This window comes from Sebastes umbrosus, chromosome 16 (assembly GCF_015220745.1).
Source record: "Sebastes umbrosus isolate fSebUmb1 chromosome 16, fSebUmb1.pri, whole genome shotgun sequence".
Taxonomy (NCBI): domain Eukaryota; kingdom Metazoa; phylum Chordata; class Actinopteri; order Perciformes; family Sebastidae; genus Sebastes; species Sebastes umbrosus.
In genome coordinates, this window is record NC_051284.1 from 14786303 (window position 1) to 14930481 (window position 144179).

The following is a 144179-nucleotide window of genomic DNA, read 5'->3' on the forward strand; positions in this document are numbered from 1 at the left end:
TCCTCTGACCATAAAAACACATCTTCCCCATCCCACCACACCTAATTGCTCTGCACTTCTGCAATCCTCTTCTCAGACGCATACCCCCTCCTTTTATCCCTCTCTGCTTCTCTCTCTTCTTTTTTGGGTCTTTTTCTCTCCATCTGATCTGAGAAGGAGTCACTGGGTTTGAGCCTTTCCACTCAGAGGTAATGGTCCTGCCTCTGCCTAGTCCCATGACTCTAATCCTGGGACTCGGGACCCAAGCTACTGCTCTCCTCCATGCTGCCTGCTCAATGCCCCTCTGTCTCTCTGAACCGCCTCAGTTCATGTTAACCCTTTAGCACAATTCTGTACATCTGGATGCAAATGACTTGTTTAGCATTACTAAAGTGGACAGGGCTAACACAAATAAAGCAGAGAAGGACTGTTATGGTTTATTACAACTTGGGTTTTATTTTCATAGTTTTGGCCATCATTTCTTTTGGTAATAATAAGATTGAACAAAATACAACTTTTTGAGAGATAGACTTTTTTTTACTTTTTTGCTGGAGGTTAAATGAGAAGATCAATAGCCTACCACTCTCATACATATCATACATGTATCTGTAGCTTATCTTAGCTTAGCATAAAGACTGGAAACAGGGTGAAACAGCTAGCCAGGCTCTGTCCAAAGGTAACAAACCCCCTACTAGCACCTCTAAAGCTCAGTAATTAACATATTAAATAGTGTTATATACAGTATGTGACTGGGAGCATGAGCACGCAGACAATCAAGAAGTATCAATAGAGTAAGAGTAATAGAGTAAAATTGCAACACGGACAAACAGAATCACAATTTTAGGTAAATAAATAGCAAACATATATGAAGAATTATACACGTTTTATTACTAATATTTCAGGTGGACTCATATAACCATCAAATAAAGTGGTTTAGGTGAGTGATGCATCCAACTGATCCAGCTTTTTCCGTTCCAGAACAGATTCTGATATCACAACTCACGGTGTCCACTGATAACAATGAACGACGCAATTCTGTTCTAGTTTTAGTAATTTTAGTAAGTACGTTTTTATTAATTAAGCTATAATAATTTTTATGTATGGTAATATGAGGCCAGGTTTTGCTGTGGCACTGAAGTTTGAGTCAACAGCCCGCTGGAACTGAATGTATGTAACTGAAAACTGAATTTTATAAGGACATTAATGAACACATTTTTTTTTTTTTTAAAGGAGCAGTGTGCCGGATCTAGCGGTATCCAGCAGTGAGGTTGCAGATTGCAGCCAGCTGAAGTCTCTGTCGTGTGCCAAGCGTATAGGAGAACTTTGGTGACCGACGCTAAAATGTGAATGTCCCTCTCTAGAGCCAGTTGTTGTAAAAGTAGCGTTTGGAGCAGAGCCAGTGCGTAGAGTGTGTGTGTACGTGGGAAGTGAGTAGTGAAGCAAGAGAGAGGGAGCGGCGGTGACGGCAGCAAGTAACGTTATCGACTTCGGCCTAAGCATGAAACCTCCCTACGGCACATTCTAAGGTAACGAAAACACAACGACTCTTATAATCAGGTGATTATACACTAATGAAAACATACTTATCAATATTATATTCCATTTCTGCCAATAGATCCCCCTAATTGTTACACACTGGTCCTTTAATGTGAATCTGTCACGTCAGTATCGGCACAGATACCGATAACTGCTTCCCTTGTTTAGGGCTAAATTACAGGATTATAAAACAATCTATCTAATCATCTGACAGCTTGTGTGACTTGCCCCAACAACTTCATATTATGATGATGTTGATGTTCCCAGATCTCAGCAATTAACTTGGCGAGTACAATGTTATCATGACTGATAGAAATAATGGCCAAAACTAGGAAAATACGACCCAAGCTGTAATAAACTGGAATTATCCTTTCAGACTCTAACCAGGCCTGGAGCTCCCTCTCCGTCAACTGTTTGCTCTCTTATGTACATTCTTCCTGTTTATTAAGGAACGGCACCCTGAAACATCATTAGGAGAAAAAAAAAAGCCGTGCTGCCTGGGAGAGGTCTTCGATGGTGGGAGAGGGGGGAAGAGAAGGGGGGCTCAGAGGAGAGCTGAACTTTGTTAATGGAGTGTTTCTCCGTGCAAGTCACTCAGCTTTGAAAGCCAAGCCCCCCGGGTGAGGACTCTGAAGCGCAGGAATCAGACATGCACAATCAGTTCCACTCCTTAAATCTCCTTCAGAATCATATCTTTTTGAGCAGCCTTTCCTTAATTTATTTCTCTATCAGTTAGTGGGTTGTGATCTGGCGAAGTGCTTCGGGAATAGGAGGCACCGCTGAATGGTGAAATGGAGAAGGTTCCTCTCTTTCTGTTTTCTGCTCCCTCTCTGATTTCCACACACACTCGTACTCCCTATCTCTCCCCCTGTGCCCTCGCCATCCATTTAGGCAGCGCCTCTGACTAATTTGCCCATCACGCTTGCTGTCTGGTCCTTTACGGTTGAAGATGTTTTGACGTGTCTCTCTCGGCTCGCTCTCTCCACTGGCACTGTCTCCACTATGATTAAGAATATTCTGATAATAAGCAAATGCCAAGAGTCACCGAACGGCTGAGGAATCTGGAGTGCCACAGCGTGAGAGAGTGTGTTCCTCTGCATCAGTGGAAAAAATGTTTAGAGTGAGCAGTGCATGCACAGCATTTTCACTCAAAGGAAATGTAATCCAAAGTGCAGAAAGAGTGGGGCTTCTAGAGGGCAGATTCTTTATGCTTGAGATGAAAGAGACGCACACTCACAATGTTCATTTATATCTCAGATTTCACATTTAGATCGATGACAAATGGAGTCATATCTCGTATTGATTACAGCCAATTGTTCAGGGGAGTTTAGGTGGATTTGTTAATGCAAGCATGGACGTGGGTGCCACATGCATGCACCCACGTGGTCTTTCTGCAGGGCCTGAGTCAACGCCTCCTGCCATGCAGCGGCTCACTCCGGAGGTCGCCCTGTTTGACTCTTCCCACAATCCCCTTGGAAAAAAGGGCGTGTCACGGACAGGAAGAATGTGCCAGGCCACCGCGGAAGCCCCCCTCAATACCCCCCCAACCCCAAACCTCCACCCACTGGACTCACCAAGTGATTAGTTGGGGATTAAAATATTTGCTGGGCAAATATCTGCCTTGGCTGTCTGACCCAACATCACAGTTCAAAGACACGGGCTTAACCAACTTTTCTCTTTACTTGACAAACCATCAAGACATCCCCAGACCACACCCAGTACGCAGGCCATGAATCATTTATAACCTCCAGTGAGAATAAAAATCCTAATTTCATGTAAAGCTTTGCATTTAGACAGTAAATCATCTGATCACACTGAATATGTGTGTTGGGTGTGCTGGAGCTGAAATGCTGAGAATGCAAGTGAAATGTTGATGGGTCATGTGCTCCATTGAAACTGAGGTAATTACTAGAGAAGTCTAAAGAACGTAAACATGTATACTGTGGATTAGTAGGGACAAACTCACACTGGCTGCTGGAAAACACAAACCTTGTGCAATGGTGGAATAATTAAGCTCTTTACTTGAGTGAAAGCAAATGCCACAATGTACAAATACTCAACTACAAATCATTCCTGCATTTGAAATGTTACTTAAGCAAAAGTACAAATGTACTATCAGCTAAAAAAGTATTCAAAATAAAAGTACAGAATTTATCCACATAATTTTTGGTGCCCTTTATTGTCCAAAGACCTTCTTCATCTCAAGTATTATTAATGTTGTTATAGCTAGTAGCAGTTTATAGTGTTATTACTAATATAACCAATTACAATAAATTAGTGTCTCAAGCAAAAAATAATAAATGTATTGAAATTAGACACATACTAATACTTAATCACGTACAAAACTTTTGAAATGTTGGAGAATTATTTTCAAAAGATTGAATATATGAATAAAAAAACGACAGATGTAGAAACATTTAGTAATATTATCTCCAATGTCTCAATGTCTAGCAAATATTTTATTTTGAATTTTCTGTCAATCAACTGTGAGATTTATGGATAATTATGCTGAAAAAAAATGATTTTGTCTCAGTGCTAAAGCAGCCTTTTGATGTTCATTAATATATGAAAATAAAAACATATATTATGAGGTGTTTTTAAGAGCAGTTTATGAGTACTGAGGTAACATTTTTTTTAATTATTATTTCCACATAAAGTGCTGAATGCAGGGGAGACGAGGAGAAGCTGCCAAGTACATTATTACCCCTCAGGGCCGAACAACACGCACCCCTGGGGACTTACATCACTCAGCAAATTAAGAGCGGGCTGTGAGGCTGGGGCCGTCCACCTCAGCAGCCTCCAACTCCCCGCCGAACAATACAACCTGCACCACCACCGCAGAGCATTCATCTCAGCTCTATGCCTGGTCTTGTTATTCCTTTATTATGAGTCCTGGCCACTAACTCAGGGGGCTAATATTGTTTTGCTTCCGACGGTCATTTGGCACTGAGTGTTCTTAATTTCTTGCGCCCCCTCTCTCCAGCCTACCTTTTCTTTGTGTCTCGTGAGGGTGGGGGCAGACGAGGCATGTCGGCAAAATGCAAAGGTTTAATTACTTTTTGTTGAATTAATTAAGGAGGAAAAACTTGTTCTTGGGGAACAAAAGTGAGGCTGGCTGGAGGCAGTGGTCGAGAGCGGGCGTGGGGCACAGGGAAAGCGTCATAGTAGCCTGGCAGCCTCAGAGGATTTAATTTAGAGTGGGTCTCCTGGAGGGCCCATCTACTGGAGCCCGGGGCCCCAAATCGACCACTTGGAGGCTCTTATTGGTACCAAGCTTACAGCTATCCATCACTGTCACGCCACCCTCTGAAAACCAGGGCACACTGGGGAGAAACTGCATCAACACTTGTGGCTTCAGGAATCTAGAAGTCAATGTCTGCAGGGTGGGTGCTGCTTTAAACCTGAAAACTCTACATAACCTTCTTCCTGCGCCTGAAGACAAGTTTGCTGTGAATTTGTGAAAACAAACAATTCTCTCTAAGTGAGAAAAGTATGACTGTTTTGTTTATTTGATGCATAGCCTGGAGCTGCTCCATTGACAGAACAAAACGTGAATTCAACGTCAAATGTTTGTTTTAGTTTTTACACCCTAAGGGCTTGCAAAGTTTGAACCAGAAAATGGAGCTACTCATAACCCAATAAAACCGTTCTCAGTACTGCTACAGTGACTGAAAAGGAAACTCTTCTTTTATTGTTCGATAGGTGTTCGATAAACTGAACAACAGGGTACAGATATATAACAATACCTCCCAGTTGTATAATAATACACCTGATTACCTCCTGGCATCACTCACTATAAATAAAAAAACAAGTTAACCTTTTACCATCCACTGTTCTGCCTTTACTGCTATAAGTTATACAAATATTAACATGTAGTACATGTATCAAATCATTAGACTTTTTGTTTTTTGGTAATTGTCATTTTCAAAAATAATTTCTGGCCATAAAATAATCAAGGTAACAATGTACAATGTTGAAACGTTAAAGGAACAGTTGAACATTTCGGGAAATACACTTATTTGCTTTCTTGCTGAGAGTTAAATGAGAAAACTGATACCACTCACATATCTAAGAGTGTTATCAATCTTCTCATCTAACTCTTGGCAAAAAAGCAAATACACGTATTTGCTAAATGTTAAATACATCCTTGAAACCTTTATGCCCAAAGTCACTGCAAGGTTGAAACAATCAAAAATAGTCCAACTGTTGCAGACCACCCCTAAAAGGAAGTGGGTGTTTAAGGAGTTAACAATAATATCCTATACATTGTGAGACCCACCCTGTCTTCTTTTTTTGTTTTTATACACTTTTGAACACCTTTCTGATCCTTTAATCTTTACATTTATGATGTCATCCAAACTCGTCACATACTGACGCTTTGCCGTCACTTTAACATCACAGTAAACACGTGCTTAATGTTGTGAATTCAAACAAAAACACTAGCTTAGGATGAGGCAACAAAACTATTTGATTAGGTTTAGGAAAAAATTCATGGTTGGGCTTAAAATGACTACGTTTGCACAATGAAAATGAAACTGAACGTTGTGAACACGGAACACAAACGAACAGCTGATTGTAAATTGAAAGAGAAACTTAACGCATGGGACACAAACAGCTGTCTCCTGGATGAAAGCCCTGGACCCATCTGCCCAAAGTGTGTTTTTGAGCTCTTTAGACTACGTCACCACACTCCCAGACCACTTTCAACAAACGTTTACTGTTGCCAGGATGGGTTTACATTGTAGTTAATTGAAAGCCCGGTGGGTCTCATACAGGCCTTAGCGGTTGCCTTGTGCGACGGCATCACAATGACAGGGTGACGGTATTTTGCACCCTGGGAATGACAACTGGTTGAAATAAAAATGAACTGCATGTACAGTAAGGTTGCACTGGGTGTACGGGTGATATATTTTGTACCTTAAATTCATGGATATTCACCTTTAACGAGAATATTCTCAGGCGTCTGTCAACCAAAGAATTGCTATCGTCTGATCTAATCTGTTTGGGGCCTTGTCCAGATCTCTCAGACTTCAGTTTCTCCCTCTTATCTACATCCATTGGCTCACATGAGTGCTCCATTGTGCCTCTGTACCCTCATTTCATTTTAGAAATACTTATCTCTATGTTGCTAAGACTTCTTTTTTTTCTTCCTGTCCCTATTTTGAACCCGTTATCTGCCTATCTCATTATAATGTAGATGTCCAACAAAGACATGAACATGAGATTCTTTCTAACACATGAGGAGATACTTCGCTTGGCAAGCCAGATAACTACACGATGTGTTGCAGTGTATTTGTTTTTTTGTGCTTGTGGCAAAGGGGGAGGGGAAGACTGTTTGAATACTACATCCAAAGTGTGCATGACAGAAATATCACCAAATTAGATGTCTCTAATCCCTCGGGAATATGAATTAGCCTGGAATGAATCAGTCCTCAAATGAGTAGGTGTTTTGAGGAAAGAGAGGCACTGATATAACACGCTGAAGCCAGTAAACAACAATCCACAATGAAAATACAAAAAGGAGAGCGAGTGAGGCTGCCAGAGGAAGATGCCAATGAGATCTGAGACATTACATTCAGTATCGCAAACAATGAGATAGTGCCATTGTCAATGGAGGATTTTTTGTTTCATGTTCCTTACCTTTTGGCTTAATGTGAACAAAATCTTAGGAAAATATGGCACAGTTTTTGCTCAGCTTCTTGGTGAGGGTTTTTACTTTTGTTTGATTTGTCAGTACATCTAATATATGAAGTTTTAGTTCCAAAACGACATTTATAGACACATACTGCATGGTGCTTTGTCTTTTTTAAATAGAGATGGAACCTCGCAGGACGAAACCGCCTCATGTCATAGCACTTTGATGTTGAGAGGGGGGAAAAATGAATTTGAGTTTTTGTGATTTAGTGGAAGTGGGTTAAATGGAACTGGTAGATGTGTACATGTCGTCACTGCCAGTGATTCAGTGATCAAAGCTGCTACTTCTGCAGCCTTTGGGTTTGTCAGTGTGTGTGTGTGAGCCGAAGAGCTGGTGCTGAACTAATGCCTACCATCGCCAGAGTGTAGAGTTTCTCCTACCGGGTGGCCGTGCAGCCCCTTAGCTCTGTGTCTCTCCATGTGTCTGCCCACCCACAGTATGGAGGTGTTCAAATCTCCATTGGGACAAATCTGCATCTCTCTGGCCCACGGCTCCCTCTCTCCCTCCTCTCTCTCTCTGTTTCTTTCTCCCTAACACACACACACACGTAAACACACACAAAGATCCACTCCTCCCCTATGATGGCTGGTAAGTGGCGGTGATGGCAGCCAGAGTTAGGGCTACTTCTACAGATTATCCTTTAAAGTTTCAAACTGTTTTGGGGGGGGTAACCAAAGTGGCATGCAATTCTTTACCTTTCTCAGCTTCTTATCTACACTAAAAAGGTATAACACTGCAAACACAGGCATCAAAACACAGAGGTGTCCATGCTGAAATATAGGGGGGACTTCCCTGCCAAAGGTTCTGCAGCCATGCTAATGAATTCCCAATTAAAAGCGGTGTAGCGTGGCCTGTAATCTTAAAGTGTGCACTTTTTTTAGAGGCACCATCTTCCCCCTTAATCACACTATCAAGTTGTAAGATCAATAAAGCTTAGTGCTTAAGCTCTGTTTTATTTTAGGGAGAAAAATGGAGGCAGTGTACTCTGTAAATGTTCTTACTGGCACATGTGAATTTCTTTGCACTCAAATTAAGCAGGATTAAGGAGTGAGGGGACAGAGAGGGACAGAGAGGGACAGAGGGGGGAGCACCGGCGTCTTCAGACTGAAGCTCATGTGACAATAGCTGAGTGTGGTCAGCCAGAATATCGGTCCAGCAGTAGGCCGACGTGGGAGTTGTGAGGTTGCCCTCAGGGACCGCGTCACAACAATGACACATACAGATGGGAGATAAATTAAAGGAAAAAACAACATAAAGTGTCTTAGTAAGGTGTTGGGCCACCACAAGCTGCCAGAGCAGCTTGAATGCACTTTGGCAAAGATTCTCAAAGTCTCTGAGACCTAGCCTGATAATCAGACTAAACCGTCAGTGCGCTTCACTTACTTTATTCAACCTGACATCATGTGCATGTTAGCCCATTTGTTGTTGTGAGGAGGGGTTGTTTTGTTTGTTTTGTCCTGACCAATCATCAGCTAGTGACACGTCCATCCCGCTGGCATCAGTGTGAATTTACACGGATGTTTTGGTAGCAATAGATAGATAGGTACAGTTAACTAACTTTTCTTCCCATCTGTGAAAGAAATATGTCAATCTATTTCTTTACATTGCCTTAAAACAACTTGTACAACTTTGTCAATCTTATCCACACTTGTTGCCATTTTTCTGTAGCTTCTTTTTCAGTAGTTTCCCACATCTGGTGTTTTGATGATGAGGCTCTGCATGAATGACTTTGGCCCCTCACTGAACCTTTTTTCACCTGTCTGTACAGCCTGGTTGCACAAAAAGGCATATGAATGACATGATAATGTGCAAAGGAAAAGAGTGCAATAAGAATGCTGTCTTTGTTTTTGTCCTTTGTACGCCATGTAGTCTGTACTGACGGCAATGTAAATTCATCTGCGTAAATATGCTACGCTCAGAGGTAGTGACGTAAAATAAAAAGGCAGGAAGACTTACAGTGGGTGGGATGGGACTCCAATAGGTCCAACAAACACACAGGATTTTCAACCCGGAGACCGGGGTTTTGTTTTATAAATTGAGTTATGTTATGTTGTTTTCGCACGTATTATGTTTACGTACTTATTGTGAGGCCAACCATGATGTTTTTTCCTAAACCTAACTAAGTGGTTTTGTTGCCCCTGCTGGTACTGCACCTCTATACACGTGTGTAATATTCACGCCTCAGCAAGGCAAAACGTAACACTGACACGTTATCCTCTGCTGGACAGGCGGGTCTATTACACGCTTTGGCGTGATACCGGGTTGGTCTGTAAGAGCACGGACTGTAACCTTAGTCTCACTATGAAAGTGTCAAAATCAACATCAAAACAGTTTCAATTTGGTACTTATTTAGCAACAAAGCCTCTCCAGAGTGATCATTTCAATGAGTGAACAAATAACTTTTCAATCACTACATGCCAAAACATTTGGCAATAAAAACACTTTCACCGTATTGAGGAACACAGATATGGAAGAGGCCCCTATTGGAATATCATAGGATTATCACAGTACCTTTTAGCTATGTATAAAAGCTATGTATACCTGTGTTTTCATGAAGCTACACTAATCCTGAAAGCATATAGAGAAAAAAGCGATACAAGTCAGTTTGAAGAAGAAGCTTTACATAATAGTCTAATAGGAATACAGTCGCTTGAGGACACCAATAGTTAGGAGTCCTTTAAAAAAGGATGAGTATAGAGTTGAGTTGTTCTTCAACTAAAACAGATTAGACTTTTTAGCCAGGCCTCGTTATTACCTTCCTTCTATCTCTCCCTCTTCTCACACACACATATATGTATATTAACACTCTCAAACACACACACACACACACACACACACACATCCCTAGCTCCTGTTGACCGAGAGCAAATGAAAGCAGGCAGACCCGGAGAATGGATGAGGCTGCGGCCACAGTGTGAGGAGGGGAGGAGGCCCCAGTGTGCTGAAATAGCTTAGGCCCCAAAAGAAATGAGATCCAGGCACTTATTTGTCAGGGTGTCTGCCTGCTCTTTCCCCGTCTCTGCACTGTGTGAATATGCATGAGGATTTGAGAGGTATAAATAGCGGAGGTGTCCATATTGCCACTGCGTTTTCCATCAGCACAGAGAAAGGCTTTAATGGGCTTATTATGAACCGCATTACATCACCAACGGCAAATTACAAATTCCTTAAGGGAGAAGGAAAGGGAGAGCTTACTCTGTGGCAAAGTTTATGCAGCTGACAGGTCACATGGCCCCATGTTTTGGTTACTTTAAGTGGCGGTCCCATGGGTGCCATTTAATAGCTGAAATGTAACACTATTTGTATTTTACATTATTGCTGAAAACATACACCTTATACAATGAACACATCTGGGGCCAAATCGTACATGCATTTATAATTTATCTTCATACCTGTCAGTGGAGATCAGTTTTAATCTAAAGGGTCATTTCACCCAAATTAAAATGTCACGATATCCGTTTCTGAGATTTCTGCCTCTGGTGAGTGGAATTTAATTTGTGATGTTTTACAACAACATCTTTGCATAATCAAAGTCCCTGTTACTCTGTTACTCTCTACTATAAGCTACAAACCTCACGGTGACCAGTTTTCAGTGGAACACCTTCTGCATAAGAAATAGTACCTCTCAGTGTTTTGAGTAATTGGCACATGGATTCAGGAAAGAGATGTTGTTATGATCACCACAAATGAATTTCCACTGACCTTGATTATATTAAGTAGACAGCAGAAGTCTCTGATGATTATTCCAAAACCTGGGCAAATAAAACTAAAACTATCTGCCTGGCTAGATACCATTAAAGGTAAGTGACTAAATATATAGTGTTGTCATTTAAGTGAACAAACCCTTTAAACTATACTCTAAAATAAACAGCAACATCTCTAGCAGACAGCACATAAACACAGCGCTCTGATGATTTTACTCAAAAAGAGAGGAGGAGTACAACTCAACCTGTAAAACATTTGTTTAATGTCTTCTGTAGCTCTGAAGGGAGTTGTTTTTAAGTTGGAGAACAAAGTCTCAGCTAGGCTTGATAAGTCAAATTTTAAGCCAAGCAATGATGTTTTTTCTAACCCTAACCAAGTAGTTTTGTTGCCAAAGCACAAAAGGCTGCCTAATGACGCCGGGGGCTTCTGCCCAAGTGGCAAAATATGACGAGTAGGGATGAAATCATGTTGTTTTTGGAGGACTTAAAGTCAGCATATCTCGGCCTCTACTGCTCTGTCTCTCGCAAGTCCCCCATATTAACAGAAGTGCAACACTAAATCACTGAAGTACCCCTTTAACAGACCTTAACAGGGAAAGTGTGACTTGGATTCTGAGCCTTAATGAACCTAAAGTTGTAGAAACCTAACAGTGATAAAAAAAAAAAAAAATTGAAACTCTACAGCGGTTTTATTTTGTTGTTACCTCTGTTTTGACTTTCAGATTCCCCTGTGCGTTTCTGAATACAATCTTTGCTTATGGTGTTTAAATTTGTTTAGCAGCGTGCACCCTGGCCCACTTCCACCCATAGTTCCTGATGGGGATTCACTCAGTCAGACTTCTGCTCCACTTTATCCTCACAGTTCTGTCTTTGACCCACTTTGATTCACCTCAGTCTCCTCAGCGTCCCACTAGAACCACCTCTGAACATGGCGACACTGGATGAAACAAAAGCGAAGGAATTATGGATGTATAAGTGGAAATATTCCATCCCTCGGGGGAATGAAGAGATGAGCATGAGGTTGCGTCACCAGAGGATGGCAACTACATGGTAAACGGTGCATTCAAGAAGAGCACAGAAGGTCAGAAGCAGAAAGCTCCCTGTATGGCTGAAGAGAATGAGTACAGCCATGAGAGATTAACATGTGAGATACAGGCAGAGTCAGTGTAGGAGAGAAAGTTGAGGAGGGTGGGCGAGGAGGAGATGAAGCAGTGATCTCATGATAAGCCTGATAGAAAGAGGGCTCAGAGTTCTCCCAGGGAGCAGGTCGAGGGAGGTGGATGGATGCGGCAGACGGCACATCGGGCACCCCTGCCATCAGCGGGACCTCGGCGCCGGCAGAAGGCCTGCGGCCGGGTAGGTGCCAGTGCAGATGCAGATGAACGAGCGTCAGAGAGAAACAATTGGGCAGGGGGCAGCGGGATGGGCATGAGGGGAGGCAGATAGAAGGAGAGAGGGAGCTGGGGAGAGGGTACCATCCCTGCTGCTCTTTATCGCAGCCATTGATCGTGGCGTGTGTGCATTGATCCAAGTCGACCATCTGCTAGAGTTAGATAAGCGTGCGAGGGCCTGGGCATTGTGCTGTCACTCATGGAGTGTGCACTAAGAGAGAGAGAGAGAATGAGCGAGATAGAGGGAGAGCGAGATAGAGAAAAAGGGAGTGGTGATGTTGAGGAAGGAGGGGTGCTTTGGCTGCAGGGAATTATGGGGGCAGGATTAGCCTCCTCACTTGCAGGAAACAGAATTTTAAACGGCTGTCTCCTGGCTCCCTCACACAGACACACACACACACACACACACCACCCCCCCGTGTCTTCTCTCCCTGCCCCCACCCTGACTCCTCACACACTCTCTATTACAGTGAACTTCATCAGAGCAGCCCCAGTGTGTGTGTGTGTGTGTGTGTGTGTGTGCCCCCAGAGGCCGCACAGTGGATTTTCTCGATGACTTCGGTGGCCTCGAGCTCCGGCCCCTCATCTGCTTTCTCGCCTCTCTCGCCTTGGCGACTCCAACCATCATAAGAAAGGGAACCCCACTTCATCAAGATGTCTCATTTCACATTCAAGTCTCATCATCATCATCAGAATCGTCATGGTGACTCTTATCAGATGCCAATGCAATACATCTTTCAAATTCGCTTTTTGGAGATTTCTGATGCAATTTGGTTTCTAGAGATGGCTCAAAAGACATCAAATTTGGTACTAAATCATGAATCACTTCAGCCTGATTACAAAGGCATACAACCCGTCTGTCCCGTGCGGAAATATCCAAGTAGGCAACTCTTGTTTAAGGAGCCTGAAATGAGATTCACATTTTGTTGATGATTTCTTAAAAATCACTTTTGATCCACCAGCAAAGAGAGCCCTTGGAAGCCACAATCCCCACTTTTTTTCTGTTTGTTCACATTTGGCTGCCTTTTTGTTTTACTGGCTAATCCAGCAGGATTTAGAAAGAAACAATATGGTGTATCACAGTCGGTATTTGTGTACAACGGTAAGCCCATGTGCATTCGGCTGAGTGGCACCTGTCCCCTTCCCCCTGGCTTGTAGTCTTTCTAGAAAATGGAAAATACGGAGGATTCGTGAAATATTTCGGTTGCCAGGGAGACCTATAAAAGAGCAACTGCGGCAGCATCAGGGCCCGACCTGAGGGGGAGAGTGGCAGCAGAGGGAGCGTGTGTTCTCGCGGCGATGGAGCCTACCATGCCCCCACCCTCGCCCCAGAGCTCACCCTATCTTCTGTGCAACTGTCTTTAAGTCTATTCTGCTCTGTTGTTGCAACTTTTTCTTTGCTCCATTTTCCTCTTTAGAATTTGCACATTGGGGTCCAACGCACAAGACCGCTGCTTTGTGGGAGGGTGGGGGTGTTTTTGATGTGAAGGCGAAAGTGGTATGGAGGGATTAGTGTGGCCGGTTGGATCATCTTACAGCCGCCGACCCCCCCACCCGCACCACCACCACCAGACTCGTGGACAATGGGGATTAAAACTTCTCTTATTCTTCGGCCCCAAACGGCAGGATGACAAAGACAGTATTCCTCGGGGTCTTTTAACACCGGGCTGCACAGCTGAAGTTGTGGACGGGGTGGGGGTTGGAGGCCTGGGCAGGGGTCTTATACAGAAAATTAATCCTATGGAATTTTCTCCTCATTGCAAATGGAGATTTGTAGCTTTTGCCTTGCTATCTTGGCCAATCCCACATAACGCATCAGTGTCACTCAATAGAGGATAACAGCATCCGGTGGAGTGAATGTTTATATCTGAGGCACCCAGGGGCCAGACACAGCTGATACGCATCTACATCCACGCAGCAGCACAGCTTCAAAGGGAAGGTGTCAATGGCTCATTTGGAATAGATGTGATAGATTAATTATATTTCACTTACACCGGCGTCCCACAGCACAGCCCCTTTGCAAATTACAAGGCCCCGGCAACAGTCACCGTGTCCAAAATGCTGAACAGGCCTCGATTTCTTCCTCATCATTTCACTTAGCAGTGCAGGACTGTAATTCTCTGCACGGGGGAGGGAAGGTGTTTCACATCTGAAATTGACCATTAAACGTATGTCACGTATTGTGCATGCTAGGTCATCTGAATCATGTGAATGTCAATTACCTGACTATTATAACCTGCCTGCCGCTCTATGACTCCACCACGACTCAACAAAAGGCTACTTCTAGGTTCAATTATGGCGGTGTGTAAAATCACTCTGCCATCATCACATTGTATTGTGTTGTTGTTGTTGCTGGTTGGCTTTATCCCACCAGAGGAAACTCACAATGTCACTCCGTTCTCTTTCACTGATGAATGGAGAAATGCAATGTTGTCTTTGGGGGTTGACAGCGAGCAATTTCCAACAACAAATGACAAACTACCCCCTCCTCCACCCGGGTGTGTGGCAAAATTGTTTCTCTAATAAAAAAAAATGCATCTTTTGATTGTGAGGGTGGGGATATTTTAAATATATGCATATTATCTTTCTCTCTTTCACCCTAGCCTCTCTCACCCCCTCCCCCTCTCTCTCTCCTATCGCTCTTCCCTCTCTCTCTTTCTCTCTCTCTCTCTCTCCCCCTCTCTCCCTCTCTCTCTTACACCCTCTTCTCCCCTCTCTGTCTCTTGCTCTCTCGCTCCCCCTCTCTCTCTTTGCAGTAAATAAAAGATTAAAATGACTGTTCTAAAAACACCGACTGGTCACCAGAAGATAATTGTTTCAGCTTTGTTTACTGTGCGTGAATGTTTTCTCCCTTTTTAGTCCTTTTTTCTTTTTCATTGTGTCCATAATTAAAATTCCTTTATTTTCAAAGTAGTTCTAAAAGAGGGAGCTAAATTGCCTTTTCTGTGTTTATGTTGTCATTGGCCCACTGTCGGGAAGGGTAGAGGAGGGGGAGGATGGGAGACAGCAGCAATGTCCTTGGGCTGGATGGAAGATCAACTTTTACTGTATAGTAAATGGCATATATACCACAAATATGTGCGTGTGTTGCAGGCAAGTCAATGTGTGTTTTTACGCATATGTACATTCAGACGTGCACATCTGATGCGATATTGGGTGCTCATTTTAATGCTAAAATTTACAAAAAAAAGTCTTATTTTGTGCTTCTGAAGTGAATTCCCACCTGTGTTCTGTGAGGAGGTGCATGCTGGGTGGGCTAATCTAATATCTTCAAATTGGTCGTTATACACAATTGAGGTGTTGATGGATCCCAACAACAACAGTATGTAAATGTGAATAAAAATTACAAGAGCCACTCTAACACCTTATAATGAACACAGCGTCTCCTCAAAAACTCACTGCACAAACACTGACCTGAAACATGCTTATGCGGCACAGGCGGCAGAAATGAATTTCCGGAAGCCTGACTTTCATGCACATTGATGAAGCCACAGTGTCGCTCCCGTTCGCCTCCCACCACCAGGCTGTAAAGTCTACACCTCCTCCTCCTCCCCCTTTTTCCTCGAGCAATGTCAAAACTGAGAACACATTTGATGATCAGGGAACTCATTAGAAAAAGGTGACAATGAGGTTTCACAACTCTGAATTTCCACCAGCCAATTTTCCACATCTCCCCTTGCGACCCAGAGCACGGCCGGGAAGACTGACGTGGGCTGCCTCTGAATGACGACGAGACTCCTGGAGGGAGAGATCGGAGGGCCTTTTGCCCCCAATTCAAGCCAGCAAGGGCCAGAAACAACACCACATTATAAGCCCTCATATATAACTCACCCACAGGTCCGAGACCAGGAATGTTCATGCATACATACACTTCACACAGATCCAGAAACATACAGACTATACAATCACAGTCCCCTCACCCCTGCTCGCAGTGCTATCCCTCTTCTGCTTAGCCAGGCGCCCATAATTGAATCTCAGGTTGGGATTAATTCTAGGAGCTGCACTTGACTCGGTCAAAAACAACTATTACAGAGAGGCAATGTATTTTTTTACACAGCACTTCACATTGATTAGGCAATGTGCAGCGATGAGAGATGCATTGGATTCTAGATGACTGTCATTTGCATTAAATGAGGGGTTTGCCGCATCCAGGGGAGAGGGGATGCCTGCCACCGAGCGGAACGGACTGAATAGCACTTTCCATAATGTACGGAGAGCAACACACACACCTGCATGCACAAGTGCACACACAAACACAAGCCTACACACAGGTTTGTATGCATATACACATGCCAACCCTATATGCCACATATACAAACACAGCATGTTATATTGTATGGGTGTAGTAATGTGGAAAAGGGTTCAACTCCACAAAATCTAAGAGTTTTGACTAAGATCCACACTGTTTGGGGTCGAGATGGGTGGGGTTTGCAGTAGATTACAATGACATGATCATAGTATCTCCGAATATAACTCCTCTGTTGTCATTCCAAGGATGAGCTCAATGAAACGCGGTGTGATCTCAGGGGAGCTAGTGGTCCAGGGAAAGCTAAGGCCTGTTTCATTGCAGGGTGAAAAGAAGAAGAGGGGCGAGAGGATGGAGGGATGGCAGAAGTGGTTGGCGGGGGGGTGGAGTGGGGTGGTGTTGGGACTGAAAAAGGCCCTCTTTCAGTTTTGAATGAGAGCAGGAGAACGTTTTTCTTGCCTCCTCCCGTCGTGCTGTCAAACTCGATCAGCACTGAGGAGCAGTGACGCTGCTCGCCTCCCAGACTCCCCCTCTGCACAATGGAGTCTGCGAGGACCCACCATGCATTTCACATTCAATTTAGCCCTCCCCGGGACATGGCTGTCAGGGTCAGCATCGGCGGTATGAGACAAGGCTGGGGGTGGAGGCCAATGCCTTGGACTGTGGCAGGTTTCGAGGGGAGGAGGGGTGTAATGACAATGCTGATGGGTTTGGGCTCACAGTCGAGAGAAGGGGTGCTGGTGCTGGTCAGGTTGGAGGGAGGTCGGCGGGGACAGAAGATCCAAGGAGAATGGACAGGAGATTTGGGGTGAAAATGGGGGTGATGGAGGGTGGCCTCTTCCCAATAATAAAAAACTCCAAAAGAAAGGTCTGGCCAGGGCCTTTATTCGATGGGGCTTATGCTGCTTTCCATGGGGTCCTCAATGGGAGCTAGGAGACTGTTACTCTGCCGAAGCCCATTAGCCAGCATTAGGAGCGTCCACACATCCGCACAAGGAGATTTGAGACAAACCCTAAACAGCCCACAATAACCGCGAGGTACAAGCCTTGAGCCTTAAGACCTCGGCTTGGCCCAAAAGGGCCTTGAATAGACGCGCCCCAAATCATGTTGTTGAACAAATCAGGTATTAAGGAGAGAGGAGTTTGTCCGAATTTACTTTCCCTAAAGACTTTAGTTAAGCTAGTTACTGCGGAGCTTTAGTTAGGCGTCAGTTGCTTGTGTGCGATTGTGTATGTGTGAGGGGCCATCATTCTTCAGACGTTTTACACTATGACACCCTACAACCCCCCTGCAACATAAACCCTTCCATCTCGACCCCCTCTCACGTATAAACACAGCCACACTGAAGCCTAAACTCACCCACTCCAAACAATGGGCCACTATTGGCAATTAAATGGCATTTAGCGATCCAGGGTGCAAGTTAATGGTATTACTGTTGCAATTCTTCTCCTGAATGGCAAAAAGGATTCCCCTCTCCACCAATAAAGCACTACTCACTGTCTTACCAGCATTACATAGCTTACCTTGGGCTTATGATTCACGGCCTTCCGATTACCATTTGAATATTTCCTTTTTCCAAAGCGCTGGCAGATGTAGTTTTAGGTGCTGCTGGGCCTCCAGCTATTCATGGGCGAGGAGGCCGGGCTGTCGTCACCCATCGCAGGCCTGTCCTTCACGCCGGCCGGTGCTCTCCCACAGCCCGTCACTGGACAGCCACCCAGGTAGATATGCTGTTCTCCTTACTCACATTGCTGTTCGGATTTGTCACTCACACCCTATAGAAGCCTGACGCATAAAGACAAACTCTTAAACACGCATCAGTAGCCTTTTGAGAAATGCTTTCAGGTGTGATGGATGCTTTACAATTAACTATTGACTCATGGAAGCCTTTTTAATATCGCTTTTATAGTATTAGAAATAGAGAGATTTCCTCTATGAGTTTCTATTACAACCAGCAGCAACATGGAAAAGTGGGAGGCGGGAATAAGAGGAGGCATTTTTATTCCTCACCAGTGGTTAAATCATTTCTCTCCAATAGGTCTCCCATCTCTCTCTTTCTCCACATCTCTTGTTTGTCCAGAGATCCGGTTTGGCAGGCGCCTTTTCTATGGACAAGATGCTTTGAGAGGAATATGAAAAGGCAGATTTAAAGGTGACGGCTGGTCAGAGGGGAGAGAGAGAGAGACAGAGCCTGGTTATCACAGCTAGGCGACTACATTTAGAACGCTCCCTCCCCTCTTCACCCTGAGCTGAAATGAACAAGAGAGGAAACGCTGAAATTGAACAAAGTCACAGCGAGAAAGGTCTGCTCCTAACAAAGATGAATGGAATGATGAAAGGACCGAAAAGCTCAGGGGAAATATCTAATGTATTTCTCTACTGCTCTATTCATTCACACCTTTATTCTGGTCTGAAGCGCATTCTCACAATGTGAAGTGAGCCTCAAACTTTATTATAGAGATACCGCCAAACTTCAAATGCATGATGTGTTGAAATATAATCCCCCCACTCCAATATGGAACAAAAAAACTGGCCATTTTGTTGTAGGGCCCAATTAAATAATGATTCCTATTGAAAGAGCAGGGACGATGGCAGACCAAGGACAATACATAGGAAAGGCTCGGAGATCAGTTGAGGGTTTGTTTATAGATTTGGTTCCCACAAGCACTAGAGGGGCTCCCTTAACTTGACAGACCAAACAGATCAGGCGGAGAACAGAGCAGGCCCTGTCAATAGTGAGGATTATGGTAGCGGCTGTTTGGCCTCCAACCATTTTGCCCGCCAGAAGACACAAGAGGGCTCCAGTTTGATTCAGTTCCACTCTTATTGTCGAGTGTCTCTGGCGCTAACAGACAGACTGACGGAGATTTTCAGATTGACGTACTGTAGACTGAATTGACTGTATATTTGCCTCATTCGCACAAACATTTGAACAAGCAGTACCATGTGCTCAATTTATCAATTTCAACCATATCTGTTAAAACAAGTCATGACATTGACTTTACATGGGAGCAGTTCTCCTTCATGCTTTGTTAACTTCCATTAATGTAAAGTAAAATGTATGCAGTCATGCACCCTGCCTCCTTAACACCCTCCTTTAAAACTGCTTTCGCCCTAATCGCCAATATGTGCATTCATGGGCTGCAAAAAGATGGCGTCTCACTGGCATTGTTCTGTTCCTCTGGGACCTGACTGGTATTGCAGTACAGTTTAAGCCATTTCAGCCACAGCTATGATCTTAATTAGCTACACCTAAAGCCCATCTCTTCCCCAGACAAGTCTAATTAAGCCCAGCGCCTTTCCCCAGCCAGAGCCCCTCTGCTGGCTAAAAGGGAACCCACAATCTCTTGTCCGAGGATTACAACCTGGGATACATCACAAGCAATCATCTTCCCCCACAGCCCCAAAAACATCGGTCGCTTGCCCCCCCATCCTTGTTTCATGAAAGGCACAATACTATTTCCCCACTAATTTGCAGTGTGTGTATTAAACAGGCTCTTCACCCAAGTCAAAGAGGAGAAACCCTCTTACAGGAGTCTTAATAAGTCCAGGGCAGAGAGGCTAACTGTGTAGCAAAGAGCAGTCGTTCCTTTGTACATGGCAGCAGTCGCTCAAGCTAAACGGCTTGTTATTAGTAGATGGGGGTGTAGCTTTTCTGCATTAGCTCGAGCAGCGTCTCTTGCTTCGCTTTATGCGAGGCTCCAGCTTGTGTGTGTGAATGCACTGAAAGGCGCGCTTTCTTAATTGGATAGTTGCCTTAACCCTGCGAGAATCTTTGATCCTTATTGTAAACTTTCATTGTTGTCCATCAGTCTTACGGCAGCTACTGCAATTGCTGGGTCTCATCTTAGCATCCTAAACTCCTTAGTGTTAGTATCAGCTCAAGCTCTTAGCGCTGGATAAGCCCTTGCTAATGTCATAATGGTGATGATTTGGCTGAGCCCTCCGGCGTTATGTCAATTCAGCCGAGGGAAGTAAGAGCCACAATTAACAGAAATTAGCTAAATGCTATTGAGTGGTTCTGCGTATTTGAGGGCAGGGCGTTGACCCTAACAACCCCACGCTGTGTTGCCAATCAATTATATTTTTACTGCTGCGGGCCAACTTCATCACAACATGATTGTGAGCATCAGGCAGAATCATTCAGTCAATTATCCAAGTAGCTGTTAGAGATAATCTGTGAACGCTTTTTGCCTCATCATCAGTTCACTATCAACAGATATGAGTACACACTTTTATAGAAATGTCTAAATATTAATGAATGATACACACTTTGTCTCCATATTTACATGAATGTCAGTGTATGACACATATCAGAAATGTATGCTATTGAGTAAAACTAAACATGCATCACTTAAAGCAGCAGTGGGTAGAAATGGAGCAAATATGATTTTAAAAAGTTATTTTTATAAAACGGTTGCTATATCCTGGCAGTAGTGCATGAGACGGGTAATTTGAAAAAAATCATGTTCCTCTGTGTCCTCCGGTGCTCCTAATGGCATCTGTAAGATTTCACAGACCGGAGGAAAACAACCAATCAGAGCCGAGCTGAAGCTTGCCGTCTCTGAGCAGCTGTCAATCACTCCAAAACTCCGATCAAACGGTCAATCTAGGCAGCGCTGATCAAACATTAATCAATATTCTGTTGCTGTAATGCCTATTTATCGCCTCAAATGTTTTCAGAAACATCTTGTAGTGCACTGTTTAGCTGCAAAATGAGAAACTTTGTGACCCAGCAGCCATGTTGAGATCAGTTGAGGAAATACCAAGCACCGCCCACCAGCCGGAACAAACGTTTTCATTTTACAGCTAAACAGAACACTACAAGATGTTTCTGAAAACATTTGAGGCGAGAAATAGGCATTACAGTAACAGAATATTGATTCATATTTGATCAGCACTAGTTTGACTGTTTGATTGTGATTTACAGCTGCCTCCGTTGAATGAACAGCCAATAGGAACGCGCTCTCTCTGAAATTACCTGTGATTGGCCAAAGTCTCCCGTCACAGGCTAGATTTTTTAAAGCCTGAAAACAGAGCAATGAGGAGGTGCAGAAGTCTAGTTTTCTCTCAGAACACTTGAATTACAATATACTGAAAGGTTATTATGCAATTTTGTCCAATGATGCCAAAAACATTCATCCTACTGCAGGTTTAAAGGCAATCATTCAATATTAAAGTATCTATAGCAGAGGTATGGTAGGAAGGTGGAAGATGTTATTGGCTCCACTCACAGTTGAAACAGTTGAAATGACTCTGTGCACTCTCGCTTTGAAGTTCCTTAGCAGACTTGTGGGTCAGACCTCCTGAGGAGAGAGAAAGACTCAATTCATCAGGGTGCAATACAAGTGAAAGTAGAATACTCTTCATGTCCAATCACTGGAGGGGGGCCCGAGGAAGAGCAAGTGTGTGAGGCTGGAAGTGAGACTGCTGCTGCAGGAAAGACGGAGCAGAGCGGAGCAGAGCTGAGGAGTGTGTGGGGATCTCCTGCGAGGAGGCCAGCCCTGGGTGGTTCTCACTGAAAGCCTATTTGTGGATGAAAGTGCAGCAGCCCTAGGGTCCACTCGCACAGAGAGACGAGGCCAGTGATTAAAGGGGCGCGAGGGCAGGACGGCCCTTTAATTTGGGGCTGCGGAGAGAAGGGGGAGTGGGAGGGGGGGCGGCGGCACTGGTGTATCTGTAGCCAGACAATGGCGATTACCTTCCTCTTTATCTGGCGGAGAGGGGGCTTTGAGAGAGCAATCTGAGGAGCGGAGGAAATGGCACGACACAGGATTAGTGGCACAACAGGACGGTAAATTAAATGTTGGAGATGAAAGAATGAGGCTCTGACATGCATCAATAGAGAGCATTTGCTGCATTCTAATAACAGCAGCCGAGGAGAAATACCTGTAGAGATTAGCGTGTGTGTGTGTGTGTGTGTGACTTTGGACGTCTTTTGTCATGTGACAACCCTCAAGCAAACAGGAAGGGTTCGTTTGTGACCATGAATGTAACTCTACTATAAAGTGTGTGTGTATGTGAGAGAGAGAAATGGTGCCAGCAGGTCACAAACACTGAATGTATAGAACAATCAATAGTACAGTACGTCTACCTGGTCAGGTGAGACGGTGAGTGCCGGTTTTGCACAGCCATCACTTCATGAAAGGTGTTGACTGATTGACACTTGGACTTTGGACATTTTCCTTTATTCCACGATGACCCTGAAGGTTGTTTATGAATATATTAAAAAAACAAAAGAAACAGAGAGAATGTAAGTGGAGAACGATAACTATTAAAGGTAAATGAATAAACAAATATATAAATGAGCAAACAAGCACTTTGGCAAATATCCAATAGCTACTTAAAAGTACCCATTATTACTTTAACAAACTCAGCAAGATTGGTGAACTCTTGGTGTTGAATAATTTTCAAAATGTAACAGTGGTTGGATTAATCCTATAGTATCATAGGATACTATAACTTATCTGTTTCTATCATCGTCAAAGCTAGGACAAACTAATACACTAGTACACGGTCTTGGGACATACTCACTTATATATCTCTTTTTTAAAAACTGGCACATCACTACCGCACCTGAATATATAATGATTAATTCTGTGCACAGGGCTAATCAAAAAAATATATTTTTTAAAAACAAAATCAGGGTTAGGCGACGTGTAGTTATTATAAACTTCATCATCCCAATCCTGAAGGACCATATCCTTGAGTCAAAGATTAACCGGAAATTTGTATGCATTCTGGATTCATATCTCCACTATTGTACCATAAATATCATAATCCATAATCATTAAGACTGTTTTCAGGATTGGGAACCCCATATCTCACTTCCATACAGGAGGATTGGTACTATCATCTGGTCAAATAGCTCACATGGAAATCACCTTTTTAAATAACATTTATAGATGTGATGTAATCGAGTGCCATAATTCATAGTTAGTATTCATAAAGAACTCCAATGCAGATGTCAAAACCCCCAAAATCTAATAGACATGCTGCACAATTTCCTGGCCGCCTAATTTGAATATGAGTGTGTGAGTGTGGGTATATCATTATGAGGCTGGCACCTATCAATACAAATGTTGCACTGAATACGACCCACAACACCTCCAGAAGGATCATCAATAAGTCGCTGTCGACAAACGCAGCTGAAGTCTCCTACGCAACACAGTACGCTCAACCCCCAACATTACTGAATAATCCTGCATATATAGGTTCCTGTGCATAAGTGTTTCTTACATCATCTGTGGATCCAAAGAGGACCCAAACAAACCTGTCAGAGACTTAATGCAATTATTAAAAGTTCTAGTAAAAGTTATTTCCTCGGTGTTAGATGCAGTTTAGATATTTACAAACAATATTCAAACATATTCAAGTCATCATTAGTGAAAAATCAACATTCACAAACATTCTCATTAGCGTCTAGCATTGTGACTGACAGGTATTATAGATAAAAAGTATGAAAATAAAAACAGAGATGAGTGACACAGTGACAGAGTTATGAAGGCAAAGAGAAGAGTAGTAACAAAGCGTCTGATGCACGAGCGACGGCTGACGAGGGGTGAGCGAGAGCAGGTCCTGAACGCGGGCAGAAATGATTCAATCAAAGAGTAGCTTTATCTAGGTTATTACTACACTGAAGCAGGATGATGAAGAGGAGGTTCGCCTTAATCTCAGCCACAATGGAAGGGAACAAAGGCATACTTACAAGCACTATCAGCCACAAATATCAAATCAGCTCTAGCTGCACCTAATCCTGCCAGACAGCATTGTTGATTCAATGAACCTGCGGTCAGAGACATACACAGCCATATGTGCAAAAGAGGTACACACACGGACACGAACACATTAGGTGAGAGCCGCAAAATGTCTCATGTAGTCTCCTCAGGTCACCTCTTTTTATGTAACTGTTGATTGCAACTACCTTTCAAGCATCACTGATGCATATATCTGCTCCAACCCCAGCTTCTTCTGTTACCACTACTGTCATAAAACCTACTTATAATACTACTAAACCTCAGCTATTCCCTGACAAAAGCCCCCTAACAGGTCTATGACACACTTTGTGACCTCTGAACTTCTGGACAACCTCGTCCTCAGGGTCCTGTCCACAGTAACAGCAGCAGTGGTGGTGGTGGTGGTGGGAACGTCCTTGTTCAGGATGGCACTTGGCAGAGGGAAAAGGACACTGGCAACTTCATTATCCCACAATAACAGGCTAATTATTGTGTTTGTTAGCAACAAATCAGAGCACAACAGCCTGCATGTCCCTGTCCTGTTTTGAGCATCTTAATTACTTACCCCCCCACATCCCCATCCCTCTCTCTGTTGCCACTGCTGCTGTTGTTATTTTGCATATAAAAGGCAACAGCTAATTGTCTGGACTATAAATATTCGGCATGCAATTAGCGTCCTGGCCTGCCTCTGCGCTGTGTTATCACCTCGCTGTTTGGTACGTGGTGCAGACCGCACACTCAATTCTCCATATCTAATGGGAGTTTGATAGCAGCCGGGAACCTTTGTTTCTAAGACCAAATGACAGCGAGCGCCTCCCTGTCGTCTCGCCCCTCCACTTGCCTTTGAGGAAAGAACACATCCACATCATCACTTGAGTTAGGGAGCACTAGAAGGTTAATGCCACACATATTATACCTGTGTAAGGTGTGCTACACTAGGTAAGGGAGGGCAAGTTTATCTGTACGGCACATTTTATACACAAAGGCAATTCAAAGTGCTTTACATAATGCATTAAAAACATTACAACAGCATGAAAACATTCAAATGCAAATGAAAAAGAATAGAAACCCTTTTTAAAGGAAATTAAAAGGGTCATGGTGTAGCAGCAATAAAGAGAGGTGCAGTGTATGACAGAGAATTTTTTGTTGTAATCTGAGAAAGGACAAAACAAGATAGACTTATATTTGAATGGTATAAACAATCAGTCTGCTCCTCAGTATTGCAACAAATAGGAAATTCACACAGCTCTTGGTGACAACAAAGTCAGCTCCACTGCTGCAAGTGGAATACTGCAAAGGAAACGTTTCCCACTGGCCTCGGGGAGAAAGAAAAAGAGAGAGATGAGGAGGGGCCGAAGAGAAAGAGGAGTCGAAACACCGGGGTATACGCAGACACTCTCCTCCACCTCACCTGAAATCAAAGAAAGAGGGGCAGGGGAGAGGTGCAGAGGAGAGACAGCGGGGGTGGACGGGTAAGAGAGCCTTCACGGATGATTGCAGCCCAGTTTGAGCTGCTAAAGTGCAGACGTGAACTTCTTTCATCTCCCTTCAGGGTCACTGTCCATGGAGGGAAGGGTCCTGTCATCCTGCTCTCACTTCCCCACAGTGAGCTTTCCAGCTCCTCAAGATTCCCACCTAGCAGAGCCATGGCGCCCTGTGAAAGCCCAGCAAACGCAGCAGGAGCAACATCACCCCAAAGCACAACTATGTGCAGCAGAGTTGAGGCATCATATGAAGCCTGAAGAAGGTTAGAAAGAAGTTCACTTTAGGATGAGTCAAAATGTAGAGGGGGTTCACAGTAGGGCCAAACTGGATGAATGGATGGAGCACATGGAGAAAAACTGGCTGTTTGGAGAAGAAGCTACATTTTGTACATAATGAGTATAACTGTAGTGATTAGTAAAAAAAAGAAAAATCTTGAGACCACTGCCCCCCCAAAGTGGGGGAAACCAAAAATGATTAATGAAAAACAGAATAAAGCAGGTGGAGATTTAGCAGGGGTGGAAGGAGGCGGAGAACTGACCCCAGTCTGTGTGGAGAGGCCGACTGGAGCCTGGAGGCTCGTTAGAGGCAAGATCCTGAGGGCTCCTAATTGGGCCGGCCAGGGCCCGGCAGTCTGAGAGAGAGAGAGAGAGAAAGAGGGGAGTCAGTCTCAAGATCTGGGTTTTGGAGAAGGGGAGGATGGAGGGGTGTGGGAGTTAATGGTGAAGGGGGCTTTCCAAGTCACATGAAAGTTTGTGGGGATGAATGTGCCATAATTAGATTAATAAGTAGCTTAATTTATCGCAGCAGAGGATATCAGCGGCTCCACATTAGAGGCAGGCCAGAAGATTAGCCTCGATCGGCGTTTCCAAAACACGATTAGCCCCCCGGCACAAAGACCAGGCTCTTTCACAGGTTCCTACCACAAGGGCTGGGATTAGAGAAACATGTTGAATAATCAGCAGTGCTCCTGCATGCTCCTCTCAAGTCTGCACCGCAGCCAGGGGTGCACTGCAGCCCTTTGCCCCCTCCCTGTCCTGCACATAACACTTATCAATTAGACTATTACAGGGCCAATTAAAGTCACGAGCAGCTACACTAACACCAGGTTGGCCTGTACCACCCAGGTTCAGACACCTTCTGCACTTTATCCACCTGCACCTGATTCATGAGTCAACCTTTAATAACATCAAGGAAACCAGTGTATGGGCAGTATTCACCGGGTGGCATTTGCCCATGAAGTCAAGCCTGGTCAATTAGCATCTTGGTGTGTGTATGGTCACTAAGTCATTTGGATATCCCAAGAGCCCCTGGGGACCCACAGCTTCATGGCTAATTGATTGTCCCTCCAATCTCCACTAGAATGCCAATAAAGACCTCAGCATATGTTCTCTCCAGTCCCGGCCACCAACCACATGCATCATGAATGTGGTGCTCTTACTAAGCTTTAGATCCCTTGATCCTCTACATCCTCCACATCCGGCCTCTTGTTCAAAAAAAGTGGATGAAAAAAAAAATTGATGGGCCTTGAGCCAAGATCTTTGCAGAGTAGCCCATCTATAGTAGAGAGGTTGCAGCTGTTAGACATCTCCTGATAGGGTACTCCAGCAAAATCTCTTGGATTTGTCAAACAAGCAAAACCCTGGCACAAGAGCACACTTGACCAGTCTTTGTTTCTGTTTACCTGGACAGTTTACGAATCGCAAGGGACGTTGAGTGGAAAGCATCTCATACATTAAAGATATTCATCCTACCAGACGATGCATATTACTCCCAAACTGAGAGCCTTGGTATTTCAGCACTTCTGGGCACCACAGGAGCATATTTACAGCATCTAATGCCACTTCTGCTGCAGATAAGCTATTCTTCACATGGTTAATACCTCTCAGAGTCGCGGTATTGTAATAAATATACCAATGCAACACCAACAAGAGGCTGATTTTAGCTGGTTCAGATTCCAGATTTCAGATATCCCGTCATGAATATGGACCTTCTTCCCCAGAGCATGTTTATAAATCACTTAGCTGTCACCACTTCTTCAGGGAGATGAGTCCTGTTTACCCTTGAAAAACCAGCAACTTTTACATTTCCCGCTGCCGTGCCGCCACCGCAGGCCAATTATCCTGTGTGACTATGCAGCGCCATGCATTGGTGATAATGTGCGCAGCAGAGTCAACATGTCTTACAGACTGAGCTCGTTGGCAGGGGTTGGCCCCTGCAAGCCCCAGCCCACCCTGCCGTACAGGTCACTACAGCAGGGCTCACCTCTGTTAGCTAAGCCGGAGGCAGGCTATGACTGGATAAGTGTGTGTGTGAGTGTGTGTGTGTAAAGTGTGGAGATCTGAATGGATCTAACTCCACCAACACTGTTTGGAAACCAGTTATCATCATCATCATCCATGCTTTCTATGTAGAGTATGTGAGTTCCAGAGAGTACCGTCTGGTGTTATAGTTCACAATATCTTCACTTAATGTACAATACATACAATTAGTACTTTACTTCAATATTTCAAGCTAGTTCATATTTCTACTTCCCTACATATCTGATGGAAATGTTACGGTTTGCTCCACTACATTTATTTGACAGTTATAGTTAGCTTTGATAAATTTAGATTTTAAAAAGCATATAATAGCATATAACATAATTTACATTGTTATACAAATCAAACAGTATATAAAATAAGCTCCACCTCAACAAGCTATACTGAAACATGGCTTACACATAATTAGAATCCACTAATATATAATAACTAACACTGATAGGGATCAATCTGCTACATAAGGAGTACTATACTTTAGGTACAGTACATTTTGCTGATAAAACTTGTGTACTTTTACATAAAATTTTGGATGCATGTAAAGTAGTATAACACAATATTGCTACTTAAGTTAAGGATCTGCATGATCAGCATAATGCAACATTTACAGTGTGTTGTATGTTTTCTAATAAAATCCTTCTTATATTGAATTTCATTAGTCTACTTTTACTTTACCCCAACTTTGAAACAATTACAGAGTACTGAAACTGAAATATAGATATACTTAAAGTATATAAAACTTTTGTCTTTGCAATTACATTTTTGTAAATAAAAGTCTTAAAGTGTGCACTCTACTGTCAGCAGTTTCCTATCCTCTATCTATCCCTAACTAAACCTTTAATACTTCCGAGCTCTTTATTCCACTTTATTATATGAATTAGTGCTTAAAGCAGAAATCAAGCTTAGTTGGACTTTTTAAATTGGTAGCTTGACCTTTGAAATCCCTCAGCGGCACCAGATTGTTAAATTTAAGGGCTGGCTGGAGTTGAGAAGAGGACTTACCTAGCTGGAGCTCCACCTGAGAGTCACCAAATGAAAGGTAAAAAGCAGTTTGGACAACCAGTATGTGCTGTGAAGAGAAAATGACAGCTCGGAGACCTTGTTGAAACATTGTCGCTAACTTTTAAATCCTACTTTAAGTGTGACTTAAAAGGGAAAAAACTTTTGGTTGGATTAGGTTGGTATCTAATCTATGAAATATCATTGATAATGTACCAGGTCTGTGTTGCCAGCTCCACCAGTGGTCAACCAGCTCTCTCCAGAACCTCACCCCAACATCACGGCCCAGCACTCTCTCTCTGCACTCTGCTTGTTAGATAGCAGCTGTTCACTCTCTCTTGGAGAAGCAATGTCTGTTGCTGAACAAACGAGGGAAAAACAAACAAACTCTGGGCTTGATCGGGCCATGTGCAGCGTGCGGCGCGTTGCGCGCCCTGCTCCGCTCCGCTAGCTACCCCGGCAGCTAGCCTTCGCCATGCACCAAATTAGAAACCCTCGCCATCAGGCAGACAGCTGGCAGCCTTCCCTCGGGGATGCCAATTAAGTTTGTAAATCATTTAGACAACAAAACTGTACAAGAGAAAAACATCCCATGGAGGCGGACGTCCCCGCAACTCCCAGCAGTCCTCACCATGACCTCCACTGCACCTCCCTCCCCCATCTGCAGCAGCCTCAGGAAACACCACCTCAGAGCATATACACGGGCCCAAGAGATCAGCAAATATGCTCAGAGAAATACATGAATACCAAATCAAAGCCATTGATTTTGTCATGCTAATGAGTTGTTATAGCAAATTAAGAGATGATGTTTAATTAATAAGTTGGAGCCTACGCCATCAGATAAAGATTGGCACAACAGCCTTCTCCTAAACAATCCCATATTAATTGACAGCTCCACAGCATTGCAGTCACTTAGTTTGACCGTAGAGTCAGTAGAAGGCCTCAAACCTGCCATTGTTGTCTCCTAATGCCACACACAGTGTTGCAACAAACTAAACCACCCCTTCAAACTTTAGCACTACGCCTGATCAAGTGTCCAAAGTGGTAACCTGAGTTGTTGGCCTTGGGGGGAAAAAGCTGGGAAGGGATTAGAATAATACTTAAGTAGCTTTCTGAAAATTGAACCCTTGAGTAGGAAAGGAATATGGTGGCCTTAGGCAGGAGTGTGACCCACGCTCTCCTGCTGAACGCTCAGACTTGTTGTTTGTTCATCTCAGGCGGCCCACTCCACAGTTGTTTCAGCGTGACACACCAGGATGTGACAGACAGAGTGACAGCGTGAGTAACTAATTGAGACGGAAAAAAGATCCTTTGAGCTTTAAGTAAATGGAAGTGGGAGAATGCCCTCGTCTCCCACCCCTCCACACACACAGAGAGAGCACTATCCCTGCTCAGGGCATCTCTATCAATGTTAATTAGCTGAGCAATGATTAATATGGAGGCTAAATGAAGTTATTTCATGTAATCGGTGTTTCCTTTGAAAGATCATTCATTATGTCAATAAAACTCTGAATTCCTGTAAGACAACATTGTTACAGTGAGAGGGGAGAGGTGACGGAGCTGAGAGACCGAAAATGAAGAAACGCAGCTATGAAGAATGTAGTCTGCAAATTACCACGTTCCCCACACAGGCCCAATTTATTCATTCATGACAGAGATTTTCTTTCATCTCTTCCATTTGAACCAAAATGACGTTCTTCGCAGTTTGCTCTCTGGTTCATTAATGTAGTTCCATATGTTTGCCTTTTTATGCTTAAAAATTGTCATCAAGGCACACATTTAGACAAACTAAACACAATTTAGATGCAAAAACAGCATGCAAAATCACTATTCTAGCAGAGTCCTACAGTTAGCCTTCAGAAATATGATTAAGCTCATCACGATATCTCTGCACTCAAATTATTTGTAGCTAACTTTATTCTATCAACCAATTAACACATCTAGAAAACAATTCTAAGTTAATGTAACATCAATTTGAATTGACTTAAAGCTGAAGTTGGTCACTTTGAGCAAATATGATAAAAAAAAGTTATTTTTATAAAATGGTCACTATATCCTGGTTTTGGCTCGACTGTTTCAACATGGCAGCTGGTTCACAAACTTTCTCATACTACAGCTAAAAAGTACACTAAATCACAGTAACGAAATCTTGATTCATATTTGATCTCGGCTGCCTAGTTTGATAGTTTGAGTGCTTTGAGTTTCGCAAGCAGTGATTGACAGCTGCTGTAGAGACTCCTTGGCTCCGATTGGTTGTTTATGTTTGTGCCCGGTGGAATCTTTCAAATGCCATTAGGAGCAGATTATCTGTCTCATGCATTACTGTCAGGATATAGTGACAGTTTTATAAAAAAATAACTTTTTGTCATAGTTGCTCAAAGTTACCGACTGCAGCTTTAAAGGTCCATACCAGTGATTTGTTCATGTTGTAGCCCATGTAGGCCGGCTCTGTGGTCGGCATGGAGCTTGGCTCTCTGGTGACGGCGGCAGAGGATAGAACACTCAACATACTGGACAACGCCAGCCATCCTCTGCACGCCGTCAGCACCAAACAGAGGAGCTCGTTCAGCGGCAGGCTGCCGCTCCCCAAGTGCTCCACAGACAGACTCAAGAAATCCTTTGTCCCCCGAGCCATCAAACTGTACAACACCTCTCTGGGGAGGAGGGGGACAAAGGAGGACGGTCTGCAGGACAGGACAGATAATGCACACCGTGCATTTTAATAGACTGAGCTACTTTTAATTCTGCACACCACAAACAGCTCTACTTTATAGATTTGTTTTACTGTATTCTTCAATGTACAGCTTTATTCTGCACTTTAGTCTATTTTTTTTTTCTAAATCTCTACCTCAGTTCTTATCCCGCATTATACTCCATATTTGACATTTCTTAATCTCCTGGTCTCTATATCTCCTATATTTTAATATCCAGCACTATATCACTTTTTGCACTATATTCACATTTTTAATAGTCCCGTATCTAAGTTGTTACCCTGCACTATATTCATTTTTTAACAGTTTCTTCATCTCCTGGTATTTTTATATCTGGTATATTTTTATATACTTTGTACTACTTACTTGTGCCTTTTTACTAATATGTTTGCACCATGGAACTGAGATGCTGGAAACTTGAATTTCCCTCGGGATCAATGAAGTTACTATCTATCTATCTATCTATCTATCCAACTATCTATCTATCTATCTATCCAACTATCTATCTATCTATCTATCTATCTATGTAGCACAAATCATGTGTACTTTATCGTAGCCTTTCTATGAAGCCAAAGAATCAACTCGAGGAGACCGTAAACTCAATCTCCACTCATTACTGTATTATTACACAATGATAATGTAATTCAGACAACAATAAAAGACATTGTGTTCACTGTGATGGGTAACCTTCATCCAGCAGGTTTCAAGTAATATCATTCTCACTTCATATTGAAATTACTGTAAACTGTGGCTGCCTGGGAGGCTGCAAAAACACTTTCCTGAAGTCTAAAACTGTACAACACGGATTGGACAATGGCCGGCAGTGATGTAGCAGACACATCTGCAGGAAATTGGCTGCAACATATAAAACACATCTGTTGTATTAAGGTAAAGGGAATGTGGGCTGTGGCCAAGAATAATTTAATTCAGCAAAATGTTTTGTCTTTTTGCCAGATGGGGGGAGAGGAACAAGCTGTAAACACAACACATATTATCACCCTACAAAGTTGGTATAGCGAATAACAAGTTAGCAAACAGTTGCCTATTTACATCATCAGACATAGAGCAACATTAGCATCATTTGCACCAACTCCTGAGAAATATCTGACTCTTTAGCTGCTAAATGCTCCACTAAGTTCACAAGCATGTTACTAACGTCTGTCTGTCTGTCTGATGTTTACTAGACATGTAGCGTAGAGTGGGTTTATCTGAGTTTTTTCACGGAAAACAGCTGCCTGCTGCTGGAAACTGTGATGTTGAGCCAGTGAGGCCATGAAACCAAAACAATGAGCTGAAAGACACTAAAACCTCTGAGCGACCCTGTTCGCATCACACACAGTCTGATTAACTGTTAAAGGAGCAGTGTGTAGGATCTGGCATAATCTAGCAGTGAGGTTGCAGATTGAACTGAAGCGTCTCCCGTGTGCAAAGCGTGTAGGAGAACTACGGTGGCCAACGTAAAAAACGTGAATGGCCCTCTCTAGAGCCAGTTGTAAGGGTAGCGTAGGTCATTTGGAGCAGAGCCAGTGCGTAGAGTGGTGAAGCAAGAGAGAGAGAGCGGTGGCGACGACGGCGGGAGTGAGTAACGTTATTGATTCCGGCCCAAGCAGCAAAGGGTTTGTCCGTTCTCGGCTCCTGTAGAAACATGGCGGTACAACATGACGGACTCCGTGGAGAGGACCTGATCCCTACATAGATATAAACGGCTCATTCTAAGGTAACGAAAACACACCAATTCTTATTTTCACGAAATTATACACTACAGAAAACTTACTGTATTTATTAATAGTATATTCCATTTCTGCCAGTAGATCCTCCTCATTGTTACACACTATTCCTTTAGAGATAACTAACAATGTCTCTTTCTCCTTCAAGGTGTGTTTGCCAACAATAAACCCTACCAGCTGTAATACCACTCGACTGTCTGCTTCTGTTGACCAGTAAACCTCACGTGCACTTACAATATCATCTTCCTGACTTGAAATTCACCAATTGCATTTAAACTGCTGGAGTTAACTCCATCTGCCTCCATGGTGATGAAGGAAGCACATTACGGGTGGAGCAGAGCATCGGCCACTGGAGGCACTGCAGCACAAAGACTCGAAATCTAACTTTCCAATGTTTCAGCTCTCTTGTAAATCAAGAGCAGCAATCAGTAGATTAAACCGTTTCCATTGTCAGCGTCTCTGCGCCTGATTTACTCCTCCTCTCTCTCATCATGGCTGCTATCAGATGACCTCTCTTTCCACGGATGGCACAAGAGCAGACGCTGACAGCTTCATAATTCTCCTGACAAACAGCTCAGTAAATGATCACTTTGCCCCTATGTTAACTGCCAGAGTGGATGTAAAGCACTCAGACCCAGGAATGAAGCCAGAATTTAATTTCAGCAGACTGTGTGCTCCATCTAGATATACTTTTATTAAGAAATGAAAGCTGGTAATTTTAGATACAAGCAGTGTAAATGCACAGACAGCTAATGGAGTTCCTTTTAAGAGAGGCCTTTTCGTTTTTTGGGGGGCTTTTAGAATCTAATCTCAGCCTATTGTCAGGATGGTCAGAGTGTCTAATCACCCTTAACCTTGCATCAGTGCCATAACCCCCTTCTTTTTTCCTTGCCCTCCAACAATTTAAACATCATTTTAACATAATAACGAGACGTTAAGCATCATAGTGACTGCACCTTCTACCAGAATCACCACAACTAATGGGATCTAATCTATACAATAAGGGACATTAATATATATGCAAATCAGCTGAGGCTACATCTCTCACGGGGGAGATAGACCGAGTTGGCATACACTTGTATCATTTCTGTCACATGTGTCACTTAGTTGTTAATTACTGTTAACATTCCTAAAATGCAAATATGTAGTTGTGCAAATATCGCAGCACATGTATCCTTAAGTAATAATGTTCTGGGAAAAGAAAGGCCCCCTTCCCCCCTTGAAGGTCCAGCAGTGTGGGGGGAATTTGAGGCATTGGGGGTTGAGGGCTGCAGGTCGGCTGTTCAAAGCCACTCTGTGCATTGTTGGGTAGTAGGGGATTAGGTCTCTCCAGGCTGCAGAATTTGCTTTCTAATTAAAAGGGATAAGATGTAGAAAAATAGTGAGGGGCATTACTACTGTAGAAAAGAAGGGGGGTGGAAAGGAGAAATGCTGAAAAGAGGGGATAGAAGTTTGTAGTGTCACCACTGGTGTTTGATCACAAGACTAAGCAAGAGTTACCAACCTCTTGTTCTGACTCTCACTGCCCATTTTACTCCATCTCCAGCCTCCATCTCATTAACTCGCCTCACACTGACGCACTCACTTTGAACCTTTGAAAACAAAGAGAAAAGAGTCATGTTATTTTTCCTTTTCACTGTCGTTATGTGATGGCAGTAAATATGCATTAATGTTAGATGACAGGCTGCAGAAAGTATAGCAGCCTCTAGTTTCTATTCCGATCTCCGTGTTCATAACATTTAAAACCTTATATAGTAGAATTAAACATCACTCAGTACGTTATCCTGTTAGTTACCATAATGAATACAGAGTTAACAGAAAGAACAACTGGCTATAGCACTTCATTCATTGTTTGTAGTGTAAGCAACTGGCACATTATAGTAGGCCTACAATTTTGAAGTACCTGTAGTTTGCTTGAGTATTAAAATGCTACTATTTATGGTACTATTAGGAATAGTTCAACGTTTTGGGAAATCATTATTTTCTTATGCTTATTTTCTTTCTGGTAGAGAGTTATAGAAGTTCAATACATCCAGCAGCCAGTTAGATTAGTTTAACATCAAGGGGAAACCTCTAGCCTGGCTCTGTCTGTCCAAAGGTAACAAAATCTGTCTACAAACACCTCTAAGAAAACAAAAAATAAAAAATCTAAATGTAAAAATGTCAATTTCCCATTTTACAGCAGGTGATGCCTCTAGCCAAGTAACTATGCCGCACATAACCTCCCATAAACTTGTTGTTTTTACACTTCAGCTTTTGTTCAAATAGGTGGACTTTGTTACCGTTGGACAGACACAGGCTATCCGTTTCTCCTGTTTCCAGTCGTTTGTGCTAAGCTAAACTAGCCGGCTGCTGACTGTAGCTTCAAATTTACCGTACGAGACATGAGCCAAGAAGCATATTTTCCAAAATGTCAAATCACTGCTTTAATACTTTTACTTAACTAATTTTCAGAGGGACATTTTGTACTCTTTGCTCCACTACATTTATCTGACAGCTACAGTTAGATTACAATTTAACTTACACAACATGTGATCATCTTATAACCTATTTGTTAAACACTAACAGTAGTTAAAATTAGCGCCATGTCAAACCACTACAATAGTAAAATGCCACTTACACATCCAAAAAGACAATGTATACCCTACTGATATAATACTGTGCTAAATGCCAGATTGGGAGTATTTCTATTGCCTCTGCACGGCTCTCAACATGCCGACAGCTGAGCCGCCGACTCGCAGCAAACAGTGCTAACAGTGGAAACAATGGTGAAAGTGCTGACAGAGCTAAGTGTTTCCCTGAGAGGAAACTATAGGGTGAGTGCTACGCTTCCATGACGACGCGAAAGAGTATAGAAGCAAAGAGACAAAACTACGGTGCTTAGCTGCTAGATGGCCCTAAAGTAGCGCTGCCGCCATTTTGGACTGAAAACACCAATGAGTCTGTGGCCATGGATGTATAAAGAGACGTCTGTAAATCATTCATCATCACAGACGTATGCCGCTGTAATAATGGATATATTGGCTGTAATTCATCACTTTTATTAACTTATAATACACCCATGGGCTGTATGCTGTAAATCCTCAAAATCTGTGTGCTGGATTTTTCTAACTTCCATTTATGTCCATCGCTCACTTTACGTTCCTCTGGGAAGCGGCCGGGCAAAAAAGTGTAATAAATAAATAAATAAGTAGGTAAGTAAATAGTTATAATAGTATGCATAAGTATAATATTTTATTGTTCTACACAGGCCATTTTGTTAGAGACATTAAATATGACAACAGAATTGAAATAATTTTGTTTTACTGTTGTACAACACTTTGTAGGTGGACATTCTACTGGTGTCCGGTAGTCACTTTCAGTCCAAAATGGTGGAAGTGTAGCTTAGCTACTGGGTGTTGATTGACTATTGACTTGACTCTTTGACGACGACGACGCCGTCTGTCGGGACGGCAGTATCAGCTGTAACCACTGTATGAGAGCAGAGCGCCGGCCGTGAACTAGCCAGTGGGGCATGCTCACATGCATGAACATGCACTAAATGGCATGAGCGGCCGGCCGGCTATGTCAACAAAGCATAAAGAAGTTCGGATTACAACACACAGAGGGAGAGTGACTTCACTCTCTGCTCAGGTAGACATTACTCCCCTATATCTTTACATAGTAAATAGTTGTTTGTGGCTATATTAATGCTCTGAATATCATATAGACCACCTTTAAAGTACATTTTCTAATAATAATTATCTTTTTGTACTGATACTTCTACTTGTAGTGGAGTATTTTTACACTGTGGTATTGATCAATGGGATCAAGTATTGGATTAAAGTGAAGTGTTAAAGATCTCCAGAATATTGAAACACTTCATTTGAGCCACTTAACTGTATAATGTCGAACCCAGGGGGCTGGTCGGTGACCCAGCATGTGTTTTTATTTAACCCTTTACTCCAGTGTCCATCCCTCCTTCAGTCAGCATGCTGCTGTTTTGTTACCTTGTCCTCCAGCGGGGGTCCAGCTCTCCCCAGGCACCTTACAAACGAAGCCTGGGTTTTAAGCACACACAGAGGCTTGCTTATTTTCCCCTGAGCCCTGGGAGGTTAACGACATGCCAACGACATGCCGGTGGAGAACAAGTCCTCCGCCTCACTCCCCTCCTCTCGTGGCCAACCCCCTTACCAGCACACATACACTGGGGTTTTGTGGTTGTTCTGCACCAGCACAAACCCCTCTAAAGCCCTGGAAACTCCATCTCAAACAGAGCTCATTTCTTGGTAGTGTCTGGTTGCGGGAGCACCCCCCCACTCCACCACTACCTCCTCTATTTTTACCAAGCTCCATGAAGCTCTCACCTTTTACACCCAGGCAATCCGATCCTATTTGGAGTGTGTGACGAGGGCCATTCTCCATCACCTCACTGATCAAGAGCCCCCCTGTAAAGCGGGCCCAGGGATGAGCAGGTACAGATTTGGGGAGAAGAGGGAGTGGGGCATGTAGTGAAAGAATCTGCAGTGAGCCAAGGAGAAGATTAAACGGCGGCTAACCGTCAGTGCTCCTCTACCCCCCCTCCCTCTTCCTTCAGCAGTCCCTTCTACTTCACTGGTGTCCTGAGGGGGAGTACCAGGGGGAGGGAGGGGAGGAAGAAAGCAAGGGGAGGCCAGTGGCACAGTGGTGGCTGAGCCATCTTGTCATCATAGCAGGACAAGCACATTCAACCGTGTCCTCTGTACCCTCCCATCTTATTCCAGACACTGTATTGCCCTCCGCTGAAATCCATCAAAACCCCTCTCTCGGCCCCTGCCCCTCCCCTTGTTGGAAGAGTGCTCTCCGCTGGTGTCTTTTCTTTTTTAAAGGGCAGAGATGAGTCCTGGGCTCTGCAGTCTTTCCAGGCGTCCAAATTAATTTGCGTCTGGGCAGCAACATAAGCAGCACGGGGCTATTTGATGAGAGTGTAGGGCAATGACATGCACTGGCAGTCATGCCTTGATCTCTTGCTTTCTTTCCTTGTCACTTTCCACCTCACCTTAGTGCCAGACTCATGCCAGCCCCATCCACATGGGTGGCACAGAGTCCAAACCTTGTGTTTCTAAGAGGAATATTAACTGAGAATACACTTCAAATCAAGTGTGGGTTTTTTTGTTCATCAAATATCCTTCTTAATGCAATCTTAAATTAACAAACTAAAACCACCAGCACCCCCCAAAAAACACATGAATCATAAAGTGTATTGTCCTCACAGCGAATTAAATGAGGATGCTCTACATTGAGCAGTTTCTGAAAATCCCTCTGCTAATTTTCTGATCAATACCTCAAGAACAGATCAGTTTCATAATAATAAACACACTAAGGACATCTACAAAACAGCATTCCTTTAGTTTGATAAATGGATGTCAAAGTGAACTTAATGCAATTTGACATGCATTTGAAGTTGTGATCCAAAAAGGGGACCACAGTTAATGCCTAATTAGCGTCCCTAAATAATAAAGCAACTTAGACTAATAATTATTGCATGTACCCATTCTACCAGTTGCACTGACAATTAACCTTTCTCAACTGGTGATTCGCAATTTGAGTAAATCCTGTTATCAGCAAATATAACACATGGCACACACACACATACGCGTTTCAAATACCACTCAAGGAAATCTATGCAGTGTTTACGGTCGGAAAGCAGAACAACAAAACAAACAGCAGATATCCACTTTCAGTAAACACCACCCAACCACTTATGCAGTATCTTCCCAGTGGCTTAGAGTGGGTGGGGAATCAACTTTAGGTGGCTGCTGTGAATGTCATTGAACTACTTGTGTTTACGCAGGCTTAATATTGCCACGACAAGGTCTCTTTAAACACACAACGAATGCTTCAGAATGTATCGGGTCAATTCTGCTACAGGGTCTATAGTTTTATAAATGCCTGGCGTTGCGGTCTAGAAATTGACAATTTAAATTTTAGAGCCTAACGAGTGGTGGAAGAATTTAAGTAACATGGAACAGTGGCGGAGAACCTCACAATAGACAGTGTGGATGTCTCTGCTGCTGCTGACCACTGTTCAAATAACAAATGCCATCCAAGTCTCTGATATTAGATCACTGGAGCCAAAAACACGATTACCCAGAGACAAAATAAAGGTGAAAAGATTCAGGATTGAGCATTCTCCCAAAATGTCTCTCCCTCATCCCAATTTGGCAGCACTTGGCTTGGTGCCCACTCACATTGTGTGGACGGCCCTGCCACTGTTGCCATGGGGATGTGTGGACCTGCGCAGGCCCTGAAGGCAGAATGGCCTGGTGGTGAGGTGGGGGTTATCATCAGCAGCAGACTCCGCTGGGCCCTCATCCAGAGGCCTGGGTGCAGGAGGAGCTGTGAGGCAGCGGAGGTACCCCCCCACCCTCCCACACATCTCTGCAGGGCCTCTCTCCCGGTGGACGCTGCCGCTGTTTGGAACCCAGCAGAGGCTCTGAGATGGGACTCAGTAGTGTAGGGCTCCGGCCTGTCCACTGGGGGTCGGCTGCCTGACTCCCGTAAGCCTGGGCCAGACGGGGTGGGCTGGGGTGGGAAGGGGCCAGGCGAGGCGAGCTGGACTGTGGCCCAGTGCGGTGACTGCCTGTCTGCCCAGGCGCTGGGCCACGCTGCCACTCCTCCCTGGGCTCGTGCCCCTGCACTTGGATTTCAAAGGGATGTGACAGGGGGACTGGCTTTCCCTCTCCATTGCAGGATGCCTGCCCCACCAACTTCTCCAAAGCCCCCCCTCAAACAGCTTTCAGCCCCCACTCTCCCCCAGCCCCCAAATGCCCCTCCAACAGCTTTTCTGTTTCAGCCATGAACCCAGGCTCCCTCTCACACTGTGCCATTCCCACCACTGCTGCCTCACATTTGGGAGGAGAAGGGGGAGGTTGTGCTGCTACACTGCACCCATCTGCCCCATGTCTTTCCATGCTGTGGACCATGATGCTGCAGCATGGCTCTCTGGGCGCCGTAAAGACTTTGGCAAGTACACTGGGCCTTCAAGCACCCCTCCCTTTGTACTCTCCCTGTCCGCCACATGCACACACTGATGCACACCATCTGATTTAAAATGTACTTACACAAAAACTAGTGCATGTGATCATGCTCATGTCTTGGCGAGACAGATGGTGGTTAATACAGATGGATGATTTACATTGAAACTGTAAAACAAAAATATGTTTAAGATGCACTGACTTTTACAAGCTACCTCAATAACGCCCACTGAACCCGGAGCCATCTGCGAAAGATCTGAGTCAGATGCGGTGCCACTGTGTCTGTGGCAACCAGCTCATTCAGCAACTGGCCCATCATCAGTAAGCATCCTACAAACCCGAAATGACACTGACAGGCTGCGTTTCAATTGGCTGAGATCTCCTTTTCTCCCTCTCTCTCTCTCTCTATCTAGGTTTCTCTCTTCATCGCTCCCCGCATGGCATTTCTCTGGCAGGTCCTCCAGTGAAATTCCTCCCCTCCTGGTCTCGGCATTCCCGCAGCCAGCCTCCCTGCCTGGGCAGAGCGGAGTGGCTGGGGTTGGGTGGGATGGCGCTCCCCCCGAGCTGGTCCCAAGCTATGGCTACAACTCCAGCCCACAACACATTCCTCCAGCCGCTGACCAGTCCCCCGAGCAACCAGGAGAGAGGTGAAGAGAGGAGGGACGGAGGCTTAGTGGTGGTTTTTATCTGCTTGGGTGCTACATGGGAATAATACACATGTGCATGAAATACTTTGCAGGAAACAGCTTTCACTCGTCAACATGTTCTGATCTGAACAGCTCTCAGATCATCTTGCGTGATCTATTTCTTTGTGTTTTCTCTACAAAGGTTCAGTTCAATGAAAAGCCTCCTCAGTGGTTCACTGATTCTCAACAAGGTGCAAATGACAATCTGATGTTTCTCAGCATGTTAACAGACTACGCTCTCCTCCACATCTCAGTCCTTCACAGAGATGTGATGGGGTGTCAGTCCAAAGTTGCTCCTGGACAGCTCAAGTAGCAGGAGGACAGGAGCCGGACGGTCCCCTCCTCCGCTCCCTCCTACTTGTCCCCCAAGCCGAGCCAGGCGCTGTGTTTACTCTCCTAATTACAGGGGAGGGGCCGGCTGACAGGCGAGCCATCACAGATTCCCCACAGGCCTGGGGCTGGGAACGCTACAAACACTCCCGAACACTGTCTCCCAAATGTGAGGGCGATGTCCAACTGTCACGGGGGAGCCTTCACTGGCAAAACCCAAGGGCCCAAAGAGAGATATTAAAGACATGAGAGGAATTGGCAGAGTTGGCACTAACAGGGGGTACGCTTGAGAAGTCGAAGTGGGGAGCTGGGGGCATCGCCAAAGTGTCATTCAAAGCAAAGTGGGGTTTGGACAGGGCACAAACACTGATTTACACACACACACACACACACACACACACACAACACTGCTCTCGCTCTTATCGAACTAAGGCGGGAGATGTACCAGACAAGAAATCCAAGCAGTGGAGCCACCAAACCATGTGATGGACCATGTTCGTGAAGCAAGTTAATCCGCTGGATAACATTATTCACTCCTTCTGGACTATCTAAAACACCATGCTACGTTGTGACTTCTCTTTTTTGCCATTTCAATAAAACACCTGCCCAAACCAATAATGATTGGTTTTGCAAACACACACAACTCATTTTGATGGCAAAGGGGCATGATATTTAAAGCCCCCCTTCCATCCAAAAATATGTTTTACTTATTGGATGTTTTACCTTCACTGAGGGGAATGATGTATGTGCTAAAGGAGAAACGTGTCTGTGCTCACCTTAAATATGAGTTAAAGATTATGTGACATCATAACGATTCTGGATGTCAATTATGGTCCAATATGCCACTTATGCAAGTGTGAAATGAGAAAGGACTTTTCAACCAAGTAGGAGACATCTTTTATCCAGCAGTTAAACTTTTGAAATGAGCAGAAATGAGCAGATGTAATTTTGAGAACAAGGCAATTGAACTTTTTTGTGGAAAAACCATATCAGACACAAATTATTATTCAAAGCCGAGTATCTTATATGTCGTAAAACATGTCTGGAGGGGGCCTTTAAAATTGGACTCATTAGACTTGCATATTATTTAATACTTTGCAACAAGTATAAAACGATACAGCCGCACAGTTTTCTACTTAACTGTATTAATGCAAAGTATGAAGCACTTCACAAGGCACGATGGAGAAAAGAGAACCGCTTATTAATCTACGACTGTGGCTTTGATCAAATATACAGAGTTTAATAAACTGTACCTTCAGTGTGTGTGTGTGATTGTGTGTGTGTACACTAACCCTCCTACCAGGGAGGTATAATCCACTAGAGGTTGTAATGCTCCAGTGCTATTGGGGGGTCTGAGAGAATCCCTCTGGAGGCACGGTGGCTGACCCTATCACATATTCAGGTCAAATAAAAAGAAAGTGTTGAGAGAAAGGTTAAAACGTAGGAATCGTCTCCTCGCCAGATCTCCCAACCGACGGCCGAGATCGTCCCTTTCCCTGCCGGCAACACACACACACACCTCACCCCCGAGAGGCAAGACAAGAAAACCATTTGATAAATCATGAATAGTCACAGTTGTGCAAGTGCTGTGACCATTTCTAAAATTTATTATGGGGATTACACACAAAATCACACAATGTAACATTTTCAAATGTGTTATGAATGCCTCCCAGAATCCAATTCAAATCCTAGGTTACCAAATAAGCCTGAACAAATCCCCCACATTGAGTTCCTACTCCTTTGAAGACTTGAGAGGTCCGGTCTGCAGGGCAGGTTTTACCACGCCATGCAGACACCTCAGCACACAGAGGAGAAGGCTACTGGTGGCTAAGGTGGAGAGGAAGAGAGGAAAAGAGCAGGGTGGTGCTTTCACAATGGTAGTCTTTATTTGCACATTATATTTTAATTACTTCCAAGACAGAGAAAGAGCATGTTTTTAGCATAGATACCAAAATATAACATCAATTAAGAGTTACATTAGGTTGTAAAAAGAGGATGTTTAATATAAAAAAAACAGACAGTGATGTGTGTTTGTTGAAGAAGCAACAACTATCCAGATTGTGTGTTTAACACAGTTCAAGTTTAACCTTGAGGCAGTAGAGTCTTCTCCCGTCTTACATTTGTCCTTGTCTGTTTTTCCACCAGTCTTGACTTTGCCTCCTCATTGATGATCTGAAGGCGAGTGTGTTTAATTGCATCCGTTTGTTTGTTGGCGAACTCCTGCACAAACACAACACAAACAATTATGGCACTAATTAAAAGGCATGTCATATTAATGGAGAGAGCAAACTTGGCAAACACACACACACACACACACACACAAAGCCACGGCGTTATCGAGGCACCACGTTTGAATTCGAGGAGAAAATGCATGTGGAAAAATAAACCCAATAATTTCATGATCAGCACACCTTTGTCATTACAGAAGCACGGCACTAAAATAAACTAGAATACAGACTCATTCAACAGCATTTTCGATAATCATTTTAAGCAGAACTTTGAGCCAAAACTAAATTTGTGACATTGTGAATAATTGCATAAAGAGGTAAAATCCCAGATGCAGAGTGCTGCCTGGTGAATCCTGGTGAAAACTGGTGAAAACTGACACTGATGGGGTCTTTTCCCCTTTAATCCCCGGGAGGAGACTGAATGTGTTTTGATGACCTTTAGGGTCAGTTACATGTTACATTACACAAAGGTTTAGCTCCTTTGTGATAAGAGAAGAGCACAGGGAAAACCCTCTGTTTAGACACCTTTCTCACTACGCACTGCACCTTTTTTTTTAAGCAAAGCAGCAGCAGCAGCAGCAGCAGCAGTGGCAACGTATCTATCAAACCTGCCGGGCTAATTAAAATACAGCTTGTGATTATCCTACTTCAGCTCCTCTCTCTCTCTCTCTCTCTCTGTCACACACACACACACACACACACACCACATCTATCCACAATAATTACCTTCTATAGCCAGGTTTAAAAAAAAAAAAAAAAAAAAGGATTGTAACCTCAGTGGTTTTATCAACTTTGCTTATAGTGCTACACATGACATTAAAAAGAATAATAAAGAATTTTAAAAACATTATTACTACATATGTCAATTTTTCTCTCAAAATAATGACTGAGATATGTGATTCTGTAAACCCAGATTAGTTTGGTTTATTAGTTTTTGTACGGATCCAAATAATGATTTCACCTAATAGTTGAGGTATTAATGGCAACTTTCTGTGTTTAATAGCCAAAATTAAAAGAAGAGAAAAAATGTTGATAAAAGTAACTCTAAAGTAACTTATTGTTTTATAGTCAAAAGGCAATTTCGACTGAGGTTTGAATTAAAAAATGCATAAGAAAAAAGCTTTGCCTTGGAATTACAGATTATCTTCATTTATATATGAATTGACTTTCATGGATTTTATTCCTTTTTTTTCTGGCTCTTTTTTTTAAAGCTCAGAATGAATTCCACCAACACATTCCTCATATTCAGCCATGCGGATATCAAACAAGGAGGGAAAAAGGCAGAGGAGAGGAGAAAAAGGGCTGCCTGGATAGTTAGAAGATGTATGTATATATATAGACCTATGTGGTAAATAGGCAGATTTAAATTCACACAATTCACAATAAACATCTGTGATTTATTTTGCAAAAGAGAAAACATTTAAATCATCCTGTTTTTTTTTTAATTTGTTCCATTAAATTTTAAAACATACATCTATCCATTGTATAATGTGTTGATTGTTTAATTCCATGCCTGGATAAGGTGCAGAGCAGGGAGGAGAAGGGGGGTGAATTATTCAATCTGGAAATAAGATTTTTCTTTTCTTTTGCTATCAAACAAGGGTCAAACATCCATGCCTTTGCAGTGCATTAGTAAAGATGTATAGGCTTCGCATTAACTGGTAGAAATCACAGGTTGGAGCCGGCCTGGTGAGATCCTCAGCCTCAGGTTGAGAGCAGCAGAGGAGGAGATAAAAGCCGTCGTCGTCAATTAGCCGGCAGTCAGCCAGAGGCGTTTAACTCCTTCTCCCTTTAAACGTCCTTTTAAGATACACAAAGTCCCTGCGGAGGGCCTGGCTGCACACTTTAATAAATTATTTAGCAATTTAAACGGTGAGATCCGTGCAGATAACTGCATCACACGTCAGGATTTTCCACGCAGCAGTTTGAAAGTCTCGCGTTTTAGGGTCCATTACCACATTACCATGCAGCTGCAGAAATATCATGGGCAAATATTCACAGACTTTTAGAATCAGAATCAGAATCAGAATCAGAATCAGAATCAGAATGGTGTTTATTGCCAGGTGTAAGAGGTATACACTAGGAATTTGCTTTGGTTTCGTTGGTGCAAGTCAAAAAGTATAATAGCAAAAGAATAGATAAAAACGTTAGAATAAAATAAGAATAAAAAATTGAATTTCTACCAATATACAATATACAAAATAAGCTGTAAACAAAAATAAACATTATATAAACAGATAGTGCAAATGTTACAAATGTTTATAGCTGCAAGCTGATTATTCCTATGTTGCATTCTCAATAGAGACTATAAAAGATCATATTATGGGCAGGATGTGTTAAAGGGGTGAAAGTAAGAGATTATACAACATTTTAAGTCTCTGTTAATTTAAACTTTACATAATAAACGTAATGCTTTTTAGGCTGATAGTGGAGTCTGTTGAGGTAAAAAATGTGGGAAGGCTAAACTGTGACCTTTGTGATGGTCATAAAGCAAACAGCAATATAATTTAAATACCCAAGACTTGGTTTGAAGCTGCCCTCTATGATATAGGCTAATGACATGTTCATTTTGAATCAGAATCAGAATGAGAATCAGAATGAGAATCAGAATCAGAATCAGAATCAGAATCGTGTTTATTGCCAGGTGTAAGAGGTATACACAAGGAGTTTGCTTTTTTTGTTGGTGCAAGTAAGCAGTATAATAACAAAAAGAATAGATAAAAACGTTAGAAAAAAATAAGAATAAATCAACATAAACAGGTGAATTTGTGTTTTTTACTCTACTTTTTTTCATCCTATTAAATTATAAAATACATGTGTATTATCCGGCAATAAAAACATAAATAAACATAAATAAAAACACACAGAGATAGATACCTGAATGTGTTGCAGTTCCTCGCCCCTCAGACTCAAAGCAAAACTTTTTCCTCTGCAGTTTAAAAGAAATCCAGGGTTACGATCCATTCAGCTCCATTCTTCCTCTGATCGAAATCTGTCAAAAGAGATGTCACTGAGTTTGTGAAGTTGATAAGATGTTGTATACCAGTTTGTGTGTGAGTCTGCAGCAGCTCTGAGTGGAAACCAGTTCTCCCAGCAGCTGCTGTCACTGCACCTTTGACTCTGCATGGCCTTCCACACGATCGAGCCACAGAGAGAGGCAAAATGACGATTCATAAAAGCCCACGGTCTGCCTGTGTTTATAAATCTAAATCAATATTCAAATCTGTTTGAAGTGAGCGCGTGTCCGTGCAAGCGCGCAATGTGTGTGAGTGTGTGTGTGTGTGTGTGAGAGAGTGTGTGTGTGTGTGTGAGTGTGTGTGTGTGTGTGTGTGTGTGTGTGTGTGTGTAGGTGTTCCGCAAAGCCTCTTAAGATGAGACATTTACCAAGCCGTGACAAAAACCTTCGGCATATTATTTTGAGATGGGCACGCAGGTTCAAAAATTCAAGTGACATAGAGGAAGCTTATTTGTCCCTCTCTCAGCTTCTACTGTAGGTCCTCCAGTAAATAAGAAATCAGATGGACTAAATGGCTATTATAATATCACATTTAAAAAAAAAAAAAAATTGCTATTATTATTATTATTATTATTATTACATGACATTATTGTACAATGTTAAAACACAAAACATGCACTATGTTATAAATCGAAAATAAAAACAGGCCTTTACCTTCATATTTCTCTTCTTTCACATCTTCCTCTTGCGTGTCAAGTGGAATAAATGAAAATGTCTCCATCAGCAGAAGAGGCCTCTATCTGCCTCTATCTGCCCGCTTCATGCCTCCTCATCTCCGGCTGCATGCACACTGCAGCTCCGGTGCTACATGGAAGTCATCGGTGTCTCGGTGTGTCTCGGTGGGAACTCCTCTGTAAATATTGTGGGTGATTTTTTTTGGCGCAGGCCCGTGTGAGGCTGATGGGAGCAGACTGGCTGGCTCTGTGGATGGGAGGACACTTTTAAGAAAATAAGTCGCTCTAAATCCCCTTTTTTTGCGACGCGCTGGAATGTGAGAGGAGGACGGTGCAGCCTTCACATGGAGAGATCTCTGCTGCAGTCCAGCACATTGTTTTTTTCACTCTTTTTTGTCACATAATTATTTTAATATTTATTATTATTATTATAATTATTATTATTATTATTATTATTATTTATAATTATTATTATTTATTTAATTATTATTTTATACAGACCTATAAATAGCCTCATAAATAAAAGAAATTCCTGTTAAAAATACATTTTATATTCCTCGATTGTCTGGAACTTTTTTATTATGAATAAATCTGAAAAATTAAATATTGGATGACTTTTTATACGCACTCAATGAAGATAAGTCATGCATTGGAAAATATATATATATTTTTTAATTATGAGTTTATTCGCACTACTAATATATGTGCATACATTATGTTTTCAGATGTATTTGCACTATCTTTTTATATCATGTTTATTTTTGTTTATAGCTTATTTTGTATATTGTATAATGGTAGAAATTCAATTTTTGTATTCTTATTTTATTCTAATGTTTTTATCTATTCTTTTGTTATTATACTGTTAATAACTTGCACCAACAAAACCAAAGCAAATTCCTAGTGTATGCCTCTTACACCTGGCAATAAACACGATTCTGATTCTGATTCTGATTTATCAGCCGCCCAGTCTTCATGTAACTTTCCTCAGTTCAATGCATCCACTAGATAAGGGCGATGTCGAATATAAAATGCAATAAAAATATGACTACAACTGACTTTTTCCCCGGTTTTAAACTCCACTTCTCGACATCCACCGGCATATACCGTTTATTTATTATCAATGCAGTGGGATGGTGGATGTTGTCAGTCGCCCTCTCGCTGCCATTGGCTGAGGACTGTGCGTCAAAAAAAAGTAGCTGGAGACATTTGTTTCTCCAGAAGAAGAAAAAAAAAAAAAAAGGGAAAAAAAAAAAAAAAATCCTCATCCTCCCCACCGGTGTGAGAGACGGAGACAGAGACAGACCTCAGCTCAGTCCTGCGGCTCCTATTGGCTGGCAGTTTGTACAAAATCCAACTCAAAGCACTTCACTCACAACACACCAACAATCCTAAAGGCGTTCATGCAGCCTCCTCCATCACTCTGCAGCTCTAGCACCGCTCAGAAACCCGATGCAGACGCTCAACATTTACCTTTTATCCGTTTCACTGTTGTTCTGCATCTGAAAAAAGAAGAAGACTGCTGCTTCTGCTTCTTCTGCTTCTTCTTGCTTTGGTGTTTTTTTATGCGCCAGGACGCCGTTCATCTGCACTGAGTTGTATTATTTCTCCTGGAGGGAACCAAGTAGACAAAGAACTTTACAGTCGTCGATAACAGGGTAAGTTTGCCTTTTATTACTAGTAGAAGTAGTATTATTATTAAAATCATCCTTATTATTATTATAATTACTAGTATTATCATCATTATTATTATCATTATATCGAAATAAGGAATCAAGATAGAGTCAAAGAAGTAAAACACAATTAGAAGCCTAACCACACCTGTTATATAACTACATTTAAAAAGGTTTACAAAATATTTTTTCTTTAAAAGAGGGAACGTTTTAACAGTGGTGTTAAAATAAAAAATCTATGAAGACACTCAAAGGAAAAGCCAGTGAGACAACTATATAGGCTGCAGATGAAGGCTAAACCTTCTTATAAAACTCTGCCTTTTTTATTTGAGCAGAGCACAGATAAGTGTGTCTGCACCAAACCCTTTTAGATGAATATAAATCGACATAAATGATGTAAAAAAAAAAACCAAACTAAAACATGTATAGATGCATAGAGCATCTGATAATTATAGTGGCAAACTGATGAAGTTACACCATGATATTCTGCTAATGGAAACAAAGACAGATTCATAGCTTTTCTGATACTTTAATTGTCTTTTTTTATAATACTGGTATGATTCATGGAGCTTTTATTTGACAAAATGTCACAGTCTCTCTACCGAGGAGTCCACATTTAATGAGTGAAGTTTCAACTTAAAACCTTAATTAATTTCACACTGCACACTTTGTTTGTTTCACGATGTGAATTTACAGACAAAATAAGGCAATAATAAAAAATGTATAATTGTGGAGGATTGAGGCTGAAAGCTGCACTGAAAAAGAAAGAACATTTAGGCCTACTATAGAAATAATGTTCCTGGGCCTTTTTCTCTGTGCTGGCTCTCCTCTGCCTCCAGAGACGAAATCATTTAGAAGACAATAAACCAACATGTCACATTTCATATATTTCACTCCTGTTTCGAGGATCTGGTGATCTGATGCGTAATTTGGGAGTTTTTTAATAAATAAACATTTATTATAAGAATTAAATGTCTCCTCTGTGATTTCATTTTTTTCTGCAAAGTGCTGATGATTATTCAGACTAAAAAAAATATGATTACAGTACAGCTGCTGATTTTAAGGAGCCTGAAGCACTTTATTTGGGTTGTATAGACACCAAACTGCAACTATAAATGCCACTCGGATTATCTCATTAATTCATCAACAGAAAAAAAACACATTTATCATAATTAATTCTTGGACAGGATTATTATTATTATTGAGCGGCTGTGTGCAACTGGTAGACGGGTGTGTGTGTGTTTTAAGTGTGACAGATTGGGATGAGGGGGTTAAAACCGTTGGATGTTGAAAAAAAAAAGCAACTAATCAAGACGCTCAGTGGGGAGAGAAGCTGAGGGTCAGTGAAGTTGAAGTGACAGCAATCACACATTTACCAATCAACATCACATCTAGTGCTATTTAAACAACTGTTCAATATGGAGGCACGTCCATTTTTTTTTTTTTACTGAATTAAAGCTTTTCAGCATCAAATAATCTCGTGTTTTGAAATAAAAATGTTATATAGAAGACTGAGAGAACCAGCCTATATTAACATATAACAGTGCACTTTCATAGACTAAGCTACTGCAGTTACCCTGCACTATTTTTAACAGTCCCTTCTGCACTATATTCACTTTTTAATAGTCCTGTATCTCAGCTGTTACCCTGCACTATATTCAGTTTTAACAGTTTTCTTCATCTCCTTATATTTTTATATCTGGTATATTTTTTTTTGCACTTTGTACTTCGCACTACTAACTTTTTTACTGCCTTTTTACTAACATGTTTTGCACTTTGGAACTGTGATGCTGGAAACTTGAATTTCCCTCGGGATCAGTAAAGTTATTATCACTATTCGTTTAATGAAAGCTTTTCAGAATCAAATAATCTCGTGTTTTGAAATAAAAAAAATTCAAATGATTTTCATTCCAAATTGTCTTGAAAATTCATAGCAATGTTGTTGTTTTTTTGTTTTTTAAAAAAAGGGTACCAAATGCCATTTTTATTCAGCAGTTCAGGAATAGTATTTAAATCATCTTAAATTGATGATTATTTATGTTGACTGTGCGTGTTTTTATAGAATATGTTTCTATAACATCAATTCAGTTTCTTTCTTCACATCCCACTGATTTATATTTCTAAACAAAACTTTACATAACATATGTAATAATAATAATAATGTAAAAGAGCCAAACAAACCGAAACAAAGCCAAATATAAAGTAAATAGCTTATTTTTTTAAGTTTTTATTTTAAAGTCAAAAGTTCCTATATTTAATTTGTATTGTCCTTCATAGGAGCCAGTGTCTTTAATTGAACTTTCAACTGACTTGTTGCAATTATAGTGTATTGCTTTTTGTGTGTGGGAGGAGGTAGTGGAGGAAGTTGTAGAGAAGAGGACAGCTGGAGATGTGCTTGGCGCTTTTTGGAGAGAGGAGGCTTATTTCTATATCTCCTCACAAGATGCATCTTTATCGGTGTCTTCTTCTCTTGTCGTTTTGTTGGAACAGGTTCCCGGTGTAACACGGACCACGCAGCGAGCAGAAGACACCAAGTTCATATCAGGAGCTCCATCCACTTTTCAAAATTTTTTCCAACTTCAGCCCTCAGACAAACATTAGCATGATGTCGTATCTAAAGCAACCACCTTACACAGTCAATGGCCTCAGCTTAACTACATCCGGAATGGACCTTTTGCATCCATCAGTGGGCTATCCAGGTGGGTGGAAACTTTTTTGAAGAATAAATATAAGGAGTGATGAGAGAACAGTAATGGACTGGGAATGTTACAGTATGTAATCAGGACCTATTTTAAAGCGTCTAAATCTAATGACTTCTACATTTTGGGAGATACAGCACAGACGAGTATTATGAAGAAAATCCAACATTAGGTTATTCTAACAAACTTCTTTTGCAAACGCACTGAACTTGAAGGGAACAGAAGTCTCCTCTTGTGTGATTTTATTTTTCAGATGTGCCTTTCGAATGAATTTCTGCTTTGATTTCTGCTCAAGCTGCAGTATTTTTTTTGGCATAGTAGATGCACACTGTAAACAATTGCTGTTTATTTGCATTAGGATTTCAACAGTATTAACCTGTTATTGCTAAAAACAGTGCTTTACTGTTAATACAAAAGAAAACCTGTTAAATTACGCTTATAGACCGTTTTTTAACTGAACTATAATGCATTCTTAAAAAACAGCACTTTACTGCTGATCAACTGTCTAAAGTATCATCAGTAACAGTTTCATGCAGTATTTAATTCACATGTTGTTGTAGTTTGCATTCTGTGCTTGTAGCCAGCTATAGACAGACATTTTTGGGAAAAACAGCTATATAATGTATCTTTAAACAGTAAATTAACTGTAAAATATGGTGAAATTAATAAACTGTATTTTTCATTAACAGTACAAAGCTGTAAATTTCAGCGACAGTATAATAATGTTAATTTTACAGTAACATAAAGGCAACCCTGCTGCCAGTTCTTTACTGTTATTTTACTGGAACGTCGAGTGCTACAATGTGTCACCGGCGTTCTAATTCTCACAGGACTCGTGCGTAATTACGCAAACAACAACAACAAATATATATCATATTAGAGATCTTTTTACTTGCTTTTATGTTTTTTTTTAAGGATACATAAGTAAATAAACTTATTTAAGTTAAATTTACTTTTTTTACTTGTAGCAACACCGCGGAAGCATTTGTTTCCACTGATTTTTTTTAACCACATAACCTGACAGAATAATGGCCACTGGCCTTTTTATTTGACAAATGTGCCCTTAGAGGTGATATGTAGCAGATGCCACTGCAAATTGTAAGTTTTCTTTCACTAGTACCAAAAAAGTATAGAAACATCTTGATTTGGACTGAAAGCAAATTAATGTTTTTTATTATACCACATGGATTAATAGATATCATGTTAGAGATCTGCCTTTGATGACTTTTGATCTTTTTTACTTGCTTTATATGGGTTTTTTTTATGGATATATAAGTAAATAAACGTATTTAAGTTAAATGTACTTTTTTTACTTGTAGCAACGCCACGGAAGCAGAGGCGCGAGAGGACTACTTTTACGCGCGCGCAGCTCGACATTCTGGAGGCGTTGTTCGGCAAAACTCGGTACCCGGACATATTCATGCGCGAGGAGGTGGCGCTGAAAATCAATCTACCTGAGTCCAGAGTACAAGTGAGTCAAACACAACATCAGACAGATTTGGAAATGATCATCGATATATAGATAAATATTTTAGATGTGGGAAAAAAATAAAAAAAAAATAAGTTGTTATTTGTGAGACTAAAGCAAAAGTGTCACTTTGGGTCTAACACATTTTGTAGTGTTTAAACAACTATTGTATAGATTTAACAATGTGGAAAAAATAGTTTATTTAGACTACACCTACATCTCATTTACGGGGGATAAATATGAAACTAAATTTGGTCGAACGACATTGTTAAATACTGATTTTATATCTGCTCAGCATTTTGTCTTCCTTAAATCAGGTGGAAAACTTTTGCCAGTGGAGTGAGATAATTCCACTTAACGGTAGATTCCTGTTCCTGCGAGAATTTGAGCAATAAAATGAGACCGACCGATGGGCACTGTATGACATTAATTGACAGAAATTCCTTGAAGGACAAAAAGGAATATCCCACCTGGAATTAGAAAATGCTTAATGCCTGAAAACACATGAAACAATTGCTGTATTCTGTTTAAGTCTGGGGGGGGGGGGGAAATCTATATCAAATTTTGATCATGAATCATAATTTTTTTTTTAACCACATAACCTGACAGAATAATGGTCACTGGCCTTTATTTGACAAATGTGCCCTTAGAGGTGATATGTAGCAGATGCCACTGCAAATTGTAAGTTTTCGTTCACTAGTACAAAAAAAAAGTATAGAAACATCTTGATTTGGACTGAAAGCAAATTAATGAATCAGTCTTTTTTTTTTTTTTATACCACATGGCTTAATATAAACTGGATATTATTTGCAGTGGAAACAACTGTTTGCGCTCCAAATATTTTGTTTGGGTTGTATTTACACTATAAGTAAGGGGATCTAACGACAATAACGTGTACCATTATGTGACTCCTTAAATCAAGTGGAAAACTTTTGCCAGTGGTGTGAGATAATTCCACTTAACGGTAGATTCCTGTTCCTGCGAGAATTTGAGCAATAAAATTAGACCGATCAGTCCACTATAGAAACATCTTGATTTGGACTGAAAGCAAATTAATGAATCAGTCTTTTTTTTTTACACCACAGGTAGAAATTAAATTTTTTTTATTCTTATTTTATTCTAACGTTTTTATCTATTCTTTTGTTATTATACTGTTTAACTTCCACCAACAAAACCAAAGCAAATTCCTAGTGTATACCTCTTACACCTGGCAATAAACACGATTCTGATCTGATTCTAATTCCGGTTCTGATTCTGATTCTAATTCTGATTCTAATTCTGATTCTAATTCTGATTCTAATTCTGATTCTGATTCTGATTCTAATTCTGATTCTGATTCTGATTCTAATTCTGATTCTGATTCTGATGGCTTAATAAAAACTAGATATTATTTGCAGTGGAAACTGTTTTGCGCTCCAAATATTCGAGAACAAAGTAGAGTTTGGGTTGTATTTACACTATAAATAAGTAAAGGGATCTAACGACACTAACTTTGTACTATCATGTGACTTCTTTCTTCCAGGTGTGGTTTAAGAACCGGCGGGCAAAGTGTCGCCAGCAGCAGCAGCAGCAGCAGAACGGAGGCCAGAACAAGGTGCGACCTGCCAAGAAGAAAAGTTCCCCAACCAGAGAAGTGAGCTCAGAGAGCGGAGCCAGCGGCCAGTTCACTCCTCCAACCAGCACCACCACGGTCCCAGCACCCATCTCCACCACCACCACCACCGGCCCAGTGTCCATCTGGAGCCCTGCGTCCATCTCTCCTCTGTCAGACCCGCTGTCTACCTCCTCCTCCTGCATGCAGAGGTCTTACCCCATGACCTACACGCAGGCCTCGGGCTACAGCCAGAGCTACGCCGGCTCCACGTCCTACTTCGGCGGCATGGACTGCGGCTCTTACCTCGCTCCCATGCACCACCAGCTGTCAGCGGGACCAGGATCAACTCTCAGTCCGATGGGCAGCACAGCGGCGGTCACAAGCCATCTGAACCAGTCTCCTGCGTCCATCTCCAGCCAGGGCTACGGAGCGTCCGGCCTGGGCTTCAACTCCACAGCAGACTGCCTGGATTATAAGGACCAAGCTGCGTCGTGGAAGCTGAACTTCAATGCAGATTGCTTGGATTATAAGGATCAAACTTCCTCGTGGAAATTCCAGGTCCTGTGAAAACAGAGCTGTCAAAAAAAAAAGTGCACAAACAGTGACATCACATCAGACACAGGCTCTGCCATCCTTCAATAAAAACACTGGTTCTTGGTTGTTAAAACAGGGCTCTCTCAGGGGCCTCTGGTTTTTTGGCATGATGGGTCTTTGGTCCTCCTAAAGGAGAGGTTTAATTTATTTTAGCACTGGCAAAGAGATTTCCCCCCCCCTTTCATTCACAGGTTGTAGCCCCTCATCCATGTCTGTCAGTGTGTGCCTCTGTGCGTAAAAGAAAAAAAAACACCTGTTGAGGGCAACACATGAGAGTGGACTCTGAAAGAAAAAGTACAACACACAGCCAAGGAACTAATGTTGATCCAAGAACAAAAACTCACCATCATTCTCCTGGTGAAGTGCTCAGGCTGGCTGGACAGACCTCCTGTAAGGCTTCTGTTCTGACACCAACCTGCTGTGCAGAAAAGACATGAGGATTGATGTGTGTGGACATGGATGCACTACTTTATTTAAGAAAAAAAAGTGTTTATAAGGAATCAATATGTAGTTTCTAAGAGACAATCAGTGTGTGTCTTATATAAATGGTACATATGTGTTTTTTTTATCTGTGCTAGCCTTCGAAACTGTGATCTGTTGTATTATTGTATGCAATTTGTGAGCCCCCCTCTCGCATCAGACTCTCTCTGCTGTGATTTTAATAGATTTCTAACTTTTTTTGAACAAGATGCTAATGGTTAAAAATTGCCCCAGCATCACAAAGAGAGACGAGACTTTTCCAAGCACATGGTAGTTAATAATCCAGAGTTATAGCCAATACTGGAAATGACTCTCTGCTGCTGCTGAGAGCTCCACACTTTGCTCCCCTCCATTGATCTCAACACACGGTGATTGTGGATCCTTTACTGGCTCCAAAGATGGTGTGACCTCACCGCTGAAAAGACATGAATAAAGGTCCTGTGAGCTTACTCTTTCATCAAGAAACCGTCTGTGTGTGCGTGCATGTGCATGTGTGTGTGGTGAAGGGAGGAGAAAATGGTGTGTGTAAAGCTAAGCGTGGGTATTTTTTAGATGGTTTATTTAAGTTACAGGAATATTCTTAAAGACACAATTACAAATGAATAATGGAAAAATAAACATTTTATCACATTATATACCAACCGAAATAATAGTGAGTAAAAACCAATAGGGTAAAACTTATGATAATGACTATTTTTTTTTTAATCTTAAATAGGCATAACTTAAAAATCAGACTCAATATTTGGGGATAAATAAAAAATAAAATAAATAAATTACATAAATAAATAATAAATGTATAAATAATAAATAAAATAAAAATGAAGTTACAGAAATATTCGTAAACACACACAACTTAAAAAAATAATAATGAAAAAATAAATTAAGTAACATTTTATCACATTATATACCAAACGAAATAGTGAGTAAAAACCAATAGGGTAAAAACTTATGATAATGACTCGAATTTTTATCTTAAATAGGCATAATTTAAAAATCAGAATCAATATTTTGGGATAAATAAAATTTTAAAAAATCACAGATTTAATTAGAACACAAAGGCTTTTTTTTCAAAAAAGGAGGACGGCAGTTTTGCATGTGTGTTAATTAGACTAATAATTACTTCTCAACCACACTCTGTTACCTCATGCATCATTAGTTACTCCAACATATGTGATATTATCAAAACTAACCAAATCATATATTAGATTCAATTCAATTCAATTCAATTCAAACAACTTTATTAATCCCTCTAGGGGCAATTGGTTTGGAGCAGCTTGTACATAAAAAACATAGATAAACATAGTGACACACAAAAACAACAACAACAACAACAATATATGTAGGCTAAAAATATATATAAAACAGGACCCAAAACAATTACTGATGTAAATTAGACTAACTAATAAATAAATAGACTGAACAAGAACAACAGAAGGACCAGTTTAATAACGGATAAAAGTCCATTGTATATATATATTGTATAGTAATAGGGGAGGATACATCCCAAAAAACTCCTTTAACGAAAAATAGTGGAATTAGTCAAAACATGAATATGGGGTCATAGTTTATTATCCTGTGCTCATGTAGCGAAATGAACCTATTTTTCCCTTTCTGGTAGTTGAATTCAGATCGTCTCAACACAAAGAGAGCGTGCGTTTTGAGAAAGCAGTGTTTAATCCAAGAGAGCCTCCAAGAGATGTTAATCCCAATATTTGACCTGCGGGGGTTTCTCTGAGGCCCCAAATCAAAGAAGCACCTCATGGGTTTACAAGCCTGATCCCCAAATGTGCACACTAACATGAAGCCTACATCTAACAAGGAAAAATGTAAACACACATTAGGTATATATTTCATTAATCTATCAAGAAACTTGCATGCACCAATTTTCTTTAATTACATCTCTGAAGGAAACACTGCGAACTGAAAATCACTGCAGATATTATTTAATGCTGATGATTTTTGGGTAGTTGGCAGTGTTGGTGATCATTTCTGTAAATATGATGCTGGGTGGTGAATTAAAAAAAAAAAAAGTCATCCAAGGGATAAACATGCAGAAACTCGGCACTAAAACCTACAAAGTCTGCTTAAAGCAACGTTATGTGCTGTGTTTTTTTAACTCAAGAAAAAAAAATCACAATAATATTCCTGTAAAAAAATATGATATGGGCTATATAGATGACTTTGAAATACTTTATACAGGATTATAACTTTTTTTTCACCTACATGCTGCGTAATGGGTTTATTTGCACATTTCTCGTGACGGTGCAGAGGAAGAGGTTACAGCTTCTTAGAATAAATCTGAGGAGTCAGAAGGTGAAGGCTGATTTTTTTTTTTTTTTTTTTTTTTTTTTTTTTAAAGAGGGTTTGTTTGTATTTACTTTTTTTTTTTTTCTCCAACTCTCAAATCCAACGTTACTGTGCAGGTTGACGAACAGGAGACAATAAAGTCAGAGCGGCTGTGGGATCTGTAATGAGTCGACATGGCTCTGCAGTGGGCTAATTGTTAGAAGTCCAACATTCAATTAGCATCCTTGACATTGCCAATAATCTCTCTTTCATTGGAGTCTCCGCTAAAGGAGCACACTAATTAAAAAGCGTTGCTTGAAATAATCGAAGCGTTAAAAGAGAAGAGCGACTTTGATTTCCACTCCTGCGTGGACAAAAAAATAGGTGTGTGTGTGTGTGTGTGTCTGTCTGTGTGTGTGTTAAAGGGAGAAGGATTGTACTTTTGAAAGACTTAATTATACAATAGCCCATATCCATAACTTATTCAAGGGTGAAGCAGAAATAGCTGTTTATATCCTGGTGCCTATTTATCACACAGGCTGTAATATTCAAGAATCAATTATAATATCGCAACAATGCAACGCCAAGTTTAGCAACACGCATATGCATCGTTGTGGAGATAAACAATGCAACAATTGAACTTGGAAACAATAGCCTGGGCTGACAGAAAGCCTGAATATTCATGAGACACGTCTCCTCTCAGTGTCAACAACTCCTCAACAACAACAGACTCCTCCAGCAAAAGAGAAAGAAAAGTGTTTCAGGCTGTAGGGTCACTCTTAAATGTCAGCTCGAGAAAAAAAAACCCTCCTATTTTTAAGGACTGAGAGAGATGCAGCAAGTGACTGAGAGGAGGAAGAATGAAGGAAAAGTTGGAAGACTCCACCCAAAGTACAAACAACTGTATAGCTCAAATAGATAGACACATTTTCCTCTTAATATTAGGTGGCACCACAGATTATTATAGAAATATCATGCGTAAAGGTCAAGTCAGTATAAACTGCCAAAGAAACACTATATATTTAAGGAAGAAAGGCCCTTATATAGTGTGATTTAAAGATGTAATACACACAGTCTTAACACACACAGTCTTAAATGTCAGCTCGAGAAAAACTCTTATTTCTAAGGACAGAGAAGTCAGCAAGTGACTGAAAGGAGGAAGAATGAAGGACAAGTTTGAAGACTCCACCTAAAGAACAAACAACTGTATAGCTCAAATAGATATAAACATTTCCCTCTTAATATTAGTCGGCATCACAGATTATTATAGAAATATCAAGTTCAAGACACTATAAACTGCCAAAGAAACACAATATATTTAAGGATGAAAGGCCCTTACATAGTGTGATTTAAAGATGTAACACACAGAGTCTCACCACCTTTAAATTTCCATGCTAAAAAAAATAATGCACCCACTTGGCCCCGATCAATGCACACTGATACATCCAATATCAGCTGAAAACACACAATGGCTTCAGCCTGGCTTGTTATTGTAACCTTGGAGCCTCGTGTCTTCAAAGTGCACAAGTCATGAGGAGGATTAGACATCCGGCCTCCACAATGCTTCATACATACAAAGAGTTTTAATCAAGAGCAAAGCAGCGCTGAGGAGCATATGGGACCAACAGACGCTGCATTAATCCCTCTTGGTTTTTGTGTACCAGCAAAGTTGGTGCAAAGGCCGCAACGCCTGCAGGGGGAACGGGGTATTATTTACCCAGTAAGGGGTCTGATCATCAGTTATGAAAATGATATGAAAGTATAGGATGAATAAGCAATATTATTTACAAAATATCCAAAAGAAAGACCCAGCCTATATATATATTTAGGATATGGGTGATTATGAGATTCCCTCCAGGTGTTCCTCTGCACAAGTCTGCAGGTGTTTTCACCCTTAAACCAAGTAATCCAAGTCAAACTACCATCTACTTTTGATGCTGAACTCGCTGGAACTTTCAATGAATATAAAGCGTAAGTATTAGAGATGAAAAGTAAAAAAAAAAACGAGTTCATTATTGAGAAAAAAGGGAAAAATAGACGGAGATAGATTATAAAAACTGCCCATGAATGTGGGACAGTTTGGTAAAATTGTAAAAAATAAAAAATAAAAAAAACAATAATAATAATAATGTGTGTCTCTAAATTAAAAAGAAAATAAATCACAATAATTTAGATTCAAATTACCACATTGCTTTTAGATCTTACAACTTGTTTGATAGCTGCATGGTAGGATGCATGATATATACAGTATATGCATGTGTATTTATTGTAATGAAAATACAAATTAAAGCTATAACATAATGATGTGAGAAAATGTGCCAAAAACTAATAAAAAAACAACAAAAAAATAAATAATATTTTTTTAAGATAATCCAGCAGTATCCCCTTGAAAGTGCTTATCCGGGCTTAGTCGATATTTTCTGAAATTATTTAAGTTTGTGACATCATCAATGAATTTGATAATCTTGTCAAAGATTAAATTAAAAGGGGTTTTGTATAGCCTACATAATAACAGATTTAGATGTTTTAAAAAATGAAGTCTAAAGAGATTTGAAGTAAGCGCAGTAAAAAGCATGTTATTTTAATTTCTCAGACTGCTCACACAAATCCATGGATTTACAGAGATCCAAAACTGATAATGATACTAGCAGCTTGACTAGCTGGAGGTCTGACGAAGCAAAGGGCCACACATTCTTTCTACACCGGCAAGCATCGCACAACCTAGGAGATAAATCAAAAATATTCCTCCATAACCTGCAGTGATCTATTAAAGCCCATTCTCATACTGTTGCAGCACTATTTTTCCAGCAGTCCTTTGCCCACATAAGTGCTCTTTTAAAACACACTCTCACCAAATATGCCTAAACATTTGGCTTATGATGTTCATAAGCCCCACAGGACACAGAGGGCTTATCAGTTCATTAGCCACTTGATGGCCTATTTCAAGTTATAGTAGGTGGGAGGAGGGCGATGGATGAGGATACCACCATCCATTACTGAGGCATATTTTGTTAAGCTATTCAGAAAAAAACCCTCAAACCCATAAGAAGATTACCAGATCTCAGCATATGTTAAAAAACACATTATTACTATGCTTATGGGTCGAGTTAATACCCAGTTAGTTAAAGCTCACCTAGTTAGCACTAAAGAGGTTGTCCATTTTATTTTATTTTCAAAATGTAGGACAATGCATTCAGTAGAAATCAACTTGTTTGCAAATATTTAAACAAAAATATACATTTATGTTCGATTACCACATTGTTCTTGTGGACAGTAATAACATTAAAATGTTGACATTTAGTGGTAATGCACTCTAAGCTTGTAGGTCTTTCAAACTCCTCGCATTAAATATTCACCAACCATTAATAAAAATCTTCTTATGAGACAAATGGAAATATTTTCATAGTGGATTATGCTTCGTCCTAATGGTGATGTCCGCCACACAGCGGGACGGTAAAGAGTAAAGTGCTGAAATGTTACAAGTATAATCGCCCCTAACTGATGACTAATGGTTATTAATAATGCTGAAGTTCAAACAGACAATTCGGCCACTCAGTATTAAATGGAGCCACATTAAGCTTCAAAGCAAAGGACTGCCATACATGTCATACATGCAGTATGTAAAGCCACGGTTTGAGAAAACACTTCTGCCATATGCGATCAATGGTCAGAATTGCACTCATTCTCTAGACCTATTATTTCTGCAATGGAAATATGTAGGGAAAGAAACTATTCCTGCAGCTAAAAAAGCATTTTATAACTCAAAATATGCATATTGAGAAAGATATCCTCAACAAAAGGTCCAGCTTATGTTTAGTGTCTGGACATTTTCAACCACATCTGTGAATGGAGGAAGTTGTGATGAAGATTTTTCCTACTATTCCCCCCAAATTCAGTTGTATGAAGGACACAAGATGTGGTTGAAAGCTCCGGAAACAACAAGTAAATTGGACCTTATGTCCAATTTTTTTTTTTTTCAAGCTGCTGCTTCCAAGGTCAAGAATGAACCGTCAAGTTCAAAATATTTCTGCATGGTTTAGTCCATAAAATGAACACTATCAGGGCGTGTGGTCTGAGCCAAAGAACCGATGGACGTAACCCACTGTAATCCCACTGAGTCGAAGCAAAGTGAGGATTTTGGGCGTCAGAAACAATACAGTATATAATGAACTTCAGTAGTGGTATTTAACAAACATTTACATAGGAAGCTTTTGATATTCTCTTCTGGCTTAATACTTACTTTCAACTGAAATTGGGGGAAATAGCAGGAACAGCTGACATTTGACACTGCATATAAGCCATGATCAAACTCCATAGTTAATGGCCTCAAACACACCTTTTGATCACAAATAGCTTACAAATTTAATGACTTCATGGTGAACGGAGCCAATTTCTCTCCATTCTGCCAGTATTCTCACCACAGGCTACACGGTATATCAAAAACAGCCACAGTGTATCTCCAAAGAGAAAAAGTAGTGCAATAATATAATTTACACGTTAATCCCTGGCCCCATGAATTCAGCAATGTCAATGAATTCATTCATAAAAGCCAAGCTTTCTCTATGTGTAATTCACCATTACCGGCAACATAATACCACAATCATGTTTTTCTTTAACATGTTTAGACTACATAAGTATAAAGGGTTCCCATGTTTCTACTAAGCCACAATTTACCTGTGAAAGACCCACTTGTCTCCTCCTCACCAGGCCGCTGAGCCCACGAGACTCCTCATTAGAACAATTAACACAGGTGCTCACTGATAATTTACACCTTTCTGACTAACACTCTATCTCTTAATCTCCTGCAAACACTAGTCTCTTGTGAGACAGTGGGCCTATAGGAGGAACCACTAATTAATTAGCTGCATCCAACAGATTAGACCTTGGAGACCCCCCCACCCCCCACCCCCACTGCCTAGATGGACAGTTAGTTGCAGAGAGGGAGGACAGGCAAATCAGCCCAAAGGCAGAATATCTCCTCTTTCCTTATTTCAATATTTCATTGAGTGTTATACATCAATGAACTGTTGCTGGGTGTCATCGCACAGAAGCTAAGCCTTTTGAATTCATGGCCCCAACGTGCCTTGAATACATGAAAGCAGGCGTTTCTATCACACAAGTTCAAAACATAGTTCAACTTCTAGAAACACCACATCCACATGACTGAGACACTTTTTCACCAGCAGCACAGAAACGACTCTAAACTCAAAAATTCAAACCAATTCAGCGTGCATACTGACATCTCTGAATATAGCAAATGTTGTTACTTGTCCAGTGTGTTTGAACACTTTTTTGATTTTGATTATTGATGATTTATTTTACACACCTGTGCTGCCATACACAGCGTCAGACTCAATCGGCCCTTTTTCCCAGCAGACATTTTGGCATGTCATAGCAGGAAAAGCGCAGGCGTAATTGATAACATTAAAAAAACGACTGCATTCCATTTAGGTGAGCAGGGTTCTGGTATTGTGCATGCCGGCTCACTGGCATGGCTTACGAAGACACTTGATGGAGCTGAGCCATCGTTAAATTCAGTTTCATTTGTGCTTTTCCTGCTATGACGAGTCAAAATGTCTGCTGTGAAAAAGGTCTATTATGCTTCTGCTCCACATTCACCGTATGCTTCCCATTAATGCTCACAACTGAAAAAGTATCTTTACCTTCTTCTGCTTCAACTGCATTAATACAGGTTAGAGGCACAACTACAACTATTTGTAAAATCACCTCACAGCAGTGTGCATTATTTGTCTGTAGAGCAGCATTATTTCTCTACTATGTGAATGTTAGTTTTCCATCGATCTACTCACAAATGCCCAAGAAGATCGGATTAGAGCTGTCCTCGACCAAAGAAATTCTTAGTCGACTAATACTCAAACGATTTTACCGACTAATTGATTAGGTGATTTAATCGAGGGACCTGTGAAACCGAGTTTCTCCACAAAGAATCACACAAAAGCACCACTTTAAATCTTGTGTTTACCAGGGATGTGTTGTAAGTTTCATTCAGCATGAAAAAAGCATAAAAAAATGACTAATGGACTAAAGAAATCTTAGTCACCTTTTTGCAAATGCAAACCAAATACAAATTTTGTGCTTTTGTACGCAAAAAGTAGACGATAAAGTATTTTCTATTCTACAGTCAACTAGGACCAAAACGACCGATTAGTCGACTAATCAGCTGCGGACAGTCCTACATCTGATGACCCAAACACACACAATCCACATTAAAGAGATAAAACTCAGGGAGAAAGTGCATAAAACACAACTTAATAAGAGGGAATTAAGAAAGCATCACATTTTACAGTGGAAATGAGTTTCTGGCTTGAAAACAGAGCCAACTGCATGAAAACAGCAACAGTTGCCTGTTGAAGAGATGACGCTCTATGGCTAGAGAGACAATATGGCCGTTAGGCAGACACAAAAAGGGCTTCTCATAATGCAGGCCAAACATTTGATATGGCTTAAGGGTTAAGAATCTCCTCTAAGTGAAATCTTCCGGGGATAGACAAATCTTTCTTTCTTCTTATACAGCTAATTTGACAGTTTCAAAACCCCTCTATCCCCCCTCTGATCAATTTTACCTCTTAATCCCCCCCTTTCCCCCTCCACCTGTTAGTCTGAGTCTGCATGCGTGCCTCCCTCTCTCCTGAGAGCATATGGGGCCGTGGCTGACCCAGGGAGTCGTTGAGTGTGGGGACAGATGCAGCCTCTTCTCTCCCCTCCCCCTCCTCCCCCCCTTCCTCCTCCTCCTCATCCCCCCTCTCCGTCCACCCGCCACAACCAGCCCTTCCCTCCTATCCACCTGTTTAGGTCACAGACCAGGGGGATGAGTGGCTGTGCGCGTGCCACACCAGCGGCTTGGCCACTGCTTTGTTATCCCACCCAAGACAAAAGGGTATTTAGGGAGGCCGGCTGCCTGCCCAAGGGGAACACAATGCCATGAGGCTGGCAGGCCCGTGGACTTGGGGCCGTCGATCACGTGCCCGCTTTATGTGTATGAGCGTCAGGTGGCATCTGCTGTGTGTGTGTGTGCGTGTGTCTAACCTCAGGTCCTATGCCAGACGAGGGGGCAGGAGACAAAGCATATGACGTGTGTGATTGAGGCGAAGGGGGGCACGTAAAAACAATTGCATCTATTATAATTAAATGAGGTCTACAATTGAATACTAATTGAAAACTAATAACAGGTCAACTTCTGCTGCTAATGAAATTCATAATTTGAGTAACTTGTGCTTCATAATGTATGTTTTTAACTGATTTTGACGTGCCGTTTCAGCATTCAAAATATGTTGGCTGAGCCTTATAGTGAACTTGAGAGTAATTGTAATGTGTCAAATAAAAGCCCTAAATATCCATTCAGAACTCCATTGAAAAATGTCACCATTCTAAAAGCTGATCCAAATCTGTAGTTGATTTATTTACTATTTTTAGAAAGCAGGTCAAAACATTTTATAATGGAGGCCTCTGTAATAGAGGTTAAAGAATACATACCAACTTGAACCTCCACTGTTTCATGTATTACTATATAATCAATGTGTTCTGACATTTTGACTACTTTTCGTCTCGGACAGCACTTGCTACAGTCCTTGCTCACTCATATCGCTTCACAGATCAATAAAATTGATTAGTTCAAACAAGCAATAATTAGCTGCTCCCATCAGCTCCCTGGTGAGTGTGCTGCTGTGTGATTTATGAACTCCAGTGGAGAGCGACGTTTTTTTATCAATCCAGTTTGACCTTGTTGGAATCTCTGCTAGATGCCTGACGTTGCTTAAAAATCTTCCTTATAAATATTCTACAATCATTTGTAATTGTTATAACTGTTTAACGCCTTTATAATGTGGTGTTCCTGTTATTTTGTCCACCCTCTGTATGCCCGCTCTGAAAACTCATTTATTCACGTGCGTGTTTTTGTTTAGTCTAGACAATGTTACATCATTCTGGCAGGGCTGTCTGTATGTTATTGTGTCTATTGTGGCTTACTACATCGTGTCATGCTCTCTCGTCAGGCACGGTTACACATGGCTTGTGGCGCCCTGACCTACAACTCCCCCTCTTGTTTGTCAGCGGTTGTTTGGCCTACTTTCATAAAGACAAACACAGCCATTTGTTTTGTTTTGCATTTACATGAAAATGGAATAAACAAGTGGCAGGGAGGGGGACAGTTGGGGCAGTATTTTGTATGGGGTGGGGGGGGGGGCGGCACATAACGGGGTAGAGCAACTTCTTAACAGTCATAAAAAACAATAATTCCTGGAAAATTATAAAAAACAAAATGCATTTAAAACACATAAGAATAAGCTGTCTGCTAAATGTTAACTGTAATGATTGAAAATGCTGGTTTATATTCAATAAAATTAAAGTCAAACTAATTAAAGACTGCCTCCCTTGTACTACACTTACAATTACCTAACGAGTTTGTAACAATGAAGAAGAAAAATATTAATTTGCTAACTTTATTTTTCATCTCAGCGGGTCTTCCCTGACCTTCTGGACAACCAACTGAACTGCGCGCCACACGGCTGAATCAGCCCTCCCTCCCCTCTCCTCTCACTCCACGGACAGTAAGGATGCTACAGTTCGTTAATGAGTGTGCTCCATAGCTCTCTAAGAGTCCTTAATTAGTGGCACACTGACACTGGCCGGCCATGCACCAGGAGGGGCATGCTGGGAAGATGGGGCGGCCCACTGGGGGGAGGGGAGTCCAGTTTATAAGCCCACTGTTGGCTTTGCTGTTATAAGAATATATCTTGTTGAAAAAACAAAAAAGGACATCTAACCTATTCTGAATTATCAGTCCACCAATTGGATTCCTAAAGAAAATCAATTGTTTTGACATGAGGAACTTGATCAAACAAAATTGATTAGGTCTTTGAAAGGGTGTGACATGGATAGCACTTCGAGGCTAGGCGATGGACTGTAGCAAACACATGTGATTGAAAAGCTTTAAATGGGTGTCAAACAAGCGGGGACATAATGTTTGACTTAAATTATCAGCAGTCCCACAGGAGGCTTCTGGGACCGCTCCCCAGAGCCGAGGGTGTGTGTGGAATACAAACAAGGGATTCACCGGTGACCAGTGGGTCAGCGCTGGAAGAGGGACGGGTGCTGGTTGCTCCTGTGGGACTTGGCGACATTCCTACAGCAGCTTTTTTAATTTGCTGGACACGACCCCCCCTAGCAGGCGCTAACGGGACAGACAACACTTCTAACATACAGCCACAGTCGCTTTGAGCGTGTGTGTGTGTGTGTGTGTGTGTGTGTTGGGAGCAGGTGGGGGGTGGGCTGTTGTAGGGTCCCAGATGGGTTAATGGGGAGTTTAGCATCAGGATTACAATGCAACAGTGTGGCTTCGGATTGAGTAGTGATTACCCCAAGCTCACACTGGCTACCCCCTTCTACTGCTCACCAACCCCACCGCTGGGCCAACAACACGGGGCGCGGTTAGAAGTACATATAAGTAAGATATTAATATTATTGTGGCCAAAATTATTAATACGACATTGTCTCAATAACTACTGAAAAGGAATCAAAATCTGCAAAAATGGTTTGACCTATAAAAACCTAAGTATACTACAAAATGTCTTTGGTGTAGTTATGTACAAATGAGTCTAGGGCATTCTAGGTTTCACCAAAAATTATGTTTATGAAACAGAGTGTCTCCACAAACATAAAGGTATAGTTTTTTTTAAGAAATAAAATCCTACTAAAATCTCCATTTCAGCTATCACTTTAAGCCAGAACCGACTGTATGTAAGTGATAAAAAACAAGATGTGCTCCCTCTCATGGCCATGGCTGGTTATTACGATTTTTAAAAGTTAAGATGTATAGTGATAATAATGTGTCTTATTCTTAGGTGTGTTTGGTCCAAAAGACAGTGTTTTCTCTACTCCATCCTTCTCCATCACCTCCCCCCCACCAGGAACTCTCCACCAGGGTGCTATGCTAATCTGTTTGTTAAACGCGTGTCTTGCCTCTACACCCTACATCGTCCCTGCCTCCCTCCCTCCCTTCCTCCCCAGCTGCTGGCCATCACAGGTCCAGCTCCAGCAACGCCAGCCAGCCCAGGGAGATTGAAATGTTAAGGGCAGGGACGACAGCTCCACTAATTAAATTCCCCAGGTTAATCCCTGCCGATCCCCTCATCGCACTCTCCAACCAGGCCCTGCAAGGAGACTGCAGGCAGAGACCGGGGGAACAACAAACAAACGTTCGACACTAACAATGGGCACGAAAAATTCAAAAACAAAAAAAAAAAGAGGCAAAATGCAAAGACTGAAACGCTGCACGTGGTGGGGGTGGGTTTAAACAAGCAAAATGTGGACAAACAAGCATCTGTGTGAAGCAGGAAGGACACTAACATCGCCAAACAAACACATGCACACTAATGCATCTCGTAGTGCATCATGATGATAATTCATCTTCCTTATAGATGATGTAAAGTAAAACAAAGCTTCTGCTGATTACAGCATTCTCTTGAATATATAGACTTATTAAAGTGAACCAGCAGCTCCCATGTTGCCTGTGACCTCACATTCCCAGGACTAGCCTCAGACCCGTCATCATCTCAGCAGGTACAGTGGCCTTATGTCTGACCCTGTGCCACTGTACTGACATGCTGACAAACTACTAGCAAACTATGTGACCATGGCAGCATCAGAAGAGCTCATACATTCCACCTCCTCACAAGTGGAGGGCGTAGAAATTAAACTTCAAACTGTTCTGAGGGTACCATCTCGCTTTTTTCATGGGCTTTTATTCTGAAAGAGACCATCAATTAGCCATGATGTCACTATCCAAAGAGAAAACAAATGATCTTGAAGAGGAAAAGGAAAGCTTAATTTGTAGGCTGTCAATGCTTCACACCACTTCTGGAGAACAAGAAGTTATCAACCTTATCTACTGAAAAATAACGACGACTCTATGTGCCTGACAAATGTTGTACATCTAAGTTCTAATATTCACAGCAGATGCATCATCAAAAAACAGCACTACAGAGAAAAACATGACTGTCTCAATAGATCTTTGGTGGGGAATGGATGTAGTTGGCACAGGAAAGTAGATTTAAAGGGAAATGAATAGAGCAGGTGCTTTTCTACACGGTGGGTGTGGTGTTCGGGGAAGACGCGGGTGTATCACACAGTGTGGGCGTGCTGCGTCACAGACACCACGCGCCTGCGTTGTGGCTTCGCTCAGAGGTGTAATGCCTGATTAGGGGATTACAGGAAAGTGCTTCTTTGCAGTTCTGTGAGAAACAATTATTAACATGTTGGTGTCTCTAATCCTGGATAAACACAGCTTTTCAAGAACAACAGCGAGTCTTTCTTCCCCCCTTTTTAAAAAAGAAAAAAAATCCGTGTTTAAACCCCGTAGTCACTTGAACTCCAAAGCCTAACTAATACCAGCGGAGGAGACAGGCCAGTCGTGTGGAACACTGTCATTACAGAGGTTGTGCTCTTGGTGGAAGACATGGCTGGCCAGCAGGCCTTCACATCAGAGGGGAAATCCAAATTTAGCTTGGGGAGAGAGAAGCATTGTGCTGAGCACTGCTTGTTGAAAGGGCATTAGACTGAAACATGCTCACAGCCTGTAATCTTTTATTTGTTTGTACACTTTACTCATGTAATCTGCTTTCTGCTAATACAGAGACGATTTGGTAAGTCATGCTGGGGAACCCGTGGATAACAGATCCAGGTGGGGTAGTATCACAAAGACTTACGGCAGGTTGACGCTGCATACTACTGAATTTTAACATGCACACATTTTTGTCAAATAGGTGTTGAACTCTAAGCATGGAAATGTTGATTGGTTGGTTTAAAGTACTTCTTTTAGGTATGACAAGCAGCACAGCCTATGTGGGATGCTATCAGGGCTTTTAGACCCATTGTTTAGTTAATATAACACTTATAACCAGTATTAGAGCTAACAGTATATGGCAACAGTTACCATAGTGACTATCAGACTTTTTTGCAACCATAAAATCCCAGTTTATGCCCCGGTCATAGCAAATGAAGTGTGATTGAACAAGACGAATGTCTTCCAGAGGTCATAAACGTCTGAATAAATAAACTAAGAAATAAACACACAAATCTAGTGATTCATGAACTGAATTGGAGACTATTTAGTGCCAGTTGTGTGTGATAAAAGTCGTGCAGGAAGCAATCAACACACTGCTGATTCCTGTGCCACCAATCTACCCTCACACACACATACCTACACACACACACACACACACACACACACACACACTTTATCATTTCAGTGTTGCCTGTGGCTCTGAAATACAGCACATCAAAACAACCTGTAAGTTTCATTTCCGATACCCTTGAACCTGCTGACTGGCCATACTGTCCACTAGCTGACACTTTGAAGAGTACCTCATCTCAGTCGTCTCTCCTGCCGCCATTCTGTGTGGTCCTGAGAAGAGATGGTTGATGATACATTCACTAACATGGCTGCTATGAACAAACAGGTCTCATTCAGTTAACCATAAGCTAATAAATAATAGCAATTCTAAACTTGAATTAATTCTTTAAATGCAACAATTAAGGATTTCTTTCAAATGCATAACACATGAGAATATATTGTGATCATGTCAATGCACTTTTATTGACCTCCCGAGTCAGAAGCGTACCAGTGAGTATCACCATGGCTCCAGTCGCCTGGTTTCCACAGAAGAAGGTGCTGGTGTGCGATGCTGGTGGATGTGTTGTGCCCATCTGGCAGGGCAGGGTTTAGCCCTAATCCCAGAGCTCCTCGGCAGGGGAGCCCCAGTCTGTTGATCACTGCCCCCCTGCTGGCTCCTCCAAACTACTGACCTCCTCAGTGCACAAACACACAGACCCCTGTTACAAGAAAACAAACCTGCACACAACATCAGCACATAAACTGCAGGGCACTATATGCAAGATTAGTTTATGAGACCTTCATATTCCACAAACCCTCTCTCATCTTTCATACGTCAATATTGGGTGAAGAGTTTCGATGTCCGGTGGAGACATACAGGCTTAGGTAGCAGCTCCGGCACACAAATACAAACAGACACTGTGAAAGACAAGAATGAAATATGACCCCGACTAATAGGAAAACACAGAAACATATCCACGCACATGCAGAGGGCGCAGAGACTTGTTTTTGCGAGGCGATGTAGAATAACACATTTATCACACACACAAGTGGAGACCGAGTAAATATACACACACATAATTACAAAAACATAGACAGATAGGCAAACACACAAAGACACCCAGAAGCAGTCACCCAGCCATACACACCACACACCTAACCACTGATAATCCCCTAGACACAGGAACACACTCACACACACACACACACACATACAGAGCATCATTATGTTTATCACTGTGAACCAGCCCACCGACACCCATCACTCTAATTCCATTTGTCTGTTTAGATTCGTTTTGCTTTAATCCTCCCTTGTTTGTGCACATCTGCAAGCACTGCAATAGTACAGACACAGCGAGACCGGGAACGAGAGGGAGAGAGACAGACGGAAAGAGACGGAGTGAAAAAGAGAGAGAGTGGGAGAGAGAGAGAGAGAGCTCACAGGGAGGACTCTCCCTCCTGACATACTGGTCCCTGTAGCTCCAGCAGAAGGGGCAGACAGGCATATCTCCTTACCCAGGGAGAAGCTCCCTGTCCCAGCCACGGAGCCGCCGCCAGGCCCGCAGGCCCCTGTAATCACTGCAAACAGTCAAACATCCAGTCACACAGGCTCTTACACCAACACAACATTACAGGCTTTTTACACAGTATTACACCACATCTTATTATCCCATTCAAGTCCCTCTATTAGCTCAATTGGATGGTGGGATTTTCATTTGTAAATTGGGGGATTTTAGATTAGCTTGTCTGTCAGCGATGAAATGCCCCCTGAGACTGTGAATTATGTGACCAATCACATATGAATCAATGCTTACGCATACTGTAGTGCATGAATGGATGGTGTCAGCAAGAGGGAAATGAAGCAACCTTAACCTAGATTATGTACTGTACGTATACTACATTACAGATGTTATCAATTTAAGCATCACGGCTGTACGGCTGCATGGTCACAGATTAGATAAGTCTTTAACTCAAAATACTAAATACAGGCGTATGATTTAGCCCTTAATGTATCAACAAAAACGTGAATGACACCATTTTTGTATAGCTGACAATAAGCAGTGTTGGCTTTTATACGGCAAATAATATTCAGGTCTAATAGAGAATTATTAAAGAGATAAATATTAGCTGCAATTCACACCTAGCAGCAACATTATGCAGAACTGAAGCCGGTTGGTTGAAAGGAGGCGAATGAATTACCCCTCTTCCTCCCCAGGCCTTCCATTCAGACACGGAGTGAGAGGGAGAGGGAGGAGAGAGAGGAAAAAAAGGCACCCCGAGCTAGTCGAGAGACCCGGCAAATTATGAAAATGCCTCTCTGTGTCCTAAATGGAGGCCGAGCTCTTTAATGTGGCACAAAATTAGAACCTGGGGGAGGAAGTGTGGCCCGCTTGATTGGCGAAACCCCTCCTGGCCCACTACCCTCCTTCCCTCCTCCCTCCCCCTCTCAAAGCACACAGAGATATTATCCCGTGGCTGGTGGCACTCTCTTGTATTGGGGAAAATGAAGGACCCCAGAGAGAGCCCAGGGGCGTCCATAAAGGTGCCTAATTTGTCAGTTTACTCCTCAATTATTTAAATAGATCTAAGAAGGGAGCGGAGAATGGGGCTTTTTCTGCCTCTTCGCAGTCAAAGGCAGAGAGAGACCTTTCTCCACGGTAGCCATTTTCAATTGCGCTCTGCACTGCTGTCTTTGATATACAGAAGTGCTGTAGTGGAGAGGGGCTGTATCAAATAAACAAATGTGTGTACACAAGATAACAACGGGAACTTGGGGATAATATTCAGTTTGCTCTGAAGAACTCAAAGTTATTTCACATTTACAGATTAAAACAAACTTTGCGAACGTGTGCACACACAAAGTACACACACACACGTTAAGGTGTCTGTGTCATACATGGGCAAACACACACACATACATCTATCTATCTGTGAGGATTTAGGTGAGGTCTGGATATAAAGTGAGGACCCTTTGTTACTCATCCCTCTGCTCTTCCATCCATCCATCCACACGATCAGGTTTATAACCCCACCCCCCACTATCCTATCAGCACCCCACACCCAGCAGGAGCACCAGCTCACACCGCCTGGCAATGCCAGCTCTCAAACCAGAGAGACCACTGGAGGTATGTGGGGCCTGGGGCCAGAGATTACCAAGCGGTTGAAGATTGATCCTGGAAATGGAGATGTCGCATTCCCCAACCCTCTGACCTCTAATCCCTCCCATATCTGCCTCTATTGTTTGGTTTGTTTTACTAGAGGGGTGAGGTTGTGCGGGCTGAGGAGGATGAGGACGCTGTGAAGGTGGAGGGGGTCCACGCAGGGTCCTAAGGTGACCTTATCTCTCACGTGCGTCTGGCGGAGGCAGGTAAAGGACCCTCTCTATGTTTGAATGCTTTGCCGCAGACCCCTATTGAGATGAACTCTCATCTGTGCAAGAACAATCACTTTCAATAAGCTCTATATCAGCAGCGATGCCAGCACTGCGTCCAGTGGCAGTACAATAGTCTGGGTGCGCCTACACAAAGACGTGAGCACCAAGACAATAACGAAGTCCTTTAAATACAGGGAAGACACTTCCAAACAGCGAAAACACTTTGTCCATTTCGGCACAATAGACGCATAGCAACCCAAATATACAAACAGGAAACACAATAGAGAGCACTACAAACACCTGTACAAATAAACTCAGTCAACCTGCAAACATACTGTACCTGACATACAAACAGTGGCTACCACACACTGAGACACACACACACATCAAGAGTGAGGGCAAACAAAAACCTGAGACGAGTCAATCATGTCAACACAGACTGACGTTAATGGGCCTAATTCTACCCAATACACATCGCTGAGTTTTTATAGGAAAATATTTAATTTAGCCAAAATAACAACAGCTTTAAGTATGTTAAGAGATTGTTGAAGTAAAGGTTCCACTGTTATCTAAGCATTGCAGTCAACCAACTGACTAGAGTTGCCATTTCGGATAAACCTGCAACTTAGTGCACTAGAATAACAACAATCCAAAGCTAAAAATACGTGTGGAGTTTGGTAGCAGGCATTGGCAACCCTCACAAAGATGGGTGGCACCTCGTAAACATCCTTGAAACAGGTTTCTCATGCTTAGGAAAGGGATCTGCAGGCAAAGTTTTTTAGAGTGCAAGATTCTGCAAAATCTGTGGCCAGCTCAGTATATCATGCCTCTCACACCCTCTATTCTCTTCCCAAACACTAACCAACACACCCCGGCCCTCCGCCTCCCTCCACTCCAAGCTTCCATCCAGCCAGGGAGAGGAGAGGAGAGGAGATAGGCCCAGTTGCTAAAGCTGTCTTTTCAGCCCCTGCTCCCGCTCGGTCTATCTGAGATACACAGCAAGCGGAGGTGTCGCTTTTCCGCTGGCATTTCGGACAGTATCTACTTATAGACGGGAGAAAAAGAGAAAAGAAAAACAGAAGGGGTATTATCAGGGAGGGATGAGAGCAGCAAAGGCATTTTGTCTTTTTATTCCCCTCCTAAGCCCTGGGCTTTGCTCCCAATCCGATTGGTCGATACGGCCAGGGATGTAAATGAAATGCAAAGAGGAATAAGGCTGGCTTCCCATCTCCAGTGTGTGCCCCCCTAAGTCCTCCGCCCCTCTTTCTCTGTCTCACTCTGTCTTGCTCTCTGGGCTGTTTATGGTGTTGTGTTTCTGTCTCCCCATTCACAGACTTGCTGCTCTCCCTGTTTCCGTCTCACCCTCCTCACTCTGCCTCGTCCTCCTCCCCCCTCGCTCCACTCTCTCGCTGCATCCCTCCCCTCTCCCTGGCTGGGCTCACGGCTCTTATCTCCTCAGACGCCCCACATTCCAGCGTTGCCGTGGCTCCCTGCCTGCATCCCTGGTCACGGCGATTCCATGGGTTCCCACAATCCTCGGCAGCTTGCTGATTTAGGGTGGGCAACTGACTCTCAGAGACAGGGGAGAGGAGAGGAACAGAGGGGTTAGGGAAAGACAGGGCGAGAGGGGATGAGAGGGTGGGAGACAAGAGAGGGATGAAAAAGGGGAGGACAGGAAGAAAGTAAAGTAAAAATAACAGGAGGGAATGAGACAAGAGACTGCAAATGATTGTGATGTTAACACAAAAACAAACATGAATGTAAGTGAATGGTTGAACAAATATGATCAATATTGTAATAGGCCTCGTCTATTATGGAAAAAAGGTTAAAAAAAATGTATTAAAATAAACAGAATCTTTATTGAAATATTTAAATCTGTAGAAAGCAATGTTCCCTTTTTTACGAGAAACCAAACCATCTGTGCTACAGCAGGTCGACTCTCATCATCCAGCCAGCTGACAGCCGCTAACCAGGCCTGCGAACAGAGAGGGCAGATTACATTCTGAGAAAACTACACATGCACTCACTGCGCTTCGCTTTCTAGTGGTTTCTCAAACAGCAGGCTCCTCCAGCAGTGTTTTATAAACCTTATAGTAAAGTTTGACCTTTGTGCAACAAATTTCATGGCCACAAGGTTCATTAACACCAGCAGCAGCATTTACAAAAACAATGTGTCACTGTCTTGAGAACACTCCAAAGACAAGTGACTGGTCCACTCGCTGTGTTTGCATGCTACGTTGTCTCTCCAGCATCCCTCACAGAGCTAAACGTCCTGGGAGCTGGGAGGCTGATGGCCTTGCGTATCTTCGTGTCTCCGTGGAGTTTGCATGACTTTGTGCTTGTATGATGATCAAAGTACTTTGCTTTTCAGCATGCCGATCTGTTTATTGACTACGTTTATATGCGGAAAAAGGCTTGGGTGGAGATTTAAGCGTGTTCACACACACACGTTGACATGCAAACACAAATCAACACACATGCACACAGAAGCGCACCTCTAAAAGGGTCCCTGGCATTGTGACATTTCACATTTCATTTAAATCCATGAGGGATTACAGCCCTCCCGTTAGGAAGGAAGAGAGGAAAAAAAACACTCATCGAATCCATTAGTTTTAAACATTTAAAGGACCATCTAAGATGGACTGATGGAAGGATAGAGGGGTGGGTGGGTGGGTGGGTAGTGCTGGTTATGCGGAGTGAGGACTGTGTGGCACAGCACAAGTCTGTCCTAGATTAAACAGCCGCTCTAATCCCCCATTTCTGCCCCCAAATTGGTTTTCCCTCAATCTCGGCCTTGCCATCCTAATGTGAGAAAAAGAGAAGTAGAGCAGTTGCTGAGGCAAAATAATCAGCACGTTAAAAGCTGTGAGAGCAGAAGAGGAGAGAAAAAAAGACCGAGATATAATGATAAAGCAATCGAATGGGTGATTTTAAGGGGAGCACGCACAGTTTGAGTGGGGTCAGTCAAGGCTTCCTGAAGTCGAATTCTGTCCTTGGTCAACTGTAAACGTTCATCAAATGAAGCACTGCTGAATGGTAGTTGTCTGTCTTTTGTGCAGAGTTCTGCATGATTACTACATCTCAGTACGTCTGCATCAGCATTCCTCTTAACTCCCAACTCATCCAAAAGTCCAATTTGGCGAAGTCCATTTAGCCAAAACTTTAAACATCATTCTGTCCTTCTGAAGCTTTAAACCAAACTTTAAACCATGAGAAGAGGCACATTGGCTCAAACTTCATCCTCGCACTTCGGCTGGGCTCGCGGCACACTCTCAGTGTACTCAGCTCCATGTAGATCTATCTGGATCTTGTCATGGGGTTTGCCACCGGCTATGGCGGAGCTCATCTCTCTCTTTGAGCAGGTCAGTAATGGCCGAGCGTATGGCGGGGGCCTGGGGATCTGTGGGTTCCTTCTCCAAGTAGAGACTAAAGTGCTGGGTGCAGCAGGTCAGCAGGCTGTCTGGACTGTAGCCCCGGTGACCCGAGCGTAGCAGCCTCTCGCAGGCCAGTGCTAAGTTCTTGTCCCAGTTCGGAGGGTAGCCTGAGTGGGCCTCCACAATCTCCTTATACAGCTGCCCAGCAAAAACACACACACACACAGAAGCAAATGTTACCGCAAAACAACAAAAAAAAGCCCCTGAATATGTCATCCTTTGCCTTGTGTGGCCCTTAAATCTGCCCCATTATGGTAAATGAGAGTATTGTTGCATGTTTGTCGAGGTCAGACTCACAGTGTAAGACAGCTCAAAGAGGCGAGCTTTCCCCTCTCCCTGCAGCCTTTCTGCCAGGTCAAACAGAAAGAAAGCCGTCTTCATCCTGAAACAAAGCACGCAGGCTCAGGGCTAAGTGCTGGATGGATGAGCCATGCAGATCCACACTCACAGACGCACCACTCCAATGGAGTGATTTATGTAGATGCCGCCACCAAATACAATGTACATGTAGATGCTCTACCACACAAGACTGGTTTATGGAGATGTTCTAGCGGGCTAGTATGCATCGTGACGCAGCTTTTTATCTGCACACTAAAGTATACAACCTCTCCAAAGAGGAAAGCAGTGTTTTTGTAAAAAAACTTTACCGTACCTGGCTTGCCACATCTCCTCATTAGCGACACGCTCCCAGGACGCGGGATGGAAACTGTTCACACATGAAAAAAAAAAACATATTTCTTTATCTAAACAGCTTCAGGCATTGGCTTGTGCACAGTTCCACTAACTATAAATGATTATTTATGTGAATATATTGTTCCACTCGACGGTGCAGGTTTTGATACACTAAACATCAATGTTTGCTGCATAAACATTAAATGACTGAGCAACAATACCAGCTAGCACATTAGACATGGAGTAAAACCACATCTCCCTTTTTCACTTTGTTGACTGTAAACACTTGACCTCTTCTTCAAAAGAATATTTTAGCAGGGTTCCCGAGCTAATATTTGGCTTGTGGGCATCGGCGGACACGCTTGTCGTGAGGGTGCGGGAAATAATGTCACAGTATTCAGTCGTGGATATCTGAGTGAATGAAAGGCTGCTGGCAACGGCAACAGAATATGGAGCTTTGACTAATTCCACTTTTGACACAGTTATTGACAAAATGCAATAAGAAACTCATTATTTTTCATCTTCAGTCTCATTTCAGATGGCTGAGGGCCTAATGTCTTGCTCTGGTTGAATTCACAAAGAGCTGGATCACAGCATGGAGAACAGAGGACAACCTCACCGAGGGAAGCTCTGTGGAGTCTGAGGAAGGGAGATTGAGGAGACCACAGAGAGACGAGGGGGCGAGGAGATGTTGCCGATGAAATACATGGTGAGGATTTCTAGTTTCATCTTTAGATCATGAGTTGTTTTAAACAAAATGCAAAAGGAGTTTTCTAGTAGACCTCCTGCTAATTTAACCTCTTAAACCCCACTGACTTGCCACTGGGCCTGTCTTTACAAACTCCTACTGTGGACATAAACAGTGTTCAAACCCACAGAACAAAATTTAAATTATAGTCAAGATCCCAAAGTTTCCAAAGATAACAAATATGTCAGGCTGAACTTTAGAGGAATGTGTATAAAACGATGCACAGGATGTAGAATATTTCCACTTGGTGCAGCCGTAAAAAAAATAATATTTCACTCGGTGTTAACATAATATAGCTGCAGTGAAGAGGTGGAACAAGTTGATACAGAATACCTATGTTATGGTCAAACAGTGTGGAATAAGGTGATTTTTTTTCAACCTTAAAGCTACTTAAGAGGAGGAAAAGGGGGAAACTGTATGTTTAGGGGTTAAACACATACCAACCTGTGGCGAAACATTAATGATTCTGTATATTTGTGTAAGCACCTGTCGTGTGGCTCGCTCCAGTTGTAGATGTTTCGAGTTCGTTCGGCCCACCTTTCAGGATGAAACTGCCTCTGAGCTGGCACCAAGTAGTCACACACACCCAGAGGCCAACGAGAGAAACGGTGTTCCCAGCTTGAGTCTCCATCAGGCAGCCCAATGCAGGCGTACACATGCATGCTGCAGAAAAACAATCAGACATCCTCAATTATTATCCATGTAAACACCCCTCTTTCCCCAGGTAACTGATGATGATGAGACATATAAAACATCATGTAGACAAACATTTCCTCACATCCCAACACTTTCTAGCTTCCCTCTAGTCACCAAAGGCTTGGGCCCCGAGGGTTAATCCCACGGGTCAGTGTTGCCCCACTGAGAGACCGGCATGTTGGCCTGGCAAACACTGCCCCCTGGTGGGCTTGGTATTAACAGGTCTCCAGCCAATTTCTGGGTCTCAATTCCTCTTGGAGGAGTGGGTGATGAGAGCAGGGAGCAGCAATGAGACTGTTTAACCAAATCAAGTAGATTAGTCGACTTCTGTACTTCATCAAACTCCTTTTATGGCCTCAACAGTTCTACGGCTTATCTTCTCCCTGCACTCACCGCTGTGTCGACCATCCCACTGATCTCCGCCTCATTAGATCACCCACTTGTTCATTTGGACCATTGTTGCCCTCCCCAATACACTCTCTCTCCATTTTACACTCTTCTATTTATCTGTTCAGAGACCACCCTTTTATTCTCTCTCGGCTCTCTCTCTGTGTCTCAGTGACTCACTGTGTGTTGTGGGACAGAAACTGCTCCAGACTGAAGGTGTCTTTCTCCTCAGGGTGGACCGGGTCCCACCAGCGGCCAGGAAAGTGCACCCCAGGGTGGTGCTGCGCCAGCTTGGCCACATACCAAGCGTATGTCATCATCTAGACAGAAGAAAGAGTGCCACCAACTCTGTTCATTTCTTTGTATCCTTGTGATTTGCAGTTAAATTACCACTCAGTGTACAATTCACTTAAAGAAAAGGATTTATCGACTATTTCAGTGGGTTTTATTCCACACTTGAGGTTATCAAAGGGCTTTTTCTTTAAGTTGAAGGCTCTTGTTTTCACTTCTTATTTTCATAACATTGCTGTCTTAAAGCCCTTTATGATTGTAATGTTGAAGAGATATACAAACTTATGATTTACATAATGACTACATACCCACCTCGGAAAGCCTGCAAAAGACTTCCGAAAGTGAGGCTGTAATTTATTGTATTTTGTATGAATTTCAGTCAACGTACATTGTCATTTTGTCCAAAAATATCATTTGCATACAAATCTTCCTTTTGTTTTGTTATTCCTTTTTTGAAAATAAAGAAATCCTCCTCTTCTGGATCTTTCTTACTTGACAACCAAAAGAAACTAAAGCAATTTTGTCATAAATCAAATTAGAAGCTCATAACATGAAGGACAAAGAACATAACATGTCAATACAATACACACAATGCAATAATGTTCAACTCTGTTTTCTTCTGGTTGGCCAGTAAGTATTCTTATTTTTATACCTACGTTTGTAATACTACTTGAACCTAACTGTGTCCAGAGGGAACTTTTACTTGAGTTGATTTTTGGTTCTGAAATTGAAATGTGCTTAAAGCTAGGGTTGCTAGACTTTCAAAATTATCCAACCCGAAAAACCCAGCACAGTGTTGCCAAGTCCTTTCCAATGAAATTAGCTAGCAGCACTAGCTCCAAAAGCCCCTAAATCTAGAGAGAAAGTCACCAAGTCGGCAACACTGACAGTCCGTCCCTTCAGGCCTCCCTCCAAAGCCACTGCCCCACAATTATCATAATGAACGTAAACAACGAACATAGCTATTGTAAGTACTCAAAGCTGCCAAGCTATCAGCTTGTGCAAGACTCCGGTGACGTGCAATGAGTGCACAGGCAGGTAGCCCGTCCAATCACTTCATTAGGGGCTGAATGAAATGATTGGACAGGATTATTACAGACCTGCGACAGCCACAGATACCAGATTTGTTTTCGTTTTTTGGCCAGAGCATTTGATTTATTTATTGCTATCGGGATGTAAGAGAATTTCAACAAATATAACAAAACATGTTTTGGAAGATGATTACCAACCCTTGCTGTAATAATACTAAATTCTTACTTTTGAGTTGCATCAAATAAGAAAACTTCAATGAGAACAGCTCAACAAAGACAAGACAGTGGAGAAATGAAAGCTCTGACCTCCTGGTCGACCAGACGTGCATCGGGCCGTACACCCTGGCAGTAGTATAAGTAGCGCAGGGAGTTTCCAGGCAGATCTCCTCTGGTCAGGATGATTGAGTCTGTTGGGAAGGAGGCCAGAAGCTCCCTGCCGAACCTCTCGACCACACTGTTTCCGCTCTGATCGCACTCCCTTAGGATTATCAGCACATACACCATCATACTGTATAATATCATCAAAACACAAGTTGTGTTTACTTGCATTTAAAAAGCTCCCCCTTAGAAGTGTGTGTCATGTGTACAACTGTGTGTATGTGAGTGTTTGTAGGTACGTTTCAAGGTGCTCTGAGGGTAAGTTGTCAGTGCCCCCGCCCCTTCCCCTCTGCAGAGCGCTCTGGCTGCCTATCTAATCGTGGGGAGACAGGTGTGATGGGTCTGACAGCACAGGCCATGCTCTCCCCTTGATCAAAGCCGCTCAGTGATGGCTGTCTGGCACTCCCTAGCACTACGCTGGTGTAATCTGCCTCCTCGGACAGCTAACATCTCAGACTGAGCTCTGTGAGTGGAATCTATGTGCTAACCGTGCCTCTCTTTAGCCCCTACCATGGGGTGAGCAGAGAAAAACCTGACATGTGGAGTTCAGACCTGCGGTATGAAGCGCAGAGGAGAAACAAATCAGGTTGACTCAGGGAAAACTTATGCATGGGGATTTTAGAAGGAACTAGAATGAGAGGGGAGTTTTATTTCACTTTAACTTTAGTGAGCACAAGAATTTAAAAGTAACTTTGGCTGTAGTGTAGTTACTGCAACAGAAATACTGTAAAGAAGATTGATTCTACAGATAAATGCACACAGACTGTACAGAATCTGACTGCTTTTTGAGTACAACTAAAAGACACTCTAAAACAAGAGCAAAAGAGTGGTGCAGGGATGACGTATTTTTGTAGGCCAACCAGGAAGTTAGCATGGCCCTGGGTCTCCTCGACAAAAAGCCAATGGGGATTTTTCCATTGGATTTTGGATTAATGCCGGAAATAAGCTCTGTGGCAAATAAACGTTTATGAGACTTACACGTTTTGTTCAGCAAGATAATCTTCACGAATGAACACTACTTTTATGATTTTTGAAGTGTGAATGCAATCGGCAGAAGTAAAAAGCTAACGTCAGGCTATAAACGAACTACACCGCGTTCGCTTGAGAGTGAGTATACACAATGAGGCTGTAAAGGCGTGATGATGCCACAGCAACCGCCTTTTTAAGACACATAAAAGCTTCAAATTCACGAGTGGGATATTTACTGACGTATTTTATATCATCCACAGACCTTATTTCACACATCTAACTAAAAACCCATTCAAAAAAAACCATTGACTTCAAGACAAGGGAACTGGAAGTACTAAAATGCTAACTCATTTCTGGGTTTTAAGACTCATTCCAGCACCACTCTATAGCCAATAGCCTGTAGAAATACAATACAATTATGTTACCATTTTGTGAATATGTTTTGTCAAGTTCACTGGTGTACTGTGATCACAATCTTTGCTGTTGGTAGTTTATATATTTGCGTGCAAAGTGTATGTTACAAAAATAACTTTATGTCTTGTCCCTAACAAAATAAGGTCTTTTAAGGGCGTTTTTTTTGGCTCTGTACTTCACTGGATTTTAAATTAAACAAACCAATGGCAAAAAAGGACTACAAGTACTTCACTGTTCACCCAAAATGCATGTTAACACCAACAAAAGTTATTTGAAACCCAATGTGTTGTTGTACCCAAGCATTGAAAAACATCTAATAATATTGTTCTGATATTGACGGACTACAATGTATGTTTCTATCACACCTAACACCTAACAACAGGAAGTTAGTTACTGTAACTGAGTGCAATGCTCACCTGTGATTGGTGTGCACCATATGTGCCAGCAGAGCCGTGGTGAGGACCCAGCCTGTGGTCTTCCACACCCCCCCACGGCCCAGCCTCCTCTCCAGCTCAGTCTGTGTCCGGCTCAAGCCGAGGCCTGCCAGCACACACACTGCAGCATCACTCTGGAGCCAGAAACGCTCAACCTGCAGGAAGTGAGTGTACGTGTAAACACATACCCATCAGTGTTTCCTGTAGTTTTTTTTTATGTTGGCTCTCAGTCCAGTCCTGGGTTTACTAATGGACCCATTCCAGGATCAGCATCAATGTATACTGCTGTTTCTGTGCTTTTATTTCAAGATGTGTGCACTGCCTGCTATATATTAGATTTCTCATATATTGAAAATTTAATTTGAATTGTTACATCAATGTAGAAGCTAGGGCCAACAACAAATAGATATCTGAATAGGAAAAAAACAGATATTCGAATATGAAAATGAATATTCAATTGTGAAAAAAGAGGAACTACGGTGGCCGTCTGACTCGTGCACACTGAATGCACTGCATGATGGGACAACGTCACTTTCATGAATTGAAAATTAAATGTAACGTTAGGTCAAGCTGAACAAGGAATAATTCAACAACAACTGTAATGATGGCAGAGAACGAGAGAGAGAGAGAGAGAGAGAGAGAGAGTGCTAACAGAAAGCGCTACGTTACGTCATGTAAACAAAACATGTCCCTATTAGCTGTGCGCTTTGAGATCACACTGGAGACGTAACCATTTAAAAAAATGGGTGAGTAGTACTTGCTATCTTCTGATGTTTGTACTTTTTAAACAGAATACACATTTTATATTGTGATATTTATTGAAAATAACCTACAATATAGCCAAAAGCATGCAGGAAACTTTCAGGCAATCTCCTGGTGATCTCCCTCCAGCCTGCTGCCATCTTATTTAGGTTTTTGTAGTAAAATGAGGAGGTATCATATAAATTAGGGTTGGGCGATTGGACAAATATATCGGCTAAAGGCGATTGAGTACATCGACGGTTGAACTGTTTTTTTGTGTGTGTGTGTGTGTGTGTGTGTGTGTGTGTGTTTGTGTGTGTGTGTGTGTGTGTGTTTGGGGGGGCAAGGATTCTTTGGCCAATGTTTTTCATTTTATTTAGCTTATTTAGTGGTCTGCCTCCGAGGCTGAGCTGCTCACCAGGCAAAGAGAGAGAGAACTTGTTGAAATAAAGGTTTATTTCAACCAATACAGAGTTGGTGATTGATGGAAAGACTAACCAAGATGGTTTTGGTGAGTTTTATGTGTCTTTTATGATGCTCCGCCGCTGGAACAGCTGATCTCCCAGCTGAAACTACTAACAACTGCAGGTAAATAAAAACAATAGAAACACTTTGGCTTAGAGAGAGGATGTCTAACTGAGCTGAAGTCTCATGGCTCACCACTCCAAGCAGCAGGGGTCTGCTGATGTCCAGGTTGGCTCTCCAAGCAAAGAACAGTGAGTAGACCACCATCATGGCAGTCAACAGCCAGGCCACTGAGCGACACGTCCTAGGATAGGAAAGACCACAAGTTATTTAGGATACAAATATTGTTCTCATTTTCATCATCACTTCATGAATATTGTTCTTCCTGTGCTGCCATTTCCACATATGTAGTCTAATGTATTATTTTGTCTGTTTACTCTGTAAAAAATAAATACGCTTGTTTTGAATAAGTTCATAAAAACATTAATGCAGGGATGGAGATCACAAGCCTGAGAGCAAATGTATACGCCAGCCAGCTAAGAGGTGCATGATTGATTTTCTAATGCAGACTGAGTCATAATGAGCTGGTGCCAACCGCTGAATCACAAACTCATTACAGTACAGCTGTAAAATGTACTTATGCACTAAAAAGAAAACACGTTACCCTTGAGGCAATAACAAAACGTCATCTGAACCTGAAGAGACACTTTCAAGCCAGAGAAACTTTTGGTTTTCCTGCCAAAAAATTGATCTGATGTGTTCCACTGACACATACTGGTTTTGTTTGTCTCTTCACATTATGCATAATTAGTAAAAAAAAAAAAAAAAAGTAGTGATTTCTTTGTAATAAAATGTTCTGATGTTATTTACATACAAACAGTTCCACTCCACATTTCAACATTAGGTAAATTAGCATTTGCATGGCTTCCTTTTGGCATCCTATGAAATGACCTTGCTCTTTTTCATCTGTGAGTGTATGCAGCCAAGTTTATCAAAGTGCACCCCAGGAGAGGGGGAAGCTGGGGGGGTGGCCGGTGCACACCAGAGCCCCGGGGCTTCGCTAGGCTTTATCAGCTCCACCCCACAGACCCCAGAAAAAGGCTCTGCTGTAATGAATTACTGGATCACACCGCCACATACAAGCAGCGATTTACTTGTACACACAAACGTGTCTTTGAAAATCCAAAAATACACATCCACCTCTCTTGATTTGAATGCGGAGCGTCGCGACAGCTTGACAGTTAGGTGCCTCAGTGTTTTTTTGTATTCTCTTTTTCTAAGATCAGCATTTTGTCAGTGGTTTTGTTCCCTGTCTTTTACTCCAGGGGATTAGATTTTTGGTTGAAGTGGCTGCTGAGATGTGCGTGACAGAGTTTGGTGTTTTGCATGCTGGCGTCTCGCTCATCCTACCTGTCCCATGAGGAGAGGAGAAGGCCTATTCCCGCCAGCACCAGAACAGGAAGTGAAAGGTCTTCCAGGCAGTGGTCCAACTGGGCCCTACACACACACAACACACACATATAGAACACATGTGATGGACGCTAAAGACAAGCTCAATTACCCTCCCTGCTACTGAACTCAAGGACACCAATTATTAAATGCCCTCCATCCCCTATCAAAACAAACTCCTTGGACTGTGCGCTCCTTCTTTCAATCGGATTGACAGATACGAATGACTGTGTCATCCACCCCCCACTGCCCCATCCTCTCCTCACAGTGCCTGTCAGTCACAGAGCGCTTGCAGAGAGATAGTTTCCTGCCTCTTCCTTAATACCCATCTCTATTTGACAGCTTATTGAGTCTCTATATCTCCCAATGTACACTATGTGTGAATGTGCTCACGAGCGTGTGTCTGTGGGTGTGTGTGTGTCAGCTTCTCCAGTGGGTTTACGTCTCCAGTGCGACATGCCTGTCATGTTCGCCTCTCTTCCCCATCTTGAAGGTGTGCTTGTCCATCAAGCAGCAGGGGTGATGGGAAGGGGTGGGTGCCTGGCAGAGGGGGGGCTGGTAGTGGGGGGTCTTAAGACGCACATGCACCCCCATCCCGTCAGCTGGAGAAAGATACCGGGAGTGGGATGACTGCGATGGTGGTGGTGGTAGTGGGGAGCAGGGGAGGGAATCGGGTGGAGGAGGTGGGGGGGTTGCTGGAGTGGAAAAATACAATTTCTCCAGCTCTATTGCAGTGTCTGTCATCACAGCTTGTCACGCTTAAACACCAGAGCTGAGTGATCATTTCAAACTGCTGGAGAAACAGAACACAGCGATTTGGCCCTCTAAGCAGGTTCAGTTCTGCTTTGATGGGAGAGAGTGGAATGGGAAGAACAAAAGCTGCTGGGGAGAAGAGAGAGGGAGAGAGAGATGGGCTGCAGAAATGACTCTGGGCTCTCAGAACAGATTGGAGTGTCTGTGGTTAAACCTGTGTGTAAAACACCAGAACCAATGCAAAAAGTGGTTGGGTCCTCCATCTGTAGAACCACGTGTGCCCTCACTGTGCCTCAGATCAAATCCCCACAGTTTTCTCTATTGTTTCTTTCCTACTCCATCTTAGGGCGCTTTCGCAAGCCAACATTTAGTCCGTTTTAATCGAACTCTGGTGTGGTTTGCTTGGGCGGTTGTGAACGCAGTAATTGTACTGTGCTGCAGACCAAAACAACCGGTCCAAGACCGCTTGCGAGAGATGGTCTCAGACTTCCAAGCGAACCAGAACGCAGGGTGCCTGTGCGGGCATTTGTTGAGATGGACAACATATAACATGAGTGGGAAAGGACTGACTTGGACTTCTGGAGAAGTCTGATGTTTGCTTGATGTCTGGTCCGAGGAGAACACACAGAATATGTTAAATAAAGCCCACAAAAAATAGTGACGTTTAAAAAGTAATTTGAGATAAACTGGAGGAGAAGGGATTCAGTGCACAGTAGATCAGTGCAGAGTCAAAGTAAAAACACTTCGACAGCGATATATCAAAGTCTGCGATTCCCGGCAAAGCAGTGGCAAATCTCAAGATGAAAAAGATAAATTCGTTCTTTCGTTTATTTGGTCCACTTTAATTTGTGCACTGTGAAACCGAACCAGACTAAAGTATCATTTTCACTCTGATTCGGACTAACCAAACGGACTATGACTTGTGTGTGTCTCCTTAGAGTTAACTGTCTAAGTAGGAACACAACACTAAGGTTGTATGGACACACAATAAATGGGCCAGTGTACTCCGTTAGTATTGTTCGTCATAACTTTCTGAAACTGGTTATCCGACATTCACACCCAAACGCAGCGAGCCTTCCAGGAAAAAAAATGTGCGCCATTATCCCCCCCATTTTTAAACAATATTACCCCCCGTGAACCTGTTTAATTCAATTCAAAATATGTAATTTGAATTTAAAAATAGTAATAGATAGTTTAGTGTTTTAAATGTGTGAACAATTTAGGAAAAGACAAAAAGCTGAAAAAGGCTAAGCAGACTCACTTCAGCATCGAGGTCAGGTTTATAGAGATGTCCGTCTTTGCCTGCAAGCAAAAAAAGAATCAAATGAAAACAACTGGTGTCCAAGATAATAAATGTCACCAGAGCACACATACAGACTGATGGTACATGATAAAAAAAATCTAGACTAGTGTGTTAGTTTTAATATAGCAGGGCAGGGCAAGCAGCACGTACCAGACTGAAGGTGCCATATTCAGCCCTCAGCAGGTGGGTCAGCAGGCCTGACAGGGTGGTCTGATCCCCCCAGCTCCAGCGGGCTGTGTTGATGTAGGAGGAGATGGGCAGGTAGATGTACGGCAGAAAGCCAGCGAGGAAATACGCTCCCAGAGACACAAGGCCACGCAAAGACAGCTCCTGTCGAGATTGTTTGGAAAGAGATGTTCTCAATTTTTTCATGTTCTCCAAAAAGGAAGTAAAACTGACCCACATTCAAAAAAGCAGCATCACAAAACACTTTTTTTGGTGTTTCACATGACTTGAGATTTAAAGGGCAAGTCCATTATTATTATTTTTTTAGGTTTGTATATCATTCTGTAGCTTCCCAGTGGTGTTCCTTATGTATTCAAATCCTAACATTCACATTTTGATCAAAGTACGTATGTTTTAGCTTCAAAATGCTATTTTCCCAAGCCCGTCTAAAAACCTTTTCCCACCGGACCTGAGGTTTCTGCATGACGACGTTCTACATATATATACACATATCCTTATCCATTCATTCAGTGTGTACTGTCTACAGTAAATTGGTTGGCCGTCGGCATGCTCCCAGTTTGGAGAAGCAGGCAGAAGTACCGGCACAGAAGCTAAGCAATGTGCTGCTGTGGATGCCACGTTGGTCTACACGAACTAACTAACCGATCGATGCAGCAGTAGACCAACAACTCTTGTGTTCTGCGAGGTAAAATTACTGTTTTTGTGAATGAAGTCAGGTGGCTTTGAATAGAGCGATATAACGGCTTCAGTTCCCCGATGGAAAAGGCTGTCTAACGGCAAGGTAAAGCCATGAAAATACTCTAAATATAGTGTATAAACTAAACTAAACCGATATTGATTTTTTTCAGGTGGGCTATTTTTAGGTGGCTAAAATAGTTTTTTCTGCTGCTCCTGTCCACAGCCGCATTACCTCACTGTCAGACAGCCTTTTCCTACGGGGAACTCAAGCCATTATATTAGAATTGGGCAATATGACGATGTATATCGTCAAAACAATATAACAATGTCTATCATATATATTTTTTTATATTGTTTATTTCTTTTTTCTCTATAATGTCACTTAAAGCTGTTACGTTCATTTTGCACTCAAGTTCTTACATGAGTACTTCTCATTTGTCAAGTATTTAATTCACACAGGAGCATACAAAAATAGGCTTTACCATGTGGTTATTTCGTATAGACCATTTATTTATTGAATTTCCATAAACCATGCTATATTGTGATATATATTGTTATCGAGATATGGAATGACCTATATCGTGATAGAAAAAATAAATAAATATGTAGATGGGACTGTAGATGGGATGGCAACAAGACTGTGGAAACCTACTGTATGTTTTTACGATAATCCTTTTCTTGCCTGTCTTGAGGTTTCCTAAACATACATTTATAATCTGTTCTAAGTGAGCTTTTACAAATAAGACCCCAGAACTTACCCTGAGAGAGTAAAGTCGGTGAAGGACCCAGGGAATGATGAACAGTACATACAGCACCAGGGTGTGCTGGTTACAGAGCCCCAAGCCACAGCATAGCGCTCCCCAATGTGCAATCTGACAAGGTCAAGCATTTGAGTACAACACTGTGAGTTCAATATGAAGTTATCTTAACGGGGCATCTAAGGAATGATCAGAGGAACCTGAAAGACAGAGTTACCTTCCCCCTCTGGATGGCGTTTTCAGCACAGTGGAAGCTGGCAGTCAAGAAGAAGAGCAGACCAACAAAAAGGTTGTTGAGGGTGAAGACCTCTGCCACCATGGACCACTGCCAGCTCAGCCTGGACACAGCGAACAGCCCTCCAGCCATTACTGCTCCGGGGCCGGGGCCTGCCAACCTGACAACGAGGGAGGAGAGGCTTTCGTAGTTATACACAACTTTAGAAAGAGTTGCACTTTCCCACAAGAACCCAGGAATATATTATGTGTATTTAAAATCACATACAGTCCCTGATTCCAACCAAACTGAGTAATCAGACAGCCCAATATTCAAATATACCAATCCAAGCCTTACTTTTTGCTCTTAGTCACTTTTAAAGGCTACAGAACTTCAAGTGTTTTTTATTTTATTTGATCCAAGTTGCACTATACTGACACAAAAAAAAGGCAAAATAACAAAGTCAGCAGCTTCACACAAAATTAAAAAGCCACTTCTTCCCCCAGACTAATTTGGGGACCCATTATAATCTTCCCTCAACCCAAGTTTGCTTCTCGGACAAGACCTTGAAAAACACCCAGTGAATTGGGCCATTCACATATCATGAGAACTCCCTCCCCAGCAGCCGGTTGATCTCGAGCAGACTGGCACAGAAACCACCGTGCTAGAGATAGCACTTTATCCTCAGCTTCTTAAATATAATGTGTGCACAAAAGTTTCCCCCTTCCTCCTCTCCTGTACTGTCTCCATCTCCTTTGCGGTAATTGAAGCAAACTTGGGATAATCTGTCATACGCTAAGACCCACCACTTACTAAAATGAGAGACAGAGGGGGAGAGAGAAAGGCGACAAATGATGGGGAGAAGGGAAAGAAAGGAAAAATAGTGCAGAGAAGTGTGCGTTAAAAGGGGTGAGACAGTGTGCGGGATAAAGGATGAAATATAGAAAAGGGAAGAAAAAAGTTCAAGAAGAGAGAGGGGAAAAAAGAGAAAGGAGGAAAAAAAAAAAGCAGCCCAGTCCCCGGCATGCTGGCTCTGAAATATGAGCAGGCTCGACAATTAGGGAAGTCAGGCAGTATGGCCCTTTCCGCCATTGTGTGGAGTGGCTTAGAGTCCTCATCAGCCTATCAGCTAACTGACAGGCAGAGAGCTGCTCTATTCAGCACCGCAGATACAAGCTGCAGGCCAAACGGCTGCCAGGTCCCTTATGACCCCACAATCCCTTGCCGGTGACAGCTTCAAGCTCCATAGCAAATTAGGCGCTCTCACATTACAATCGCAGAAGACAGATTCCATTAACGGTATCTGAAATTGAGTAGAGAGCAGGCCCGTTATCAGACCTGACTCATAAGCACCGCCATTAATCACAAGGCATGATACCATTTATACATTTCCAGCTCTCTGCCTGCCGCTGTGATAGTCAGCCACAAAAGGCCTGATGAGACTTAGGCTAGGGGAACAATGGAGCTTTCTGAGGAAAGCGCGGTAAATCAGGAAAAAAAAGGAGAGGGAGAGCGAGAGCAGGGGAGAAAAAAAAAAAACTCTTGCTTGCTGACTACTTCCCCTTTTTTTCTTGGGTTTTCTCTCTCCTTCTCCCCACTATTTTTCCTCTGTGTTCACTGTAAGGCGAGCTCGGTGAATGAGTATGTATATGTGTGAGTGTGCACTTAAAGGAAGGGGGGGTGGACTGTGTTGATGGGGCGTCTAGGAGTGGGTCTTAATAAGAGATAGCAGCGTCTTTCTCGCTGCACCGCTCCAGGAATTAGTTGTAACTTGAAGGAAGGATGAAGGAGGATGGGGTGGTGGGGGGCAGATGGGGACTTTTGTTGAGGTGCAGAGACCCCCCGCACCCATAATTTTACCTCCCTGCATGACAATTAACCCATAGCTCATACACCTAGCAGGGGGGCTGACACTGGGTGCAGAACAGTCGTGGGGGTCCACGGACGAGGTTATTACACCAAGTATGTCCCTGCCTCCGAAGCCTCGTCTGATAGTCAGGCAGCACTCGTCACATATTCAGAGACACACACAAACACGCGCACGCACACACACACACATTCCTGTTCTTCAACTTCTTTATTCTCCCCGAGTGCCTGACAAATCTCTCTGTTAGAGCTTGTCAGTCCGTAAGAGCCCAGTGATGTGTGTACAGTGCGGGCTGCAAATGACCTGTCTGTCTGCGCGGGACCACCTGGGTCCCAGTCAGCCTCTCAGCCTCTCCACAGCTCATTCTCCAGGCTGGCTGCTCCCAGGGCGCGCAGATAAAGCAGGACACATTCTGACACCAGTGTGGCCGTGTTCCCTGTTATCACGACTCAATGCGGTGCAGGATGCTGCTGTGCTGAAATGTTGTGGCTCAATGACAATGGCCTGGTTGAGACGTGGCAGGAGAATAACACAGCTGACAACGACACTATTCTACCCTGAACTGATCCACCCCTGCCAAAATGTCTGTGTCATCACTTGGGTAATTAACTGAATTACAAATAGTATGTATAAGGCCTGGAATGAAGCATAAACTTTGAAATAATGTAAGTGGTTAGAAATGAAAATCAATAATTCAACTTTCTTTTTGCTAAAAATCATACATAAGAAATGAAAATGCTGAAATAGAAAATATAGAAAACAAACAGAAAGATCAAAGGGAAATAAAAAAACTAATGAATGACAATGATAAAGCAGGCTCTGGTAAGCAATGCCCCCTTCAAGGACACAACAAAAGCTCATCACTTTGAAGTGTCAAAATGGGACCTGCCTCATTCACACCCTCAGTTCTACAGTATGGGCCAGAGACGTGCCAGCACCAGTCGTCTGTGCTAAATAACAGCACACAAAAAGCCTACACCAGCACTCTGCACTGAATGAGGCTTCACAATGGAGCTGGCCAAGGGAGCCACTGTCACACACCACCCTGGGGAACAAACAATACCACAGCTGTGCCATCGCGGATCAGCGCTACACTGTTCTCTAACCGAGTGGAGGTTTGGGGAAGCAGCGCTGGAAAAGAATCACACATTCCTGAAGAGGCTAGAGAGCCCGAGAGAGGAGGTGGCCTGCTCGGGATGAGGCGGAGGTTTCCAGCTGGCCCTCGTTGACACCCCAGGGCTCTCCTCTGGCCAGGACACTAGGCAGGCTACTTAGTAGCTATTATATGACAGTAAGTGTCTGGTGCACTGCTTTGAAATTTCAAAGCCAAGCAGCAATTGATATACATATTTAAGCTTTGAAATGATACGTTATGTATATGTGTTATGAAACCAAATACTAAACAAAATACCACAACGTGCTTTAAAGTCAGTCAATGTATGGATTAGGGCTGAGCAATAATGTTTTTCAGTGGAATTTTATCACTAAAATATGATCATATCATGTTATCATTTTTTAAAAATCATTTTTTTAACAAGTACTCTATAATTTACACATCAAGATAAGTTTACTTGTCAAACAGAGTACTAGTCAGCATGTAAAAACAGATATGTAACGTCTTCTGTGGCTTTGGAAGAGCTTTCCAATGTTTAACAAATTTGTGCCCGCAACTGTAATTTGTAATTTCCTTTGGAGGAAGTGTTCTCTGGGCTCGCCTAAGCACAACTGTGAAGACATTTTCAAAATGGGTCAAACCATTTGGCTGAAAAGTGAGTTTTTCTTAACATACCGCATCTAGTATTCGGGCACATGGTGGGACTACTGTTATTGCAATAGACTCCATCATATTTTAGGAAAAAACAGTCCCATGTGCCCAAATACTAGATATAGTATGATAAGAAAATGGCTGTATCTCAGACAGGAGCACAATCAAGAGTTTGGAATCTATGAACTCATAACAAGTTGAATATCACATACACTATATGCAGCATATGCAGTGTGAAAAAAATATTTCATAAGGAAAGCATTTAATAAACACAATGTTAGCTTTTTTTGACTATTAATAAAAGTGTGATTTTTCATGTGATTTGACCAAAGTATGTTCATACCAAATTTCCAGACTTTTGACCAATCAGAGCAAATGTTGTGGCATTTTTCCTTCCCATATTAGATATACTCTTTGGACACAAATTGGTTAAAAAAATAAAAATAACTTAATTATCATTATTATACTTAGCTTATGTTACAAACTGGGGGGCATGGACCTGGAAAGACAACCAGCCAAGGAGAGTTTAACCAAAGATACTATTGAGTTGCATTATGGGAATTGTAGGATCTAGTGATCTGGCTGCTTGACTTATTATACTTGATGCTAAATGTCAGAATATCTCGGCCTCTGCTGCTTTGATTTTGACAAATCTTTTTATATTTAATTAATCTCTTGTAAGTCACCTAACATTATGGAAGTGCAATACCAAATCACTGGAGTGCCCCTTTAAATTCCTTATTTCAAGCAAATTGTAATTAAGGACTAACAAAATGATATGATGTCATTAATGCTTCTATTAATGAGCATAACAGTGTAACATAATTAGTTGCACTGAATATTTTTTGTGTCATTTTGCATAAATTCACCATATCGTGATAACTATTGACCTTTCTTACTAATACATTGATTTCAGCCATATTACCCAGCCGTTTTATAGATACATTATTGATATCATTACATGATATATTTAAGTTGTTAGGCTGTTCTATCTTTGTGAAATACCCAATGAATGCTTCTACTTGTTTGTAACATATCTTTTTAATTTTTCTAAATTATTTGGTGTGAAATTATCTTCCAAAAGAACCAATAGTCATCAACAAAGTATTACATTATTATAAATATTGAGGTAAATATAACACATATTATTTCATTCTTCCAGTATTTTCCAGCCCTAATCCTTTTTTATAACTGACTATCAAAACAGTATAATGGAATCTGGGATGCCACAGCCTAATTTCCAGCCAGTCACCAAACCAGGCACTTCCTTGTCTTTCCTGCCTCATCCGGTGTGCGAAGAGGAAGCTGTCTGCTCGAACAGAGAGGAGGGTAAATAAGGGTCCCGGCGCTGCCGCTCAGACACCCCTCCTCCAGGAGAGAGCTCCAGTGCTCCAAGTGCGTGTAAAATTAATCACCACAATTCTGCTCAAACAATGCAGCCACTGACATGACAATTTCTTCCAGAATGCCATCTTAATCTCCACCCAACACACAAAAAATTACAGGAAGAGGGAAAAAAAAACAATTTGCAAAAATCCTGTGTTTATGCAATTCACTGAATGCCATTTTTATTGCTGCTTTTTCCAACAAAGTCATTAGGCACACACCAGTGATACATAAATGTTGCTGTATAGATTCCATTAACTAATTCTGGGTGAATTGTAATTGCCGAGTCTGATCCGTCTCCGTGCCTGGTGCCTTATTAAGACTGCCTGTGGTGGGTGAGGAATGTAATATTGACGTCCGAGGCAGACACAATCTCGGGCCCACGGGCGAAAGGAATATTAAACTGGTACTGTATTCTGCTGTCTATCTAGCCCTCCTCCCTCCTCCTCTCTATCCCCATCCCATAGCCAGTAATGAGGAAATAACATCTTCATTAGACATCTGTTTAACTGTATTAGAGGATGAGTCCTGGGGGAACCATTGGTCATGCTGAGGATGGGGGAAGCAAAAGAGGTCTGTTGGACTACAATATGACGGATGAGATACTGCAGAAATGGAACAAAAGGTCCAGAGATTGGGGCCTTTTAAAAAGACAAACTTAAAATTGTCTTCTGCATTTTCAGAGGGAAATAGGAATGGGTGTATTCTCTATTGCCACTTGGATGACGATTTTATCCGACCACAGCAGATGTGAGAGGGAGGGGCAGCTTTGCCACCTGCAGGGAGAGGTGAGAACATTACCCAACAAAACTCAGCTGTTTCCAAGATATCACAACTCCCACTCAAAACAAAACTACGCGAATGGCTGCAAAACAACGATCCCCACACACATTGCTCCTGACATGACCCCAACAAGATGCACGCAACTCCACCCCTGTGGAAAAACAACCCACCTGAGCGGGAAGGGAAGGCGCCACCAGGACCATATGGTGACGGTCCTTATAAGGAGCTGGGGACGAAGCACAAGGCAGGCGATGGCACCACGCCCACCCTCTGGTCCACTGAGGTATCAGCTGTGCCACATGGGCCAGCTCTTGGCGGGGGAGCCTCTCGCAGGTGTGCATTTTGTTTCGAGGGCCGCCAGGGAAAAGGGGAGGCCGGGGCACGTTTGGTGCGCTTCAACAGTCCTGTTATGTAATCATGTGATCAAACAAAAAGTGCTGATGACTGAGCGTTGCAAGGTTGTTTTTCTGCTCTGATGGCTGTCAGCGCGTTAACGTGTCTGCTCCTGGTTTCTCAGGATAAGCTCGGGAATGGAGAGAGATTCCTCGCAGGTAGCAGAGATTCAGAGCAGCTTTAGCAGATAAACTGTGAAACGAGAGAGCACAGAATGCCGAGCTGTCTGGATTATCCCGCTATGAAGGGTGCATTCCTCTAGAGACTCGCGGCTGAGGCCTTTAGCATTCCGCAGGCAAAATGTGTCTTTCTGTGAACCTCCGAGTGCAATCGATAGTAATTATCATTACGTCCACCATCCTCAAAGGCTTGTCAGGCCATGGTGTGAAAACATAACAAGACATGCAATTTGGCCATCAAACCATATGATCAAGCCAAGAGAACTGTAATTGACAAATCAAAGGGAGGCTAAGTGCTACATTTAAACTTATGCAAGAGAGAGAAGTGGCTTCCAAGCCTATCAACTTACATTCCCCCACATTAAACACGGCAATCTGGCCGACTAATTTAAATTGATACATCAAAGGCTTGCCATGTTGGGTATACTCCAGATGAATTTCAAGGTCTTACAATTTACTATTTGAGAGAAACTGCCTTCAAGTACCCGTATTAACTTCAATACATTTCGCCATCTGAAAATAATCACACAAAGCGATGATTTGTTTGGGGGGGAAAGTCTACTTCTCAGCTGATGCAAACCTAAAAATGAGAAGTGGTGAAAAAGTTTATAAGGGCCTCAAAGGGACAAAATCAACAAAATACATCGCAGAACTCAGAAAAAGACACAGCAAACTGGCGTCACTGCAAGGACAGAGCAGGTACGAACGGGTGTCAACTGGTCAGTTTTGGCATTTCATCTGAGGGAGAGGCCTGGCCTGTGAATCCCTGCAGGGATGTGGCATGACATCTATGCCAGTCGTCTTGGTATGGTCAAAGCACCCAATGCCCTCTGTGCCAGAACTGAGAGGGAGGTCTTGACCATCCGGAAACCCCCCCCCTTTCACCCTCTTCATCTTTTGCCCTCTCCAGTAACCCCTCACCAGGCAGAGTCTGCCAGCTGATCCACAGCCACAAGCTCATCCCAAACTAGGCCCTGAGCAGATAATGACTAAAACCTTTTATGCTTATTTTTCAAATGAAAGCGTAGATTATACGTTCATACTTAAGAGCTTATATGGTGTGACTGTGTACTCTGGCTGAAGTCCTCACTACCCATCATCCCTTGTTGGGGAGTGGGTGGGGTTGGAGGTCCTCATAATGACTTTTTATTTGACCATAATCCAAAATTGGATCTAAATCCCCAGAGATTACAAACAGGGCTACAGTTAACATGTACACTGTGAGCCAAATATCAACCCAGACTGCATGGATATTTTCTGGCCTCAAAAGAAATGTAAATGTCTGGCCAAGAACGGAGTCCAATCCTCCAATTGACTGATAACTCGTCAAATGTTCGGATACAAAGCCAAAAAGCCCCAAAGAAGCACAGTGTTCCTTCCCTTTCTTGTCGTCCTCTCTTTATTCTTTTACTGTCCTGTCCTGGGAAGAGTGGTTGAAGCTGGCAAGTTTTGATTCACCTCTGAGAAGCAGTAAGGCGAGGCAGGGTGTAAGGCTGATGCAGTCTGGGCTTAGGGCCAGTCCCCTGGGGAGCACTTCCTCCCAAACCCTGCCCTATACTGCAGCAGGGCCGACCCTGTACCCTGACCTACTCCGGACCACCTGCCACCTAGCACGCACTAGCCAAGCACACAGGAAGTAGGCCCAGTGCTGAGCACCTGGGAACACACACAACTCCATTTTCACCTGCTTTTCCCCCCCACTCTCACAGCCTGCCAAGGTGTACAGCAGGAAGAAATTACATCATATTCAACAATTCCTATTCTGGAAGAGTAAATTAGAAGTATACGACATGCTTGGAAGTGCCCCGGTATGCATAAACAGTGACAAAAAGGAAAAATGTTGACACTAAGCTGCCGCCAACAATGCAATGTGGAAAATTACTAAGATCAGCAAAAGGGTGATGTAAGGTAGTCCAGCCAACCACGGGAGATAAACACACACACAAAGAGGGAAGGGGTAAAATACTCCTTACATGATAGGGTCAGCAGCAGGCGAAACTGCAGGGTGGTAGATGGCAATGCAGAGACCGTAAACTGTCATGACTGAGAGAGGGGAGAGATGGCTGAAGCGAGGGGAGAGGGAGGAGCAGAGTTAGTGATCCTGTTCCTCTCAGACCCAGGAGGCAAGAAGGGGGGAGATAAGAAATCGTGCCATGTCAGGATTGGGAGCATGCTGGGCAGTGGGGGGGGCAGGAGAACAGGGACGTCAGGGTGGGGGTTGGAGGGCACGATAATTGTGATATACATACACACGCACACTCACAACGGGTGGCTGATGGGTAAACAGGCAGGGCAGGGTGGTGGGAGGGAGGAGTGCGGCTGGGCTCTGCTGCTGAATACTGAACAGAGGATCAGGGACGACACTGCCAGTCTGTCAGGACCCAAAAATACCACTCTCTGTTCCAGACGGCATCAAGATGCAAAAACGTCAGTAAGGGAATGTTTGAAGACCCCCTCCACTCAAAAAAAATGTCTTTCCATTGTAACTTCCGTCAGATGTTTGACTTTTGCTATACAGATTGATGCACGAGCAGAGTTTGTCACCAGAAGGCTGCTGTCAGATTCCTCTGCTAGAGGGGGGAAAGCTAATCTGTGCTTTCCTGAAATCTAAGTTTGGGACATACACACACACGAGCACAATTTTGTGACATCTCATCTTGTGTAGATGCCAGTTATGAGAGAGAGCTAGACCACTTAAAATGTCCTGTTTTCACTGAGGCACATTCATTATTGCAGTAATCGCAGAGCACAGGAATAACACAAATATGAATTGTGGAAAATGACATACCTGCAGACAGTAATGCAGAGGGCACCGCAAGCTGCAGCCCCCAGCAGGCTACTCATCAGGTTGACACTGTGGGCTGGAGAGAGTGTGGGCAGAAGACACATAGCCAGACGAGCTAGTAGGGTAAAGACAGGGTATCCTGGAGGATGGGCCACCTGAGAACAAAATGGCAAAGTATGAAATCGAAAAACGCAATGAGAGAAACAGTCACAGCTTCAAGAGAACAGCATGGTAATGCCTCATTCAAGATGTGCTTGTGCGATGCTGTACTTTGTTTTGAAAAGACATAAGAGTGAAAAGAACAAAGGGATACAAAAGCCGGAGAATATAGGAAGTGACCACGAAGCAAGAGTGAAGCAGTAAGGATGTGTTATATTTACTAGCCCCCTTCGACTGAGTGGGAAATCTAGCTGCTCTTCTGCCCTCGGAAGATGTGCTGTAGAGCTGCAGTAATGGAAAAGCAAGACACATCCCGCCTGGCCTGACCGCAAAGTGACTCTGCTATGATACCAGAGCCCTCCTCTCCCTCTCAACCTCCCTCTCTTCACTTCTTTTCCTCTGGCCTCTTCCCAAGGACAGTGCAGCTCCCTAGAGCCCGTGGTAGAGCACGTGGTGCTCTCCAGCCCCAGCCCCCAAACCACCTCCGAGCCGCAATCACTCTCGCCTGGGGGATCTCAGCAATCACAGCAATTAGCCGCTAAGTCTCCTCCACCCAGATAAGGGCTCAGTCATTAAACACAGACTCATTCCCTGGCACTGATAACACGAGCCATGCAGGCAAGGAGAAGGGGCAGCGCTTCAAATGAGCACAGAGCTGAAAAGTGAGAGTGCAACTACCTCATTGCCGCTGGTCACCTCACCTCAGACACAGCAAAGGCAAACAAACATAGAAACAACTCCACCCAAATCAGAGGGACGGTTTGGGAATAGAGCATGTAGGTCAGGAGAAGAAGAGAATAAGTAATGTAGAGCATAAAAGAAAGACAAGATAGCAACTCAGCAGACAGCTTGGTGAACTTAGTGTTAGTGTCAGACAGGTAGGTAACTCCACCAAGGTGAGCATCAGTTAAGAGCATGTGGAGAAAGGACTGTGTGGCCAACAGGAGTGGACAGACATGCAGCAAAAGGACAGCTGGGGGACAAAGGCCACAGGGAGCATGGGGAAGAGGAACTGTGGAGCTCTGGGGATCAGAGGGGGGGCCAGCAGCCTGTGGCCCGGGGATGGCCTGCGAGGCCCTGGGGAGGCCTGAAAGGCAGACAGGCAGGCCACACGGACTGCAGCACTAACGGCAGGATTACTGGCATAGTGACACCGACACAGCCTCCCTAAAAGGATCACAGCGGCGTAATAAACTTTATTAAATAATAAAACTTATTATAACTGTTAACCCGATTTAGTTCATTCTTCGCGGCTTACACACACACACAAAAAAAGAGGGGTGGATATAATAAGCCTTATACCGTACATAAGGCAAAGCCTACAAAAGCCATCGCCTTACCATTGACTTTAATTGGATTTGAAAAACGGGTTGCAAATTATAGCATTCTCTACTTGCAACTTAGTAAAATAAGTGTATAGAAAAGAAGGGGAAAAACCTGTGGACTGAAAGTAAATTAATCTGCTTTCTGCCCATGCTTAATTAAACTTCCTTAATGCTTATAAGAGTTAATGAGTGAATTGATTAAACAATACAGCTAATACTTACCCCCAGCTCACAAGCAGTGGTGATCAGCTCTCCTGTGGAAGAGAATGGGGGAGGAAATTAATGTAAACCCAATAATTATTATTAAGAGACAAGTCTGCTCCCAAAGTTTTCCCAAATCAAATACTTGCACTGGGGTTTTGCATTAATTTGCCAGGATCAAAACCTACAAATCTTCCCAGTGTGACATTTCCTAAGCGGCACGCTCATTCTCTTCATCTCTCGCTTCTCCCCTGATGCCTCCCTCCCCGTCTCCGGCACATACACACTGATATAAACACACACACAAGCCATTAGACTCCCTCTCCAGTGCTCTGTCACACAAAGACACACATATGCTGATCTGAGAATAATGCTTCCAGTCCCATCCTCCCCGTGCATCGGGGTCCTTTCCCTTCCTCTTTCTTCTGCCGCTCTACGTGCCGCTCTCCTGCTCCCACACTCCCAATGCCTCAATGTCTCGTTTAGTCCGTTGGGCACAAACAGAAAGGCAACGTTGGTGACAGTCACAGAATGAGGTAAGCTGTAAAAATAAGAGCCGGTTGCACAATTTTTTGACAAGCTCTGTGTGAGGCGCAGCACAAAGTGAAAAGAAAACCCCTAAAAGCTATTTGAGGAAGCTTTAATGTATCTGGGCACAAACCCATTTGTGCCAGAATACACCCAGAGCGTTTCAAATTATACAGATTTCTCACCCAATGTTTGCATCTCCCACTCATGAAAATTGAAATTTGGTTCAGATTAAATGACATTGATAAATGTTTGGGTTCAAGACAGCTCCCTCTACTGGTACTGGATGGGTAGTCATCTCCTCCATCCAATACAGCCAATAAACCAGTGGCCTTGTTTCCTGCATCAGCACTGACGGGCTAGTCAGTCTATTACCAGCATACAAGCTTCGAGTAGGACGCAGTAAATCAATACACATAGCCTGAGAAACAAATTACATTAAAGAGGTAAAAGTTGTTTTAATTATTTTAACCAAACATTAAAAACATCAAAAGAGTAGAGGTGGTTATTTTCAATCCAAGCATCTATAAGTGAAATTACATGTTCAAAATAAACATTTTAAGATCGAGGACACGGGCCCCGATGCAGCACCAACCATTATAGAACAGAACGGCTGAGTTTCAGATGGCACTGGCTGCATCACATATTTTGCAACCTTGCCGATACAGTGAATTATTATGCCTAAATTTCTGCCACATGAGGAGCCCTAACTCTTATCACTCTAATGGACCATGAAGTCAGAACTCCTCCACCTGCACGGCTTAAATGTTTTCTCAGCTCCATTTCACCTGGCATGAGCCGCCAGCTACCTGCCATCATTTTACATCACACTTTCTCATCCCTCATCGGTTTCTCAATTTCACTTATTTTCCCTCAGTAGTGGCACACTTTTACACCATTCAACACAGAAAAACTCAAACTAATACTGAGCCAAAACATCCATCTCGGTGCCACAGAGATGCAGTTCTGCAGCCCCAATACTAAAAGGGAAAATATTGACTCAACGGGGTAGCAGCATGGGTGCCAAGAGTCTTTGTGATAGTAGAGCATGGGCACCCACACCAGTCTTCTCATAATCCCCATCATTTCCACACTCCACATTCCTAGACAACAGCGTACCCGCGGGGCTGTGCTCAAGCCTCTCCAGGGCACATCACACCTAAAGAGATTAGGACACAGAGACGGAGACCTGGAGAATTCGGAAGGGTGTTCAGCTGGCACTATCAGAGCGGGCATCCTGCACGGTCCCTAAACACTGTGGAGAAGGGGCTGGCCATTTTTTCAAAGGCCCCGTTCGCTCGACAGCAGCACAACCAGCAGGGCTACTCAGCGCTCCAATTGCCTGCTCTCTCTCCTCGTCTCTCCTCGCTCATATCTGGCCGAGCTTTTCACATGCTTTCATTCTGCAAAATGTGCATTTCCCTCCACAGCAGCTTGTATGCCAGAGCAGCGCAAACCTAACAAGCAGAGCCTTCATGCCCTCAAGTCCACATTTACAAGTTTGTAACCTTGCTATCACTTCTAAACACTGTTTGTAATTGTGCAAGGCAGTGCTTCATAAACTGCATTACAAGAATGTTGGAAAACACGTTGGCCTACAACATAGGAAGTTACTGAGCGAAATACATTTGGGTCCACTGTTATGGCTGGTTACAGAAGAGTGCAAATTAAATTTATGCATACACATATAATATTACATTTAAACAAACAAACCACATTATTTAAGGGCCGTCAACAATACTTTGTCATTACAAATGGCAGTGCAGTCAGTATTCGAAATAATATAATACTATTTATTCTCCTTGTGGCATCTGAAGAAAGCTAGTTAAAAAATAATTATTGCAAATATGTAAAAGGGAGACAATTTTGACACAGTCATTTACTTTCCAATAACTTTATGAATAACAAAGTACAGGTGACTGAAATTAGGTGTGGGTCAAATGGGCAAAGTTAATAATACTGTGATAATTATCATTGCATAAACTCATGTTAATCCACTGGGCCAAATTTGTTTTTGATCCTGATATCAGAGTATGATTAAAAACATTTTTTTAGATTTCAAAGAAGCCTTCTTATCACATCCTTTCAGTCAAAAGTAACACTGAATTCCTTCTAAAAAACACAATCTACCTTTCAAGACCCTTTCAAAACATTTATATAATAGAATAAATAAACTTAGTTGCCCCGCCAGGGCAGGAAATGATTTGTCTCAACCAATAAAGACAATGAACACAGTGAACAAAATAAAAACACTATATACACACACTTCATCGATGACCACTTAAAATTCAGTGTATGTGCACAAAGTAAGTCTAATAAACTACAACTGAGGCTGTTCTTTCTTAGGAAGCTGAATCATTTTAGAGTTGAACGTTGTATTCTTCAAATGTTTTACAATGCTGTTTTGCAGAGCGTTCTGTCTTTCGGTCTGATTTGCACCTCTGGTAATATGCGTGCTCAAGATCATGTCAAACTGCAGCGCATGATCAAGACAGCAAGCAGGATCATTGGGATCGATCAGGTGTCTGCAGCACAGCTGTATAGGGACCTTATTCTAAAAAAAGCAGATCAGATCCTCAACGATCCTACCCATCCTCTCCATCAGAAATTCAAAAGGAGTAGCAGATCAAATAGCAGATTCCTGCAGAAAAAAATTAGAACAACGAAGTATAGCAAATATTTTGTGCCGACAGCAATTACACTTCTAAACGAGAGGTAAATAGGCTGTACCCCACCCTATACTGTATACTGTTTTGGACGGTGTTTCTCTGTATACTAAGACTGTCGGATTGCACTTTGCATAGAGTTTATATTTTATATTGTGGAGTGTGTATTTTTTATACCGGCAGTATTGTACAGGATGTTCTGCCTAGTGTGTGTGTGTGTGTGTGTGTGTGTGTGTGTGTGTGTGTGTGTGTGTGTGTGTGTGTGCTGGAGGGGGGAAGTGTGCATGGGATTGTGCTGTGCGCAGGATCCACGGAAGTGTGTGAGGTTTTTATATGTTGTTTTTATGAGACGTGTATATGACCACATGAATTTCCCCTTGTGGGATAATAAAGTTGACCTTTGACAAATCATTAACGATAGAGAAATATATGTGCAAAGGTAGATATGGGTCTAACATATGAAATTGTAATCTCACGGCATGGGGAAATTTTAAGAGTTGTTTTGTTCTTTATACTGACTGCACATGGAAACAAAGAACCTCTTCTATGTATTTTTTTCTTTAGCAGAAATGTTCGTCCAGCAGGTTGTAATGGAAAATTACTATGTATGTAGTGATGTCTATTTGTGCGACAGGGGAAAGTTATTAACTACTCTGTCTGCATGTCTCATGTAGTGGGAAAGTACTGAGTGTTGACTTTCTACTGAGACACTGTGTGAAACAATTCCTTATCTGTGTAAAACAACTCCTTTTCCCACACTCCCCGTTGTAGATTTCTATATAATCATATTGTAATATTCTTCTGCAGACTCTGTGTGACTCTGTATAACCAGTGCCTCTTCTTATAGGAATAAAATACAACAAAGAGATTTCATCTGTTTGAGATCTTGATTTCAACGTTCATTAGGACTCATCTAGGGAAATTGACAGAATTTCCATTACAAGGTATAACTTCAAATGCATTTACTCTTCATTTAACTCTGCCTTCAACATTCAATCAATAGCATATAGTAGACTGTAATAAGGGTGCTGGTGTGTGAACTATGTATGTTCTCAATGATGGATGAAAGCTCTCTAAGAATATGTCTTACATTTGCATATAAAATAAGATAAGGTAAGTTAAGACATTCTTTTATTAGTCCCGCAGTGGGGAAATTTGCAGTGTACAGCAGCAAAGGGGATAATGCAAAAAACAAGATGCATCAGCTAACACAGTAAAAAAGAGCTAAACAAAGTGTAACAAAATATGAACCATTTAAATAGAAGGAAGTATAAAAATAGGAGCAGCACATACAGTATTGACAATAAACAGACTATTAACAAAATTGCACAAGTGGAAAATTATATTGCACAGTGAGAATGAAATGAATGAATGAATGAAATTCCACCTGAAAATATCAGGTTATTTTCATTCATTCTCCATGACATCCAGGTCATTCTCCATCCTGGATGACAGCTTAGCCATCATCCTCCTCTCTCCCACCACCTCCACTGTGTACATTTTTAAATCAGTGTATTCGTGTTTATGTATGTTGTTTTGAAGAAGCATGCTTGATGATGTTTCTCACACCTGTATACCTGCAGCACCACAGACTGCAGCAGCTGTACAGCTAAACGTCACAGCAACAAGGAGCCACCTGATTGGCTGCCTGGTAACACAACAAAGCCACGTGACAAGAGGAGCATCAGGTAGCTGGTTAGCACCCATATAGACACATATATATATACACAGGCTAGCACCCACCTGAGTCTCCACCGGGGACAGTCCTCTGCACACAGGGCACATACAGAGCGGTCACACAAACCACCGTAGCGCCGGTGAGCATCCAGCTCTTCCTCTGATCCGCAGACATCTTCATCTTCTGGATAGTTTAAAACTGCTAATGTGGAGTTGCTAGGTAACGTTAGCATCCAGATGTTTCAGGAGCTGGAGACTTTACTTTAAATACAACTGTACCGCTACTAGTTACCCTATATTACCGGTATTAGTCTGGAGCTGAAGTTATGTTAATAAGACTGTGGTAAAGACGTAACTTGAGGGTTTAATCTGAGGAGGCTATAACAGTTTAAGCTAAATTAAACCGTTTCTGTTCCCGGGGAAGAAGTAACACAAATCACGTCGACGAGCTAAATCTCGCGATACTTCCGGACGCGCCATCCTTTAAAGTTACAGGACACGTCGCAGCCAGAAGTCATCAGAGTAGTGATTTCTGTTGTAGGTTGTTGTTGAATAAAGAGCAATTTATATAATATAATACTTTTTTCCCCCCTGATATGTTGCTTGTGAAAAATGACTATACTTCCTGGTTCACTGTGACTCAGAAGCTATAAGAATGAGCAGCTGAGATCTCTCATCACCTCTGTTCACATGGTTGACTGAGGGAGGGTCTGCACCTATTGTCTACACAAGCACTATGTAAATTCATCTGAAAAGAACTAATCATTTATTTGTTCCATGATAGATAGACAGCTTTATTGATCCCCGTGGGGAAATTCGATTGCCACCAAGTCAGATTTATTGATCCTGTTTTTATCATCCACAGTGATGCAGAGCACGGCATAAAAAAGAACACTAGCTACAATACCTTGATAGAAAACATGAAGAAGGGTCCTGCTGACATTAAAAGATCTAAGTTTTCTCAAGAGGAAGAGTCTCGACTGGGCCTTCTTGAATACAACATCAGTGTTCTTTTTCCAGTTTAATTTACTGTCCAGGTGGACACCTAGGTATTTATAGGACTGGACAATCTCAATCGGCTGACCCTTCATTACAACTGGGGAGACCTCCTCCTTCTTCCTTCTAAAATCAATAATCAGCACATGTCTGTTTGTCTCTTAAGTTATCTTAATTTGTATACACTTGCTTGTGTTTTTTCAGATTCTTCAAGTTTCATAGGCTACTTGTCACATCTATTGTATAGCCTAGTGGTTTTCAAAGTGGGGTCCAGGGACCCCCGAGGGCCCTTGAGGGGGTTCCAGGGAGACCCCAGCAAAAAGGCGTTATCATTTATTTTCACTATAATTCCATCCATAAGATTCATTCCAACACAATGACAGAAGGTATGACTATTTTGGTCATGGGTTTCATACACTTTCTGTAATAAAGTATCAAAAAGCAAAAATCCTATCAGATGGGGGACTCTGGGACGAAATCTCATCAAACGGGGATCCGTGGTCTTTGTGTCAGTTTAGGGGTTCTAGATGTGAAAAAGTTTGGGAACCACTAGTGTAGCCTATACAGGACGTGACAAGTAGCCTATAAAATTATTCTGTACCAGTTTTGCTTTTTCGAGGTCAAGAATTAACTCTAAATCTAAACTTTTTAGGATGTCAGCGAGTATTTAATGTCTACAGAGAAATGAAAATTTTAACATCCACATTTTCATAACTGTAACTCCATCTGCTGAGGAAGATCGTGTGATTTACTCAAAAGCCTCAGAAGAGTTACTGAATTAACCTTGTAGTGAGATTGTTTTGCAGATTGTTTTGCCAGGAGCTGTTTTCAAGGTCAAAATTAACTTAACTAAGTCTTGATTATGACGGTTATGTATTTTTGCATACCTCATGTATATCTACAAATTGAACTGTGAAAGTGGTTTGCAGCTTTTGACTATTGCACAATTGGTTTCAAACCTAATTCAATGGCACAGCCCTCCACTTTCTTCACATTTGGTTTTAGGCTGCAACTGAATGTGTGCTTCATTCTCTTCACTATTGTTCTGTTGTTGTAGATGCAGCCGAAACCTGTTTTCTGAGTGGACTGTGGTGCTGTTGAAGAATCAGGTGAATGATGCTTGATGCATGACAAGGGGTTCAATACAGAGGGCCAGCTTAAGAGTGTTGACATTCCAGGTAAACCCAAACTCAAACATAGCTGTCTGTCTCATCCGATTTGGAGCCTTTAAAAAAAAAAAAAGCTCCATGTCACAGTCACTGTAGCCCTCTTTAAACTCCTGGGAGTTGAAATATGATGGATGGGTTTGTCTGAAATTCCTAATAGATGTTTTATTGTGACCAGCCTTTTTATATAAAGAAAGAAAAGGCATTTTTTAAAGGTACACTGCCAGCACACAGACAATTTGATGTCCCTCTGAAACTGTACATTTAGATCTTGTATCATACTAGAGCTGTTACTTTACCTGCTGCTGCAAATACACAATTAATTGTAGCAGGAAAGCAGTAGATTATAACTGAAGCGAGATACATGCACCCGTAAATGTCTCACAAGTGTCCATATTTCACAGGTTGAAGGGTGACTGTAATAAAGAAATTGCCCTATTGAACTGATAATAATCCCAGCCCACCATAAATGAGTCTGATCCCTCAGTAAATTGAGCCCTTGGTGAGGTGGAGTGGTGTCAGCACCTAGCCAACTCTCAGATGGCTCTCTAATCCTCGCTTCCCTCTCACCACCACCCTCATCGTCTAATCAGTCTTGAACACACACATAACGCTCACACCCATCTGACACACACACACACACACACACACACACACCCAAGTACTCACCCTTCCTCGCACTCGGGCTCAGCCATCTCTTCAGTGTGATGTCACTGCTAATCCACGCTTGGTTATCCGCTGGGCTGCAGTGCTGCCAGAGGGATGTGGGGAGGAGATGGAGTGAATTTGGGGAGGTGGTGGTGGAGGAGAGGGAGGGGGGTAATCAGGCACGTCATAAAGTTTTTCTCTCTAAAACCACCACTTCCATTAGCCCCCCGCCACATAGGAAACCAAAGTCTCGCACCCAGCCTAACTGAACAGCATATGCACTGACAAAGGCTCAATATTTCAGCTCTGATAGGAAAGATAAAACAGTATATTCACAGAGGCCTGTAGCTCCCATCCGAGGGACAGAGGAATCATTAGAGAGTCTGCTGGATTAAGCACATCCCCCGGCCTCCCCGCCCTGTCTACCACATGCGTCCACAAAATGTAAGGCCTTTTTATTGACAGCTTGTCCAAAAAGAGGAATTACCCACATGGTCGAGGCCCTCATTCCATATGGCACCAGGCTATTAACAAACATTAGTTGTCTGTAATAGCAGTGGTATTAAATTCATTATCTTTCCTATGTGAGGTGTGTGATTTTGTGTGTGTGTGTGTGTGTGTGGTGCTAGAATGCATGCACACACACACTCAATGTGTGCCAGTGTGTGTGATTAGAGACTTCTAATGTTCCAGCTCTGGGGATTTGTAGCATGAGATAAGAAAGGGCATTAATGGTGAATTGTGACGGTCCAACAGAGCAAAACTGTTGTTTGAAATGTGCATATGTTCCCTTCGCTGAATTGTTTTTTTACACTAACAATCTACATATTGTCTCACATAGAAAAGGCATCTGATTTTTTTTTAACTCACAAAAACACACAGCACAGCCATGCATGAGCGAGTGGCTTATACGACGAGACCAGAGAGTGAAATTCAATCTATTTGATTTTGTATTTTCCTCACTTACTGCATATCTGTTTTAATCTTACCTTAAGCATCCTTGAAATGAGTTGTAATCCAGTTAAGCCCCTTTGAATCTGCTTCACAGCCATATTACACCCATTCATCGTCCCATAAACATTTGCACTGCTAAACAGTAGCTCACTGAGAGTGTCCACAAGCCAAAACTCACATACTGTAGATGTTAAAAGATCAAACGCTGTGGCATTTGCATTTGTGCATGTGTGACGCAGCCACTGCAAAGAGAAACATCACACATTTTAGGCACAATATGACACGGTACAGTGAGTCAAGTCACTCTGGAGACCCACCACTTCCTATCCTGCACAATTGTCACCCTCTCCTTTTCCTCAGGAGCAATACTCTGGGCAAATCACTCCAAAGCTTCAAGACACATGACAAGTGTTTGCATTAATATTCCAAACCTTGGATCAAATGCTAGGCTGACAAAAGTCAACAAAACAAGTCAATTTTCCTGCATTTTCTCCTTCAGAGAGATTAATTCTCCTCTGTGATCCTGTTCTCATTACAACAAGCAGGGGACTCAAACACACGTAATAACAGGGCTGACTGCTGTTCCTTTGTAACATGTGGCTACCTAAATGATCCTAAATAAGATAGATGACAAGGATAAAGCAAATCATAATCGGCATTTTGCACAATGGAGCATAATAGTCTGAGGAGAACAAGGGACAACATACAGAGCTCCTGTTTCCATCGCCTGGAGCAGCACACCTAGTCGAGAGCAATTAAAATGAGAGGATTCAATTTTGTCAAACACCAGGAACCTAAGATAAATCTTGTATCTCATTTTCCAGCGGAGGACACTGCCTCACGCCGGTGCTATCATGTTTGTTGTGCTATTTTGAAGAAACAGCTGGCTACTGACAGAGTTGGTAAAACAACCCCCTTCCCCCAAATGATGCTAATCCCAATCATTTGGAGACCCAGGGGTGAGAGGGAGAGGGGGGAGTCGGGTGAGGCTGGGAATAAAAGATGGTCTCAGACTGTGGTGTTGGTGGAAAATTTAGACAGAGCAGGAGGGGGGGAGAGCAAGACAGCACGTCTCTGCATGGTTTCCATGTGGGAGAAATCCACTTACTTGAACTGATAAAGATTTAATTAACACAAGACTCTGCAATTACTCCATAATTAAAGTAATTTGTCCCCTTGTTTGGATGAGTAGGCAAGACGCCACACGCCTCTGTAAGAGCAGATGAGAGGAAGAGGGCATCAGAGGCTCAAAGAGGTACACTCTTCATGTTTGAATTTAATGCTTGATTTTCCCCTCATATGTTATAATAAAATATTTGTACCAGCTTCTCTTTAGCCCGTGTTTATTTGCCTTTTATTTGACAACTCATTTGTTATTCATTGAGAAAGTAATAAGCTGAGTAGGCTGAGTACAAAGTATCATCAAGAGCCACGTGAAATAGTAAATAGGCCTGATATAATCATAATCCTCTTCAAACTGCACTGCATACAGCTCCAATTGTGTAACGTTAGCGCTACGAAGCTCGCTGAAAAAAATACAATAAAAAATGATGCCTTTGTTTTACACGATCAAATTGCGTGAATCAAAAGTGAGAGTCCTGTGTGAGGTGTTTGACCTTGGGCATGGATAAAGAAAGGTGGAACCAATTTACAGCAAAATATCAGTGCGGTGTCTGTAGTGACTAACCACACAAGACAGAAATAGTGAGGTATTTACAACATCGTCCAATATGTGCCACCACCGTGCCATGGCAGTCCAATTTGCCGGGAGATAGAAAAAAAAACTGGCTGCCAAGTTTACTATATTAAAAACCAGGGAGACAAATGTGTCTTGTGTTTGCTTCTGAGGGTTGTTACTTAATTTACGCGAGGGGAAGAGCACTATCTCTTATTTACAGATGATGATCTGCATATAATTTGCCTCAGTTGCATGCTGGGTAATTGGGGTAAATATCACAGCCTTCAACTTGCCAGCTAAGGTGTCCTGCTGATAACTTGGCGCACAGCCTGCAGCCACCTGTGGCATTTCACATGTTAGGAAACACATAGAACGGAGGCTGAACCCTTTAAAACAGCTAGTTGAAGGGATCTTCTGCTATGTGACAGACGGCTGTTGTACATTATATTCCAACCTACATATAGACCTTTTCATTGCCATTCTGTTGCCAGGGCAACAGCTTTGGTCCAAGTTTACTTCCTGTCAGCTAGTGCATTAATGGTACCTTGAAATGAAACTTGTGAGCTCGTGTTTACAACATGGGAAGTCATGTACATAATATGCTTGGCGTTCAAGTGGTTTAGTCGTGAGAACACCGCTGCTAAGCAACGGCAATATTAACGTTAATGTTGGCGACTAGAAGCCACAGAGGCTAAGAATTTAGCAAGCTAGTAACATAATGCTGTAAATGCAAAGGCATAATGACAGAGGGAAAAGATGAGGCCGTTGGGATTATCAACATTTTCCTCAGACATTATATAATTACGAAGAAAAACAGTAAACGATTAAAATTACAATATATTCACTTATTGTGCACTGAAAAATTAACCTTCATGTCCTCCGCCATTTCTGACAACGTCAACAAACACGTCACAAGTTGTGAACTCTGAGCTTTCAGAAACTTTCCACTTACGAGGTTGTGAACACCATAAGAGGGGGGCGTTCATATGGACTCTTCTTGTGAACACGGTAAACACGTCCCCATTGGAAGGCACCCTAACAAACATTGCAACAGGAAATACAAAAGGGGCCCATTCATAATGTTTATGTTGTCAAGTTTGAAAAGGTCTAGAGGATGTTTTCACAGCACGTCATCAGTCCGGAAGTCGGACATTTAGGAGACACCGGACGTAAACAGGGCAACCGAACTCCCAACTGTTTTTGATTATTGCTGCTCAAAATGGTCAATTATTGCAGTTGAAAATCTCCAATATAAAAAAAATGTTTACCAAGAAAATGATTGATCAGTATTTTACATTTTGACGTTAAAATGTTTCCTTTTAAATGCTTTTATAAATGAAAGTCTTACAGAGTTTTATCAACTCATAGACTCTGAGATTAAAACATAAAAACAGCAGTATTGGCGTACGGCACTGGACCAGACAACAACAACATTTTGAAGCCTTGTCTAATGAAAGACACTATTGAGTTGTATAAAGGGGAATGTAGGATTTAGGGTGTTTGGAACTTTACTCATTCTGTAGGAATTTAAAAAATTAGGATATCTTAGCCTTTCCTGCTTTCATTTTTTTTATCTGTCTCTTTAGACCTCCCCAACTTTATGGAAGTGTAATACTAAAATGCTGGACTACCCCTTTAATATTCATTCATTGACATACAATCTCAACACTTCACATATTCCATAAACCAGAGGTTCTCAATCTTTTTTCAGCCAAGGACTCCTTACAAGATAGAGAATATACCGGGGACTCCTCGTGTGTGTCCTTTGGAATAATTTGACATAGCCTTTTTTTTACGCTTCTAGTCTTAGTTATGTGAAAGAACAAAAGTATTAAAAAGATATTAGACATGTATTAAACATATGTGCAGATTCTAAGAGTTGTAGATTTGTTAGATTAAAACATAATCCATGAACTATTATATCATATATTTAAAAATGAAAATATTATTCGTTGGACTATGAAGCCTTTTGTAAACATATACATATATAATAAATAATAATGATGTGTATGTGTGTTATTATCCAAAGAGGACCTTTTTAGTACAATTGTAATGCAACTGATGCAGCTGAAAAATATGATCCTGTAAAATTGAGTTGTGTGGCTGTGAAGTGTTAGAAGTTAATTAGGTTTAAAAAGGTGATGATAGAAGTACTAAGGTTTGTGTCAATCTATTACAAAGACCAGCGTCAGTATAACACATGAACCTCACTTTCTCATACAGGAAGCTGGTTCAAGAAGAAAAAAAATATTGTATCATTCCACTTTATTTGCATAACCCTGCCCTGCTTAAGGCAGGGGAGCCACCGAGTGATCTCAAAATTAGCATGCTGTCACCTTCAGTGTCTCTTCTGTCATTCAGAAAAACAGGCAAGTGTGCAGACACATGAACCCATCTCACATCTACTGCAGAAATGTTAATTAGGAAGCATGGCATCCCACAGCTCCATTCCTCTCCAAACGCCTAACTGACACGTTATGTATTTAAATCCCTTTCATGTGCCCTTATTATAGAGGAGATGAAGTCACATGCGAATGATGGAAAATGTCATCATCGTACAATATTTTTTTCTCATGCACATAAAAATAAAAGCTAAAAATTGCTCACTACTGTGCATATTTGTCAGCTATGTCTTGTGTATGATGCCAGGATTTAAATATGGAATAAATCTAAGGACAGTGTAATCAATTTGAAAAAAAATACAAAAACAAAGACAAATGGGATGTTAAAGATGAATCAGTAAATGTCCAACTATAAATAAACAGCCTACATATCTACTGTGGTGGCATAATTGCACATATAAAGGATTTTTTCAGGCATGCAAATTTAGTCATTTCAATTTATCTTGTTTCAGCTGTATTTTTACTGTATTTATATTGAGTCTTTTTCATAATAAACATCAAACTTCCATTTCTTTGCTCTATGTTTTGGGCTATTGAATGCCGCAGGCTCAGTGGTTTGGTGGGCTTAATGCCAACCTCTCTATTGTTGAGGAAATAGTGCCCTCTTGTGGCTTCAGAGGGAAACTACACCCAGCACTGAGCACCAGGGAAATGTTGCTCATGCAGTCATTTTCTATGGTAAATATTAAGATGAGGCGGATAAGATATAAATGAAAAGTGAATGAAACAGACTTCAAGAAAAAAAATGTATCCCTTATCTCACAAAATACTGCGTTTGATAGAGCTATCACAATCCAGGGGCCATTTTGGCAAAAGATAGCAGGGAAATGCTCATGCTGAGAAATGATGAAACACGTATGTAACTGTGATTAAACATTACTGCGGTGTTGTGCGTACACAGCTGAGACATCTGGAGTTCAAAGGCTTCATAAAAAGTAGCTCCGTCAACTGCACATACCCTTTAAACCACTGAATCAATACCACACCCTTACAGGACTGTCAGATCTTTAAGAAGGCCTGAAATCAGAGAGACAAACCGACTCACTTGGAAGTTACTTTTAAAAAATATTTTATTCTTTGCAAAGGAGGCATCGGGAGCATCAGTGCGTTCTATGGCTTGTGTACAGAGTTCCTGTAGGAGACAAAATCATAGAACAAGCCCTTGGGTGAACCGAGGGCCCCACCCATGTTTACCAAGGAGGAATGTTTGAGGCAGCTACTCTGCAGCTGTTACAGAACACGGTCTTAAGCAAAGGGCACAGTGTTTGAGCTGAAAGTGTTAGAGAGGAATGCTACTGTACAATACGTGGCTTAGTACTTGACCCCGCTTGGCGGTTACATAATATCTGAAGAAATCAAGTGATACAGAAATGCTCTGTGGTATGAGTGAAGCGTAACGGCTACTGATGTTTCTCTTAGGAAGGAACCCAAAAAGGACAAATCCTCCAGCAGTCCACCACTGCTACTGAGGTCAAATCTTTGTGAAGTCAAGGAGCCCTTAATCAAGGTGGATTCTGCCCCTCTCGGAATTTCATTCATCAAATGCAACCTGAAGAAAATTTGCTATAATAGGAACGTTACCGTCAACATCTCATCATTTTAATGCTCAATATAGTATTTGATAAACAGAATTAATGCCTTCCGACTACCCTCTACATATGGGCACAGTCTGGTAAGCTAACATTGCAGAAGGAACGCACAGATTCGTCCCAGATTCTTTAGTTTCAATTCATCTGCTACTTTGTTTTTTGGACAACTTGACTCATCCACACACACAATAGAACTTACCAAATTTGGCATGATGTGCGATAATATCATTATTCCCATGGAGCTGGTCGCGAGCAGCTGAACAGCCTCGACTGTAATCCAGAGCTGTCAACACTCCACCGTAGAAGCCGTTTGGGTTTAGGATTGTTTACAGAAACACTTTGGATCGGAGAAGAGTGGTCGTTACATCTTGCATGTGGAGAAAAAAAAAAAAAAAAAAACAGCTCCTCCTTATATTTGGTATAATCTCTGGATGCTGCTGAGACTGTGCCCAGGTTTGACAGCGTACAAATCATTGGATCAGACCCAGCGTGGGATAAAGCTAACAACAGTGCAGATTGAATACAGTACATGTGTGTGGGGCAGGCACGCAGCTAGCAAGCAGTTGCGGTTGATGCATATGGTAGTACAGTTCCAATGTAGTCTTTCACTGCGATAATAGGCCTTACCTATACCTTTAACAGCACATCGAGAAAGCAAGTTGTATCAGTAAAGTACCACCAGTTAGGAGAGTCAATGTATTTCAGTACATTACATTCATTGTCAAACCCTGCGAGGTTGGTTTAATTCCTGTGTTCTCTGGTTGTGTTTTGGATGGTGGGCGAGATCATAGAAAGGGGATTGGGGTGAAATGATGCACGAGGGCGATTTAAACAAAGCCCAAGGGCACCCACACAGTCCAACCCACACACACACACACACACAATCACACATGCATGCACACACTCTCAAACATTCTCACACACATTATTTATGCAGGAGAAAAAATATATTAACATTTGCATTACAAAACAGTACAAGGGCCTCAGTGTAGTAAAATACGTCTTCTGTCGGATAAAAATGTGTTGAAGAATCCGTGTGGGCCGTCATTTCCTTATATGTATGCAAAACTATCTCTCCCTTTGCCTTCAACAAAACATCTTTTCCTCATTTATTAAAAATATTCCCATGGTTTAATGGGATTTGAGGCACTGGATTATATCTCTGTACACAAAAAGTATTTTTTCAACTCCTCAAAAGTTTGTTCAGCAAATGGAAGCCAAAAATCTGGAGAACTACATGATCTAGATGCCATTAGGGGGTTCAGGGCCGACGGGGCGATGGGGAGCACTTAGATAGTTAGACCCCAAGTTTCTCCTGGCTATTCTCCCAGCCAACAGTCCAGCTGTCTGGCTCTGTAAAAACGTTGTCACAAACACACCAGGAATTGAACTATAAACCCCTTTTTCTTTTCCGACAGGCCCAAATACATCAATGTTACCCGGTTCAGTCTTATTCATGAGTAAAATTCATTCTTTCTATCCTTAATTCTGCGGCCCTCTGATGGAAAACCAGCAGTCATTGTAGTTTAAAACAGCCGTGTTTAAAGCGGTTGGATCGCAGGACAGCTGAAACAGTATTTCATTCTGGAGGAGCAAGGCATCTGTGGTCCAGTGTGCTCCACGTCTCTGTATCCCACCGTGGCCATCCAAATAGCCACAAGAGGCCCCGAACAATCTGTAATGGCTCTCTGTTGTGCAGAATCCACAGTATATGACCAGAACGTGAGAAGACTTACTCCTTTGCACAGCTGGCTTACATGAACAAAAGAAAGCACAAAATAATCGGAACAGTTTCACAGCATGTTGGCATTCCTGTCTAATCTCCGCTGCCGGGGCAGGACCCTCCGGCTCAGTCCACCGGGCCCTGGAAGATTAGCTTGGCACAGCCCTGAGCGAGGCCGAGCTGGGTGGCACAGAAGGGGCAGGCGGCGTGGAAGGCGTGGGTGCCGTGGGGCAGAGGGATCTCCGCCCAGTACTTGACTGACTTCTCTGAACACACGTGTCCACACGGCACAAAGGCATGAGTGGGCGCACCTGTGTCCACGTAGAAGGCCGGCTCGCAGCCCAGCCACAGCGGCACGTAGGGCCCGACCATCCGGCACATGGGGCACTCTCGCTGGTTGTTGGGCCCCTGCTCCGAGCGGTGGCCCCAGTTGTGGTAGCCGTGCACGTGGCCGCAGCCCAAGTAGACCCAGGGCTGCTTTTCCTCCAAAGAGGAGAGGGCGCGGCTGCGTTGCATGCTGGGGAAGGCGAGCGTGTTGAGACCCACGGGGCACTGGGGGCGCGCTGCGTTGATCTCCTGCCTGAGAGCCTCCAGATGCTTTTGGGTGGGAGTGTGAAAGAGGCCTTCTGCAGTACGCCACAGCAAAGTGGCTCCACACAGATCCACCAGGGAGCCGTCCTGCAGGATATTACTCTCATGCTCCACCTGCAGAGGGTAATGTAGCAGACACGCATTTAGTATCACTTAACTGATCTCATGCATGTAACCATCATAACCGTATTCTATTTGAGTTGAGAAACATCTGCTTCATTTAAGTCACAGTGACATTTGTGCTGTTGCTGTATATACTGTATGTGTGGAGCTACTGACCAGTTTGCCGGGGGTCTGTGCAGAGCGGGTCTCTCTCAGCGTGTAAACATCCCCACAAACAGAGATCTCTCTCCAGACGCCAGGCTTCGACTCCTCCGTGAACCCGCCCTTCGGGTGCATTACCAGCACGCCATTGGTTGTCAGTCCGTCCATGTGGCCGTCAGGGTTCTTCCATTTTGCGGCTTTCTCCTATAGGCGAGACGGAGCACAGATGCAAACTGATGTGCTGTGTGGCAGTTGTTTCTCTGGTTAAAACTCTGCTAGAACTACATTTAAAAGGCACGAACTGGACATCAAACCGTAGTGAGGAGGTACTGTATATCTACTGTACCATGGTACACTAGCTAGTAATTACCCCAAGGAAGATGTTTTTGGAAGAATCAAAACCAGCTGCGTAGATGCGAGCAACGTAAGGCGGGATCCGCTCGCAGACAACTCGGCAGGCAAACCGGGAGATGGTGCTCTGTGTGATGGGGGTCTCCTCTCCTTCCTGGCTTCCTGCTACTGTGTCAGTCACCACAAAGTCTATGGGACTCTCAGTGGAACGGCCGATCTACAAAACAACACAGGGAATAATCAATATCATGCTATATTATTAGATTGTTTCTTGTGATTTCTTGTCAATATATTGGCATGGGTGAAAAGGGGTTTGTTTTTAATTCCCTGCAGAGTAGGGCTGCAACTAACAATTATCTTAATTGTGGATTAATCTGTCAATTATTTTCTCGATTAATCGATTAGTTGTTTGGTCTATAAAATGTCAGAAAATGGTGTAAAATATCAATCACTGTTTCCCAAAGCCCAAGATGATGTCTTAAAATGTCAAAGATATTCAGTTTACTGTCATAGAGGAGTAAAGAAACCAGAAAATATTCACATTTAAGAAGCTGGAATCAGAGAATTTCGACTTTTTTTCATATCAAATAATTAAATAATAATCGATTAATAGTTGCAGCACTACTGCAGACCTTTGAACTGAACTGTTCTGCTTCCCAGCAGTTCAGCCATTTGTCAGGTTGTGGCGGTTTGACATCTGAATGACAGTGCACAAGATCATGATGCTGTGTGCGTGTGTGTGTGTGTGTGTGTGTGTGTGTGTGTGTGTGTGTGTGTGTGCACCAAAGTGTGTCTCAGCATTTTTACCAAAGTTTCATGCAGCAGCATGTTGTTATATCAGTGCATCTCTGAAGAGAATTCAAGTGTCATTTTTTCTTCGCAAAAATAATATTTCAGATTATTTTTAAGCAGACCACAGATATAAATACTGAGAAATGTCCGAACAGTTCTCAAGCTGAACAAGCAGCGGTAAAAATAAGCATTTCCCCCTTTCATTTCCTCATTTTTTTCATCTCAAAAATGTCCTATCTTTTGAATAGTTTCCCCTCCTCTGCTGTGTCTGTGTTTCTATTTATTCAGTGTTGTTCAAAGACACATGGATACAATACAGGGCTGAATGTGAGGCACGTGTCTGCAGTGCTGACTTCCCTCTGGTCATCGTCTCCTTGCTGTACATTCACATTAATGCTACAGACAGAACAGTTGACAGTACACATACAAGACTCATGCACTCACTGGTGGAGTGGAAGGTTCAGGGGGGGAAAACCAACTAAAAGTGCAGAGATTTTGAATCTCTGCAGGAGTAGCTGCAAATATTCTTAATTATAGGTAGAGCTCAAAAGTTCAGTCAATCGACTAAGAATAAAACAGCAACTATTTTGATAATTCCTTCATTTTGCAGTCAATTTTCAAGAAGAAAATGCCAAAGATTTGATTTCATCATCTCAAATGTAAGGTTTTGAGGCTTCTCTTCATCATTTATAGTATTAAATTATATATATATATTTGGGTTTGGATTGTAAAAAAACGTACAGAAAAAACAAGCAAGTCATATAAAACAATCAATTTGAATTAGGGCGGTCAAAGTTAACGCGATAGTAACCCATAATAATGGGTTCTATGGGTACCCACGAGTCTCCCCTTTACAGATAATGCCCACTTTATGATAATCACATGCAGTTTTGGGCAAGTCATAGTCAAGTCAATTTGAATACATCCCCTTTCGCTCTGGGAAATTATAATGGATCAATAAAGAAAGTAATCGTTAGTTGCAGCCCTAATCAAATGTTGAGGATCCAACAGGTTATTGAAAGTACAATCCTAACAGGTGACAGTGTCATTTAATGGGTCTTTACCTGAAACATGTCTGTGTCTTTATCATGGCAGTACTCCACCACTACCGTGTGGTTCCTGGACAGTGTGTAGGAGATGCTGTGTTGGCCTTTACAGTTCACAGCCTGAAATATAACAAAAAAACACATTACAAACATGCAACATGTTGTGATACCATATTAAACATAAAAGATACATACTTTAACGAGTATAAGCACACCAACAAGGGAGTGTTTTACTGTTTTGTGTTATAGTGAAAGAGGAGAAACCCTTTGATGTTTTAGTTTGTGGCTTTAACACCAGATATGAGAGTGCCACTGGTTCACAAACAAGAGCCACACCACCATACGCCTTATGCAATCATTGCATCGCTGCTGAGGGGAAATTACAGGTCAGGGCAAAACAAACCCCGCTATTAAAATGCACTCAATTGATGAGTCACATCCCACGATTCAGAACGGCTATGGTGCTTGCAGGAAGAGAATATATGTTTGTCCTCATTTCCACCCTGTTATTCACAACAACAACAAATTCTCAGGCTTTTTATTACAATGAATTATTACTGGGTTTCCTCATAACAGACATTAAAGCAAGAACATTTCTTACAATCTGCGGCAGGAATTTCTGGCAGAGAAACAGGGAAGAGCGTGTAAAGTCACACTCCCATGACAGTGACCATAAACTGCCCACTGGCCTCAGTTAACACGAGCTTGCCTACCAGCTGAACTGCCACCATCAGTCAGTGTAGTGAGGCAGGGTGGGTTAAAGCCACTCAGGCTCAGCTCCCATCAACACTTTACCACATGCCACTATCATTGCGGTCTAATCTGCGAATTCCATTTCCCAAACACCCCCCCCTCTTTGTCACGTGCAAGAGGGAAAGAGGGAGAGCGAAAGTGGGTCATCAGCGCTGCCACGCTCTGCTGTAACATCAGAGACAGACGGGGACAAATGTCATCATCGCATGCAGTCTTGTCTCGACTGCGCCGCTACAAACAAATGGCGCTCCACCTGTTCAGCGGCTAAAAGAAGCTCACGCACACTCCAAACAGAAACATATATATTTATCAGCACAACACCACACCCCCAAAATGTCTCACACCCTTCCTCAGTTGAAGGATTGAAAACAAAAACACAGCCATGAGCCATCCCGCTCCCCCTGAAAGGAAGGCCAGTGTGTTAACAATCACACTTGCACAAATGCAGTAATTGAGATCAAGTGGGGAGATGAGAAAGCAGGGGCGGGATTTGAATAGGAGGCTGACAGTGGCATCATGGGAGCTCCTCATTATCTGTCATGAACACCAGAGTGTGCACAGACACGTGAGCTTCCCCTCTCAGCTTCTGAGCCACAGAGCACTCTTAGTTCATTCGTATGAGACTGCTGCGCTGTGAGGGAGCCGGAGCAGGTCGGTGGACTGCTGCTGTCGAAAAGACAATAACAGAAAAAACGGGAGATGGCTTGGTTCATTTTACTCCTTACTCAAAAAGAAGGCTCTCCTAAAATCAAGTTTGCCACCCTGCTTGTCCCTTAAAAGGGGAACACCACCTACATTAAGAATTTCAATGTTGTTTCCATGGCCTTGGAAAGTTCAATCAATATTTGTGAACATGAGCTACTCTCTCTCAAAGCCAGAAAACAAGAGAAGTAAATCTCAAACTGGTGATGTCATAGGGTATAAAGTGTGAAGCTGCTCGATAGACAGTGAATGGGAGATTGATTTTATGGACCCACAGAATGTTTGTTTTGAACTTTATTCTATTGTAGTGTTGTCATTGTGAAACAAAAAATGTTCCCATATACTCGGAACATTCCCCTGGGTGCTCTCAGTGTCATCTATAACAGTGATTCTCAAAGTGTGGTCCGGGGCACTCTGTCACGGGGTCTGCGAAATAATTTGCTATGAACTATGAAATTGTGCTGTATCGTTAAAAAGTACATATCAACAGATGGGGACCATTTGCACCAATAAAACAAGCACATTGTGTCCATTACTCCCCGTTAGCTTTGGGCCAATAGATACTCTGATATGATTGGGACACATCACGTCAATCTGTCATGAATCAGTCACTTCACTCAGGGTGTAATGAACATTTCCTGCTGCAGCTTAGCTTAGCTTATTATTATTACGGGAGACCAAAATGTGTCAGGTGTCTTCAGGTGCTAGCGATCAAAGTCGTGAAGCCGGCCAAGCTAAAGCGATATCTGATAACAAATCACCTGTAATATCAGGGCAAAAAAAAGTGGTGTCAGCATGATTCAAACTGAAATGTGTTTCTGTTTATCACTATCAAACAGGTCTGAAGTATTTAGGTTGAAAAGTTTTATAATACAAATAGTTCCAGTGGCATCTAAGACTATAAATGGTATTAAGCATTATGCTTAATTAGGGTTACGATTATGAGGGGGTCCTTGGAAGATGTTCTCCCCTATAAGTGGTCCATGGGCCCAAAAAGTTTGAGAATCCCAAATCTACAACATCTCTCCCTATTCATTGCCTGTGGAGCAGTTCACTTTATACCAGGACATCACACGTTTTAGCACTCTAGTCTTTGAATTTGTGAGATAATTGTTCATGTTTACTACTATGTTTTGGATCGCCTTAGACCATAAAAAATAACGTGTGAATTTGAAAATGGGCGTAGTTCCCCTTGACCTTGTTTACAGCTGGTAGTGCAGGCAACTGCAACAACTTCCTCTTCAGTTCAGCCTCCAAATCCCAGGCCTGGCAACAGGGTGGCAGAGAGGAACCATGGTGAAAAAGGTGAAGAAGGTCACAGCAGTTCCCATATCTGACACAGCCTGTGACTAATTGTATAAAGGGTGCTCTTTGCTCAGTTGTGCTGTGCAGTAAAAAACGGTCTGAGGAACAACTTGTAGTGTGGAGCAGCAGAAACATTTAGCCATATTTCATAGGCCGCTGCAGCACAATGTTCAGCTCAAAGATGACTGGAATGATGCACAAATCTCTGCGATGAAAAAGCCTCTGTCACAGGAAAAAACCTCTGCGCAGATACCAGGAGTCAAGTTCCACAAGGTGAGAGTAACCTGAACCAGAGGGCCTGTGCTGGCCGGCGAGTTAAACTCCCAACAAATGTCTGGAATATTGGCCTCCAAGAGGTGCAGAGGTAAGCAGGTCCTTTCGCTTGTTTAGCAGTTTTGCATGGGAACCGACGGCAGGAGGAATGCAGGAAGGCAGACGTGTTATACTGGACGAGGCAGTTTCTGGCAGGCGCTCCAGTGCAAAGAAAAGCTATGAGGCCCGGCTAGGAACTACAGTTATTGTACTGGAAATGTCAACATTAAGGTCTGCCAACAATAATGTAAAGGAGTTCACTGCAGTAGTAAGCTACTGGAAACCCACTCTGCTGCTCTGAAAAAGTCTGTTATGTTTCAAGATTTTCCTGCAGTTGTAAGTCTTCTACCTTTAATCTGCTGAGTTCAATTCAAATCACCCTAAGTGCAATAACAAAATGACTCATCACCCTCTGTCTCAGTTATTCATTATACATTTTTATCTAAAATCAATAGACAAGGAGACTCATTCTGACTCAGAGTCTGTTCAATAAATCATATATTCATCCTGTGATCTGTTGTGTACCTTGCTGGCCTGGGGTGTGTTGAGGATGTGCACAGTGCTCGGCTTAACACCATTGGCTTTGGTCCTCCTGTACAGCGCAAATCTGCTTTTCCGTCTACCCCGGTCTCCGTTGGGCAGAGAGCCGTTGTACCTGTCATGGAAGGGGCGGAGGGAAGGACAGTAAATTAGCAAAACAATTTAAAAAAATGTTATGAAGATGCAAACCATCTTTTGTAGCTGCTAAAAAACACGTGTCCAATGCGATTTACAGGCCAAAGTCTTGTAATCGTATAACAAGTAATCGTGGAGAATTAGAAACATTCATGTGTTGTGAAAAGCAGCTTTGCCATGCATTACATCACTGGCAATCTAATGCACCCTATTAGCAATCTAAGCGTTACCTTGGATAATGTCTCTCATTACATAATGCACTCTGGTGCTTGTGATTTCAGCGAGCCAACTCTGTGTAAACTGCAGCTGTTCTCTTGCTCCGTGTCCCAGGCAGGAGCAGGTTTTAAGATGCACGTCAGGTTTGGGAACGCACAGTCCGGGGCGGAGAGCTGGCTCACATGACTGAGACACGTTCTCTCTCATAGCTGGATTTTCTACACTGATACAGAAAAGCTCTTAGATCTCAATTTCAAAGCTTCGGCTGCACCAGAAGAGCATGCTCTGTTTTCACTTCTCAATATCACACTCCAGTTTTGCCCCTCAGTCTAGCCTAGGCAGCTCCTTGTGAATGAAGAAACCCCTTCCGGTAGGACTGCTCCTCTCCCCATCCACCAGCTGGTTCCTACAGCTGGGACACCCCATGCTCTACTCCCATCCAACACACAGACCTTCTGTCACACACTCACATGGAACCACCCTGTGCTGAACTGACACCTTGCACAATGGAAATATCGCTATTAAACGCCTCAAGTTTGCATAGCAGTGCATTTCATGAGGGAGTGAACTCTTGAAGTGCTACATAATCTGACATTTCTCCTCTTTGTTGCAACACAGTAGCAACAAGAGCTCCTTTCTTCTGCTCCCTACCTCCCTCCAAAGCTAGTCCACCTGTCCCGTGTCTCCTCACGGCTGGCCAGGCATGGAAACACATGGTCCCAGTCAGCACAGTGCACAAAGCTGGCCTGTAGGACAAGCCACCCACAGAGAGCTTGAGAGGTACTGGAGGATACTGTGGACAAAACTACCAACTAATACACCGACAGCAGGAGGAAAATGACAAGAATAATAGTGATTAAATAATTGTATTAGTTTTTTTTAAATGTTTAGATTGTTCACTATGGCAAATACTCCTCAGCTTTTACTTCTAATGTTGATTATTGTCTAGTGGTGGCTTTCTTCTACATGTTGCTTTAGAAAGACATACACTCTGGTAAATTTCTCCAATGTGGTCTTGACCCTAAATAAAATCCATAAGGAGCAGGAATACTGATGATCTCTCATTAATAAACACACATTTGAAGCTGAATTAACAGTGTGTTGACTCTATGCTCCAATTTCATTCGACCTGTCCTAGAAACTCCCCACCTAAATAAAGAGCAGCTAGGCCTGTATGTCATTCAGAGTAGGGCTGGGCCGTATGACTATAAATATATCGTCAAAACGATATCAAAATGTCAATCATGTATTTTTTTATACATAGTTTCTATCCCAATATAGGTTATGACCATATTTATTTATTTTTTCTCTAAAATGTCACTTAAAAAGGACTGTATGTAACAATCAGAAATTGCATGTTAACAGCGAAACCTGTGGCCGTCAAGTCAGCGTCCTGTTGCTCGTGCTTGTGCTCGCTCTACATACACATGAACGAGCATCGATCAAAACAGTGAGGCGACACACGTCAGCTAAAACACAATATCACTATATTTCACCTGCTTGGCAGTAATGTTAGCTGACCAGACAAAGGTCTCTCCATGAATTGATGCGGATACTGTGTTTTCCTGCTTCAGCCTCCCGACCGCGGTCAGAAGGAACAGGGGAGACACTGGAGTTTTGGTCGGAGACGATAACGTTACTCCCACTGTACATTCACTAGATATTCTCAGAGCTAAACTAACTCTTCTGCAGTGCGTAGCGTGCACGCATGCACGTGAGAGGTGGAGCGAGAGAGCGAGTCAGTGAAGGCAGGCAGCGGAGCAGAGTACTCCAACTCCGGCCCTGGAGACCAAAGCTACAGTCTCCCCTGTGTCTTCTGACCACACGGGCTTCACTAGATATAACTTTGCGTTTTTTTGTGGTTCCGTGTAGTTTGTGTTGCAGTCGGAGTTTGAACAGCGTAGCCACACGCGAGCACGCACGGGACACCGACACGCAATGATTTATACGTGTTAGGACTTACAAACAGTACCTTTAAAACTGTTATGTTCATTATGCACTCAAGTTCTTAAAATGAGAAAATACTCAGTACTTTTCATTGATCAAGTATCAAAGTCACACAGGAGTATACAAAAATAGGCTATACCATGTGGTTATTTCATAATATAGACTATTTACTTATTGAACTACCAGAAAACATGCTTTATCATGATACATATTGCTATCGAGATATGAAATGACCTATATCGTGATAGATTTTGGCCATATCGCCCAGCTCTAGTTAAGAGTTCTAGTTGGATACCTGTGCCATGATGTCTCACACATAAGTACACAACACACAATGAGATGATGTGCAGCTTAGCGTTTCGTCATGATGAATTCCAACTGCAGAATTATAACCCTGTCTCTTTGAGAGACGCCACATGCCTCCTATTATTCACCATTACAATATTCTGTCATCTAAGAACCGCCACCGTCACATTAGCCAGGACAGGCTTTTTAAAGCTGCGCTCCAACCAATTGCGATCGCTTTCCCTTTTGACCTGTGCCAGACAGAGAGGCAGCGGATTTACCTTCCAATACTTAGGAGCGGGGATTAGAAGACTGTGGCGTATCACCTATCCTCCAGAGTTGCACTAAGGAGCCAACAGCACCTCCTACCTCTTATGCGAACATGAAAGGCAAGAATGAGGAGGAGGTATGCTGCATTGTTATAACACTCATTAGCATGACACAGAGGCAGGGTGGCCTTAAAGGGTCACAGGAGAGGTTAGATGATGCTGCAAAGTAAGACTGCAGGCTATTAGTGCTTCAGATAGGTCACTGTGCAAACAGTACATCACCAGTACATGGGAGGCAGCCAGATGGCACAGTGAGTGAGAAGAGCATCAGTCAACTGACTCAGATTTAAGCTGCTATGGCCTCAAGTATCCATCTAACCTTGCACAAGACACTGACACCACACCAGCTCCAGCTACACCCTGACCTTGTTGTGGAGCTGAGGATGGCAAAAGGATAACTCTTCTCCTTCTTGGATGAATGTTTTTTTTTTTTTTTTAAAGGCATCGCATCTCAACAATCAGTGCCAGTTTGTACCAAAGTTGATTTGTACACTTCCTTTACGGAGCGGTTCTTTAGGGAGAAATGTACAAAGTTCAATCAATAGGCCCAGTCTCCCAGCCACAATGGACAGAGGAAGCTGAGGAGAGGCAAAGGCTGAGTACTGATCAATCCATCCTTTCATTTCTAGGATACCCACACATCCCCCCCCCCCCCCCCCCCCCCCCCCCCCCCCCCCCCTCCTCACTGACCAGCACCAAGCCAATCCGCCCAGGCAGAGATGGGGGGCAGCCATGCAAGTAATAAGAGCCACCACGGTCATGGCGACAAACCACTGAGGGAACTGCTGCTCAAACAAGCTTTGTTCCATGCTGTCAGCTATCTTGTCTACCATCAGTTTTATCAGTGGGATGTGATGTCATGGCAGTGATTATACACCCGTCACATCTGATTCAAATATGTCTTTATGTCAGGAGAGAGAACAAAAGTATCGGCTTCAAACATGCCACATGTTCAGCCCGCGGTAATAAGCAGTCAGCACTTTTTGTCCCTTATAATAAGCTGTGAGTGTATGGGTGGAGGGCATGGGACAAAACCACACACACTCTGCATATGTATGTAACCTTTATAAGCAGCTCATTTCAAGTGCTTCGAGCAAAAGTTACGAGTAATTTCCACAGCACATTGAGCACAAACACTTAAAAATGATCATTTTAAATCAGTTCCAGTACTGGCCACATTCCAGCCACTGATGACACAGCAGGTGTTTTCCATAATGTGGCAGCCGTTGCCCTTGACATCAGTTTATGCATATAAACAAGATTGTTCAGAATGATAACTGGCTGCAGCTTCTCCTGAACAAATCCTGAATAAACACAGTTGTGGTTTTGAAATAGTTCTGACACAAAGAAAAGGACAGGATGAGACACGTATACTAATGCCACTTTAACTGCCTTGTTTACCCTCAACAGATTAGGGATGGGTAGGCCTATTGTTTAAAATTCTGCAACACTAGTGCCAATATAAGTCTCAGTATCAATGCCAAAACCATCAAAACCTTATTGAAAAGAATAAATGTGTTTTTTTTCCACAAACGCCTTTTTTAAATTTAACAAATGATGCCACATAACTCATATGTAAAATGCTGTCTAAACTAGGGCTGTGTAATGGCAAGAATCTGGCGATACGATACATATCATCATACGGGGATAACGATTCAAAATATTGCGATATATTGTGATTTTTTTTATTTAATTTTATGAAAACGGTTATAGTATAAAGAACACCATTTTAGAATAGGCAAAAATCACACATTTATACTTCATGCAAAAAACTGCATGTTTTTTTGTCCAAAACTGCAATATGATTATCATATTATGATTATAAAGTGGGCATGTCTGTAAAGGGGAGACTCGTGGGTACACATAGAACCCATTTTCATTAACATATCTTGAGGTCAGAGGTCAAGGGACCCATTTGAAAATGGCCCTTCCAGTTTTTCTTCTCCAAAATTTTGCATAACTTTGGAGCGTTATTCAGCGTCCTTCATGACAAGCTAGTATAACAGGATTCCTTCGGTTTTCAAGTTTGATTTGATGCCAGTATCTTCACTCTAGCTTTAAAACTGAGCCCACTACAACCTCCGAAAGATCGACAGCAGGCCGTCAGATTTTTAAGATATTAATAAAAAATCTATACACTATTTTGGAAAATCTATACAGTATCACAACACATAATATCACAATACTCATGTGTATCAATATTTTCTTACACCTGTAGTCTAAACACAATAATAAAGTCGTCTAAAATTAGCAACGTTTTGATCAGATCAGATCTGACTAGGCATTTGATGCCATCTTTCACTTTACAGCAGTTTTGGAACAAATGATCGACTGACTGATTAGTCGATCGATGTAAAACTAATCGTGATTGATGGTTTAAGTATTTTTTTCTAGTAAAAATGCTAAACAGTCATTGGTTCCAAGTGTTTAATTTGTTGGATTAGCAAAGAAGAAATATATCCTGTTAGGTCATTTTTAGGTATGCACTTATCTGACTATTTCAGTCCCGATACCGATAGTGATACCTGGGCTTTGGGTATCGGCCGATACCGATCAAATACCAGTGTTTAATTATAAGCTGTATGCAGTGGTGGCCCCATGTGTAAGGAAACATTAGGCTTGACTTAAACATTGCTTTCTTAACTTTGTAAAACGAAATGTAACAAATAAATACATAGATATAAATGTACTGAATTGTTATTATTAAAATAATAAATCATACACCAGCAACTGGGTAAAATAAAATCTTCAAAATTAACAGGAATTACAATTCAAGTTTAAACCTTTTTAATGCAGCAACAAATCGGTCAAAACTTAAACAGGAATTAACATTCCAGTATATAATGTATATAGTATATAAACATAGAATTGAATTGAATATATCGGCCCCATTGTCACGGATATCCGATCCAGCTATTTGAGTCAGTGTTGGCCCGATATCCGATCCAGTATTGGTATCGGTGCATCCCTAGTAATTTTATCCATAAACAGTTACTCAAATTTTCCCCATTATTATATCATGATTTACATGGATATTGTGATATAAAATTGCATATATCGTGATAAAGGATTTTATCCATATCCCCTACTCCTAGCTAGGGGTGTAAGAAAATATTGCAAATATCGACAACCGCAATATTATGTTTTGTGATACTGTATTGATTCTCAAAAACAGTGTATCGATTTTTTATCAATAGTTTGCATGCAAAGATAAACTAATTCAATACTTTATTTCATTTGCAAGGAGATGCGCCCTCTCAGTGTATGTGCACTCTGAAAGTAGTGCTATAATGGATGTTACGAGGACTGTGATAAATGCAGACACACATCCAACTGTTCTGATTGCAAAACAACAACAACATTTTTCATATGGTGGTGTGTTCTATATACTATGACAGGTTTCCTAAAATTAAATTGCAATATATCGCCTTGCTTACAGTATCGCAATATTTTTTGTACTTTGTACTACTAACTTTTTTACTGCCTTTTTACTAACATGTTTTTGCACTATGGAACTGTGATGCTGGAAACTGGAATTTCCCTCAGGATCAATAAAGTTACTATCCATCTATCTATCTATCTATATTGAATCGTAAACCCCTGCATCATGATATCGTATTGTATCGCCAGATTCTTGCCAATACACAGCCCTACTCCTAGCTGATGTTGGTCTTTAGTGGTCCAAAATCCCAGTACCAGTAGAACTCCCCTACCTGACCATGTGGACAGCAGACATTAGTGATTGTAAAGAACTTGTGTGATTTCAAACTACTGGACGCAACAATGATATATAGGCCAATTTCAGCATCTTGGAAATATTACAAATGTCCTTGTAGTGCATGCATGAGTCTTAACCCTCCTATTGTCTTCCTGTCAACCGTGCAACTTTTGGTCTGGTTTAACGGTTTATAAAGCATAAACTATAAATAATCACCTAATTCTGTGTGACACCTTTTTAGCCAACCTCGTTCCAACTCATAACCACAAGTTTTACTATTTTTGGGGGGGAATTTATGGTTAATAAACATTATTTCCATGAAATTACACCTAACTGTTGAGATTTCTTTTTATTATTTTGACTATAGTTAGTATCAGTGGAACATAATATTGATGGATTATCACAGATGGGTATATGTCAAAGTTTAGTCACGAATATTATAAAATGAAACATTTTCAATGGCAGCACATAATGACTAGCTAACTTCATTCCAACTCATTACCACAAGTTTTACACTTTTTTTTCTGTAATGTATGGTCAATAAACTTAATTTACATGAATTAAACATCCTTCTTTGAGTATGAAAATCCCCCCTGAAATTATGAATTACTTTCATCCATGTTATTTTGGGGGCAATCAGATGAAAGAAATCCATATTTGTGATATGAAAACGGGTCAAATTTGAATGAACCCGTTCCACAAATCCACCCCACAGACTGAAATACACATACTCTTCTTTGTTGTACGAACACAATGCTTTTTAAAATTAAATTTTCCTCTTAAATTATAACCCCCCCTCCCTGTCACAAAACATTTTTTCATTATTGCCTGGAAGTGAATTATGTCTTGCTTTGAACATAATTATTGCGGTTTTAAATTTGACCAAATCCATGAATTTCAATGCATGTGACTTTAAAAAACAGTGTGCTCCCTATATATCCCACATTATTTACTATCCTGATTGCTCTCTTCTGTAGTATGCATAATGGTTGTAAGTTGCTTTTATAAGTGTTAAACCCCAAACTTCCACACAGTAATTCAGATATGGTGATACAAGTGAAGAATACAGAATGTGCAGTGATTTATGGTCCAGTATGTGTCTTGTTTTATCCTTAAACTGCTTTGCTCTTTTGTCAGCTTTGACCCTAGGAAAACAGGAAGGTTAAAGATGTAAAGTTGTGTGGTCTGAGCTACAGATAGTTTTGAGAATAGGGAAGGACCCTGGGGTGCTGGGGGAGGGGACCATCACCACTTCCGAATTCCTCCAACTTTAAGGTAGGAAGGAGACACCCTGCTCAGAGAGGAGGAGTAGGGGGTTAATTTCACCCATTAGGTTAACCTAAAGTTATCCTGAACCAATCTATCTAGTGGAACATCTGTTGGTCCAGATGAAGCTGTTTTTCTTCCCCCAATATTGTGCAGAAAATGAAACCATCGCCACCAAACTCGTCGAAACGAAAACGTATACACATTTGTGATTGCGCACGTGTCTTGATTAGAGGAGTAACGTGAGTGAGTGACTCTAAACTGGGCTTCCCTCAACATATACAGTTATCTGTGTGTGTATAAATCGATGTTCGTCTAAAATAACAGTACTAACCATATCTTCAGAACTTAGAATCCTCACCGTCGCTAGGTTACCCTCTTTGTGAAACTTCCCCCAACATAAACACTCGCATTCACACGAAGAGGAAGCCCATAAAAGTAAAGTTATATATATAAAATATATATATATGTATGAGTAAAGCAGTACTTACCCCAGCACCACCAGCTCGCCGTACTTCACCGGGTCTTTGCACGGAGCGCAGTGCTCCTCTTGGCTCGACGAAAACATCCTGGCTTCACTGTGTAACATTAAAAGCTCTATTATACAGTAATATAACTCAAAAACCACCGGGAGTTAACCTTCAAAAAACACCGCAGGCTCTCATTTCAGATCTTATATATCCGGCGGCATATGTCTATATATATATATAAGCCAGTTTTCCTATAAATAAACTGCTCTCTAACTTCTTTTAGCGTGACATGGCAAAATGTAACTTACTTGGCGGTTGAATCCGCTCTGAAGCAGATACACAAACAGCGAGGAGCAGGGCCGGACTGTACCATTCTCTTCTTCTTTACTTTCTGTAGGGGGGGGCTCCTTACCGAATATTTGTTTAAAACAGTGTTTTTGACTTAAATGTGATGTGTATTGTCATAAAAGCTATTAAATACACTATATTAAAGTATTTTGCGTTTAATTTATTGTTGAGTAAATAACGTTATTGTACTTTGGAGTAAAACTCCCTCCTTTTGCCACCTCACATGGATCCATGGATCGCCCCTTGTGTTATGTAAACAAAGAGTACAATCTGGGAATTCTTAAAGGTCCCATATTATAAAAAAGTGAGATTTTCATGTTTTGTTTTATTATAAAGCAGGCTTGAGTCCTATATAGATAGATAGATAGTTGTGTTTTTTTTTTTTTTTTACATTTATCCTTTGATATTGCAATATATTGTTATTAATTGTTTTTTATTTGTTTGTTTCTTTTATTGTCACAACAAACATTAATTACTTCTTTATTGTTTTCTTCCATTTACATACATGTTCTTTTTAAATATCTATATATTGTAATTTGCTTAATGAATTGTATATATGTATATATATGTTTTTGTTTTTGTTTTGTTATTTTTTTATTTTTATTTATTATTGAATTGACGCTTTGGCAATATTGTTCACCTGACAGTCATGATCAATAAAGCAAATTGAATTGAATTGAATTGAATTGAATAGTAACTTTATTAATCCCAAAGGAAATTCAAGTTTCCAGCATCACAGTTCCATAGTGCAAAACATGTTAGTAAAAAGGCAGTAAAAAAGTTAGTAGTGCAAAGTACAAAGTACAAAAAAAAATATACCAGATATAAAAATACAAGGAGATGAAAAAAACTGTTAAAACTGAATATAGTGCAGGGTAACAGCTGTGATACACGACTATTCAAAAAAGTGAATATAGTGCAGAAGAGACTGTTAAAAATGAGTAAAGTACATATACTGTATAAATACTGTGAAAGTATTGAAACACTCAATCCACAGGGAAATACACACAGCCCGTATTCAGAAACTCTGCATTTGAAACAAGCTGTCAGGATTTCTGCCCATTTGTGATCTCACGAATATACAATATTTAGACCCTTTACCCAGTTTTAAACATAAACATTCTAAATGTGTCCCAGTTTATTACTGGTTGCAGTGTATGTGAATGTCATCAACTGACTGGAAGTACACATGGATCCAAATTGCTGTCTAGCAACGCAATTCTGTTGCAATTCCCAAGTTTCCCATATCTAACAAGAATAAGTGTTTACACATATTTTTTGTCATAACATCTTTTGAATATTGGCATCATATGACACTTCTTTTTCAGCACAAACATATCAAAGATCACATAATTTGATTTGATATGACTGCTTTTGTATTAGGTTACAAAGGCCTGAGTGAGCCTACAAAAGGTGGGGCATATTGGGAAACACATGGTGAAAATAATCATCCTGGTACATTTCCTGCCTGAGATAACATGCAGGGAGTGAAAGGATGGTGAAATCAGGTTTGCTTTTTTTTATTGGTGACCCCTTGGGCCCTTTGTAGAACTTTATTTGGTTATGACTTTATTGCAGTTGGCTAATGCATGTGACTGTTCATGCAGGCTAATGACATGACTATTTATCTGCATGCCCAGGAGTTTTATTTTCACATTACCATTGCTCATTTTGATCATTTCATTTTGTGGCCTAGCTTCCTATTCTCATCTTTCCTGTTATTGGTTGCCAGCCTACAGGTATATGCTTATTTCTTTCTGTAATATCTTATTGGTTACCCGGCTCCATGTGTAAATATGCAGATCAATCTAATAATAACACCAAGGCCTAGTAATTTGCCTAACTGCTTCTTCTGAGAATGACTCACAGACTGCTTAATGTAACCAAATGTCCACACCTTATGTGAGGATGTCAAGAACCTCTCAACCTTCCAGTATCCCCACAGTTGTTCTCGCGCCTTTCTGATGAATGTGCCACTTCTCCACTTTTGTCTGGCAGACTCATCAACATTTTACGACCTCTGTCTTGTTTTCACAAGAACCTGCATGGCTGGAGGTGCCTTAACGGCTTCAGGCCCCCTCAGTGGTCCTATTGCCTCTGCAATTATGGCCTTCTGTTTGAACTGGTGTTCAGTTTCAAAGTGCAATAACACTTGGCACAAAAACAAAAGGTAGTAGGGGGGTCACTGGGGCCCATGAAGGTACTTGCCTCCCCACCCTTATGTACTTAAACTCTGAAGAAACATTGATGTGTTATTCCATTTGTAAGCACTACAAGTCAGATTAATCTGTGGCATTTGTTGGTTCCGTTCATAGCTGCACATACTTGTCCATTAATAGTACAGAGGAGTGAACTTCAGCTCCTTCAGCAGTTGTGCACAAGGATCAAGCTGCATTAGGCCTTTAACTACAGGCCTCGGGGCTGGCCTTAAAACTGTGGGTATAATGAATGTTTACTGCTCTTTTGTGTCACTGTCTCTTTCCGCTTGCTTTCATCCACTGGGCATTGTCTGTGTAAACGAGCACTACAGTCTTTTCTATGTCTGTCTGACTCACCGTCCCGCATGCACACACACATACACAGTAGAGTTGGGGGGGTGGGGATCAAAGGCTCTCTAGCACATACCACACTGATGGAGAGCAGATGCAGGGAGTGGGCTGCTTTGCTGAAGTTGTGCTGGCGTAGTGCGAGTGCAAATCTATGTTTAGGAGGAGGAGTTAAATGTTACCAGGCAAGAAGCATGCAGAGGAAAGGCCTATCGCAACAAGCTCAATTGCGCAATTGAGACCAACCGTGTGAGCAATGATGACATAGGAAAGACAAAGCACCAATTAGCTTCCTCACTGCTTTACGAGTCAGACTTTCTAGGGAAGTTATGAAAGTGTAACATCTGGCAGATTTATTGCTGTTTTTTCCCCATAATTTTAAATGCTTTGTCATTTCCCCACATAGGATGACAGGCTTTTCCAAGAACTGCAAGACAGAACATCAAAACATTACGAGGGTATCAAGAGACATTCAAATTAGATTAATCCAATTTAAGATTCTGCATCGTTTTTATTGGACCCCCTCCAACGCTGACTGGGACCAGGCTCTTCTTCACCTGCTCTGGGAATGTCCCATGATTCAGAACTACTGGTTAAAAGTTCATGAATGTATAAAAAACCTTACCCGCACCAACTTTTAGTTTTGCCCGAGGCTTTACGATCTCAGTGATCCACTACTGACATCTCACTGTGGAGCCATGGACTTTATTCAGACCAGTATAATGGTGGGAAAGCAAGTGACATCATAAATGTAGTTTGTTCTAGAGATCATCATAATGAAATGTATTGCAAACAGCTTGTTTATTTTCTTCAGAGAGATCAAGACATTTAAACCCATGCCTGTATATTAGGAATCAGCTGCTACAGGGGACTGTGAACAGCAGCCTCCAGCAGCGAGCTGTGAAAGGCACTCCCTGTGTTATCCAGCTAATGACGAGTGTGTTGGAGATACAGTGACGCCTGTATCGTCGCGAGGTTTCCATGAGGGTAAAAAACAGATCTCCAATCAGCTGACTGCAGCATGACAGTGTGTGAGAATGTGAAGAATGTGCTGATCCCATGTTGCTCGCACCCCTGACCTGACCCCCCCCCCCCGCCCACCCCGCCCACCCCGCCCACCCAGCCAGCCAGCCAGCCAGCAACAAAACAGTCCTGTTGTTTTGAAGGCCTTTTAATGTGCGAAAGATGAGAGCTTTCTGTGCAGATACCAAAAGTCAAGTCAGGTCCAGTCACTCAGAACGTGTATTTATGCTTTCAATACAAATAGAAAGCTGGTAGTGGTGAGGATAAATATCACACCCATGGCACATCTGGGTTTACAATACACTTTCACACTCAGCCACTCACAACATCAACAAGTGACCACAGCTGTTTTTCCCAACATTACAGCCAAGTCAGACATTGTCCTTGGTAAGCTTTTGATTATTTCGGCTACCGGTTGAATTCTCACTTTCACATCTCCTTACTGATGGGAAATATTTTGTAAAACCTCATGTAGAGATGGGAAAACGGTCTCCTGTTCTGTGGGATTATACAGCATGCTACGATCACAGGAAACCGGTCACACCCCAAATGTTCCATAATTTTGGCAGCACAGTGCGTCACCCTCTCTACTGTTATGCAAACTGCTCACCTAAAATAACACTACATGACAAACCTGTTTATCGTGTACAGGGAAGTTGGATGAACGTTTTGCCAAGCAGAATTATACCTGCCAGCAAAAGCTTCATGAGCAACGGCTCTGTAATTTCCCTGTGCACAGTCAGGTTTTTCAAGGCTATGAATCAAGGCTATGAATCAAAACAGTTAAATGTCAACTAAAGGTTGCATGCTGCCCCACAGTGGTAGGGAGAAGGAAGTACAGCCGAAGAAAAAGATGCAACACAGGACGCTGGACAGATTTATCAAGCATCCCTTTTATTAACATCGCCTGTTACAAAAAGAACAAAATCTTCAGTGTTAATGAACTTAGCAACAATATAGCGAGTGTTGATTACAGATGATATGGGACGCTTATTCCTAGAGTAGTTTGCAGAAGGATTAAAAACCTCTACACTGTTGACCTGGCCTTCTCCTTCCACAGCCAGGGTCACAGGCTTCCTTCTCTCTGGAGCTGCAGTACAGACTTGACTAAAATATGTCCATGCATCTCCATAGTTACAGTCACGTAGTGACCCTTCGGATATGCCGAGACCCCTTTTGATCTCCCTCCTCCCACCCAATACTGAGCCAAGGTATGCATGGAGCTATGAATTCATGAATGCACGATGAACCACAGTTTGTTTTCTGGTCAGGAGGCAAACAGATCAACAACATAGTGTATTTCAGCAGGTCCTAACTGGTACATTTAAACAATACATATCTTTAAGTTAAGAAAAAAAGGACTGAAAACCCAAAGTTTGTTTCATCAAGTTGGAAATTTGTATCACTGCCCTCTCTTGACATATAACAACAAAAACTACTGTAGTATTCAAAAAGGATTTCATTTCATTGAAAAATACAGGTGTTTTAAACAGAGGAATGGTTGCCACGCAGTTTAATTTATGCTGGATGTCATTTTTAAGTTTAGAATACAAATCAACTGGCGATGCTGCTGAAAAAAGAGGAATGTGGTGGGAGTGGAGGAGTAGTGTGTTTTGGTACAGTGTCTGGAGCGTTTGGAATTAACAGGAACCTCTGCCTGCACCCTTACGGCCGACAGTGAGACTGGGAGCGGTTTGCCGGCGCCTCGGCCAGAGTCAGTTGGAGGCTGCCTACAGTACAGGTGAGGTGACGGAGGTTGGGGAAAGAGGGTGGTTGGGTGTGACAGTATGGTGTGACGGTGGTAGTGAAGAGACCGAAAGGTCAAAGGTGGTCTCTGTAGTGCAGTCAGGGTGGCTGCGTGGGGGTCTGTCCTCCTCTCACTATACCACGGGCAGATCTTTGTCAGCCTCCTGGAGGAAAGCACATATGTAGACTCCACATTCAAATACACTGTTGCGAGTGGAAAGACTGCCATACTATAATATTTTATTGGGCTGTCAGAACAGCACAGTAACAGGCCTTACTTACCCCTTCCTGTCTCTTGGTGAGTTGCCGGCTAACGCCTTGTAGCAGCTGCTGCAGTTCTCTGACTGTTTGGTTCAGTCCTGCACTCATTTTCTCCTTTCTGTCAATCTCTTCCTGTCAGACCCACAATATTTGGTTTAGAACTCAATGTAACCACCTAATTACCATACATGCAGAGACATACACCACCAACTGTTAACCCATACTGCCCCAGGCTCTTACTCTCTGTGACGACAGACTGCTATTCTCTATCAGGTCATCAGCGTTGTCCGTCACTTTTGAGAGCTCCCCCTGGATCAGATCCAGAGACTGCTGGGCCTGGATTAAGGACAAGAAAGTTCCACTTGTTAACAACGTGGCCTGGAGTTGTACCCATAACAGCAGTGTAATAAAATATAAACTAGTATCCTTACCGTGTACAGGTCACCAGCCACCTTTTGCCTCTCGTTCTCTTCGGTCTCCAGCTTGGACAGAGACCGAGTGAGGTGGGTTTTCAGCTGGAATCAAAACAGACACTCAGCACATGCTCTATACCACATAGCTTTCCAGGCACACCTGTGAATCCCATTTATAATTTAACACAACATGTACACAAAGAGCATTTATCCAGTGCCAACATTGCCTGCATTAACACATTAAAGTGCTCAACATTTGCACAGATCTAACAGTTTCGCTTGTCCTACTTACTGCAGGCCATGTTCAAACCAATAATAGCACGGTGTTGGTGTGGGCATTTTGCTACAGGTACTAGTGAGAAGATGTTTCACGATCCAGGAAGTCCAGTTTGCGTAATACATTCATGTTTTAAGGCTCATCAGATGCCATAATACTGCACATAGGTTTACAATACCTAATAAAAGGAATTTACAACTCTGAAAAGTTATACAACCAACAGTATAATTATATCATTCGGCTTACAAAGTAACCTATCAGGAGTATGCACTTGTGCGTACCATATCGAGTGGTGCAGGAATGAGTCCCAAAAACCCGGAAATGAGTTAGTATTTTAGCATTTCCGGTTCCCTCGTCTAGAATCAATGGGTTTATGGTGAGATTCTGAAATGAGGTCTGTGGTTAACACAGGCTGAAGAGATTTTAACGTTTATGTTCTACGACATAAAATATGTCAGTAAAATTCCACTTGTGAATTTTGAAGCTTTTACGTGTCTTAAAAAAGGCGATTGCGAACAGGTGGCTAAATGAGACTACTAAACGTCATCACGCCGAACACTAATCCGCCTTTAGCTTAGTGGTGGTGACGCTGAAGTCATGTGACCGTGGTGTAGTTCGTTTATAGCCTAACGTTAACTTTTTACTTGCATTTACTCTTCAAATATCAGAAAAGTGGTGTTCATTTGTGAAGATTATCTGGCTGAACAAAACGTGAAAGTATCATAAATGTGTGTTTGTCACAGAGTTTATTTTCTGCAATAATCCAAAATGCCAATGGAGAAACCCCATTGGCATTTTGTCAAGGGAACCTGTGCGATTCTAACTTCTTGGTTGGCTTACAAAAATACGTCATCCCTGCAGCACTTTATAGGCAAATACATTGACACAATCCTGTGTCGTTTTTTTGTTGTAGTTGAAGTCCTCATTGTAATTAATCAGGAGGCTACGTTTTTGACGGTGCTATAGTCGGTCTGAATGCAGCCAATATAGTGTCAAAGACTACGGACTACTAACACTTCACAAAGACCAGAGACAGGTGTCCAGTCAGTGACATTATGGCAAGACAAAGTCTACGAGACTAACAGACAGACAGATAAGGTTTGTGAGAAGACTAAAGCGGGTATAATAGTGTGCAGTTCAAGGTGTAAAGTAAAAGTATAAAATAGAGCATATTTTTGGACTCTGCAGAAGGAAGGCAAGTCGAAGACTAGTAAGCCATGTGTTAGATGCCTGACAAGGCAAAGTGAGATGAAGTGGAGTGCCAGCGTAGAGAAAGGAGAGTTAGTCTTATAAGTATCAGAAAGTGTGAAGGTGAGTCGTCACTCTCAACCTCTGATTTTTGCTAATTTGCAAAGTCACATTTCATGGCTCCTAAAATCAGAGAAGATATTCTTGCAGGTTAAGGGTTGAGTAAGCACGTTCACTGAGGTTATGGATGATGACCCACAGTAGCAGAAGATGGAGAACGCTGTCCCGTAGCAGTAAGTTTAGAGCCACCGCTGAGTGCAATAAGGGAGAGGTTTTTAAAAAAGGAGCTCTAGCTAGAGGGGGAGCACCGCTTACCAAAGTCAGCTCCTCATTCTGTCTGATAGCCTCAGTATATGAGCCATCAAGTCTGGTCTGCAATTCAGTCAACAGATCTTTGAGCTGAAATTAAGTTTGACATGATGTGTTTAATGGGAGTCTGGGATAGTCGGTCCAGGACAGCACTACTGGAACACAGTCTACACGCGCAGTGATACCAGCTGATAAGACATCTACCAAAGGGAATGCTCTCACTATTTAGCAGAGCTGTTTAGTGATAAATAGAGTACAGGATCCTGTTGTGCAAATCAGTCTATTAAGTTAGTCTGGGAAGTGGTGTAACTAAGTGAAGCGTGTGTGCTTACAATTCAACGATATTTAATGTCTGTGTTGTGTGGATTTCATACGCCCCAAATAAACAGGATGTCAAAAAACATCAAAACACGCCATGAACATGACAGTGACACACACAACAGAAGAATGAATACTATGACATGACTGAGGATCACAAGGGTGAAGGAGTCCTGTTTCTACTCACCTCTCTGACCTCTGTTACATAGGTGGCGCTCTCCTGCTCCGCCCTCTCCAACTCGGACTCCAAGTGCTGCTTTTCTCTTCTAAGCTACGGAGCACAACAGAGGTTCGGAGATACTTGTGAGCCAGACAAACACAAGTCAAAATGGCAGAATGTTTAAACTACAATAAGACTTAGAAGAAATGTTATGAGTGTTAGTTTGAGATGTGCGTTTCAAGTGGACTGACGTTTTCCAACTCTGCTCCATCAGTTAGTCTCTCAATATCTTGCTCCAGAGCTGTGACTTTCTGGCCCATCTAAGGGAAAAGACAAAAGAATGATGCAATAAAGAATGATGCAATGAAACGCATACGTTGCAATATATCACCTCAGTGATTTGGTATTCAATCTGGGAGTTGTTTCCTGCTAAACCTGAACACACACCTCTCTGAGCTCTCCCTGCGATACCTCCAGCTTCACCCTCCAGCGAGACTCCTCCTGCTCCACGCTGTTCTGGAGGCGCTGCAGGATGCCCTCCTGTGGATGCAGCAGGAATGACAGCTCAGTTTGGAGAGAGACACGTCAGTATGGAAGCACTCGTTAAAAAAAAAAAAAAAAACTCATCTCACCGTCTCCGCCAACACCTTCTTGTACGTCTCACAGTCTTTCTGTAGAATCCTTTGGGCTTCCTCAGCTTCTTTCAGCTTCTCAGCCAGCTTTTAGCAAAACAGAAAGAGAGAGTAGTATTTGTTGTTATTAAAAGATGTCTTCAGTTTAAGAGGAAAGATGTTCAAATTTACATTTCCGCTTTATTTACCATAGCGTCCCCTGATGCAGGGTTGGATTGTGCAGTTGGGATTTCAGCTACTGCCCCCTCAAATCTGTGGAGCCACTCCTGATGGTTCTGGTGGAAAGAGTAGATGAAGAGCAAAGAGAAACATCACAACACAGGAGGAGATGAGTAAGAGGGGTATGGAGGTAAACATCCAATATTACCCATACCTGCTCACTGGGCAGAGGCACAAGGGGCAGAAGTCTGTGCAGAACATCTCGACACTCGGCCTGACACATTGCCAGTGCTGTCTGGTTCTCCTACAAGGCCATAGGTTGGGGGAAAAGAGGAAAAAAGAGAAAAAGAGAGGAGAGGAGATTGAGCACCGACTGTTCAAATAGTTCAGTCACTTCGAAGACAAGGTCCAGTGGTCATCAGATATCAGCAGATATGACCACCACCTTTCCTTCTTCCTCATTCTACTCTCCATGCTTTTAAAACCAGTCATCATCCACGTCATCCATCGAGCCGCTCCAATCAACGTCACGGGAATGATTCACTTGACATAATCTTAAATTATAATTCCAGAGCATTAGGATAAACGCTGTCTCACTCCTACTTCCAATTACCCTAAGAACACATCAGCATCTTTCAACAGGCCACACCTACACCAAGTGTCAGCAACCTCAGATTCAGAGCACATCACATGCTTCAGTTCTCCTGCAACCACAAACACATCAATCTGCTTTCATGAAATTGTACAAAGTACCTTGAAACTCTTCAATAAATAAAAAGGTAGCTATCAGTCCTCCCACAATGGGCTAGCATCATGCACTGTCACTCTGAGGCCTGAAGGGAGAACGTATGCCAAGCGTTAGCCAGCTGGCGCTCTAACCACTATTCACATTAACACACCGTGTCACAAGGCAGCTCAGAGACGAGTGTATGGAGCTGAATGCAACCAGCGTGCACTGACGGTACACAACAGCTGCCAAGGAACTCCCTGGCTCAGCTCTGAGAAGGTGCTTTCTACTGTACTCGGATGGCAGAAGAGCAGCTGCTATGCTGATGGTTCAGCATGTACCCTTTCCTGACGTAGGGGGAGGAGGGCAAAAATATATACGCTCACTGTAACTGTTAATAGACCAGCTATCTGGTAGCCCACTCTATGTCTACACGAGGGGATCCGCCGCTACAAGAAATATACTGGAGATGTTACATTCAGCTACACAATGATCTTTCAGATATGAGTGCGAAGCATTGAGAAACATAAGGCCACTGTTTTGAATGATCACACTTCCTTTAAAAAGAATAAGCTAGAGCTGCAACAATTATCGATTAGTTGTCAACTATTAAATTAATCGCCAACTATATTGATAATCAATTAATCTGTCTGAGTAATTTTTTTAAGGAAAAAAAAGTCAAAATTCTCTGATTTCAGCTTCTTAAATGTGAATATTCATTGTTTTTTTCACGTTCCTCTATGATAGTAAACTGAATATCTTTGAGTTGTGGACTAAACAGGATACTTGAGGACATCATCTTTGCATTGGGAAAAAAATATCCACATTTTTCACCATTTTATAGACCAAACAACTAATCAATCAATTGAGAAAATAATTGACAGATTAATCGACAATGAAAATAATCTTTTGTTGCAGCCCTAGAATAAACTGCATTACAAGTGAAGTGAATCAAACAGTTTTTCATTGATTGATTAACTGGTGATATTGACAGTACGGATGTCACAAAGCAGAATGGGGGGGAAAAACATGCTAGAAATGAGTCACATGACAGAAAGACAGGAAGCAGCAAAAATGATTACCATGAATCTCAATCTAATGACATCTAATGAAACAATTTCTAGGTCACTGCACACTCATTTCCAAGCATCAACCTGAGCTTTGGCCAGGGTGAAATATTCTATATGTTTCAGAGCTTAAAGCAAAACCAATATTTGTTAAGTTAATAAAGATTCGCAAGGGGAGTAGCGTAGTTCAACAGCTCAACACGATGCCAATTGAGGGCAAACAGAGGGGAGGGGCGAGAGTGAGGTAAATGAGTATGCAGCTTTTTTATGGATGATGGCGAAAAAGAAATCGCACTGGATCAATTATGGCAAAAAACAGCATTTTTGGGGGGGAGGATGCATCAGATTGGAACTAGAGTGAAGGAGACTGAGGTGGGGGTGTCGAACCTTGACAGCTTTGCTGAGTTTTCCTTGAAGCATGGACTCGGTGGCTGACAGTGCGTCCATTGCACTCCAGTTTTTCTCCCGAAGCTCCTGTTTTGAGTCAGTTCCAGAGAGATACTACCTTCAGTTCAGCCTCAGGAAAAATGCATTCAGTGACGCTCATATAAAGACTGGTAGAGTAACAGAACAAACCAAATGCAAATTTGCTACACTCTGCTTTTCACTCATGCTCCAACCGCTAAAAATAAGTATGAACAAATCGCCTCGAGAGTCCCAGTCTCGCACCTCGTGTGGGTAAAAGCAAACATGCACAGTACGCAAGATATGTATTGTAACAATGTTGTGTGAGTACTTTCTATTCAAATTAAGGTAATAATGCCTGGAGATATATACGGTAGATGCAAAAATGAAAAAAATCCACATACATATGCTTTTCAATTCAAATATGACTTGAAAATAAAAAGGTAGGCGAGTTTCTAACGCTCTGAATCACCCACAAGCACAGACAAGCTTGCTGACACAGTCAAGGCCAATGGAGAGCATAACAAGAGTAGGCTGGAAGCCCCTGTTATGTAACGTTCAGCTTAAGCAATCCAAATCAAAATAGACATCTGTACTGATGTGTACAATCATGTTGAGAACACAACCTCAGCTAAAGAAAGCTCTCCGTTCAGTGTAAAATGAACAAAAAAAGCAAAATAAGTGGGACTAAGTGGCAGTGGAGGAAGTATGGATGTATGCGGTGTGCTATTCCAGTGTGAGGGGAGTGTTTTGGGGTACCACACAAGGGGGAGGGGATGATGCCTCGCAGGGCTAGACCAGAGCAGTTACTGGTGTTATACAGTTCAGGTCATCGCTGGAGGAAACCTACATTGTTCTTCTTCCTATGAAGCTCCAGGGAGTCCCTCAGCTCGGCCAGC

General features: G+C 42.2%; 4 protein-coding genes and 3 long non-coding RNA genes across 14 annotated transcripts in view; 1 reads left to right on the forward strand and 6 right to left on the reverse strand.

Annotated features, from left to right (window-relative positions):
• Positions 1-31600: 31600 nt before the first annotated feature.
• LOC119475064 lies at positions 31601-50683 on the reverse strand. Its single transcript, XR_005203716.1, has 3 exons — positions 50667-50683; positions 49268-49272; positions 31601-31771 (listed from the first exon to the last, which is right to left on the reverse strand). It is a non-coding gene; the product is annotated as an uncharacterized LOC119475064 (long non-coding RNA).
• LOC119475063 lies at positions 43409-47947 on the reverse strand. Its single transcript, XR_005203715.1, has 3 exons — positions 47435-47947; positions 46642-46756; positions 43409-43756 (listed from the first exon to the last, which is right to left on the reverse strand). It is a non-coding gene; the product is annotated as an uncharacterized LOC119475063 (long non-coding RNA).
• otx2b (orthodenticle homeobox 2b) lies at positions 48403-56408 on the forward strand. The gene is made up of 4 exons (XM_037747542.1): positions 48403-49109; positions 51615-51823; positions 53143-53294; positions 54814-56408. The coding sequence occupies exons 2-4, from the start codon at positions 51727-51729 to the stop codon at positions 55450-55452; spliced, it is 888 nt and encodes a 295-aa protein (XP_037603470.1). The 5' UTR covers positions 48403-49109; positions 51615-51726; the 3' UTR covers positions 55453-56408.
• A 15416-nt stretch (positions 56409-71824) lies between these two features.
• On the reverse strand, positions 71825-105916 carry tmem260 (transmembrane protein 260). The gene is made up of 16 exons (XM_037747116.1): positions 105530-105916; positions 100614-100645; positions 98911-99062; positions 89753-89930; positions 89536-89649; positions 88064-88243; positions 87872-87912; positions 85819-85905; positions 84604-84712; positions 83185-83357; positions 81314-81485; positions 79866-80005; positions 79089-79265; positions 77835-77888; positions 77480-77564; positions 71825-77320 (listed from the first exon to the last, which is right to left on the reverse strand). Exons 1-16 carry the CDS (start codon positions 105642-105644, stop codon positions 77060-77062), a joined length of 2070 nt encoding a protein of 689 aa, XP_037603044.1. The 5' UTR covers positions 105645-105916; the 3' UTR covers positions 71825-77059.
• A 5600-nt stretch (positions 105917-111516) lies between these two features.
• On the reverse strand, positions 111517-132955 carry LOC119474544. The gene is made up of 3 exons (XR_005203583.1): positions 132940-132955; positions 132257-132259; positions 111517-111940 (listed from the first exon to the last, which is right to left on the reverse strand). It is a non-coding gene; the product is annotated as an uncharacterized LOC119474544 (long non-coding RNA).
• peli2 (pellino E3 ubiquitin protein ligase family member 2) lies at positions 114360-132008 on the reverse strand. Of its 2 annotated transcripts, XM_037746602.1 has the most exons (7): positions 131950-132008; positions 131663-131749; positions 123261-123390; positions 119682-119783; positions 117845-118042; positions 117490-117678; positions 114360-117324 (listed from the first exon to the last, which is right to left on the reverse strand). In XM_037746602.1, exons 2-7 carry the CDS (start codon positions 131737-131739, stop codon positions 116746-116748), a joined length of 1275 nt encoding a protein of 424 aa, XP_037602530.1. In that variant the 5' UTR covers positions 131740-131749; positions 131950-132008; the 3' UTR covers positions 114360-116745. The 2 variants fall into 2 exon arrangements, with proteins under 2 accessions (XP_037602530.1, XP_037602531.1); XM_037746603.1 differs by lacking the exon at positions 131950-132008 and having other exon boundaries at positions 131663-131943.
• A 3476-nt stretch (positions 132956-136431) lies between the features above and the next one.
• Positions 136432-144179, reverse strand: part of ktn1 (kinectin 1) — a 20483-nt gene continuing 12735 nt past the window's right edge. For 3 of the 7 annotated variants that reach the window (XM_037796559.1, XM_037796553.1, XM_037796556.1), the window contains 13 exons: positions 144131-144179; positions 143263-143349; positions 141296-141385; positions 141110-141197; positions 140923-141011; positions 140738-140830; positions 140542-140610; positions 140318-140401; positions 139819-139902; positions 137997-138080; positions 137806-137901; positions 137587-137697; positions 136432-137468 (listed from right to left, as the gene is read on the reverse strand). The exon at positions 144131-144179 is cut by the window's right edge and continues 42 nt beyond it. In XM_037796559.1, coding sequence (XP_037652487.1) covers positions 137439-137468; positions 137587-137697; positions 137806-137901; positions 137997-138080; positions 139819-139902; positions 140318-140401; positions 140542-140610; positions 140738-140830; positions 140923-141011; positions 141110-141197; positions 141296-141385; positions 143263-143349; positions 144131-144179 — 1054 coding nt within the window. In that variant the 3' untranslated portion in view covers positions 136432-137438. The remainder of the gene's footprint in view (positions 137469-137586; positions 137698-137805; positions 137902-137996; positions 138081-139818; positions 139903-140317; positions 140402-140541; positions 140611-140737; positions 140831-140922; positions 141012-141109; positions 141198-141295; positions 141386-143262; positions 143350-144130) is intronic. The other 4 variants (XM_037796560.1, XM_037796554.1, XM_037796557.1 and 1 more) reach the window with 3 other exon arrangements.

Excerpts from the sequence above, each read along its gene's own strand:
- tmem260 (XM_037747116.1), bottom strand. The coding sequence starts at position 105,644 with ATGAAGATGTCTGCGGATCAGAGGAAGAGCTGGATGCTCACCGGCGCT. Across the intron at positions 87,913-88,063 it reads AATATGGCACCTTCAGTCTG|GCAAAGACGGACATCTCTAT; the intron begins GTACGTGCTGCT and ends TTTTGCTTGCAG. Across the intron at positions 77,889-79,088 it reads TGGAGCGAGCCACACGACAG|TTTCCATCCCGCGTCCTGGG; the intron begins GTGCTTACACAA and ends ATGTGTGAACAG.
- peli2 (XM_037746603.1), bottom strand. The coding sequence starts at position 131,760 with ATGTTACACAGTGAAGCCAGGATGTTTTCGTCGAGCCAAGAGGAGCAC. Across the intron at positions 123,391-131,662 it reads GGCGAGCTGGTGGTGCTGGG|GTACAACGGCTCTCTGCCCA; the intron begins GTAAGTACTGCT and ends CTTCCATGACAG. Across the intron at positions 119,784-123,260 it reads ACACACCCCAGGCCAGCAAG|GCTGTGAACTGTAAAGGCCA; the intron begins GTACACAACAGA and ends GTTATATTTCAG.
- otx2b (XM_037747542.1), top strand. The coding sequence starts at position 51,727 with ATGATGTCGTATCTAAAGCAACCACCTTACACAGTCAATGGCCTCAGC. Across the intron at positions 51,824-53,142 it reads TCCATCAGTGGGCTATCCAG|CAACGCCACGGAAGCAGAGG; the intron begins GTGGGTGGAAAC and ends TTTTACTTGTAG. Across the intron at positions 53,295-54,813 it reads TACCTGAGTCCAGAGTACAA|GTGTGGTTTAAGAACCGGCG; the intron begins GTGAGTCAAACA and ends TCTTTCTTCCAG.